The 110,818-nt window shown below is 49.6% G+C and overlaps 1 protein-coding gene across 1 annotated transcript; it reads right to left on the bottom strand.

The window, feature by feature from the left end:
- Window positions 1-270: 270 nt before the first annotated feature.
- On the bottom strand, window positions 271-110,246 carry GPC1 (glypican 1). The gene is made up of 9 exons (XM_088530221.1): window positions 110,010-110,246; window positions 58,889-59,047; window positions 16,639-17,030; window positions 5,690-5,855; window positions 3,842-3,972; window positions 1,917-2,036; window positions 1,354-1,487; window positions 890-1,065; window positions 271-723 (listed from the first exon to the last, which is right to left on the bottom strand). The coding sequence occupies exons 1-9, from the start codon at window positions 110,164-110,166 to the stop codon at window positions 506-508; spliced, it is 1,653 nt and encodes a 550-aa protein (XP_088386347.1). The 5' UTR covers window positions 110,167-110,246; the 3' UTR covers window positions 271-505.
- Between the last annotated feature and the right edge of the window lie 572 nt (window positions 110,247-110,818).

The following is a 110,818-nucleotide window of genomic DNA, read 5'->3' as shown; positions in this document are numbered from 1 at the left end:
ACACCTACTACGTACAAGGATGGAGGTGAAGGAGCATCTCTGCCTGCTCAAGAAACTCAGAGGACCCCCCGGACCCTCCCTGGATGCAGCGCTCGCGCAGCGCTGACCGTCGCAGTCTCTCCGTGCGACGGAGCGCGTTGTTGCCGGCCCCCACGCCGCGGGACAGGGTCGGGAATGGCGTATCCCGCTGCAGGCAGGAACGGCAGCCCCGGGAGGCCTCGCTGCAGCCCGTCCGGGGCAATGACAAAATTAAAACAGTGAGGTACGGAAAGGAGGGCCCAGCACGGGGGAAGAGACCAAGAAAGAAGAAAACAGCCCGAGCACTGCCAGAATTAGCAAACAACTGAAACTTTTTTTCTCCTCCCTCGTTCCTTTTTTTTTTTTCCTTTTTTTTTTTTTCTTGCCAAGGTGAATTAAATATGTCCTTTTTGTCGGTCGGTCGGGTGGTTGGTTTTGGCAAAGTGAAGCCCTCGGCCGCAGTCTCTTTCCCGGCTGAGCTAGTGAGTTACCGCCACAAGTGCTGCGCGGCCAGGAGAGCCACTGAGAGGAGGATGAGGAAGGCAGAAGGCAACGATCTGCTGCTGGCCCCGCTGACGCCGTGTCCCGACTGCTTGGGAATGGCGTGTGTCTCGGGCGGCCGGGTGCTGGGGCTCTTAGCGAGTCTTTTGCCGCAGACGTCGTCAGGACAGGCGTCACCGCTGCCGGAGCCGCTCGTGTCGTCACCTGCGCGTGGGGACAGGACGCGGGTGAGACGTGAGGAACCCCGTGCCATGCTGTGGGCAGCCCCTTTGCTGGGGTCAGCCACACTGTGGCCCCGCGGGGACGCTGCAGGCCACCCTCGCCCGCTCATGCTCCCCTCCCTGGCCCCCAGGACTTCTGCCGCACTCACTTGCGTCTTGGAAATCCACGTCGTTCCCGATGTTGGCGTTGCCCAGGCGGTTCGTCATGATCTTCAGCTGCATGATTTGCTGGCGAATGGTCATATCCGGCTTCGTGATGTCCACCTCCACCTCCGGGTTGTTAATCTGGTTGGCCAGGCCGTCCCCCATCACCTCGGGCAGGTAACTATGAAGGAAAGCAACAGGCTGTGGTGCCTCTCCCAAACTGGGCTCCCATCTCCCTATTACAGATGCCAGCAAGAACCCATCCATTTTGGAGCACGGAGAAGCTGCCAGCTGGTGGCACTGGCTTGCCCAGCAGCCTCTGTACGTTGGCTAGGCAGACTGTGCACGTCCCCCAGGGCCTGGGGGCAGGATTCCACCTCGCTGCTCTATCCCAGCAGGTGGGGATGGAGGGGCTGAGGCGGAGGCTGCGGGATGCTGAGGAGCTGTGTCCCTGCCCCCCTGCACATACCTGCCCTTGGTCATCCCGTTCCAGCACTTGTCATCTGCTCCCGAGCCGGCCGTCACCTTCTTGCTGCACAGCACGTTGGGCAGGGTGACCCAGTAAGACTTGAGATTTGTCAGGTTTCCTTTGGCGTCTAAAACCTGCGGAGAAAGAGGGTGCTCAGGGCCAGCAGAGCTCCGCGGGGGCAGTGCTGGGGAAAGGACAAGGATTTGGGCTTCATTTTTTCTTACACCATCACAGAATCTGCTTCCATGTAGACAGGGAAGTGTCACCAACTTTACCGTAAGTACCAGCCCTCAACCCGGGGCTCTGCCAGAGGAGACTGGCAGATGTCCATGACTGAGGAGAGACATGGGGATTGCGGGGATTACGGAGCCCCTGGCCCACAGAATCCAAACGATCCGTAAAGGACTGGTCCTATGTGAGCAGCACAGCCGCAGGAAGGTGATTCCCTCCTTGGCCAGCATGAGGGTGGCCCCTCCATGCTCCTGTCTCCCGCCTCCCGCAGAGGCAGCCCCCGCGCACACGGCTGCGGCGCCGGCAGGAAGGAGCTTGAGGGACAAACTCACCAGCATCTCCAGCGCCTGCGCAGACGATTTTGCTTCTAACGTGACCTTCCCCCGCCTTTTCTTATCCTCACTACTGGAGCCTTTTGTGTTGATTTTGGGATTTCCACAGCCTTGGAAAACCTGAAAAACAAACCCAACTCTGTCCTGTGGTTTGATAATCGTTTCTTAATTAATTATCATTTTGTGGTTATGTTTTTATTTTTATTTATTTATTAATATTTCCTACTTACAGGGTCTCTGAGACTTGGGCTTAGTTTTTGGTCATTACTCACGTGCCATGATTTATTTTCAAGCAGACGGGAACTACTCTTGGCTACTACTATTAAGCCAAAGGTTCAACACAAACACAAAATTAGCACATGATTTTGGATGAATCACTGATGTTGATATTAAATTATTTCTAGTCAGCTTATCTGTTCCTGTCCTCAAAACAAATTCTGGGAGGTCTTCAAAGAACAAGCTGGGAGTTGGTGACATTCATTACGCCAGAGGTGTGGGCTCCCAAGTTAGGGAGCACACAACGTTCACTGATTTGGACAGCAGGCCAGGGTGGGACTCCTCTGATGACTTTTGCAATAGGCATGCACCAGGCAGGGTAGCAGCATAAACATGCCCCGATCTGTCAGGCTGGACATTTCCAAGCCAAAAGTGATTTACTCCTTATGTTTGGATATTTCCTCTTATCCCAACTGCCTGCCCAGATTCCCTTTAGCCAGTGGAGAGCAGAAGTGCTTCAAGGCACAACTCTGCTGGTCTCTCCTTTAGGATGAACTGAGGGGCGCCTTGGAAGTGGCTGTTTCTCTCAGTCTCTCACGTCTCTGGACATGATCAGTTCACAGTGACACCCCTCTGCAGACACCTCGTGCTCAGGCAGTCGAGTCTCACTATGGCTGTGGGAACTAGTGTGCTCGGAGAGACAGATTTAAGCAAATGTCCAAGGTCACGAGGGCTTTTTACAACGTCCATTTGATTCAGGAAACAACAGTCCTCGCGAAGAAGGCCATCTGATTCAAAAAGGTGGCTCCAAGTTTGGTCCAATTACCTGTGTGCAGTCAGATGCTATTGATAAATCTGACTTTGCACAGAATCCCTTTAGTGCAGAGAAAGCAAGAACTCAAATGCTAGCTGGGATCGATAGCACAGCTTGTGGCAGCTGCTTGGTGCTATTGCTAGCGGAACCCACAAGCCATCAGCGAAGTCCTAATCTTGGCCAGAGCCCTCTAGGTGACAACAAACCTCAACAGTGTGTTTGTAGGGCAGAAAGCAGAAGCCCTAGCAGGCTGGGGTCTTTTTGTTTTCGTTTTGTTTGCCAAAGCTGTGCATTCCACACTTGCATCCATTGAGGGGACTGCAGTTAATGGATGAACATACTGAAAATACAGACCAAAAGAAAAGAGCTTCTGCAGCGAGCTCCTTGCAAGACAGGTGAGCACCAGGAGAGCCTGTTTTACAGTCTCCAGATTGACTGCCAGATTGCAGGCCTGTCCCATAAGAACAGCCTGAGAGCCCCGTGTTTCCACTGCAGAACATCCCCCTAGGCAGGCTGTAGCAGCTGCTGTCTGCCGCCGAGAAGGGCTGTGCACTTTCTGCAAAACCCTCAGCTCAGTGAAATACTTCAAAGCTCTTTACACGCAGACACCGAGGCACCTGAGAGCAAACGGCACGAGGTTTCCCACAGGCATTGCAAATTCAGAACCATCCTGCATGCCTGGACCTAAAGGAAGCTGGCTGGTGTGACTGACAGAAGACTTGAAAACACTGCAGAAGGTTTTTCTCTATATAGGACGGGTGGTTGCTCATCATTAGAAGAGTGGACTTTTAATCTCTCGTCTCCCTTAATTCAGGTGACTGGTGAACAGCAAATACATTAGCCCTAGCAACTACACACGGTGCATAGTCAGTCAGGGCTAGGCACATGCTCTTACCTTGGCTGTGATTGAGTCTTTGTTTTCTTGCAAGTTAGAAATAGCTTCAGAAATCCTCATGTGAATAGTTCCTATTACAGTGTCTACGTTGTATGGTCCATCAATCCGATCAGCCACTACGATCAGGGAATCTAGCAAAATCACAACAGAGACACCCTTTCAGCAGACTTTGTACAAGCCCTCATGCTGGGTGGGATAAGCTTTGGCCCCTTAGCAGGCTGCCTTTTGAAAGACCCCTCTCCATTCTCACTTCTTCCCAAACACATGCTCATTTTTCTTTGGAACTGGACAGCATTCAAAATTCACCATTCTAGGATGGTTGCAATGGCAGAGGAACAGAGGTCACCTCCTGAAAGTGACACGTGCAGCCTCTATTCACACAAAGGGACCAGAAGTTGCTGGGGTGCTACAGAAGGCTCTGCTGTCTAAGCACTGACTCTGGGCAGTGCTCCCGTCTCGCTGGAGCGGTGCTTCCAGCTTGCAAGGAAGAACCAACCCTGCCTACACCAGATGTTTTCCAGCACTCTGCTTGGGTTTGAAGTGAGGACAAGCTAGTTGTCCACCTGGCTCGGGGCACTGGGAAATGCCACTGCCTATGAAGGCTGGCAGCGTCCAACAAAACTTGGAACAGGATCTTAGAGCAGAGCCACAACTGGCTTAGGCATCTGAAATAGGATTTTTACAGAGTCTGAGTTTGTAAGCTGAAAATTATAGTTCTGGAAGCCACTGCTGAGTTGCTGTCTATCCCTGAGGAGCTTTGGACTCAGTTCCCAACCACTTCTGCATTTAGGGCTCAGTAACTTAGAGGCCAGGCCACACGTAAGCTACATCAGGATTTAGGGCCTTGGCATTCAGTTACGTGTGACCCCAGATGCTCCAGTGTGGTCAGTGTCCCCCAGGGCACACCAGAAACCTCCCAGCAGGGCTAGGGATCTGGCAGAGCGCAGTGGTGGCCAGTCTTCATCTGGAACAGAGTGTGCTCCACATTCCTGTGGCCTGCCCATACGGAGGAAAACAACTGTGATGGCTTCATGTTGATTCCTCCTCTCTCTAAAAAGAGGGTCAAATCCCTAGGTCTAGGTTGAAGAATGGTACCGTTAGCAAATGGAGTGATTCATTAGCAGTGATTAATTCTTTTATCCTAATTCCTGATACTTCACCCATCAGCCTGGCAGGAGACTGTCACAACAGATGGTCTGCTGTCGTAGGAAAGCTTATTCAGCATGAGTTTGCACGGCCGACATTATTCATGAATAATGAAACCGCCAAGTGAATTATTTCAGGCACTTAGCTGACTAACAATAAAACAATCATCTCCTGCATCCTCCAGCCCCCCACAGCGCACAGAGCCACCTGTGACACTGCTGTAAAGGTCTGGTGCGATCTGAGGGGCACACAGCTCATCTCCTGTGAGCAGGAGCCAGGCCTGACAGGGCACACAGACCACCACCACCTCAAACTTGTGAGGAACTCAACTTAGTTCCTTGCACTGGCAAAGACTAACAGCAGGACTTGGCAGAAGGACCTCAGAGGATTTCCATGAGGCCTAGGTGAGGTCTGTGCAGAAACACAAGGTTCACAGTGGTGCTGTGCTGATAACAAAGGCTTGATGCAGAGACCAGTTGGACAGAAAATTTTTCTGGTCAGCAGAAGGCTGCAGGGAGTAGAAATTTAACCATCGTCGATGGCATTAAGGAATATGATTACTATGGAATTAGGGGAATGGGAGATGACTTATAAAGTCCCCAAACATAACTGTCCTGGCAGTCTAGCTGGACTTCTTCACTCTCCAAACACTACCTCAGGGGGCCCAAAAGGTGCTGTCAGTGAACAGTACAACCACCTTACCCATCAGGTACTTCCACTCGGTGTTCAAGTCTGCTTGGTTGGCCAGGCAGCCCTTCACAACGTTGAGGCAGTAGTTGTTGCATGGCTTCACGCTGGACATGCCCCGGCAGTGGGGACAGTACATGAGCTTCATTACGGCACGAGTGCACTCATGGCTGAGGGAGACCTAGGACACAGAGACACAGAGTTAGCAACACGGGCTGGCGAAGGCTCCCGGGGCAGGACTCGGGCTGCGAGCCATCTTCTGGGCAAGCTGCTTCCCCTCCTTGTGCTGCTCCTTCCCTCCTGCCTTCCCCTGGATGGTTCTGTTCAAAGGTAGAGCACCTCCACTGCAATTTCAAACTTCTAAATAATTTCTTGGAGGGTCAGGGGCAGGCAACAAACTTCTTGCACTGAGCTTAACCCTGCAGCCTTGTGCTAAGCACCTTCACCAGCTGAGCCTTGGTGTCCCTCCTGTGCGACTGCTGAGGCTGTGCCAACAAGCTGCAATTTGGTGACGTGGCCACATGTTGGGTTTATGCCCTGGAGCTTCTGCAATCAGCAGCCCTCCACCCGAGCAGTTTGGGCAGAAAGAGTTTGCTGGCACCACCTGGCAGGTGCAGGTTCCTCTTACAAACTGCATCTGCAGCTTCCCAGCTGCTGGCACAACAGGGAGCTTGACCCTGAAAGTTCTCAGCTGGCATCTTTGGAAAGAAAGACAGTGTGGAGGAAAGACCTGAATATTTCTTTTTTTTTTTTTTTAAAGTAGGCCATTTAGAGCCCTCAAGGCTGGTAAGTGATTGCATGAAGGTGTTTGAGGAGCCTGTGCAACGCCTGTGGTGCTCACACATTGCACGTATACCCAATGCTTCACAGCCGTGATGCCGGAGGCAGCCTTGCCACCCTTGGACTGAACGAACCTTGTCCACTACCACAGTGTTAGTGACCATGCATGGTGCAGAAAGCTGAGTGTCTGTTGTGCTTATTTACAAAAATAAACCTCAGAGTCTGCAGGCAAGTTTCCTTGTGGGGAGTTCTCGGCCCTTACAAGAGGCCCGAAAACAGAAGAAGTGATGTAGGGGTAACACTGCATTTGTGAGCCTTGAGCTGCAGCTCCAACACTGGTTCACCCTGCCCCTGACTTTTTCATTAACAGTGAAAAATACTTTCAACAGGATCTCTAAGATTCTCCTTAGAGACTCCAGAAAGAAAGACTCACTCTCAGTAGCTTTACAGGCCCGAGGACACACTGACAAGCTAATTGCTAGAGGTGGAGAGAGAAAATCCCTAACATTTCTCCCACCTTAAACTGTCCTCACTGTATCACCTCCCCTCTAGTTAGCCTTGGAAAAGAGATCTTGGTTAGTGCTGGCACTTCATCTGGCAGAAATATGGGCAATAACCTTATCAAAACCTTCTTCAGGTCCAGGACAAAAGTTTCTAGTCTTGCAGAGTCCATGACCCTGAACAGAGACTGCTTCCCTGTCCCTGTGACCACGAGCACTCAAAGCAAGATGCCTTTGGATAAAATACCACTCTCCCCAGCAGCCTGGAGGGCTCAGCCTTGCAGATGACAACAAACATGTGAAGGCTTCGCTCTCCTTTCTCTCTGCCTGGGTGTCTAGGTGCTGTGCAGGCTGCAGTGTGGCCCTGCCACCAGGAGATGGAGGACGTGTCCCACTGAATGGCACTGAGACGTGGCCAGCTCCATCCCTGGAAGAGGCAGGTAAAGGAGCGACCATCCTCTCCCACCCCTGTGATCTCAGAGGGATTGCAGCTGGGAAACACAAACACCACGAGTTTATGGTTCATCCCTGGGTTTAATTAACCAGGATTAAATAGCAACTGAAAAGACAACAATTAAGACTGTGTTGGATACTAACAGGCTCTCTAGCTAAAGAGCTCCTGAAAATATATTTTCTAGTGTACAGAGCAGGAGTGTGGCTGAGAAAGTAGCTTCTACCACTCCTTCCACATAGAGCATGTTCATGAACACGAGCTATATAGCAAGAGTCCAGCCAGAGAACGCAACCCGCATAAGAAAGTCCCAAAGACAACTCCATCTCCATGTTTTAGAGGCACTCCCATCCACACTTGGCTTGGATTATCCGACTGTAACCTTGGAGTGACGTACACTCCTACAATGTAAAGCGGAGCTCCCAAGCATCCAGGGAGCTGCTGCACAGTGAGTCACGTAACTGGGCCTGGAAGCTTGGGACTTTCCACAGTAATGATGAGAACCAGGGAACAGACGGTTCCACACACATCCATGCCTCGGATAACTGTGGCTGGATTGTGGAGCCTTTTGGAGTGGAGGAAGCCACACCATTTTGGCTTAAAAACAAAAGGGTAGCGCTGCTCACTGCCTGTGCGGCAAACTCCTCCGGGGTGCTGCAGGACAACTATCAAACAACGAAGAAGAAAGCCAGCAGCATTGAAACAAAGCCATTTGGTACCCAGCCAAATCCTGCGGGGGACACTGAGAGAGGTAAGTGACAGGTCTTGGTTCAGAAAAGATGTGCTTAGCTTGAAATTTTGGTGTAAGTCCAACACCATGAACGCAGCAAGGCCATTTACTGCAAAGCTTGCACAGGGCCCAGCAGCCACTTTACAAGTGTTTCTGTTTGCAGAGTTCATCCAGGTCTCTTCCTGGCTCTGAGCTGCGCTCGGTATTCATTTTTCTGCATGCCTTTTTCCACAGACACAGCAAGGACCTCTGCACCTGAGCGCAGCGCACGCACAGGGCCTGCGATCCGAGGGGTGGCCGCGAAGCGCCGCGTGCCCCTCTGCCGCCGGAGACGGGCCCCTCTGTGCCCACTGACTCCACGTGGGCGCTGGCAGGACCGCGGAGGCACAGGCAGCTGCCAAGGCTTCCCGCCACACAGACAGCTGCCTGCTGTCCCGCCACCAGGCCCTGGACGTCTCGGCGGCTGACAGCCCGCCAGCGCTGTCTGTCAACAGCTACACAGCCCGCGTCCCACCCGGCGCCTGTCACACGGCGGGAGCTGCTGGAAACACCCGCTCTGGCGAGCGGCTGCTGCCCGCCCTGGGGCGGCCGCCTCAGGCAGTGCGTGAGGCGAGTGCGGGCTGGGCCCCGCGCCGCTCAGGTGGCCAAAGCGCTTCCTTCGCCACTGTGTAAAAACAACTTTAGGAAAGCGGTTGTTTGCGTATGGCAAAACAGGCGGCGTGGGGATGAAGGTCCTGGCTGCAATTCCCACCCTCTGCTCTCCCCTTCCCCAGGGCCTTTCCTCTCGAGAGGAGCAGGTGACACGTTCGCGCACCAACTGTTGCTCTGCTTGGCAGGCGCCAAGTGTTCAACTTAATCTCCTGGCAGAAAGGATAAGCATTAATTTTTTGCTCATGGAAAAGGCTGGGCTCAATTATTTCTCCAAGGAATTATTCAAATTTCTTATATCCACAGTCCTCCCTTCCTGCAGGCAGACCACAGAGATACACCAAACACAGGGAAGAAAAACTACAAGTGGTATTTTGAAACAGGGTATCTAGGGCTAACCTCCCAGTATGCACTTTAGAAGGTGAAAAATCCAGTTTTCTGGATTAGCCAGGATTTTTTAGAGATGGATGACAGGATCTTGTGGAGATGCTTTCTCTGGGAAGGCCGCAGGTGGACATGCTTGTTGGCTTGGAAGCTTTTGTTGTCTCAAGAGCTTGTTGGCTCTCTCTAAGAGCATGACCAAGAGGTCCCCCTGCCCTCACAGGGACCTCTCTGCAGAAACGTGAGTATTTTCCTTGGCCACTGCTACCAAAGCCTTGATAGCTCAGTCAACATGCCTTAGAAAAGCCAAAAAGTAAAGTCCTTCATTTTAGGAGGACCAAGGGCTTCTTTGATCTTTGCCCTTATGCTGTTATCAGGAGCTCAGTGGCCTTCCTCCTTAAATCTAGACATGCAAGTCACACGCAAAGAAACCCTCTTCTACAAGGAATGAGTCTTTGAGGGTTTCATCAGAGCTACCCCGTGGTCTGTATGGGGTGAAGGCACTGGAAACCGTGTCCGCTGCTGGGCTGAAGATATCTTGTTCTCCTTAGGCAGATGTCCACCCTCCTTTGCTATCTAGAAAATAAAGCCACGAAGAACTGAAAAAGTCCTGAGCACAAAAATTTTAAATAGGAAAATAAAAACGACAGCAAAACCAAAACACCTTCCTCTGCCAGCCCCACCAAACACCTCCTACTGTTAGTGCTGGTTAAACCATAGAGAAACCTCACTGGGAATTACTAGGAGGATCCCTCTTTTCCTTCCTGGACAAACGTTCCCAATTTGAGTGCAAAGCAGTCTCTCTAGGCTGGTAAAATGGAGATTGACACCCCAACCTGCAAATTAAGACATTTCATACTTCTTTGTTCTGTTTTTACCCTCCAGCCTGGAAAAGGCACTGAATGTTATGAGTCACCTCCTGCTCAACGGCTGGTGGACGCCAACCAAAACCTGATGGAAAGCCCCTCCGGCTTCCCCGCGTACGCGCACTAACTGATCAATACGCAATGTCCTCTGCTCATGGCAGGTGGCCTGAAAGCAGAGGCATGCACGCTCCTGCCGAGGAAGTGCACGCTAACATCATTTGCTCATCTTTAAATAATCTGCCACAGCATGAAGATGGTGCATGACAATAATTGATTCCTCTAAGTACCATCAATCTGGCCTGGTTTGTGCTAAAACACAGGCTGCTGAGAGCACCCGGCTGCTCTCCTCTTGGTGCCGCTGTCACTCTAGCTTGGCTTTCAGAGGCACTTTAGGCAAGCAAGAGTCCCTCGGACTCAGAAACCTTTGCTAACATCACTTGACAACATCAGGAAAGCCAACAGCGCAACCCTGATGCGAGCCCGGAGCCCACGCGTTTCCTGCAGCTTCCCTGGTGCCCATCTGGGCTCCTTGCTGGTGGGAGCCGGGGGCCCAGGGATGGGTGTCACATGCTGACCCTCTCCCCTTCCAGCATGCCCCTGCTTGGGGTGCTGGGAGCTGCACAATTTCTTCGAGTTTTCCTGGTGGAGCATCACTAATTAAAAAGCCTGCTTAATAATGTACTAAAATATATAGCGCATGCAAACAAAAGGTAAATGGAAATCAAGTTAGCCACTTTCTTCTATTGCAAGCCAGCAGTAAGGCCCTAGGCAAGCGTCTCGACTTTATGGTGCCGTTATTTTTACTATTCATCTTCACAGACCTGCCCTCATGAAAGTCAAAAAAAGTCTCATCAGCGGACTTCAAACTAGCCATGATTTGACCTGCTTGCATTGCAGGCCAACATCTTTGCAAAAAATTTTCCGCATCTTAGTGTATAAGTATTAGAGCTTGACTTAGACATAGCTTCCTACTATACAACTTCCATAAGGGCCTTAATTCTCCACACTGTTAGAGCTTTCCTTTAACTTCAGAGACATCCATAGCCCTTTCTCAGTTTTATGACCTAGAAACTACCTTAAGATGTCTACAGGAAATGCACAATACTTTGCAAAAGATATTTCCCAAGGATCTGAAGAAAAGTTATTGCTAAGAGATACGGCTTGGAGCCAGGGCACTCCTCATTTAGCTGTTGGAGACATAAATAGATATGCCAAAGAAAGCAAAGCCCAACTTAAAAATACATCGTTTCTATGATATTGTTCAGTTAAAATCTACATACCCTATTCTGGTCCCAGGGACATCAGTGGGAAGACTCCCATAAAGTGCACGTCCGGTGATGAAATGATAAGGAAAAAATAAATCTATCTTTGGAAAAAAAAATCCAAAATAGGAAACCAAGTGGTATGGAACAATAAATCACTTTAATTAAAACTACTTTACAGCTGAGAATAGAGAAGCTGATTTGAGTAGCAATGAGCTAATGCAGTGGGAACAGGTGGCTGCCTCATAAAAAGCATCATTCCACCAACAGCACTGACATTTCAAGGAGGTTGTCATCAGGTATCAGCCTGCAACCACGGCTCGACTCGAGAGCTGAGCTCTGTGTTATTCTATGGCTCCCTTCCAAAGCCTGATGTGTCTGTGCTTTGTTGATGGGGCCACCTGGCCAGATGTGAATTGCTGGATGAAGTGCTGAGCCAGAGCAGAAATCTTCGCAGCCTCTTGTATCACGTCTCAAGATGGGGGCAGAGCTTTCAGGTTTGCAAGGCTTGTAGCACAGCTACACAACAGGACCGCTGTGCTGGGGCTCGCTGTGCGACCACTCACCAGTACGTGCAAAACAGCTAGCGGAGGACGGGCACATGAGATAACAGAACAGAAAATTGAGAGCACATCGCAACCCTCAGCATTCAAAGTGGCATTCGTTTCCTCTCATTTTTCCTCCTCCTGAGCAACGTTTAAATCAATTACGGTAAAATTAACAATTTTCACAAACGATTTGCCGAGAGGAAGCTCTGCGGGATTAGACTTTAACTCGGTTTCTCTCCACCAGCCCCCAAAAAATTAGCAAACATTCAGTCTCGGAAGACTTCTCACCAAAAAGCTCCTGCCGGGGAGTTTATCAGTACACTTTCAAAGCACAGAATCTCAGAAACGCAGAAGTCCCAAGGAAAACAGTCACCTACTCTGTCTTTCTGCACTGAAACAAGTTCCAGGAGACCTAAGTTATCCTCAGTATTACCTGAACTACAATTTAATAGTGGTTATAAACATTATAAAGCAGAGACACGGGAGGTGAAATTCTTGTACAACGGGAGAAGCAATCAACTAATCAAACAGGCCAGGCGCTATTGAATTGACACCTGAGTGTACTGAACACTCGTGAGTGCAGACAGCTTTTGGTGTTCAAAGGGTTTCAGTCTCTGTAGGACATGCACACAGCAGTGCACTAGTGCTCTGGAGAAAAATGAGTTAGATACTTCTAAAATAGAGCAGGAAAAAATACACCCTTCTGTGCCTTCAAAGAACAACTCAAACTTTTGATTTATATGTTTAATCCAAGTTCAATTACAAGTTCAACCTTTGCACACATACCTGCACTCATAAATATCACCAGGACATTTTATGGAACTGCAGGATCCTTTACTCTCTACCCCACCGTTCTCTTCTTTCTCCTGCTGAATCACCCACCCAGGTAGTATTTTAATTTTCCAAACAACATCTGTAGACCTTTTGTCAGAAGAAGATTTGGAGAAAACAGGTGGAAAAGAGGTGCAATTCCTCCTGGAATAACCCCAAATCTCCCTTAATCTTGAATAGGATCTATATATTCCCTTGTGCAGCGGGACGCGGGGGGAGCAGAGATACACGACCCGGGGCTGTGGCAGACGTGGATAAACCCTGTCTCGGCTATTAGAGAACAGAGGACAAGGGAGGGAGAGATGGGGACGGAGGCCTCCCCAGGAACAACCTTCCTGGAGCCCCGAGACGGTGCTCAGCCCTGCTCAGGGACACCGCGGTTTTCCCAGCCCCATTCCTACCAGCACCATCTCCACCAGCACAGCCCTGGAAAGAAGACTGCACCACTCCAGGCAGCTCTTCTGCCGCTCTTCATGCAAAATATAAGCCAAAAAACACAAGCCGAAAATACGTCCGCACTATCTCATGGGTGTATTTTCCCAAGTGGACAGCCCAGGTGACTTACTTCTTCACTGGCTGTTTTAACCACCAGAAGCAGCAGTAACGCGGAGCAGCAACGCTCACCTTGTGTTTCCCAACCGACCGACGCTCTGAAGACGGCAGGTAACGGGGCAGCTTCCTCGCGTGCAGGTGGCACTTGGCCTCGCCGGCTCACGAGGGGAAGCGCGTGCGGCTGCCGGCCCCGAGCAGACCCTGGCCGCTGCGTGCACGCAGCTGGAGCGACGAGGGGCTGCGCCGCGCAGCCGGCAGCTGCCGCGTGCGTGTTCGGGCCGGCCCGGCTGCAATTAGCACCTTGACGTGCATTAAATGAATCAAGACTCCCCACATTTCTGAGGAAAACTTTAAAAGCAGCAGCTGCAGAGCTGGCAGAAACACGGCTCCTTCCAAACCTAATGAATTGTATAATCACGTCAGTCGTTATTTTGCATCTTTCTTTCACAGCATGTCCATAAGAGCGCAGTGAGTTTTGAGCATCACCAAGACCATCCGGATACATCATCCACGTTTCCAGCACTTCTTCCGGAGGCCTGGAAGCACGTGGAGCCCAGGAGCCCCCGCAGAGCCCTCCTGCCTTCCCCTCGCGGCGTCCAGCGCAGCCCCGTGGGCCAGCACAGGGTGAGGGGCACGGGCATGGCGCGGTGTGCCCAACCTGTGCCCTTCGTGCAAACCAGCCTTTGCTGTGAGCAGCAGGACAGCCGGACTGCGCAAGCCTGTCCCTGTTCGGGACAGATGTGAGGCCAGCCCAGCGGGGCCATCCCTTTTTTGCAGAGAAAAACCTAAAGGTGACAGTGATCCCACCACACCACAGACTAGAGAGTTGTCATCATCTACCTATTTGCTTACACCACTTCTATCATATTTAAAACGCTTAAAGGTTTTTATCTCTAAAGGCTTCTGATCTAAACATATTACTGGATATAGAAAGAAATCGGTGAAATAGTAAGTACAAGGTCATCACTGTGAGAACCCCATCCAGCTCAATTAGAGCGTGCCCAAATGCAAACCTTTTTGCAATGCCAGTTTATATAAACACTTCATTTATATTAAAATAAGTGAAATCCTTTAAACAAAATAAAATGTAATATATGCTTGTGTGTACTCGCTGCTCATGCTCTGAATAAAGCCCCTGAATAGGAGAAGATCTGTCACAAAGCTCATGGGACGCATTAATTGTGCTCAGCCTGTTTTAGCAGTCATTTAAGAAGCATGTGAAAAGAGACTGCATTCTTCAATTTATTCACTCAGCTCATTTTTATGGCTAGTTCACCCAAAAAACAAGCGGGAGCTGTAAGAGTGGGGCCAACTATCTTCTTCCAAGCTATGAATAAAGAGAGGGTAGGAGAGATGAGTTGCATTAATTCTACTAAAGGACATGGAGACCAGGAATGATCCTGACGTCTTTGTCTAATCAACTTGCTGGAAAAGTAGAGTGTGTTTAGAGAAACATTATTTCCTGTATGTATCCAGCACGCTCATTTAACTACTAAATACATTTTAAAATTCCATTTCGATGCCTTTTTAATTAGATTTCCATCCAAATGTAGCTTGATGCACCATGTGTTTGAAAATCAGTCATATGGTAAATAAGAAAGTTGCTGTTTACCATACAATAACATAAAAGTTTTAAAAATAAGTCCAATATGTACAATAAGCCACAGCAGGACTTAAATAAAAGTGATCTGATAGACAACCTTCATTAGTAAAACAAAATACAGAGTTTAGTGAAAAACTCATAATGAATAAAGAAAATCCAGTGTATTCAGTTTCAAAATCAAATGAGAATCGGCCTTCTTTAAGGACACTAACTTAGAAAAAAAATACAAACCACTGTTAAAATGGATGATTTAACTGTTTCTGGCATATGTAAAAGGCATTCATTTACATCCACACTACTTCAGAGGAGGTAAGCAATGGAGAATCACAAAAAGAAAGATTGTTCTAATAATTCATGTTCTGACAGACGAGAAAAATTCGTTTTGCGGTGCCTCCCCCTGCCACGCTTTGAACAGAGAGCACTATTTCTTTTTCTGGGAAAGTCCCTGACCGGGGACTTGCATAATTTGGGGAAGTGTCTTAATGCAAGCAATAGCTAGCAAGATCAGCTTGGATATCCCTCTTGATCACTCTGCCTCTCTCTGGGGGTTTTTGCTTTTGGTTTCTCAGGTGTTTATCTCCCAGGCCCTGCAATTTGTTGTCTCAGTTGGGCTTCGTCTCCCACTGCTGACCTGGGCCAGCAGGCAGCAGGACCAGCCTAAGGTCTTCCCCTGCTCCCACAACACCCTGAGCTGCTACAAACGCTATTTTGGGGCAGCTGCCAATGCCCCAATGAAAGGAAGGACTCTGAACAAAAGTGGGATGCTCCTTCCCTCGTGCCCCAATATTAAAACTACAGAGCACCAAAGCTGGTGATTTATTTCCCCATGTCCATTCTAGGGCTTTCCCCCAGGCTTCCTCACCAAACTATTCAGCACCGACCCACGAGACGTTCAGCTCAAAGAGTTATTTTTAAAGAACGCTGCCAGCCAACAGGAGCACTTAGTCTCAGCCTCTGATCTTAGCAAAAGCCTTACAAGCTTCTCCTGATGTCATAAATATAAAGCAACATGGAAAACGACAAAAATCAAAGCTCTGCTTGCGGCTCTTGCTCAGACTGAAGGAGGTGCTTGACGAGTGCTCGAGAAGACTGGGACTAGGGGCGGCTTCTCCCTTTACAGTTCACACAACATCCACTGGATCAGTAAGAGGTGCGAAGGAAGGGAACAAATAACCCAGCTTTGAGATGAACTTGTCATCAGGATGCACACGAGAAAAATTCATACCCGTGCACTGACAAAGACTTTTTGCTGAAAACCCCTCAAAACGCCACGCTTAGCTTTCACGGATCCTGGCCAGACACTAATGCCTCTACGTCCTGTGGGTGACACTGCACGGGACAGATCCCTTTGCCACCTCCTGAAGCTCATCTCGCTGCAGGTAAGGCCGGCCCCAGGCGGTTCCGCGGGCCCTGCAGCACAGCACCATCGCGGAGGCAACGCGGCTGGCTGGATTTAGAGGCACGTCACCTTCCCTGCTGGGAAAGGGCTGCGAATCTGGGCAAGTGACAAAGCGACTTTACAGGCTGGGTGACTGACATCTCCTTGGCACTCTGCCGCAGTGGTTAAAATGAGGAGAGGTCTGATTTGTGGTGGGTTGTAGCTCACGACTCCTACACTCTCTGTGTTTGCAATAGCCCTGGCTGGCTGTTCCTTTCTGCTGACGGGTGACCCTCAAGCAGTCCTTTATGAAACTGAAAAACACCTCATGATGAAAACCTAAGGCAAATAAAATCCCCCCTTCTCCCAACCAAAAGCAGTTGATTGACTCGGGCTAATTTGAGAGTGACAGGCCAGGAAGAACATAGACCTACCTGAGAGACCTTTCTGACCACGTCGCTGCCCACAAGAAAGCCCTGGGCGTAGGAGCGCGCGGCAATGAAGGCTCGGGTGGCCTTCACCTTCAGGTCCCTGGGGACCTCCCCGAAGGGTTTGTGCTGCTCCGCATGTTTCACCATGCAGTCCAGGTACTCATCCGTGATGTGGTACTGGGGATTCATCAGCTTGAAGAGCCGCTCCAGCAAGCGCGTCCAGAACTCATTGAGGGCCTCTTCCAAGTTGATGTTGGAGCCCCTGTAATAGCGGCGTAGCTCACTGTACAAATCCTTGAAGACCTTCATGTTTTGCATGTACAATTCCCCATACATGGTTGGGAAAGCCTCATAAAGGGCCTTTTCCGATTTGTTCAGCAAATCCTGGAAATAACCTGGAGAGAGAGAGAAAAGGAGGAAGTGATATATCAACTGGACAAGCAGGAACCTACTGGGTTGCATTTTCTGGCAGCACAACTAAGTGCCCTGTAAAAGACGGGCGCTAGCACAGCTTTTTCTCCAAACAACCTTACCTAACCTCTCTGTTCTGACCAAGAAAATTCAAGGAAAATCCACTGCATATCCATCAGGGATAAGCTGATGGAGGAGATCTTCCCCTTTCCAACCCCTGCAGGTATCTGCATCCTTCCTGCCTCCTTCGGGATGGCAAAGAGGGGACCCCGCTGTGGGACTGGCCCCACTTCCCTTACCGATGGGTGGAAATGACTTTAACCATGATTCAAATCAGGCTGAAGAAAAATGACTGAATTGATCATTTTCTCTTTGGTCACATTTGTACTTTTAGGGCCTTTATGAAGCAAATTTGATTATATTATTCCTTAAATTGCTAAATTGCTATTATTTTTTATTTGTGATGTAGGGTTGGTCGGAGAGTGTTACTCAATTAAAATGCATTAAAGATGACAGAACATGTAGTTAGTTATATAAATTACCATAAGCGTGCTAGAAATGTTTTGACAAATGCACATGTTGCATGGACAAAGCTGTATTAAACTAAGTATTTTCAGCGAGGCAACGGAAATGACTACAGTTAAATGCAGCCCCCAGAGCTTTAGAGCCAGTTAAGCTCATTTTCACAGGTCTTATTTTCTTTCACAGGTTAGAAGAGCCATACCAGCTTTCCTGGTTGCTAATTCCTCGTTCTATGATGCATGTCCTTTGTTCAAAAGATTGGAAACTTACACATACAGATTTGGTCATACATTTTCTGGACTTCTACTAAAAAAAAGGCATTTTCTCAGCTCCCACTGGCCTCAGACATTTCACATTAGAGACTCACTAGCAGAGAGCTCTTCCCGCTGAGCCAGGACTGGGCTCCTGCTCTTTCTGGCGGGTCTTGCGGAGCCGGCGAGCCAGGGTCGGGCTGCCCAGCGGTGCCCAAGGCTGGCAGGGCCTTTCCTGCAGCCCTAAACTCAGGCAAATCAGCCTCCCTTTCCCTGGGCAGTGAAGGGCTCTGCTTCCCACACCACCCATTTCTCCCTGAAACTTCACCTTTCACACTGGAGCTGCAAAACCACTCAAAAGAGTATCACAAAATGGGAGTTTATTTATTTATTTATTACTATTTTATGTTATTTTATGATTTCTGCTCACTTCCAGGCTCAGAAACAACTCAACCGGCTTTGCTCAAATGAAACTTGCCTTTTAACAGAGGCCAGCGCTGAGAAATGTCTGCCTCAAATATGAAAGGGCCGGGAAGTTATGAGCAAAAGGCAGGTTTTCACAAGGGAGCCGAGCCTGCAAGCTTGGCCACTGCTTCTCCTGCTCCTGCAGCAACGGGGAAGGTCGCTTACCGGGGAATTAAGGAACCCACAACCCTTGCAATTCAGAGAGCTTGCAGATCCCCACCATTCCCCCGTTCACAGCTTCCCAGGGTTCACAGCTCATATTTTCACAGTTTCGACATTTTCACAACTCTGGATTCAAACTGGGAAGCTGTGAACAGCGAGGCAGGCACTGGTAGTTTCTCCCTGCAAAGATGGCAGGTTTTTCAGCCCTTCCTCCCCATCTTCCAGCATAAAGTACTATTTTTCAAGCTCTTTGGTACCATTTGCTCACTCAACATCTGGCACACACTGGGGTTTCCTCAGCTATCAGCACGACGGAGGGGAAATGGGTGTAGGGAGAGATGAAGAGGTCACTGAAGAAAAAGCATCCAAATGGCTCCTCATCTGGGCATATAGAAGGTTTGGGTTTCTTCAAAACACCCTGAATTTCAAACACATACTAAAAACAAATGTCAGAATTGAAGAAACGTGACTGAATCATATTAGATCTGAATATTCCTAGTATCAATATTACTGTATACAAGGCCACCATTCACCCGGGCTCGCAGCTGCGATGGGAGGCCCAGCAAAACGTGCTTGCCATTAACACCACTATCGTGTCCAGAACACTGGGCTAAAGGAGGGAGAAAAATAAGGTGACACTACGATGTCCTGCATACCAGCAAGAGCAGGGAAAGGAACAGGCCGGGGACATTCGCTGGAGCCCACAGAGCCCCTGTGCAGGCTCTGCCGCGCGGCAGCGGCGAGCGCGGAGACACGGGGTTTTCCTGGGCTGCCTTCCCGTTCAACAGGCTGCTCATCCCAGTGCTGACGGGCTTCTCCCGTCGGTTTTCGTACTCTCCTGGCAGGCTAATATTAGAAGAGAATAGTTCAGCAGTATATTTAAGCCATTAAAATCCAAAGCTAATGCTGTTCCTATCTATTTCATTCACTTCAGCAAGTATGGCGATATTTTATTTATAAAATTGTTATTACTCATTATTAATTTAACTGCTAACCATGCCCATGCTGGAAAGCCGGTAGGAGCGCGATGGCGGCGACAGGCCGCGGCCTGCACCTTGGTGGCCACGGTGGAAGGCAGCGAGCCCACGCGGCTCCGCTCCCCCGGCCAGCAGCTCTGCCCGTAAGCAGGGAAAAGGGGGGCATTCCCCTCTGGGCCTATCTGTCCCCTCACGATTTCCAGCTCCTTTGAAACAGCTCTTGTGTTGTCGCTCTTCCCTAGCCGGGTCCGCTCCGGACAACGCGGTGCCTCCCTGTACGCTCTGCATCGCCCTCATTCACAGTTTCCCTCTCGGAATTACAAGTGCCCTGCCTGGACCCGCGTCCAAACAACAGCAAGAACTACAAAGCTTTTAGGTAAAACAACTGCAAACTTTTAGGATTCATTATGGGTGAGGAGCATCTTTTCTTCACTGGAAATACCAGTTGTACCAACTGCCAGGATTCCATTTCCCTTTTTTTAGGAATGCCTCACAGACATTTATCTCCAACTGATACATCCCAAACTCTCTCCGCTGCTCCTCCCAACCAACAAGTCCCCAGACGTATGGTCAAGGAACACTGAATTTCACCCTATTTCTATTACTGCAGATTTCACCCTATTTCTATTACTGCAGCCTTCATGGTTACCTGCCACCCTTTTCTGCAGCGGAACCTTCTCCAGCTTTGTGTCATCAGTGAGTTTCATGGCCACATTTATTAGCATTTTTGCCACCTGAGAACCACCACGGGGATCTCCCCCAAACCCAACAGCTCTTCCTTCAACACAACATGTTGCTACCTCCCCTGAGTTACCTCTCACCTTCCAGTTCTTCTATTCGTTTCCATCTTCTTCAGCTTAATTAGCTACTCAAGGCATAGATGCAAATGCCTTTGAAGTCTCTTAAAATGAGATTAGTTGATAGAAAAGACACCACAGGAAGAGTGGTGAAAGCAGGTAGCTATATTGGATTTGACCTATTTTCTAGAATAGCTAGCTTTGGCTAAGAGCTGAAAATGGCTTAGCTTAAACTGTTTTTAGACTGTGATATACAGTAGACAGCTTGTTTCCTTTGTCATTAAAAAAAAGCTTTTGAGAAAATAAAGACTTTTTTTTCTGCAAAAGAAGGTAGCTGTGGCATGAAAATCTGATCAGGAACAAGGAAGTCCTAACTGAGAGGCAAGGAGAGAGACAGCAACTCCAGGCACTTAATAGAAAAGGGGCTCTTTTCCAGCCTGAATTTGGATAACATTTTCCTATTTTATAACACAAGCTTTGAGCCCATTTGGCACTGCTCCCAGTGGCAGGCAGAGAGGCAATTATTTGCACCTATTATTTTGCCTTTTCCTCCTCTGCTGTTTCTGTAGTTTGCCAAGATGATTTGCTCTTATTTAAGGGAAGAAGCCGGGCTCTCGATTCTGGAAATGAGGCTGGAGGAGACACTGCCTGGTTGGAAAGTGCCCCGGGGAGAAGAGCTGACCCCTCTAAAGGAGGGGCAAACCTTGGACCTGCTGCTTGTCCTCCCGGAGGGCTGGAAAAGTGACAGGTCTGGGTGCCACAAGCACCGCCGTGGTGCCGCAGAAGGACATAGGGAGGAAACCACTTCAGACTTGGCTGTTTCCATGCATGTCCCGCAGAGCAGACAAAGACTCCCTAAATACAATTTAACGCAGTAATTCTGCGACGTTACAGGCCAAGGCCTGTGCCGGGGCTGCAGCGGGACAGGTGCCGGAGCATCCTTGCGTCCCCGGGTGCAAACGCTGCTGCATTCCCTGCGCCGGGCGGAAAAACCGCAGGGGGCAAGTGGTGAGCACCTGTTGGGAAAGCGATCCCAGGCGCCACCCAACACCCTCCGCGATCCCGGGATATGGAATGCCAGGAACCGTTCTGCAGCTGGCATCCCAACCATTTGCCTGGCCCGCTCCGCTGTTGTTCAGACCTTTAATTCCCTTTTCAGGGAGCTGGATCCGTGTGCTGCGCGGCCACTGCTGGCCTCTTGCAACGGGCCTCCTATTTAACGTGCTTCCAAGGAAAAGGATTTCCCTCCTTTGGTTTTACCCTAAATACTATGAGCAACAGCCCTTCTAGCGTGGGAAATGCCACATATTCACCCCGTTTGCTTTCTTTAAAGACCTCTATTAGAGCTCCATCTCTTTGCTAAGCTAGATTGTCACATCTATAAAAAGCAACTGCATTATTTCACTGTCTAGGCTGAATCGTCAAATTATTTTCCCCACATGTACCCTGGGGATCCGAACCTGCAAGGGATTTTAACCAGGACTCCTCGTAAATAGGTTTGTGCTCTGCCTGCAGACTTGCAGAAATGAGCTGTCCCAGTAGGCTCCAGTCAAGCTGATTTCACAGCAACGGCTTTAGGTGAGGAGGATTGGGAAGGGCGACTGGGATCCATCAATGCCTGACCCAGGACCTCGTCTCCATCCAGGGGACCTTTTGGATAACAGAAATTACACGAGAGAGTTTTTCCCCCAAAGCTTGTCTGTGTTTTAGGGCAAGGTGACAAGCACCATGGACACCCTGATGGGAACAGGAAGGGTGTAAGAGTAATTGTGAGCACTGCCTGTGCCCTTCCAGGGCTACTCAACAACATCTGCAGGGCTCTATATTTCTTTAACTTTAAAATAAACTCAAAAGCATTGTATGATACTGAGGGTTGCTGGCAGTTATAAAAAGTGTGATGTACGGGCTGGATAAATGCACACTATATATCAGAATGGCAAGGGTATTTTTCACTCCAGAAAGAAAAGCGTTCCTCTGCTCCTGGCAAAATACACAAGCGGTTGTAAATCTCATGGTCGCAGCGGAGGGACGTGGCCAAGGTAACCTTGCAGAGCACGTCCTGCGCACGCGGCTGCCGGGCTCGTGCAAGGGACACGCGTGACACACACGAGGGACGCGTCACCCACGCAGCTCCTCAGCTTAGCAGGTCCCTGTGCAGGGCTGTCACTTGTTCCCATTCGCAGAGAGACGTATGCAGCCGAGCGTCCTTGTAGCATGTTTTTTCAAGAACATAACTCCTTATATTTAAGTCTTCAAAAGCTGCAGGCTCCATACCATGCTAGAGGGCTGGAACTCACTTACTTAGGATATTTATCTTTTTCACTACTGTTGCTCTCCACTGAGCGGCCCCTAGACAAACTATTTATTGTTGGGTTAATGAGATCATTTAAATCTGTGCTTGCCACTGCATTTTCGCAGTATAGAGTATCTAAGACACCTGGTCTTTGGACATCTGAATATCTTGGATATTTAAGACACATGAGCTTTCCCAAAGGAACAAGGAGGATAGAATTTACCAGCTGTGGGATAATATGCCGGAGAGCCAAGTTCCCATGTTATTACTGCAGAAGTTTATCTACACAAACCACTTAATCTCTAGGCTTTCCTCTTTCAATGCTATCAGAAAGGCATCTCGTCCCCTCGGAAAATTTACTTGTTTATGACAGTCCCATCTATAGAACCAGTATAAAATGGCAAAACAGGCAAAACTGAGAGAAGACATATTGTTAACAGACAATTGAACACATGCAAATATATATATATGAACCATATGTAGCCAGAAAGAGTTAAGAATGCTAAGAATACATGCATATCCAATGATATGTATGTTTATTATTTTAATGTTATTTATAATGTGTAAATCAATATCAGTCGGTACTTTATTATAGCTGAAATACAGATGTAATATATCCAGCTATCTGAAACATTATTAAGACCTCACAACAAGCCTTCAAAACATTAGGAAATGTTGGAAGGAGAAACACGATGTTCGCTCAGCCCTGGCGTACATGGGGATTACAGCAGACATAAACACATGGCATCTTTTCCACCAGAGGAAGGGAAATGTGTCCTCTTCCCAAATTTTAGGTCCTTGCTTAAAAAGAGACGAACTCTACCAGTTCTTAAGGAAGAACTCGAATTCCCTGGCAGATATTACAGCCCCAAGTTTATCTTCCCCTGCATTAAAGTCATCCAACTGCCCCTAATGTTCCACCTGTTCTTATCGAAGGAAAAAAATAAATGTAGATTGTAGATCAGCTCAAATCTAGAGCAAAACAAAATCCTGAGCCACCACAACCAGTGGGCACCTAGAAAGGTAACTGTGCTACCACTGAATTACAATTGCCTGATTTTGCTGCATTTCACTGAGATCACAAAAGAAAGAAGACTCTGCCCAGTGTTCAGGCCTTTCTCACTTATGTCCAAGTAGATTTTCTAATGGGCATAAACGGGATCTAAAACATATTTGTGTTTGTTTGTGGAATATACCCATATGCCACAAATTAACGGGCCAATTTATTACTTGGGTAGAAGTCCTTGAAGGAAAATCACATGAGGACTGTGACCAGCGTGGAAAATCCTCTGCAGAAAACTATTTGCTTTGGAAAACTGCATGCTGGCAGAAACGACGGTTCAGTCTAAACTACTGCTTGGAAAATCACCACCCTCGGCCGCTCCTTGACACAGTTGTTTGCAGAGGAGAGACAACAACTCTCCTGACCGTGTGGCTTCCCGTACAGCCCGCCAGATCCCCCGGATCTACGAACATTAAACCTCAGCTGAGCCTCGCTGCGAGGAATTGCACTTTTTAGTGCAATTAGTTAGCAAAGAGTGTGGGAGAAGGCGGGATATGTCTTTGGTCTCCCATCCTAATCCCACCTTCAGGTGCATGTGTAATACAAGGATTTATGATTTATGCGCCTTGAGCACAAACCACTCCTTGCACCAAACGGTACCAAACTGCGGGCCGCGATGTGCCCAGGGCCTCGCGCCCGCCCCAGCTCCCCGCCGGACACGTCGGGGCCTGGAAACGTCCGTGCCCTCCATGGGCTGTCACCGGGTTTGCAGAACACACATCTAGATGGGTGTTTGAGAACATACTAGCTGAGAACTGGCCTGCTAACCGTGGCCTGACTGCTGCTATGTTTAAAAAAGAGAGAAAATGGAAACTACAGACACTCCTTTTAAAAAATGCGTGTAAAATCACTAAAAAAGGCCTCTGCCTACCCTGAGATGCTAGGCCTGGTACTCTCCTCCTGCCGAAGCTGGGGTTTCTGCTGCCATTGCAGCATCTCTGGCTCAGGCCCAGGATTTGAGGATGGGAGGAATGGATGCTTGTCGAAAGCAGGTTCTTGATCCACTTCCACTAGCTTACACCTCGATTTTTCTTTCCTTTTTTTGGCATGTCAGAATTTCATCCCTAGTACATTGCAGCAGTGAATGAGATGTGAGTAATAAATTCTGATCTCTTCCAAATGTTCTCCTATGAACTTAGGTTGATATCCTCATTAACCAGTGAGATGAATGCACTTAGCCACTCGCGCTCAATACAGAGTGAAGAGCAGAGAAGAGACTCTACAGGGACAACGAAGAGGCCACAGTCACTGGCCTTTTCTGTCAACATGAGCTGTTGGGGGCAATCAGGGAAAGCTTGGGTCTGGCACCATTTAAAACAAACAAGAAGAAATATTATTTCAAATAGCAAAGTTACAGAAAGCCCCCTCCCTTTCATAAAATGTCCTGGATGCAAAGGACTGAAATAGATGCAGGAGACAGATTAGAAAGAAGGGCAGTATATAAGACCTGAAAGTCTTCTCTGCATACATGTGAATCCAGGTGCGTACACCTACATCTCCCACAACATATATATCACTCTATGTCTGGCACCAGCACGGCCAGGACAGTAAGAAATGCAGCTCAACTTGCCTGCTTCAGGCAATATATAACGAAACAATTTGAGCAGGGCCCAGTTAGAGCTTTCTGTTACTGGGAACCATCATACACACTCACATTTCCACACTTGTCCGAGGGCGTGATTTGACAACTCGCCTTTGATTCCCATAGGACGCTCCACAGGGGTTGAGATCAATCACAGAATCATATAAATGACCCAAGTACTGCAGAAGCTTCAGTGGGAACCTCCACCTTCCTTAAGATGAAAGTCGCTTGTGTGTGAAATACAACCCCCTGGAAAACCAGACTTTATTAGTTCTCGTGCTCACAGAAAAACTTGCACTGTACAGTAAAAAAGAATAATATAAAAAAATTGTCCTAAAATATTGGCAGAATGGACCTGCATTTCCAGAAGCTAAAATAAGTCCAAACAAGAAAGAGAAGCCAAATAGCTGCAACTTTTTATTGCAGATTATTATTTATTAGAGATTTCTTGAATAGATGCCCCTAGGAACTGTTGTACCAATTCATCCGCAATGAGAACAGAAATGCTTTCCCTAAAGGACTGCCTTAGAGTGAAATAATCTGTAGCAATATCAAAGGACACCACGGCTGTGATGATTTTTTTTTCTTTTTTTCTTTTTCTTAACTAAAGCAGTACTGCTTCTTCATGTCCAGCCTTTGGGCAGGAATTATTACCCTCTTCCTGACAACTTCTCATTCCACAAGCTGCATGGAGAAGCTCCTTGAATTCAAGCAGCTGAGGAGAAAAGTGCCCTGCATGTGCCCGAAAACCCATCAGCAGAAGGACGAGGCGTCAGCGTCCGATGGGGGGCACAGCCCCCAGCCTGACAAGTTGGGCCGTGGCCTCCTGGCCACCGAGACCAGCCCTGCCAGCGTGAGCCAGGTAAACAGGACACGCGCTACCAAAAGCCGAGTCTGCTCTTTGCAGCTTGACTCCCAACTGCATCACTGAGAGCTTTAACTAAATCTAATTAACGTGTTTAGCCCGTAGCACTTCTATCATTTTGGCTTGCTCTAATAAGCACTCCTTTTCCTAATCCTTTTAAAAGAGGCTGCTGGAAAGGCTTGCCCAAGCCGGCACTCAGAGCACGACGCCCAAGGGTCGCTATTGCAGGCAAAGCTATTGGATGTTCATTAGCAGGGTGACAACGAGCAGGGCTGCAAGCACAGCACTGGGGTCTCCCAAGAGCACTGAGCTCTCGCTGGCTTTGGATGGGACTTGAGCGGATTTCTGAAATACCTCCACAGCAGAAGACTTGGGGGATAACGACACTGATCTTGGTCTTCAACCAGCCCTCCTCCCAAATGCAGTCAAGCTACTGTACTCCTTCCGTGCCCTACAGCGAGCTTACGTGGGTGAGATCTGCATTTTTCCAGCTTTTGCCATTGCCTCCTTGAAGCGCACGTTGGACCTCGTATACTTGAGCTTCCTCTGCTCAGCGCTTTGCTTCATGTCAACACGAGACGACAAAAATCCACTCATAAAGCTAAAAATAAAACACCCTGTTAGAATAAGATCAACTGCATACACTGAATTGCTTTCTAAAGTTGCATTGCATCTGCCCTGTATTTTCATGTTTGCCTTCAATTACTTTTCCTCAGCAATTCAGAGGCCATTAGAGTAACTACATGTCACCATATACAAAACCACTATTTACTGCACAAGAAAGAGCGCACAACACAACAGGTTGCCACATTCATAGCTCTTATAAGATGCACAAATCTGCTTTTTATGGCTCAGAAGCTGCCACCGAGGCCACAGGAAACTGCAGATCCTGCCACTCCTGCGCGTGGCAGCTCCCTGTGCACAGAGGTTGCGCTGGGACAGCCCCAGCACCCACAGGACCAAGAGCCCAGTTGCCACAAGACCAATGCCACCCGGTTGGGTAATATCTGTTTTACAGGCAGAACCACAGAAAACCAAACCCATCAGCATGGCAGAAGCAAAGGCCCTTTGGACGCTCAGTGTTAACCATGACTATAGGCAAGACTCTTAGATCTGATGAAGGCAGAGGCTTCAACCACTTTGAGCAACGCCAACCAGCATCACCCTAATGCCCGCTACTGCAGCAGGTACCACAACAACGAGGGATAACTGCAGCTTGCACCATTTTCTGCCTTTTTTTCTCCCTCGAAAACCAGCTTCTCCTGAACAAGTCTGTGGCAAATGGATGAAGAACATGCAGGGGAAATCTAGGTCCGGAGGGTTCACTGCAATTTTGAGCCACCTGCTGCTGTGGAGGATTTGATTCTCCAATAATTTCACACTACATAAAAACTGAATCTGGGATAATTTAGGTAGGCTATTGAGCACTGCATATCTTATCCATAAACAACTCAAATCAGTAATTGCTTTTACTTAAATATATGCATGTTTTAGAGATTTCATAATGGACTATCCCAGGGGAAGGAGAAAGATATTGGAAAGAGCTGGTTTCAGCAAACAAGAAATGTTACAAATTGTAGCAAAATTAGATGACACTGACTTTCCACACCAAAAAGCAAATAAAAATTCTGCAGGCACCAAATATACGGGCTTCTTCATTTTAATCCAGTCTCTAGGATTTCCACTTGCTTGTGTTTGAAAACTACCAATTCATTGCAACACTGAATTTTCTGATTACTTCATCGTGCTTTTTTAGGAAGAGAAAGCTATGGATTCCAACACTGCACATGCAACCATGACTTTTGAAACCGGTATTCACATTTTTAATAGGCTTTTCTTTTGGTATTAATTATCAGCTATCAATTATTAGAAGTCAGCAGCACAACGGTCAGGATGCATCAAGTTGGGCAGCCACTGCCCTGCTGCTCTGAGCACCGCAAGGACACGTTTGCCCACAAACACCAGTCTGGTGGCAACGTTTTCCCTGGCCTGCACCCCTTTCTGTACAACTTTTAGGACTGGGGCCTGTATATATATATTTTCCTGTTGCTTTTCCTTTGCCCACATGCTCAGGGACACGTTGGCAGCCCTGCTGCTTAGCGGGATTATTTGTTCAGCATTTCTGTGTGTCAGATCTCAGCAACGGGGGGAAGAGCTCTTCAGCTGCAAGCAGGAGAGAGAAGGGATCCCTCGTGGCTCAAAGATAATTGATTGCTTTCATAAAGCACGAGAAAACAGATACCAAAGTGCCCCATGAAAATTTGTTATAGAGGTAAGATCAGCAGAATCCACAAACCATGCTGTCCTCCCAATTTGCTCCACACCGGAATCCATAGCTCCACGCCTGCTATAGATGCAGGGTAGCAGAGCAATGCTGAACGCTGCAGGAGGAGCTGAGCAGATAACGGAGCTACGAGTCGCGTGGCCCAGACCTGGCCTGGCTATCAGCAGCGACACACGTGGCACCTTCTGCCCTGGCATTCCTGCCAAACGGCCACCCCTCGCATGCCCAGCCGTGCGACCGGGGGTGGCTGCCCCTCCGTGACAAATACGGGACACTCGGTGCAGGGTTTGCAGCATGCTGCCTGGGCAAGCAAGGATGCAAACCGGGCCTCTTCACCTCTGGTTTACGAATATGTGGAAAACTCATGGAGCTGGTGCGCCTGGACATGCATTTTGCTCCCGGTTGCTGCCAGCCCTGGTGACCCCACAAAATACAGCCTGTCTGCCAGCGGAGGCCGGGCAGGGACACGGCTGGTGGCGGCAGTTGGAGGCACCTTGCAAGGGCAGCACCTGCACGGCATGGAAAGGGCTGGTGCATTAATCGGCAGGAGCGGGCCGGGGGCCGCGCCGTGGGGAAAAGGCCGGCGCTGACGATGGCAAACAAAAACGCTCGCTCCCAAACTCCCGCGCACGGGAAGCAGCCCGTAATGAGCACTTGTCAGCAGAAGAGGGAAAAGTGTTTCCCCGGCGGCTCCCGGGGAGGAGCGGCCGAGCAGCGGGAGACGTGTCAGCTCGCTGCCTCTCCCAGGCTCTCTGCCCCAAGGTTAGCAATCCTTGCAAGCCTCCCTTCCACCGGGAACACATGAAAATCCCCGCCGAAGGCTGCTCCTCTGGATCTTTGTGTTTTCATTACTGAAAGCGAAAAAATGCATCTCCTACCAAATTTGCTGTTGACTTCTGGCGGGGCCCAGTTAACCTCTCTTGGCTTAAAAACACACTGAATTAATTTCAGCCAAGCAAACAGAGACAATAAAAGAGACATGAGAGAGCTTATTCTGTATTAGTTTATCTAAAAGAAAAGAAAACTCCCTGCCACTTGAAGACACCCTCCCTTTCCCAGCAGAGCTTTTTTAAACAGCCCCAGCAGGAAAGTGTCCAGGCCATCACTGCTAAATTTATTACTATTTTATTAATCAGCAGACAACTGGATACCCCAAAACCTGCAAGAAAGAGCACATTGGCAGAGGCAGGGCGGGGAGGCATTTTTAGGCAGGAAAGGAGAAAAACAGGATGAAGGCCATAGTTTTGCTCCAAGGCTGAAAATAAGAAGAGAAGCTGGAATAAGATGGGAGAGGCAGATGGGAGAGTGAATGGGGAGGGAGGGCGAGATGCACCAAAGACAACAGGAGATAAGGTGAAGTAAAATGAGGGAGAAAAAGCGGGATTTAGCTGCTTGAGCTGGGTGCTACTCTAAGAGCAGAAAAATGTAAGAAGCTGCCAAAATCACAGCATCTCTTTTTCTATTGTACCGTACTGCTCATGTGCATTTCCCTGTCTGGAATAATCATCCTGGGCATAAGGTTTAATTATCTAAGAAAGACACAGCAAATTGTTATTTAAAATATGCAAAGAAAGAGTTAGCCAGCACCACTCAACCTGCAGCACGTTCCTCAGGCAGAAATCTCTTCTAGTTTTAAGTGATTAAAAAACTGTAAAAGTCTGGCCCCTAATTTGCAGAAATAACAAATGAAATGCCTTAAAATTGGTAGTTTGGTAGATTAACTTATCAAAGCCCGGTCTGTTGGTGTCCACGTCTGACAATGCTTTGATCTTGTTTATCTTAGAAAATGTTTCATGGACGAACTTCATTGATTATCTTCAAACTGTGACAGATTTTATTCTATCAGCAACCCAGTAGTTTTCCAAGTGAGGCTCTTCTTTAAAGTGCAAATTAAGAAACAGAAAAGAGAAGAAAGTGTAGACTAGTTTGAAGGAGCAGCTGGATGTCAACAGAGGTCAGCGCTTTAGCTTTTATTTCTTAACTATATATGTGCAAATGACCTAATGCAACTCAAAACTGAAAGCTATGACCAAGAGAGGGATACCAGACAACTACGATGTTCTGGCTTTGTGAGCAATGTGTGATGAAACCGTCCACATCAACGCTGATCACGGGGACAGTTTTGTGGAGGAGGAGATATGTGCTAGAGGAAAGAAGTCCTTTCTGGAAAGCAGGTGCCACAGCATAGCAAAGCAAGGGGTGCTTTGCTATAATATATATAATAACGGCTTGCACAGCCAGGGAAACACTCCGCATCGGGCCACCAGCTGGTACTTGGCTGCTGTTGCCTTTATGTCCTTGTCATTGCACCCACCACCACGCTGCTCCTGCACGAAGCTGCTGACCCAGAAGGTCCCCAGGGGCCGGGCGCGAGCCCGCTCGCACCAGGGCAACTCCGTCCGAATCCGTGTGCTCCGACGGCGGCGAGCAGCCAGCCTGGCTCCTTGAACCAGCCCCAACACCGCAGAGAGATTAAATCTGTATTTTAACAAGATTATGATGGTTTCCTAGGCGATCCAACGCACACAAACACTGGAACTAACAAAACATCCCATGAAGACCTATCGCTGCAGTTCCCACACGCTGCGAAGTATGACTTGCCCTAGGGGAGCTCGGCGTGGAAGATGAGAGCATTTCAAGCGACTTAGCCCTGAAAAAATGGGCTGGAGACTGCAAGTCTGAGCAGTGGGAACATGTTAGAGACCGTACAGCTGACATACCATCTCCTGCCTTTTTGAGTACGCTACTTTGCCTGCGAGCCAAGGTTTTGCCCCAACGTCAGGGAAACTTGCTCACAGATGAGAAATCGAGACAATTTACCTACGTACATCACTCTTGTGAGCAACACAGGCACCTGCACCTGAGGTCTTTCCTTATGGCTTTTTGAGAGGTCTGACTAACTTTAGTTTTATTATTATTTATTATTTGTATTTTTGCACGTCAACTTTCATCTCCAAAAGCTAGAGTCAGCTTCAAACTATTAATCAAAAACATGTGTGGAGGTCTCCAAGGCCATGATGCCAGAAGCCAGCTGGCAGAGGCTGTTAAGGAAAGGAATCTGAATTTGTCCAGAGTGAAATTCAAAGCGGGTCTATTCTTTCAGAAAACTCAAACCGTTCCTTCAGCCCGGACTTTCCCTGAGCTGACTGAATGAGTTAAAAGGATCTGACTAGTGCCCTTGTGTCAGAAGTGACAAGTCTCCTATAAGCTGGACCCTGGTGGCCTTCGGCTCAAGCGGCAGCCCGTGTCCCCGGAGTGCAGGACTGGCCGAGCCCTTCCCCACACGGACACGCTCCCGCTCCACAGCAGCGAGGAGGCCACGGCCTGCAGCACCACCGGTATCTCAAGCCACCTCATCGCTGTGGATTAGCAGTCTTTAGGCACTGGGTGCACTGAACAAGCCTCGTCTGCAGGAATATCCAAGAAAATCTGCCCGTAGTTCGCTTGGATGGAAAACTCTCAGTTCCTGTATTATGAATCACCTACCAACAACTGGGGCCTGTGGTTCCTGACATGCAGGAAGGCCCCAGGGACTCGGGCGGTGCACGGCCTGCGACGCGGTCCTTCCCCGCGGATACAAGAGCAGACGGACACCTGCAAAGCCCAACGGGGAGCCCCTGTGTCGCAGCAGTGGAGCTGCCAGTCCCCACGGAGGACAGCCCAGCCCGGCTTACAAGGGATTCAAAACCCTCGTGGGGTTGTGGTGGGCTCCATTCCCGCGCTCATCCTACTTGGTGCCCAGTCTTGCACGGGCGGTAACCGTAAGCTGCTGATGAAGAATTTACATGGCTTTGTTAGAGGAGGCTGCTCATCAGTTTAATGGCCCCGCTCAGTTTTCTTGACAAACCTCAGGAGATGTCTCCTCCTTCCCCTAGCTGGCCTAATCTATGAGGTCCTACACTGGACAGTCCTTTTCTTCCCTCTAGAGCTGACAGCAGCGACACACTGCATATCCATGGATGAAATCAATATGTTGCAGAGAGATTGCAATGTCTTCCAGAGCAGAAAAACCTAAACCACCACCAGCTCACCCCAACCAAGCCCCATAGGGCTGCCACCACCCTGGCTGCTTCCAAACGCCTTTTGGAGCACACCATTGCCAGCACCTACAAACACTGGTGCTGCTCTTGGTTGCTCCCCGTCGTTCGGATCAGCATTTCCACCCCATCCCCTGCTATATTCCCACTAGGGCCTTTAAGGCCAAGGAGTGTCTCTCTGTCCCACATCTATCCAGCCCCTGCTATGTATGAAACGAAACCTCTAGGCACTATACAAACATATATTTATACATATAACAGGCACTTCTTTAATCCTGTTGTTACAGAGTCTCTTAGCAACAGAAGGAACATTTACTTAATTATATTTATTTTCTCTGGATGATTTTTGTTTTTTATCTGCGTGCTTGCGTTCTGTAGCCAACGGTGCCAAGAAATGCTAGAAATCCACTTCTTCTGTCACCCACCTCGTCAGCCCCTCTTTGCCCTCCCAAACACCCTCGTTGTCTCCCAGCTCCGTGCGTGGTGTAATGCCCGTGGTCTTTACAGACCTATCCACGACGTGCTCAGCCTGCCAAAGCCAAGGGCAGCTCCATGAGCTCCGTGCAAGGGGATACACTGCCCTGCAATACGTTAGCTGCTTGTGTTGGACGTTTTGGTGATGGTCTCGACAACCAAAATTAAGTCCCTCCAAAAAGTCTACTTCCATTCACTTAACACAGAGCATTTACCACCTTGTTACATGGAAATCTTGGACAGAATCCACCTGGGGAAAATTAGCACGTGACGTTTTGCTGAGACAGACAGACATATATTCCAGGCTCGCTGATACCGCAGGGGCTGCCCCTGTCAATCTGGGCCCTTTTCTGTAAAAACAAAAACCTCAGACACCATCCGTCTTTTTCAGCTTGCAGCTGCCGATCCCATGCCCAGCTCCCTCGGCCAGATGGTGCACCTTCCTGGGGCACTACTGTGTTTTCAAGGCTGTTTTCGGAAAATCACGTTTTTTATTTGTTACCTATGCGTGCATCTGTCACGAAAAGTATAAATTTGGAGCTGGATAAAACTTAATAAATATTAGATCAGAGCACCGGAAATACTTAATGACTTTACCCTACCTGTAAAGGTACCTTTATTCAGCTTTAACTCCGCTACAGTTTCTCCATTAACACAGTCATGCGAGGCCACCTTACTGATAGTGCCTCGCTAGTCCTCAGCCCATAAATCACAAAAATCACAAACTTACTCCATACCCCAAAAACCTGCAAGCACAACTTGGCCAAGACGAGTTTTAGGGCAAAGGGCAGCAGGGAAATTACAGCTCCAGCACTGGCCTTAATGTTAAAGCTCAACAATTTCTGTGCAAATACTGCAGGATTTGGACATGTCAATACTTAATTTTTAGTTGTACCTGCAGGCAAAGTGCCAGGGTGTATTTTAAATGGGCTGTGGTTTTGGTGGCTTTTTGTTTGTTTCTTTGTTCGACATGCACACAGCTTTGAAGAGATAAGGAACCAGATAGTATTTGGGTTTTAGCAGTCTGGGATTGGGGCAAGTTTCATTATTTACACATTATCTAAATACACTGAGCTGACTAGAGCATCGTGGTAACCTCACAAAGAGCCTTCAGGTCAGGCTGCATAATTAAGGTACTAAGCATAAAGCTACTGAGTGAAAAAATAAAACTCTATTCTACTTAGTCTAATATAAGACACCTGTTGTAGGGGATTTATAAAATGCCCCTAAAGCAAATGATTCATAAGGCGAAGGCAAGAGATAGATGAGAAATAAAGAGAAATAAAGCCAGCCCCGCTCCTGTCGACTTGCCGATGAGCTGGGAGCGTCGCAGGTCCCGCTGCCCCGACACACCCGCCAGCTCCTTAAAAACAGGATGACTCAAAAATCCAACTACAAAAACATGTTTCATAAGAAATAATGTGCGATGGCAAGTTGCCTACGGCAACATTTAGTATTTTTTCTTCTGTCAGCAGGAAATTGGGAATTTGCTCCCTTGCCAGCTGAACACTGTCCGCACTGAGAGCCAAGGGCGCAGAGAGCTCCGTAATGGGCAGTAACGCTTCTTGGCCATTTCCATTACTTACTTTTCACATTCTTTAATGTAATTCAGCTTATGCACCAGACTTTTCTTCAGAACCCCCTCCCTCGCACCCAGTCGGCAAAACTAATTAAATCTAAACATTTAAAAAGCTTCTAGGGAGTGTAGCAGATGAGAAGGAAGGTTTAAACCTCAGGACTACTTCTGTACATGCAAGTGTTCCCATGTCAACCTAGATATTTTAATTTTCCGAAGATATTCACTTGAACATTTACTTTAACCAACATTTTCCATTCTCGAACGTTCAAAGCATTTTTTCTGTAATTAAACCCAAGCGATGCCACAGTGGGAACCACTTGGACGATGAGCTGCTCTACAAGTCAGTCTGTCGAGACGAATCAGTGTGTTATATATCAACTCAGAAAAACAAACCCTGTCCTCGTGGCAGAAGCCATTTGAATTGACAGTTGATCGGGGCTACTTCCTTCAGCACGATGCTCACCCTCCTCCAGGTGTGCTCACCTCTTTTTCAGGATAAATGTGAAAATCAGAAACGAGCCAAACTGTGCCTGAAGCTAAGTGCTGCTGAGCATCTGCAGGCTGCTGCACACACTCGAATGGCCTCGGAGGTGCTGGTATTTCCTACTGCCACCTTTACATGAGGCAGTATTAACCCAGTTGTAACAAAGGTCCTTAATGCAAAGCAAGAAAAGGAAAGAAATGGAAACGATATGGAAGAGAACATAATATGCTGAAGGAAACAAGCCACATGTAGCTAATTAGCTTTTTGGTTTTTGGGTCAAAAGGCAGAATCTGTTTGCGACTAGAGATCTAACTGGAAACGCTCTGAGGTAACAGAAGGGTTCCCGTTAACTTCAGGGAGCTTTGGGATCACATTCGGGGGGTCCAGAGCACTGCCCATGAGCATATGATGAAGGCAAATATACCCCACCATCGGTTCTTTAAATGTCGCCTTTCAAAAGGCTAGCAAATACCAAAATACAGGAGGAGGGTAATAAAAATGAGGGGATCTACTGAAGGCAAAATCAAGGTTAAAAAAAAAAGTGGACGAACAGAACATGAATGCTCTTAAGAGTGACTGTAATTTGGGGACAGGGGAAAACTCTCCGAAGCAGATAAAAGCTTGAGCCACGGCTTCAGGTTCCTAAAATTCAGCTATGGGCTTTCTGGCTTGCACTCAACCCTGTTCAAAAGTCTGGGTTGAGCCAAACAGGCAGGGAATTTGCTACTAATTGCCCATTTATCCAAGCACATCCATCTTGCTTTCATTACATTGTTTACATCTGCTCTTCATGCTTGCTCTTCTGATATTTCTCTGTTTCCACATGCAGATGAAGTGCAGGATAACAGGATGACACAACAACCCTGAGAGCGTTACCAATTTCTAATGCTCAAAACCTGTTTGCGCTTTGTTCCACTCAGGAGAGGTGACTTTGGGGTGGATCCTTATTTTATTTAATCTGTTTTTTCTTACTTGAAGTTTTCTCTTGACGTTGTAAACGGGATTTAAGGCATTCAGGTAATTAAACACTCATTAAACCATCTAATTAGTGCAGAAACCAAAGGCATGAGATTTTTATCTACTGCCTTAAGGCATGGGGTCTCCAGAGGGGAAAAAAAAAGTTGCTTTGACCCAGAGAACTGACATAAAAGCAGAGTTTCTAATAGAGTCTCAAACAAAATCTAGCTCCAATTGATGTCTTAGATTCGTAACATCTTCTGGGGTCACTAGCAGATGTTATTGCACAACATCAAAGTTAAACACTGAGCACAGAAAAAAATAAATATTATTTTGTACTAAGAAAGGGATTATCACATCATTGCTAAGTCTGTAAACTAAATAACTGACTTCTAATTGTAGCCCTCAGCATTAGAATCACTTATTTGCCGCCGACACGCAGGCCCGCACGCACTCTTGGCTGCAGACGGCGGGCAGGGTGGCAGCCCATCGAGTTGCTCCCCGCTGGTTCCTACCATCTTATCACACACACGCTGGTCGCAGCTCCCAGCAAGGAGGCCGCCGCGGTGAGACCTGCTGTATGGAGCCCCTGTCACAGGCAGAAGGGCCAAGCGCCCCAGCTTTGGCCACTTTTAAAGTTTGAAAGAGTGCCGGGCTTCTCCCCTCGTGGCCAAGAGGGTCTTATTGCCAGGCGCTTCTTCTCAACCTCATGCGAAAAGAGATGCTTTGATAGAACTGCAGACGCTGCATTTATCATCTGATATAAAAATCAACACATGACTGCTAAGTTATTATAACGAAGGACTTGTTCACCGGGATTACATTCATTACTGTAAGTGATTTATATCCCATAAATCATTTCCCTGGCTATTTACTTTAATTTTCCTTTGGCTGGCGGTGCTGCTCACTCTGTTCCTGCTATTTTGGAGATGAAAGTTCGGAACATCTCACATATGTACAACGCATAAATATTACAAGACAGGCTGAGAAAAGCTGCCCCGCTTGTCAAGTGCCTTTGGCTAAAGGAAAATTGGAGCTTCTTGTACCATCTGTGTGCACATCCACACCCTGCTTCCAATTGGGCCCGTGGAGCAGCAGCCCTGGGGCCAGAGCCCCCTGGCACGGAGCAGCTGACGGATTTTGGCACCGCGTGGTTGGATCAGGTGAGACTCCCTTGTTGTATGGCAGTAACCATCTCCAGAGCTTTATTTGGAGGCTGCAAATCTCAACGGAAAAATGCGATGCCCTGAAAACAACCTCCTGCCACATCATGTCCCCAAGCCAGAAGGGAGCAAGGAGCCTCTCCTGGATGGGTCTCACGTGTCCTTTACACCTGGCAAGTGGTGCCAAAAGGAGGAAAATCTGGGTGCTCTGATTAGCCCAGCAGAGCCTGAAGTTGTGGTAGAGCATTAGAAGAAGGAATCAGTGTCACATCGAATTTATGACCAAGCTACATTAACTGGGAAAGATACCTGCTAAGGCTGGAGGGGCAGAGTTTGTTGTGATGCAGAAGACGGGCTCAAATCGAGTGGAAAATAACGCCGGGGAAAGACACGTGGAAATGGAGTGGAAGAAAAGGCAAAAACACCCTCACATTCATAAAGCTTCATGGATCCATCAGCAGCGAAAGCCTGCAGCAATGTGGGGTCTATTGAATGTGCCAGGGCGACACAAACCCTGTTACTTAATGTGTGAGCACGAGCTCTCCTGCATGGGCAGCCCCACTTGGGAATGGGGCCATGCGACTTCAGTGTGTGCAAGGCCACTGCCAGCTTTGTGTTGCCTCATCTCCTCCCGCTCGGGATTTCAGGATACGCTTCACACATGCAGATACGAGGGAGCAGCGCAGAGCTGCATCCGCTCTGGCTGCGAAACCCGTGCTGGGACGAAAGGGCCATTCCCACACAGGGCAGAGAGAGGAGCTAGCGAAACAGGAGCCGCGTCTAGGAACGATCTGCAGAGCTTTTGCAGCTTGTCTTTCCGTGTCTTCGCTTTTCCTGGGAGCAGTTGGGATACAGGGGTCAGCGATGCCTCTCCAACAACCTGTCACACGGGGAAAGGAAGAGGGGCACACGTTCCTGTGGTCCCAAGCCACACATCCAGCCTTCCCGATCCTGGTCTTGTCGCCCAACGAGGCCTCCAGGGCAGAGCCCCGCTGGATGCCCGCAGCCATCGATGGCTGGAGGGAACTTCCAGCGGGAAAAATCCCAGCAGAGGCAAAATTTAAAATCTCTCAGCCCGGCACTTTTTTGCCAGAGAGTCAAATCCCGCAGGGCCGTAAGCACTGGTTTACGTTTACCCAAGACCCTTTCCAGACGCGTGGTTTGCTCCCAAAGCGGGTGCCCGCAGGCACAGGATGCCGCGTGTTTTCCACATTCCTCTCCCTTCCCAAATAAAACAACCTCCCTCCGCGCCGTGGGCGCTCGCTCAGCCCCGCGGGACCTCCGCGGTCCCCGCTGTTCTCCGCTGCTTTCAACAGGCCCCGGCCCCGCTGCGTGTGGCCACGGGGGCCGGTCCCGCTGTGCCCGGGTGACGTAACCAGGAGCTATTTCTCCAACGTCCAGCAACAGCTGCCTTCATCGGGCTGTGTCTCGACTGTATCACAATATTTCACCTATCTAGATTTTGTGAGTGAACAAAATCAGCGCTACTCCGTGTGCACCAAGGCCCACACTTCCCATTTCGCACGCCCAGCCTTCCTTCTCCATTCGCTACACTTGGTTTTTAGACAGACCCTTCTCTTCTATGTCAAGTTTAGCACATTACGCCCCAACAGGGAAGCACAGAGACATCAAATACAGTCACCAGGTGATGTCAGGGCGCAGCATGAGTGGGGAGTCCACCCGATGACCATGCTGAGCCAACTACAGGAATCAGCTTCCCCTTTCCAATGGGAAAGTTGCCTCCGGGCTACAAATCTGCTTCCACAAGAATGACTCCTGCCAAAACATAGTACAAATTCTCTTGAATTGTCGTCTTCTGGAGGGGTAGCTCTTATTTGTACACACACACTCGCTCCATCTGCTTAGCTGCAGGCACATTACGAATGCAGAAACAACCCAAAGAGCTTCCACTGCCGGCACAAGCAGCAAGGCAACTCCAGTGACAAGGTTTCCGAAAGCAAATGGTGCCAGGAGCAGAAATGAGCAGCTGACACATGAGGAGAATAGCCTGGAAATGAGAGGATGCCAAGGTCTCACTGAAGACACTCCTCACCTACAGAAGCGGAGCCTTCCAGAGAGCCCACAGGGCTTGGCAGAAGCAGTCGCTAACCAGGTGGTCTCCAGACTTAAAAATATAACTGAAAGTGGGGTCATAAATAGAGAAGGTTAGAGGAACAAGTGCCTTGATTTACATCTGATTCTAGAACTACAGTAAAGAGTAAATTACGTTTCACAAACTTAATGCTTATATTCCTGTTCTTCATAATATGCCCATTGATGTTTGGAAGAGAGAGGACGTGAACTTTGACGAGTGTGTATAAGCACAGACAAGCCTATTTTGTTTTCAAACTACTTGGGAGAAGCTACAGTTGGCAAAAGGGAGCTGCTGAGACCACACGGACACTATGGGAACGGTCCCACTGATCTCCAAGAGTCCCACCTGTGTAGACAGGCCCATGGGACTGCAAGTAGAAGGTTGTTGACCCTCGCTCCTTCTTGAGGAGATGATATGTGTGTGAAAGAAGACCTCAGAAGGCTTCTTCTATGGTAGCTTGCAGCCCTCTGTGCTCGTCCCACCAGGATGAGTAGCCTGGCTGCCGGGAGCCACGTGCCAAAGGCTCTGCGTGGCAGAAGGCCACGACTGCTTCTCCAAGGCCACCGCACGTCGATTCTCCTCCCTGAAGGCCCCTGCAATGGCAAAGGCTCTTTGGGAGAAGCAGAAAGGAGAACATGCCTGAGGTTATATCTGGTTGACCAAGCCTTCCTGGCTTGCTTTATTTTTGCTTCATCATCCAAAGCCTTCTCTGCTTTTGGAAAGTTGGAGCAAAACCAGGGCAGCTGGTATTCAGCTGGACCAGCCTAAAAATACGCCTTCGCCCCATATGCTTGGAGCAGAGATTTTTGCAGCTGTAGAAAACTAGTTAGATCAAAAGGCTGAATCTTCAGCTGAGCTTTGCTGCTGTCTGGTACCTTTGCCAATGTACACCAGCTGAAGAGCTGCTAGAAAACTGTTGAAATGCATGGCAGATGTGTTCAGTGATAGCCTATGAAATCAAAAATAACGTACCAAAACCTAATAAATCTAACAAATACATTTCATCCTGGTTTGGTATTTCCATACATGTGCATTAAAAATGAAGAATTTACTACATCCAGTGCATTTTTAAGAGGTTGCAATGAAGGACAATTGATTGAAAAAGCCCGAAAGCTGAATGTGCCCAAACACTTATGCTATCTGGTAAGACTTGGTTTAAAGGGAGAACTAAGCTCCTTTATTACACTGGCTTTATGATAAGATCACAACCTGCCTTTTTGTTAAAACTCAAGTCTGTACTGGGTCATACTAACAAAAACTCCAATCTTAATTCCAGTTCGAAAACTGTCACTTCTGAACCAAATTAAAACCTCATCTAACTGAAAACACAAAAATAAAGCACTTGAGAAACAGGCGATCTCCAAATGACTGGACAGAATATAAAATCAGAAACACGAAGCTTAAGCCTGTCTGCTGTAACTCCAGTTTGAGGACTGGGATGCAGGGGATTATTGACAGCTGCCTCGTACTCCACAGCCAGCTACAGCAGAAGAGAAATCAGGTAGAGCAGAATTATATCGTGTTCTTGGGCTGAAGGGAGAGAAGAAATAATGAGTGACAGGCATTTAGAAAGCTTAGCAGAGAAGAAGAGATAAAGACGGCCTGGCCAGAAAGAAAACGAACTGGAAGGTAGGGAAGGCAGAAATACTGACAGCATTAATATAGAGGCAGATGACAGGGGAGACAAGACAGACAGCGGTGGTGAAAGGTGGATTTATGTGTCACGCTTCTGGCACTATTCCGAAAAGTCTCTAAAGGCCCAAGCTCCAAAAGGGGCTCCATTAAATGCAAGAAACGTTCAGAGCTGCTCGTGCCACGCGAGCTGCCCCGGCTGCTGACTCCAACCACCTCCTCGGCTCCGCTCGCGGCGGGACAGCGCTTGGTCCCTGCTGCTTCTCGTGCCCAGCCCCGGCAGCGGCGGCGAACGCGCTCAGCGCCTGCAGCGCCTGCAGCGCCTGCAGCTCGCGGCTGCTTGGAGAAACGGACCTGCTGCTTGCAGGAGGGGACAGCACTGAACGCCAACCTTCCTGCTCCCGCTGCTCCCCTAACGTCGCAACGCACAGCAAATGTGTTCATGATTTTCAGAATGTGTTGTGCAATACATCTGAAAAGCCCACGAAAACATTAACAGTTGCCGGGGTCCCAAAGGATTCGAGGGAAACTTGGGCTCTTCCTCCCCACATCAAGAAGACCAGGAAGAAAGAAAACCCTTGCAACAAGAGCAGCTTCAAACATGACAGCAGCATTTCTGGGCTATTACGCCGGAACAGCATTTCTTTGTTAAAGCTAATGCCACAGACAGACACTGAATCCTTCCCCCCGACCCGAGTCCCCAGCGAGCCTGTCCGCTCCGCACCGCTGAAACGTGAGCCCCAGAGCTCTGCAGATGCTGGAAGCAGCTGCCAGACGAGCTCCAGGCGCCAAGCAAATGTTAGTTAAAAAAGAAAAATATTGTTCGCTATCCGCCGGTAGCACTGAATCATCGCTCCTGCAATCCCTCCCGGAGGCTCTGCGGAGCAGCCCTCACCTGCTCCGTGTTTCGTGCTCCTACACGGCACCCTCGGCAGCGCCTCTCCCCGTGCAAACTCGCCGGGGCTCTCTGGCTTCACGAGCAGAGCCGCGGGCCCCGGGGCACCCCGACCTGCCGCGCGACGCGGCTCCGTGGGGTCAGGCTGCCTTGTCACAGGGGCCACCCGGTGCCCTACGCGTCACAGCACTGCGCTCAGCACAACGGCTTCGCAGGGAGTCCACAGCCACAGCTCAAGGTGCATAATTAGTGATAAATAACTTCCTACCGTGGCCAGCACGTTTGCTCTTAATTAGCCTCTGCTCACACGGAGTGAATTTATGTTATTAAAAACCTCCGCAGAGGACAATCAATGCAGAGTTATGGCATGGAGTGCTACCAGGCAGCGAGCTACACTCGGATGCGTGTCCCGGAAATCTCCCAACGCCTCCAAAGGCCTGGATATCCACGGCATGAAGCACAAAGCTGAGGGGCATGTGCAGCTCCGTGATTTCTGCAGAATGCAGAGTGTGACCTTATTAAGACTTTTTAGTTCTTCTCGGTACTGAGGCAAAGCAATGAGTTTTGCTAAGTGAGGATTTAGAAAAGCGATCATAAAATTCTTGCTACTGGGACATGACCAAATGGAAAAAAAAATAGCTATTTCACATGCTTGGGAAGAAAATCCTTTCAGACAGTGAAGGCAAATAAAGATTATCTAAATCAAATGCAGAAAAAAACATCAGAGTCCTTGTATTTATAGTGTTTACGTACTGCACATTACTGTCTTGGGTTGCTCCTGCAAAATATGTTCTGTACTTGTTGCTGCTTCTGCTGTGCTGAATTTCACCAACTCAGTAGTAAGATGCACACCCAGGTACAGCAGAGTAAACTCTCAACTCTTTTTTGCCCTCCAAAATGCTTGACCATGGTTTATTCTAATGATTATCAACCCAAACGAGAACCCTTTCTAGCGAGAAGGCCCCTAACCAGTTTACAGCAGCATTTCCAATGCCCTCATGGCAGGGAGCAAACCTGGCACACTGAGAGCCACATCCCCTCCTTGCAGCGTGGCAAGGGCAGCGCACCACAACGAAGGGGCGCGATGAGGAGCCACGCACACGAGCCAACCGGCTTCATTAAAAGAAAAAAAACCAATAAAAACTCAATCATGGAAGAACATAACCAATATCTAAGCCACTGAGATGTTCACAGGGGAATTTCAGTTTCAGCAATGAACCAAATTTGTTTCAAGTTAAACTAATATGGACATCTTGAATTTATTAGGGAAAATGAAAGCCATCGGAATGCTATGTTTTCAAAAGCAGAGAGACATTTAATAAAATTTCTCTCTTTCTGCTCTGGAACTAAGGGAAAAATCCAATATGTATTATCTATGCAGTTCTAAGAAGTTATGGATTTGTATTTATAACACGTTTTAGCAAGGGTTTGTCTTAATACTCTGCAAAGATTTGCTGTCATAACTGAAATTTTTCCTATTGTTAATCATTATCATAATGAAGGAAAATTATTTAGTCTGTGACTAAGAAAACAGGACTACATATTACTATTAAAGCCATCCAGTGAGCACGTTGCCTGTGGCTGGTACGTCCACTGCCTCCAATTAAATAACAGGCATGGATTACTGCAACTTGAAAATTGTTTTGAAAGAGGAAGAGATGCAGGAACATTTCCCACAGCCGCTCCTCTAGCTGGAGAAGCACTTCTGATACGAGCATTTTGCAAGAAGTGTCTTATCCCCAGGAAGGCTCCAAACCTGAGAGCTCGCGGTTCAGACCCACAGAGTTCGGCTCCCTGGTGTCCCCCGTCCTTTGGGGTGGCCCCAAGCAGCGGTGCTGGAAGAGCCACCACGTTAGAGACAAAACATAACTGGACGTTCCTCAGAAGAACACGAGCACGACCAGAGTATGCAGGGAGCTCCCTGCAGAGCATGGAAACTTAGCGTATAATAAAATTCAGCTCTTAGAAATCCACCAGCTACTAAAACTGGACCCAGAAGTATTTCTGTTCACGGGCCCCTCACGCTCTGAAATGCCCTCTGAAAACATTGAGCCCAAAAGGAGAAATATTTGCACATATCCCACTCCCTCCCTCCAACCATGGTGGCTGGGCAGGGCTGCTTGGGACCCTTCTATGAGAAGCTGATTTTTTTCTACGGGTTTTTCCATGTGAAAAGTAACTTCTAACACTGGTACAGTCCTAATGGGCTCACCCTCCAACAGAGGAGACAACTCAGGGAGAAATCTGCCACAAGCAAGAAAGGACAAGGAGGAGCTAAAGAAGCACCCAAGGAATCCTGAGAACCTCCAAAATTATGTGGAGCTCTTGCTGTGCAGAGTTAGTAGAGGTGCCAGGGATAATGCAGAGGGGACAGTAATTTGTATTTCAGCATTTAGAAAAAAAAATCCAGTGTACATCATGATACCTACAGCTTTTATAGTTTCTTTTAGTAACTCATAAAAAATGGCTAAATTTCACAAGAAAAAAAAATGTGACTGTCCTGTCAATGCTGAAGAAAGGTGGGTGGTAGCTGTAGCCCTTCCAGCCTGATCCAGCTTCCAGGCTCCCTGGGAGCTGCAGGAAGGTGCCAGCTTCCACCCAGAGGATCCTACGGAGCCTAACTCCACGCAGGGAATCAGCTCCGTAGGAGCTACGGGGGCTGCATTCCAATCTTCCTCCCTTTGCCTTCTTTCATCTAGAACTCCTTAGAAATCAGTTTGATATTCCCACTTACAATAATCCCAATTTATTCCCTACATATTCCCAGTTACAATATTCCCTCCCTAGCAGGGCTGATGGCTCTGCTAATGTGTATACATTACCCCCAGCAGGGATCAATGCTGTCTGCTGCACACCTGGATCAATAGCCTACGAATAAAAATGGATTTGGGACACATGACTATAAAAAGATATATGAGAAAAAGGAAACCAGAAGATCTAAAAAAAAAAAAAAAAAGAAGAAAAAGCAACCTCCCCCACAAAACAGCCTTGTAAAATGTAAAAAGGCAGAAAAAATTAATTCCACTACACAAACCCCAAACTTATTTGCAGTGCAACTATTTTTAGATATCACATTTTAGTCACTAAGCTGCATTTATTCTAACGTCGTGGGTTTTCCTGTTTTTTTTTTTCCTAAACCATCTGTGGAGGCTTTTTGGTCACACGTAGTAACAGGCGGTCACCACAGTAATTTTAATTAACAAGCTCTACTAAGTTTGCACATGTTGCAATACCCAGCCCTCCAAATCCACGTGTATCCCCAGGATTGTGGCCGGACCGCTCGGGAGCCAGGCTCTCCACGAGGGTCGGAAAAGGTGCGATGTGCCCGGGACACATCCTGGCCTCCAGGCGCGCGGGCTGGCGGCTGTTGGCCTTGGCCAACCCTCGGTAGTTGGGCGAGCGTCTAATAATCACGCACCTAATACGACGAGCTGGAATTGAACCTGATCTTAATTGTGAGCAGACGCATCCTGCCAACCAAGATTAGTATTGATTAAACCATAACAAGACTAGTGCTTGCCAACAAGGGCTCCAGAAACTCACGGGAAGGTGAGGCCAACCTCTAAGCTGGGAGCACTGGCACATGCTGCAGAGACGAGCCGCTCTCCGATGGCCTAATCTGTCCTTTTCAGAAAAAGAAATTTAGCCCTGTATAATTCAGGAAATGACAGTCATTTCGGCGGCCGGTTAGACTGGCCAGGTGCCCGGAGCAGAGATCAATCGCCCTTGGAAGGCGGCTCCGTTTTCCTTTTAACTGCCTGTGTCACTCCTTCTGTTCCCGGTACGGTGTTAATCACCCCAAACCCCTCCGTGCTCTCCCGTTCCTCCCTGCCCAAGACGTGCTTCCCGTTACTGATACACTGCGCCTCAGAAAGGAGGTCTGCGTTTTCTAATTCCCCTCCTTGCACCAAATGGAGTTGGAAATGTTGGAGCTGAACAAATATATAGGATTTATTGGCTCATCCCCTGAGTGAGGTATAATAGTTCCCACATTTCCTTTACATGGAAATGATTGGATTTATTACTAGCCATTTTTAGATCATATTAAGTCAAACCATAACAACTAAGCATCCTTCAGGGCTTACGATGGATTATAAAATGCTGCTTGAAAAACAGACATGCAAGGGGACAAGAGGCAACAATATAAAGCTTAGGAGAAATCTTATTTTTGAGATTCTCGATCCTATTTAAGTGGTGTTTAAAATGCTTGGGCCAACTTCACAGAGCTCTTTTACAGACCACGAAAGATAAACTGACTGCTAATATTCTCTAAAGTGTAACAACACACAGAGAACGTGGAGCAGCAAGCGCCCATTAAAGCAAACTTTTATTTCAATAAGCTTTTTTGATACTTTTTCAATAAAAAGCTACTAGCAAAGAACAAAGACCAAAAAGGACAATTATTAATTTCCTTAAAAGGAGGGCAGGATGCGAAGGAAGCCCAGGAGCCTTCGGCTCATGGCTACGGCAGTTGCAGTGTGTGGAAGAGCCATCTGCTACCAGTATTGATCTTACTTTGATGTAGTAAAGTGGAAAAAGGGGAAAAAGGGAAAAGCGGGAACAGCTTTTCCAGGCTAGCACTGACAGATTTCTCTCTCAATGCAAAGTATTATACTTTAATGCAAAGATACTGCTGGCCAGTGAGCTATGGATGCACCTAATGAATATTTTCCCATCAAAGACCTCTTCTGGCCGCTTCTCCTGTGCACAAAATTGCACTCCCTCACAACCAGGCAAGAAAAATCAGCCTAACAATGCCACGGTAATAAAAAATCATACAGCAACTTATTGGAAAACAAACCAGTGTGCCTCCAGCAGGCCACAACAAGAGAGCATCAGGAAGCCCAGAATTACCAAGATGCTTTTTCATTTACCGCAGCCACGGGGATTTAGGCAGGCTGCTGGGGACAACGACAAAATATCAGTGCAACAAAATTCAGGGGTGACAGGGCTGTAAGCGAGCACTGGCTGCTCGAGGATGCACTCACGCTTCCCAAGCCTCTAATCCCTGCCTTGCTTCCTTTTCCCCTCCGAAACCAGTGCAAGCACAGCGGGAATTAATCACTCCTTGCATATTTGGAGCTTGCTTCTCTTGCTCTGTCGAGCTGGGGACCTGCTGGAGGCTACCTGTGGGGCTAGCGTGGGAGCAGGAGATGATGGGCACAGGAGATGGGTGCAGGGCCCAGGCCCTCTCTGGTTCCCTCCATCTCCATCTTTTGCTCTTCAGCTCCACCTCAGGGCACCTTCTCACGGGAGCAAGCACCAGGCTTTGGGCAGTAGGTCCCATGGCATCCTCGACCCTTTCGCGTCTGTCTGAGATGATATTGCCTTGCACTCCGCTCACGATTACTCCCAAGCTCCCCATTTCTTGTTGTTTTATGAGGTCGAGAAACATAACTTGAACAGGTCTCCTGCAAAGGAGATTTATGCCCAGCTACACCTGCAAGCAGAATTACAGCACACACAAAATTACAGGCAATGAACAAACACGTCTATAGATAGAGGATGTCTTTTAATACCTATCTGCAAAATGCTTAATGAGAAAGCAATTTCTGGTCCTCTCAAAGAGTTTCCTTGAGAGTTACTGTGCTTGGTTCTTAGCCAGGGTGAGTGGACCAGCAAATATAACACTTCCCATTTCCATTTCAAAGGATTCCAGCAGAGGCAGATATTTCCAAACATCACATTTGCGAAATATCACTGCCATTAAACCTCTATGGCAGACTAATTGCATCAACCCCACAGAAGAGCTCAATGTCGTTTGGAGTGAAATGACTGGGAGCGCAGAGGGACGCAGGGCATCCTTCCAAATACGGGCTATACCCATAAACCCTTTTTTGCTTCCCCTTTAAGCTCCTATATCGGATTCCTCAAGATCACGTAACACCCTTTTTGCAACTAATTCAGAAGATTGGACATAGCCAGAAATCTACATTAACCTTCCTTACCTTACACATGGTTCTGTAAAGCAGGGCCATGGGGAAACTATTTGATCAAATTTCCTGCCAAAATACAAGCCAAGACTCAAGTTCATTCTCCACTGCTGCCTCTCCAGAGCAGGGGCAGCTCTTCCCCTTACAAATGGACATTGCATTACTCAGGGAGGACACCCCGGCGGCCAAGCACCCAGCAGGCCGGCCTCGACCGCCTGCCTTCAGTGCTCACATCCAGCCAAGCAACGAGGACAGCTCTGCTGCCTCTCAGGTGCTGCATGTGTCACACAGGGATGTCACAACAGGCTGCAAAACCCTCACTGCTCAGAACGCGCAGGTCGTACGTGGGTGCTACAGCCAGGAGAGAGGGTGAAGATCTGGAGGAAGGCCATGGCAGGCTGCAATTACACGGAAGGAATAGAGCAGGATGCAATGTCACTAATTTCACAGCAAAGAAGAGGTGGGTCTTCAGAGCTGAAACAGGCAACCAGGAAAGACTGCCATATATTTGAGAAACTTAAAAGGTCCCTGTGTAGCAAGAAAATCAACTTGAGAAAGCGATGACCAGTTGCACCAACAACTTCTCCCTCAGCTGCTAAGATTGTGAACAGTCGCACTTTGTAATCTTATAGGGAAAACAGCTCTAATGCCATCTGGTCACATATTTCTGGCCAAGATCGTTTAGTGGAGCCTGTAATGAAAAGTTGCACATCCTCCTAAAAATCCAAATTATGTCAGCTGCGCCACAGTGTCACTTGTGCTTCAAGGTGAAGGACAGCTGCCAGGGCTCTCAAGACAGGAGGTGGACTGTCTTGCTTAAGAGACCTAGTTTACTTTGTTTTTTTTTTATGGCCCTAAATAATCTTACCTTTTGCTAGAAAAGGAAGGGGCAAAAGTGCCTGTTAATATTTTGGTTTGTTTGCTAGGAACCAAGACAGGAATATACAGCATTGGGTTTCTATACTCACCAGGCTGAGCTAGTGGGGAAAAAGCAATATTTGGACCTGAACTATAAACTACATAGAAGTCAGTGTAAAGGGAGGATGGCTCTACAGGACTCCACAGACCTGCTTTGGCATAAAATCAGCAGGAGAAAGGATATTGTTATGCTTTTTACCTTCACCTCTTCCAATGACCCAGACATTTCACATATTGGACATTACCCCAGCAATTTGTTGCCAGTTTTAAATTGTTCTGTCCTCTTGGATTAGCACTCACCATTCATGCTAACGTAAACTAAATGGTATCTCCCATGAAATATGTGAAAAGAAATAGGATTGCAGTGGTAGCTTCAGCACATGAAACTCCTGGCCTGTGAGCAACTAGTTGGTAGGTACTTGCTGGTACTTTGGAGCCATCCATTTGGACCTGTGAATTTGCTCATATGTTATTACAAAGCCAAATTTTGTTTGTTTTAAGCCCACAGGCTCCACGGGGTGATTTGCAAGAGCAAAGACTAGGATATATAACCTCAAAAGAGCAGTACCCATAGATACTTTTGGGACATTAGAGGTCCCCATGTGCCACCAAATCCACTGCCCATCTAGACCCCTCCACTGCTCCGAAAGAAAAAACACAGTGGGGAGAAATACAGCCCTACCCTCAGAGCGACAGGGAGGAAGAAACATCGGGAAATGCTTTTTTTAATGACAGAAAAATATTTGTCAGTCTTGGGCTTGGCAGCAGTGGAGATGCCATTACTTTCCAACCTGGAAAGGGAACTATTTCAAGGAGTATATTTTGATATGTTTAGTTTGGCTTGATTTCTGCATATATAAAAAAAATAAAGAAGGCCTAAATAGCCCACGCTGCGGCTGCTGAGCAATCTTTGCATACAAGTCCACTTTATAAGGCCATCGTGTGTTACAATTGTACATGATGGAGTGCAGGCTGAACTGCCAGCAAAGGTGAACATAAATGAAGATACTAAAATCCCATTGGTTTTGTTTCCAGAATTAATACTAAATTCAACATCTTCATTTCACGGTTTTCTCAGAGTATATGGAGGATAAATAGAAAAGTGCCCCATGAAACACTGTTATGCACAACCTTCACTACACAGTTTGCTTTCTAATCCATAAGTTTGACAGCCTTTTTACTCAAAATACCCTTAAAAGGGGAAGAATATAGAATGCCTTATTTCCTAGAGATTTACAGTTTCATCCTCCCAGCATGCTTCTGTTGACCGAAATCCATTTCCAAATGTCATTACTGAGAGCAATTGAAAGTCCCTGGAATGTCTTAACTGTAATTGCGGTGCCTGTCTTGGGCCATCCCGAGCCTCCCTTCCAGGAGCTCCCAGTGATTTTGGTGGACGCAGGGTGCAGACCGATGACACCAGCGAGCACATTAGCTCCTATGCTGCTCTCACGTAAGAAAGAGAAGAACCAACCTTTCTAGGCTGCAAACTTCCAGTAACCCAAATCATCTCTGGACAGTGCAGCAAGTGGATGGCTTTGGAGGACGACCCTTTACAAACGTGGACCACCTAGCTCTGGAAATCAGCTCTCACTTATGATGACATCCTTTAGGTTCTCTCTCTGTCTCTCATTTTTGGTCCAATTTTTAGGTTCACGGCTTTCTGAAAAGAGACAGTCACTCATGTTGCTTTGGAATAAAAGGAGAAGAAAAATGAGGCAAAGATGTCTCTGCAAAAATGCTTTCTAACATCATTTCTCTTGCTCTATTGCTTATTTGTCAACCACTCCTTTTAAATAGAGCTAATCTCTATTTTTCACACATAATGTTTCTTATCTTTCCTTCATCCTGCTTCTTCCATGCTTAATAAAAGGTGTCTAAGCTACTTACACGGCCCTTGTTATTAAAGCATGCGCACACCTTACCACTCTATCTTCATAATTCCTGTGGGAGCCAGCAGAGCCCTATTACAGTCTCAGGCCCAGAACGTCAGGCATATTTAGGGCCCTGCCACAGAGATAAATGGGATTAGATGCCCCATGGCATTCCTGGCTCAGAGCTCCCACAGCGTCCCTAAAAATCACAAAGGACATCTTCAGTGAAGCGAGGAACCCGCCTGCAGAGGCTCGCAGCCTGCAGGTGTAATTCCTGGGCAAGCTTTTCTTTCACTCCTGTCTTCTGAAGGTACTAAGGGACGAAGACATGAGACAAAGTTCCTGTTCCTGACAGAAGCCCTGGGTGCTTCTCAGAGGCAGGGTGGGCCTGGACGAGGCCGGGCTGCTGTGACCTGCTCGCACGTCCGCCCCGAGCAGTGCTGCCGGGTTCGCTATGAAGGACGTTTCCACCGGGTCGAGCGCGAGCACAGGCGGCCACGCGGCGCAGGAGCAGCCATGTCGCCGCCGGCGTCGGCGCGCGTCGCCTCGGGAACGCGGCAGCCATTTTCAACATCAGGCCGCCCGAAAGCAAACAGCGAACGAGGAGGGCGCAAGGGAATGGGATGGGATTTTCACAAAGAAACAAAAATCTCCCTGTCTCAGCACTGTTCCTTCCAGGCACCTTTTGGTGGTCAAAACAGGCAGTTACCTGGAAAACCCTGCGTGGGAGCCCACCGCAAGGCCCCGCGCGGACACGGAGCCGCGCTCGGCTGCTCGCCGGGACAGCGCGGCTGGAATGTTTTCCCTGATTGCAGTCGGGGAGGTGTGATTTTCCCCCCACTGTGGTCACTAGGGAGCCCCAAGTAACCCTGAAATACTACTCCAGTTTCATCGCTCCGGGCACACGTCTCTGAGCGAGGCGAGGTGGTATTTTCCATTTCCTCAAAGCAATTACCTCTTAAGATATGTGTTAGTTCAGTCTTTCCAGGATATAAATTAACTCAAGTATTAAGTCATCCAAAGCAAACTACCTGAGCGCTCTCCACATCTCTTCACCTTCTTAAAAACAAGCGCTCTTTGATGCTTCTTACTTTAAAGCTGCAGAATTTTGTCTGGAAATGGACCATTAAAGTTCTCTAAAGTGGAACCTTAGCAAAAAAAAAATCTATTTCCAGACTCAAATTAATATTTTATTATTTAGTCTGTATACAGAAAAATGTCTTGATCCTGATACAGGGGATTTTTGAATTAACTCGAGGTACTTCAAGATTTTAAAAGTGGGATTTGTATTAGGCTTATGAACATAACCCAATGTGTGCATCTGCATGTGTGTTGCAGGCAGAAGTACTGAAGGTTAAATTCACCCCAAGAAGAATTCTATAGATTTTTTTTTGAGCTTCATTGCCTGTTTTGTCCCTGACATTAACATGCCAGCACCTTCCTGAGCATTATTCCCACTTGCCACGTCAGCAATTCTTGTAAATAAGAATTTACAAATTGTTCCTCGGATATTAGTTTTGCTAATTTGACACTTTTGTAAAGTAATTTTATGCCTAATAGGAATTCAAAGAGCTCCCGCTTCCTCGCCTGAATTGCCTGTTTGCAGCAATCTCAAACAGAAGCATTTTATCAGCTTAGCTTGACAGAGCGAATTTCTATTATCAGAAGAAAATGAACTTCCCCTGCCCGATTTTAGGTTCCAAATTGTTTCAGCGCCTTGTGCAAATCTGGAAGACGGAGAAAACGCAGCCCATTTCCCGGCTAACGTGGCTGAAAACCACCCAAAATCTGCACGTCTACAGATAAACGCCCAAGGTTTGCACACAAAGACAGCAAAACTCTAGCAAAGTAATTAGTGTGGTTTACAGGCCTGCTCGGAGCGTAGGGAGACCTGAGCAGATTTAAACGTGCTGCTGGAGGCCCCATGTGTCCGGGGTTGTTTGGGCGGCTTTTGGTGCAGAACGGCAGAATTTGGCCTATCAAAGAGGCCAATTAGGGTGACGACGGCGCTGGGCCGCTCTGGCCCGGCAGGGAAGGTCTTGTCCAGGCTGCGCTTCCGCACATCCCACCCGCCACCTCCAACGCGGCACTGCGGAGACCTGCGAGTTTTGTAACGGCACGGATTCCCTTCTTTTTGGTCCTTTAAAGAAAAGTAATCAGCATATTTCCCTTAAGCAGAGCAAGGCCAAACCCAAACCCTGCCTTGCCCTTCACCAAAGCTGTCCTGCATCACTGAAGGTAACAGTTTCTCACTGGCCTGGGCTTTCCCCTGCACTTTCTAGGCAAATAAAATGCGAGACTAAGCAACTACTGAATCCCATGGTTCATTCAGCATTCCCGGTAGCCCGTTCCCCTGTTATTTGAGCCAAAATGGTAAGTGATGTCGGAAGGAACATCAGAGGCACAGGAAGCCCAGAAAGCGATTGCTCAGTGGGAGCGGGGTAGGAAAGGTCAAGCGCTGATTTCCTCTGCGCTTCCTCCACGCGCAGGGCCCAGATCTTTTAATTATATTTCACGGTACCCTGAACTTGGGCAAGGACATAAAACATATTTATAGCTCTCTTAAACTCTTGGTAATGAAACCGCCACCCTCCACAGCATCTCTGCTAATCAACTGAAGACGTTCTGCACCTTCGCTTTAGAAATGCAAAAAACCCCTCGCTCCATCCTTCTCTCCAGCAGCACAGGCAGCCAGGGGAAGAGAACAGTTGTCTCCAGGAGGCAGTTGAGTCTGTATCAGTTCACCTGGGATGTCTGGATAAAAACATCGTTTCACTGCTGTGTTTTAAAGGGAATCGCGGCAACCGCTGGGGCTGCAGCGCGTGGCTCAGTTATCTCCAGCGCTTTAAAAGTCACATCCAGACGGATGCTCAGTTTACACCAGAACAAACATTATTGCCCAGAGCCTTGATTAAGCAACAGTATGAGCTCCAGCCCGCAGCTGGCTTGGGCTTTTGCGGGGAGTGCTGCTTGCTTTTGCTTATTATTATTATTATTATTACTGCTATGCAGCTAGGAATATTGTAAAGCAGAGAGAGAGACATCACTGAGATGCTTATCAGTACACTGCTGGCAAAACACAAGTAGAAATGGAAAACAAAAGATTAAAGCCTCAAATATTCACAGTGAAGCTGTTTTGTTTTTATTTTTTTTTCTCCTGTATGTGATTCTCCTTCATTTGGATCTCTTAAGTTTTAAGAGCTGGAGACCATAATTTAGCATTCATATTTAACTAGGTATCTGTGGTGTTTCCAAGCCAAATTAGCAGGTTTATTACCTCCTGACATGGCAATATTCTATAATATTCCTCTCCAGTAATATCTACAGAGAATACAGCAAATCCTGAAACTGGGGCATGCCCCATTTTCAACTGACACACACACACACACGTATACATCCCTGCAATAACCAACATCTCCGAGTCCCCAGGTTTCAATGAATCCATGCCCTTGACTCTCTGTACTCTAAGAGAAAAATCACAGCCTTCATTCCTTGCAAAGGACGGAACATCTGAGCAATTTCTCTCCTTATGGTCATTGTTCCTCTTTTGTTTAGCCTGGTGGCTCGCAGGCCGCGCCGGGAAGCCGCCCGCGGTGGCTGTTTCAAGCAGCAGGGGTAGCAATCGGCACCCCTCTTGCAGGGAGTCCTGACACGGGCAGACAAGGCTGCCAGGACTGCATGCAAAAGCAAGCTGAATAATCAATTCTAGGCACTTGGGAAGAAAAACCAAACACACATTTCTTTCCTCTCCATGTGGGCTCAGTGCTCGTGCCCAAGCTGCCCTCCTGGCACATTTTCATGCCCGCTCCAAAAACAGGCAGCCCAAATGAAGCTGAGTTTTCCAGCCTATCCTAACCATGGCTCCACCACCTAATCACAGCACTCCATGCTGGGCTCATGCTTTGCAGAATGGGGTCCTATGAAAGCTGGGTTGCTCCTTTCTATTCGCTTTTACAGAGCGGAAGAAACCCAGCGCAGCGGCCCCTTGGCTGCTTTTGCGGATTTAATAGGAATGACTTATACTCCCATGTTTCTTCTGAAGTTGCTGGGTAAAATGAGGGTTTTTTCCCTCTCACACGACTAAATTCAGCAAACATATAAAAATAATAAAAAAACAGAATCAAATACCTAACATAGCCTGGAAGGCAAAAAGCTTTGCAGAGATTATACCATGCTACCTGTGCAAGAAGCTGCATTGGCCTGAAAGGAGAAAATGAAGTGAGAAAGGAAAGGGGGGGCAGCACAAGCGAAGCAGCTGCAGGCAGTCACTGCACCCGAGGAGGAAGCGCTTGGCGAAGGCCGTCAGCCGCCTTGCTCTAAGCACTTCTTGCTAGAGGAGCAAAGCACCCCTCTCAGCTCAAATGAGAGAAGATATCCTGAAATACCTCAAATAACGCGGCCTGCCAGGTGCCACATAGTTTAGCATCCCATTTCCAAGTTTATTGCACATGCCAATGTGTAAGGCAGGACAGCACCCGGTCTTGGTGCCCTCAATGCTCCCACATTGTCCCATTGCTTCCCATTGTAACGGGTCCATGAAACAGGCTCTTCCAAAGAGCCATAATAGAAGTTTTCAGGTGCTCATCTCCCCTGTCACCATTTTGCTTTCCATCCATCCAGCCCCAAAACCAGTCGGCGACAGCCGCATCCAACGTGGTCAGTAAAAGCTCGGCCCAGCAACTGCCTCTTCTGGGAAAACAGAAGATTTCAAGGGGATCCGTGTGCTGATTCCCTAGTATTAACGATAAGCCCTGCTGACACTTCTTTCCAAGACGACTGCTGTCACTAACTTCTTGCAAAACATCCCTGTGTCACGCAGCATCTCGGGAGAGCCAGTGCTTTCTTTTATGTCCCCAAACACATGCACATACACTGCTCTCCGGGCACTTTGGAACAGTAGAAGTCTTTTTTCTTTCCCCCCTTACAAAATACAGTGACGGCTGTTGGAACTGAGATGCCTGATGTGCTACCAATGGAGGTCTAAAAATGCCCTTGCAGCCTGGCGTGACCCGCGCTTGCGGTGCTTGGAGAACCAGCGCTGTCTTCCCCGCTCCAACACCGTCCACACGGGCTCCTTTCTGCCACGCGTGAGATGAAGGGTGGTTATTTCAATCCCAGCAGCATTGCTGTATTTCAAGACACACCAGGGAAGCCTCCTCTGCTGTCTCTACAGGGATTTCTGGACAAAACCCAGCCTCAAGGAGCCGGAGCTGTAAACTGTGTCCACACGCAGGCCACAGCTCGTACCTAAAAGCTTCAGGCTTGCAAGGCTTGGTTTGCATTATCTCATCAAAAGGGAGAACTGTCTCAAAATTCACATTTGGGTTTGGATTTTATAGACCAGGTTTAAAGCCAGCAGCACAGGATAGTGTTCTACCTGCTGCACTTATTCCACATGGTCTTCTACCCAGGAGTTCCTTAAGATCCTTAAGTTCCTTAAGTATGCAGAAATAAATACATATGTATGCCACTCTGCCAGAATTGTCCCTGCAGGGGCTGAATATTTGTATGTATTGAGTGTTAAACAAGTCGGTTCCTCTTACAAAGGCACCCTGCGCTGAGTTTTAAATGGGAAGTGTCTAGAAATCTCAGAAATGTGAACAGCTTCTAGGATGTCCCCACCTCATCACATTTACAGCAATGACTCATTTTCATGAGAAAGATGCAATTGTCTAAAATCAGCTCTCATGTAACATCAATTATCTGCATGCACATTCACATGTGTGAATTCCAGCTATTAACATTTACAATTATGAGAGCTTTTAGATGACATCAGCTTTCCAACGGGCAGCCACCTATAAAATACGTAAATTAGAATTGACATTTGATTGCCCCAGCATAAAACCCGTGGGATTTACAGCAGCTGCACATGCACGGCGCGGAGTACGAGGGGACACTTTTGGTCCAAGTTTTTGACATTCCCGTAAAAACACGGGACGGTTCCGCAAAGAGACCCGCTGGCTGTCCTGTTGCCTCCCGCTCCTGCTGCCGGCGCAGCCCGGAGGAGCAAAGCCCTTTCCCGCCTAGATCCCGTTTTCCAGCGGCAGAGGGAGCAGCAGGCAGCGCTCGCCCGGTTCACCCGTAAATCGGCACTCGAATCTAACGCCTCCAAATCCCAAAGCAAACTCGAGCACGACGACAAATGCCCCAGTAAGGAGAGAGCAGCTCCGTACGCGAAGTTTAGCCCTGGCACATCCTGGAGGAAGGGCCTCACAGAAGACACGTGTCCTCCTCTGTGCAGGCAATCAGTCCAACCTTAGGATTCTGTTCCACACGTGCCACTTCTTTGTATATGACTCTCCCTAGCATACATATATGTACACAAATATATTTTCTCTGACTGAAAAAAGCACCTCAGAAACAGGTTCGCTGACAATTCAGGGCTTTAGATCACAACCTGGGGGCCGAATCCTTCTCCCAAGCCACGTGCTGAACATCAGCACGGAGGATACTCGTTCCGAGCAGCAGGATTGCAGCAGCCTCGCCGTTTCCCAGCCAGGGCTCCGGGGCGGCTTCCGAGCAGAGCCGATCACTGCGATCAGCGGTGAGACCAGAGGCAAGATCTGCTCGTGTGAAGCTGTGATAGCTCCAGGCCCCCCGTATTCATGGGGCGACACCTGCTAGTGGAACATAAATGCATAATCTGACCTCCAGGCTGCAAACACTACGGGAGCGGGCTGGGCATCTCCGTGCAGCGCCCGGTTCCCTTGCAGCAGCGTGATGACACCCACACCAGCTCAGTTTGAACCCAGGTATGCAGGAGCGAAAGAAACTAATACTGCCTATAGGTAAATCTGGGCTTGAAACTCAGACACAGGATGATGACTGCTGTTTTTATCATGCCTTGCATAGGTTATAAGCCCTACATTGATTGCGAGGGTGCTTTAGCAAACTAAAAAAGATATAACGGGAGCAGGAACCATCTTCCTGGCCTTGTGGGCTCAGCTGAGGTCATTCCCACTGCAAAAGGACAACGATCAGTGCATTATGGTCTGGTAAAGTAGTATGATGTCTGTGAAACACGTATCTTGTTTGAGGCTTAAAAAAGTAATCTCCAATGTGTACCACAGAGAAATAAAGGTCTTTTTTTTTTTCTAAAATGTGGGAAAAAAACAAAGACAGACATCACAGCTCTAACTGGCATCTCAAAATAAGCATCATTTGGGCATACTCATTTTTGCTTAATATTCTTCTTGTTGAATACTTTTATTAAATTGCTTCTCCACTAGGCTATTTCTGCCTATCAACGTTTTCCATCAAATTTTGCTCTTTTAGACGACAGACACTACAACTGCCCGTGGAGGTGGTGGGTGTTGAGGCTGTGGGTGTTCTGCATTAACCTCTGCAAGAAGTTGCATTTCAGAGGTCAACAAGGATGTTTGAAACCCATCGAGACACCAGCCTGAGCAACCAACACGGTAATGGCCTTTTGACGGTCTTTGTTATCACTTTTTAAAGGCAGGTGAAAATAAATTAATTTTGAGCTTTTAAAAGAATGCCTCTTCTGTGGTCAACCCTGGTCACAGAGCTACAAAGCACTTTGCAGAGATGTGTTGCCTTTTCTTTCTGTTCAGTGTAAAAGCACTTAATCTTGGTTATCGGCTTCCTGAAGGTCAGGTTTATTTCTTTGCCTCTATTATGTACTGCTTGAAATTTCCAGTTCCACCCTTCTGGCTCTTACTGCCTCCTTCCCCAGCTCCTATTCTTTTCACGATAGCCCCATGTGATGACTGTTGATAAAGCTAAGAGGCCCACGATTCTAAATGTCTGACCTTCGACAAAACCTGATAATGGATATGGTTTCTGAATCACAGATCATCTCAATTTTGCCAACAAACCATTTATTTCCAGTGGCCATCAGACCTTGAGGCTTACTGTGTGCACTGCAAAACAGATCCTTCGGGGAACAATAAAATGAAGAGTCATCCTTATCATTTTAGAGGGGATGCTGTGATTTGGAGAACGTGTTTGCCCACATCGTCTCAAGCATCACAGTCTTAGGCCTTCATTGCTCTACAACGTTTTCTGCCTGTTGCACGAAGCTGAGAGTTGTGTCTAACAGGAGTTAATAGGCGGTTTCCTTTCCATTTGCAGTCTTTTTGGAAGGGACCAGAAGCAGCCATGTCTCGAAACCTCCCTGTCTCCTGAGGAGTATCCAATCACCTTCACCACATTCCTCAGCTCATGCTCCGGGCATCGTGCCAAGCTTTACATCAGCCCCTCAGAGTCTGCGCTGCCGTGGTAAGACCCGATTACGCGATGCCTGTAAAAGCTGTGCCCGTGCCAAGGTACACGATTTGTTGATCCAATTGCCCGCCAAGCTCCTGGAACGGCTTTACCGAGAAGCAGTTCGCAAAGCGAAACGAGTGGCTCTTGCAAAAACACAGCCCGGGGGACACCTCCTCTCAAAAGGCAACGCTCCACGCGAACGCCTGAGCGATACGCAGGGCAGGGAGCAGCAGAAACCTGCCCTGCTCAAGCAGCACTCGGATGCTGCGGGAGCGAAGGCGCCCGAGACGAACGGATCCAATCTGACTTACCATCAAAGCTTCTGTACTGAGCTGTTAGGATCGTCTGCACCGAGCGCCCCGCTTCCTTCGTCATGGCTTCAAACTCGCTCCGGCTTTTGTTGGCGAAGTTCTCCTCCATCTCGCTGGTGCAGCACGTGTAGCCTTGCGGGCAGATTCGCAGGTGCTCCCCTGAAACAAGAGGAAATGGAGCTGAAGGGCCAGGTGAGGAAGAGGATGAATTTCGTCCCAGGTAACTCAGCACAAAGGCTAGCCAATGCGGTCTGACTTCACCCTCCTTTCCCTAGTAACAGTGTAATGCAGTGGATCTGCATTGAGTTTTACACCTAACACTGATCATGAAATCAAGATCCAAAACCGCCACCAAGACAAATCCAGGGGGCAAAGTCCCTGGCGTTGAGAGGGGGGTGGAAATAGAAGCATCTACCGCCCCAGGTCTGCCCTGTGCCTTGAGCAGGCCACAAAACCCCTCATTAAATGACATGTTAATTGTCATTTAAACAATAAGAGGGGATTTCTACAACCAGAAAAATGCGACCAGGGCAAAGTTTTCAGAGGACATGAGGACATGTTGAAAGTCAGTGGAATCTGGGTAAGTAGCCCCTCTGTAAGGCTTTTTGAAATCGTCCCTTTGACTCTTTTTCTCATTAAAAAAAATAAAAACCCTATCGCCCAGAAGGCACAAGACTAGCACAGAAAAAGCTGCTGTGAGAGGCACCCACCGAATATACCCCTTGCTGCATGGAAGGACAGGAAAGGTAGGAGGACTCGGATGGTGAATTCAAAGAACTCTTCAGCCTGTGAGCTCCTCCTCCTGTCCCTCCACAATCTATTATTTTTTAATTTTTTTGCAGAAAGAAGCATTTTCATAAGCAGCAACATTTTAAAAATAATTACTTAAGCGTTGATGAATCCTTACAAAGAGCCATCCACCTGCAAACATACCCTGATTTCTCCTTACCCATGAGTAAGAATTCATCTGAATGAAATAAAACATTAGTTCTCTTTTTTTCCTAAAGAAAAAAGCCAAACTTGTTCCAAGCATGCGCTGGGTTAAACCAATTACAAAGAAGTTAAGACGCTTAATGCAACTTGGTTGGGATTGCCAACAATTCTCCTGGCAATTTTGCAGGATCATTGTCGTAGTGTCACAGCTGAGCTGAGACATATATTGAGAACTGCATTTTGTCTTGTGGGTTTGCAGTGCTGGACCTGCACAGGCCTCCCCACAGAGCTGCACCAGCACCGGCCCTCGCGTCTCGCGCCCGCTGGAGGCAAAGGCCAAGGACAACGGCACGTCCTACAGCGCCTCCCAACAATCCCAACTAGGATGAAGGCCAAGGACAACGGCACGTCCTACAGCGCCTCCCAACAACCCCAACTAGGATGAAGGCCAAGGACAACGGCACATCCCATACTCTGTCCCAACAACCCCAACTAGGGTGAAGGCCAGAGACGACGGCACATCCTACAGCGTCTCCCAACAATCCCAACTCCGACAGAGGTTGGGGACAACAGCACATCCTACACCGTGTCCCAGCAAACCGAACTCAGACAGAGGCCGAGGACAACAGCACGTCCTACAGCATCTCCCAACAACCCCAATGACGATGAAGGCCAGGGACAACGGCCTGTCCTACACCACCTCCCTCGCCTCCTTGGCGACTCCCACTTCCCAAGGGCAGCACAACTGCTCCAGCCACTCCAACCACGGCCTGCCAGAGAGGCCACTGGGCAGGAAGGCCATGACATGGACACTGTGTAACTCGCCGCCACCGTAGCAAACGCAGTTTAGGTCACGTTGCTTGTCTAAGCCTCTCCTCCTCACGTTTCCTTTCATGCTCCAGATTCCCGCTATCCGCTCCCCAGCCTCGGGCCTATAAAGCCACGTTTGCGTGGGAACGCCGTCCCGAGGACGGCTGCCACGCTGCAGACGGGCTCTAGTTTTTTGACAAGACACAGCTCTGTTTCCTGTCATGACAAACTGAACATTTACTCCTTGTCCAACATCTTCAGTCTGATTTCTGTCTCCACAGCATTTCCAGCAGGGATTTAAATCCTATTTCCAGACATTGGACCGGAGTGCACATCCTTGCGCGCTGCCTTCACCGTCATCAGGACAACCACTCACAAGGGCTTGCAGGGACAGTCCTGTGCTATGGGCAGCCCTTTACAAGCCCCTAGTTTGGGAAACCAAAACAAAGTGGTGGAACCTGGAGACTTGGGAAAGGCCTCTCCAGCAAACAAGCAAAAATCACACCTATCGCTTTGATTTGCTTATTTTTCTTTAACATTTATGAATAGACTGTAGATATCTCTTTATAATCCTTAAGTTCGGAGCAGTATCGGTTCCTTTCAAAACCACATTTATTCCAGGTTCCTCCAGGCTTTCGAATGGCCCTCAGCACCACAGCACTTCATCTCGGTGGAAAGCCAAGTTCCCATCATTTATCCCTAACCCGAACTCGGCACGTGCGGTGCGATGGTGCAGCGCTCCAAAAGGTCTTGCGTGCTCTGCTTCCCACCCGGCCACCCCAGAAACGCTGCCTCTTATTAGATAACCCCTTGTTTGCAGAGGGCCTGGGGTTATTTGGCCATGTTGAGAGTATCTAAATGCAAATTCTTACAAATTACTCCTCCCAGAGGTTAATTTACTTCAGGCTGTGATAAATCCATCGCGGTCCTTCCCTTGTGTTTGCAGCACCTCTCCCACCCTGAGCTTCAAGATTCGTGAGATCGGTGGAAGCACCAGGAACATTTGCATGGAGAGCAACCACTCATTGGCTCGCGGCCATCCCTGTTGCGGGCAGCACCGGGGTGCCAGGATTCAGCCCCGGCTACATGGATGGCACCCAAGGAGCCCCTGCCTTTCCTGCTGTGCCCTAGGGTTTGCAGTCTTGTCTCTCTCTGCACCCAAATCCCAGCCAGGTCACAGACTCTCGGGCAGGAACGGAGGGCAAATTCACCCCCGGTACCATGGTGTTACCTACAGCTGCCAACATCGAACTGAGCTCGGTACTGCACGAATCGGAGTGCAAGGAGCGGAGCTGCACGTACTGCAGACAGCAGTGCCAGCTAACCATGGCGTGCCCTCTCCTCGGGTTCACAGCCGCCAGCAAACACACAACACCTTCCATTTTCTGATTACATACCAAGAATATTGGCTCAGGTTTGCACGTAGTGCCAGGGCAGTCAGGGAAGGGCCCAAATATTAGGTATCCTGCCTTAGCTCTGAGGGGAGCCAGTGTTTTCCTCCCAGATCACCAAAGCAGGTACCACGTCCCACACGGGGACGGGGACAGCAAGCGGCCAAGCCTTGGAGCAAAAACAGCAGAACAGCTCACGCAGCTCCCCGCTCGGCCCGGGATCGTCCTCGAGCAACAGCCAACACCAGCTAATCCGGGAGGTTTTCCTCTCCTCGCTCCCCGCTTCCCTGCTCTCTGTTGGAACTCAGTGAAATATCCAAGCACTGGTTAAACGCTCCACGCTGTCTCCGCTGACAGCTTGGCACTCCATGCTGCATGCAGCATATCCGCATGTTTAATCCCAGATCCTGATGTCAGGAGAAGGCAAACACAGGCAAAAAAAAAAGTTAATTAACAGAGGGGAAAAAAGCCACCTCTGTGCCCTGAAAAACACCAGGTTGAGAGCAGGTAAGCGAGCGTCTTCAGTGACAACAGCCCTGAAAACCCCGGTGTCGACGTGGGTTTCAGTGGCAAACTACCCCAAGGAAGGGGACACAGAAGTTGTCACCAACCCGAGAGCAGCCCCGGCTGGGACGGGGGTGACCCCCAGAGAGAGCCGCGCTGCTCCTCGGGGCGCCGGGTACCTCACGGAGCCACCTCGGGCCATCCCGGCTCTGCCTACGCAGCAAAAGCCCCGCGGCCGCCGCGACCTCAGCCTGTGTTCAAGGGCAAAGTCGGAAATGCTTTATAATTTGCAGCAGAAAATATCTTTTTCCAGTGGTTTGGTAGAGAGTTATGGAGCGATTCAGGGCCAAATCCACACATCCCGCATGCAGCAAAGGCTCCCTGCTCCTTGGAGGAGCTCGGCGCACCCAGAGCAGGGTTGCCATTCCCTGCCCAGCGCCTGTCCCCAGCCCTGGCAAGCACTTCCAGAGCTGTCCTAAGCACAACAGCTTCTCACCGCATGTTCCCATGAGGATTTGCATCAAAATCCAGGGGCTTTTTACCCACAGTTTGCTGCAACCCAAAATAAGATGGAGCTCCAAACCTGTGGCTCCTCTCTTGGATGCAGCTTCATTGGAGGATTCATAACAACCCAAATATTACTTTGCGGGAGGCAAAGCAATTCGTTAGGCTGAATATTTTTCAACTTCTTTCTCAGAAAAATATCTATTAGAGGAACTACGAGATTTTTCCCTTGCACTAGCAACTTGTGGCCTGAAGGATCACAGTGTGGAAAAAGGATCTCGGTAGCAAACCGAAGATTAAAGACGCTCTTCCACTAAGAGGTTTTATAGGTGATGGCTCTTGGTTTATTTCACCATAAAAAAAAAAAAAAAGATCTCTGGGCAGTAATTCACAATTCACATAATCCATGAGAGGAACCTGAGGAAGGGGTTGGTCAAACAGGAAAGGCCTCTCAGGGACGTCTGGTGAAGCCCCATAGGGAAAAGGTGACCCTGCACCTTGGGCACCTCTGCAGTCGCGGAGCCCCTTTCCCCTGCGCCGTGCTCATGGCCAGGAAAGAGCTTGTCTCCTAACAGCAAACTCCTTCCCAAGGGAAAACGGACACAAAATCCTCAAACAATCTGTCTGCTGGTAAGAAGAGGAGCGATTTCTCAGTTGGCAAAAACACCCTCATTTTTAGACACTTATCAAACAAAAGAAGTCACTCGAGCTAGACCCGATTCTGCAAGTTTGCCTAAAAAAGCACAATCCTTATGCCTAGAAATAAATTAGGTTTAATCACAGTCATTAATCTTGAATTCCGTAACTGTGCATGTACTTAAGATAAAAATAAAAAACTTAAGATAAAAATGCATGCAGCAAGTTGTCTGAGCCCCACAGATCTAGGATCTCTGTAAAAAGGTTTTAGGTATTTCCTATGGAGAGTTGCTGGTTTATGCCATAAATCAGGAGTGCTTGTACTTCTCCTAGAGCTCTGTTGTGCATGTTGAGGTGAAGAGGCAAATCCTGCCTGACCGTGGCCTTTCTCAATGTGCAACTCTGGAAGGTTTCGCCAGCCTTATAAATGCTCCATTTTACCCCAACTGTTGCTTTGTTCTGTGACGTTTTGGCCAGCAGAAAAAGTGAACAATCGTGGAGGCCATTCATACAATTCCAGCCATCCTGAAAGGCAACTGAGAGAACAAGGTGATGTTCTGAGAACAGGAAATCGCAGGCTTCCAGTTTCTGCTGCCGATAAGGGACAAACGAACGCGTTTCCCCGCAGGTCGAACCACCGCGTTTCCCCACCATGCAGCAGCTCGCAGCTCTGGGTCTAACCTGGGGGCAGCCCCGAGCACTCCAGCACCCTGCGAGACCTGAGCGGGGCTCGTAGCACATGTTCCCCAAATCGTACCCATGTATTTTAGGAAACTTCTGCTTGGAAAGTTAATGAAAACGTGGTTGTTCTCCCCTGAGCGTCAGGAACATATGACCGAGAAGCGCTGCCAGTATCAGTCTCGCAGCGAGATTAGCGCTGGGTTTGTGTGGGATCCTATTTATAACTCTGACAAACAGCTCGCCCAGTCATTTCATACTTAATCACAGCTGTCTGCCCCGCTCCCGGCAGAGATGTTTTCCAAAAAGTACGTGCCAACACCAGAGGAACAAAAGGAAGCAAACCACATTCAAGAAAATGAACCCCCTTGCTCCCCAACCATCAAACGGCCAGAGCACAAGGCAGGCAGAAATGAGGCCCTGGTAAATCATGTACAGTGTAATTGCAGTGTCATTACCCGTGGCACCGCTATATAAGCCTATAGTTAGTCAGTGTTTCCACTTCACTGCAAACCCCTGCTTTCATCGGGCTGTGAATTTAGCTGAGATTTTAAAATACAAGGGTCTTAAAAGTTACAATACCCACAATGGCTACAACTCAGCCTTCCTTTAGACATATTTGTAAGTAGGGACTTAATTGCTGTGCATTTAGGGGGCTTTACATATAGTATAAACCCTGCCTTAACATCTAGTGCCAAAGATGGGTTTCACGGGACACAGTTGGTAGTGTTTTCTGCATTTCTTTGCCTCTTTCCTTCTTTCAAGCAGCGCCTTCCCGGGGTCACGCGAGGCGGCTGTCGGCTGAGGCAGCCCCCCAGCCCTGCGTTCCCGGCCCCTTCCTCTTCATCACAGCTCGCATCGCAGCACCGCTGGGACCGCCGAAGAGGGAGGAAAAACAGCAGGAGAAATACCTCGGCTGGATATTTTATCCCAGCAAATATTAAATAGAGCCTCTTGCAACATTTCCAATTACTCGGGGGGAATGGAGCGCTGTTTACACACGTAAACACGTTGGAAAAATGTATTTGCTGTTTTCCAGCGAGCCCTGGCTGAGGCTCAGCATCTCTGGACACGAATGAGTTTTCGCACAGACCACACACCAACAAGGTGCAGCGTCTCCGGGCCCTCGGCCTGATGTCACCAGCAGACACCTTCTTCGAGTGCAGAAATCCACAGTCATCCAGCATGGAAAAAAACACCAGAAAACCGAGAGTTTAAAGACTTACAAGACTCAATCTGGAACTTTAATACCACAGATAGTCTCATCTAAGCGTTTTTACCAGCATTTTTTTTAAAGGACTAGTTTATCCAGATCGTTTGGATAACCTGGACCGCCCTGCAGAGGTCCTGCCATCCTTGGAGTTCGACACCCAGGATGGGCCCAGCTCCATCCAGCACCACTTCTCCAAGGCTGGAAGAACGGGATGTGAGGAGGCATCGGGCAGGATTTCCAAGGGAAACCACTCCACGACTGCAACGCGCTTCCAGAGGACAAGAACTGCCTCTCTCAGCACCAGTACTCAGCAAATACTCCACCACCTTGGCTACTTGTGTAAACCAGGAGAGCAAAAACTTCCCTTAAGAATTTACTTATCACTACTACAAATTGTAACCACCACAGTACTTCTGGTGCAGTTGATTGCTGTACTCCTGCTCTGTCTTAAAAACCATAGAATGCAGAATTCTTAAACGTATTCCTTGCACCTGCTCTTCAGAGCAGCAACTAGAAATCAGGAGGCAGATGAGCTCGGTGAGATTGCTCGTGTGTCTACAGGAGGTCACAGGAGCGTTAGCAAGATCTTGGCTGCAGAGTTTGCACCACAACAGCTATTAACCTGCCCTAGCACATTGGCAGAGCAGAGGCTGGTAACGGAGCTGCCAACTGGCCTCCATGGACCATGGTGGTGATTAGGGAGCATCTTAGAGAAACTGCCATGCATTAAGGGCTGGGCTAAATGCATTAAAATGGGTAAGAGAAAAGCTCTGCCATTTCAGGAATTTACAACTTGAACAAGGTCCATTCTTGCCATTTTGGTAATTGAGACTTTTCGCTCGAATGTCACAAAGCAATCGCGGCTTTAGTTGCAACACAAACTGCACATTTTTTTCCTTTACCTCTTTTCTCTCCAAACGCAGGCTTTGGGCATTCTCTAACCTGCAGCTCGAAGCCACCTTAGGAGACCTTCTGGGCTAGCCAGTAAATGATAACACTTTTTAAAGATACATTTAGATTTCCCAATACTGTGTGTGCAAACAGGTGTGCTATTCCCACTAGGGAAAATCTGAAGCATTTCAGAGAATATCTTATAGCCCACAACCTGGATACTTAACTAGGTCTAAATCTAGGACCCAGTAGCTGTCCTTTCTCCCCTTAAGTTCTCTATCTCAGCTCACTGAGCAGCTATGCTCTGAGTAATCATATTTCTTGCACACCAGGGCTTGCGCTTGTTTCCAATTTTCTCCTCATCTTACCAAGAAAGATGGGACCACTCTCTGGATGATGAAACACTTTTATCAAGTCATGTAGGACTTCCAGACTCAGTTAAGCCAGCAGGACATGTTCTTGGTATTCTAAAGATGTCATCTACCACCACCACATTCACCAGCCTTGGCCTTTCCAGCATTGCTCTAATTCATGAATATGTTTCAAAAATATTTTCTCTTTCTGCAAGATCTCAGAAAAAAAAAATAATACCATTTGGATGAGGCAGATGACTGCAGTCCTTTAAGGATTTGACTCTGTAAGTATAGAGGAGCTTCCTCACAAGCCCTGTAAACATTCCACGTACTTTTGCCTGTCTAAAGATACGGTCTTCTAGACGCACTTTAATTTTGTTTTCAGCCTGAAACACAGCAGCACAATAAAGGGGTCCCAGGGTCACACCAGCGAGTTAACACACACTTCCTTAGGCAGTTCAAAGCAACCAGCATCTTGCTGGAAAGCACAGACAGTCAAACACAGCGCAGGAGAATGATCTCAAAGCCTCACTACTCTGCCCCGGGCAGTTCTCATTGTGTCCCTTACTCTGCGGCCCAGAGGAGCCGTCCCCCTCGTCCTCCTGCATCCCGCTCTGTGCCTTCCACTCCCCCTTCCCGCTGCTCCCGGGACAACGCGCGGCCTGGGGGAAGACGCCAGTCTCCCCCTGCTCGCAGGGGGGATGCTCGTGACCACACGCGGAGGAGCCGCAGCAGCGTTTTCCTTGGAAGGATTAGACACTACCGACCTCGACGGAGAAAACAGATGTTGCCAGCAGGCCAATAGACAGGTAAGAAACTGCCTGGCTGCAGCCCAGGATGTAACTGTTGAGGATTTAGCCATCAAACACGGGCCTTTGCAGTGTGCTGACTTTGGCAAAGAGCACCCGAGGCTGCCCAGCAGCTCTCCCAGCGCGGCAGCTCCCGCTTCAGCGCGGCCGACCCGTCACTGCCAACCCGTATCTGCTGTGCATGGTCCCTCTCCAGGGCAGGGCTGTTCTTTGGGCCCAGCTGTTTCAATGCACAGCGATTTACAGTGTTTTTGTTCAAAATGAACCACCCTGGAGCTCTGGGCAAAGCTGCGGTGTACACGGGCAGCCACGATAGGGCCTATTGCTCATGCACCGTCTCAATGCAGCCACGGGCCCGGGTCTGGTGTCATTATGTGATCCCTGCGAACACGTGAGCCCAATGCCGAGTTTTCCAGGGGGAACCTCCTTGTCAGACAACATCACGGCGGAGCATTCGCAGCGGGCAGCCTGGTAGCACCGGTTTGAAGCTAGACAGGGAAAGGCTTCCGAATTCAGTGCGCTCACACGAATGCCCCCCGTCCCTGGGTTATTTGTGACCAGCAATCCCGACAGCTGGGCTCAATATCAGGGAATGTCCTAGAGCCCCCAGCCAGGGAAAGCAGTGGGAAGCCTTGGTACGCTGCTTTTCCTTGCGAGTTCGTCATTCCACTTTCAGCAGCCCGACTCCTGTCCTGCGACCTTCCTCCTATCCACAGGCAGGGAGCAGATCCGAGCCCCGGTTTCCATCATGCCTTCCCCGTCCCACGCCTGTCCGCTCCAGTGCTCGGAGCTGACAGAGCACTGAAGGGTACCAGCGCCCAGGGCTTGTACCCATCAACAAGCTGCCTGTTCCAGAGACTAAGCACCGTGTGTGCGTCCAGGATGAGAAAGCAGCTCGCCCTGGGCAGCCTGGTCCCGTTAGCAGCCCGCACCTGCTTCTTCTGGAATAATGAAAAGTCAGGGACACTCAGGTGAGCTGGGCTGGACCTTAGGGCCAAATCCAACCTCTAGTCACAGTAACAAAAGCAACAGCCAACAATTCATGCCTGTAGTTCTGATGCAGTGACCTGGCTGGGACCGACTAGAGCAATTCGGTCGTGTTGACAGTTAGAATCCACTGAGCACCTCATTGCAGCGGAGCAGGGGCAGGAGCCCCGCACGTGGCGGCAGCGCGTCCTTCCCCAGCAAGGGCTAATCCTCCACGCCAACGTCAAGGACGAGCGCTGATCTCATGGGGTTTGTGCGTGCACAGGAGGGATGAAGAACAGGCAGAGGAGGCTCGGAAGGAGCGGGGCTATGGCCGTTCCTGCAAAGCTTGTTCCAAGGGGATTCAAGAGGCAAACCCCAGGAAGGAAGGCAGACAGACAGGCAAGTACCACCCGAGCAGCCATTTCAGTAGCACCAGTGGCCACCAACATAATTCAGGTTCTGGCTATGCTACATGCTTTTCTTAGCTCTAATGGAAGTCATTTCTCATACCAAAGAGTTTTCAGTCTACCAGCACCAGATGAGAAAAGGGCAGGGAAAAAGTTCTGTGCTCAAAATCATGCACAAACTCTGCAACAAAGCAAGAAACTCCGCAACTCTCTGCATCTTGCACTGCCGTTTAACCACCAGGCTGTCCTTCCTGGTAGATCCTTTTGCCATGACTGACAGGTGGGTAACAAGAAGGACCATCTTCGTAGGCCAGGAAAATGTAGCACATTCAGCTCTGGAGGCTCAAAATTCAATCTTTATATAGAAATTCTGTGATACAAAAAGGTTCTGTGAATGTCAGCATTTCCATATTATCACCATCCGTACACTGATTGCCATGGCAGGAGGAATTTAAAAGATAAAAAAAATGCAATTTAAAGATAAAAAAAAAAGTTTAAAGTTGTCAGCCTTGAACAGTTTCAGTCCCTTGCATCGCATCACTTTTCACTCATGTAATGTTTTCTTTTAAACACATTGCAACAAATTTAGAGGCTTGGAAAGTCCCAGACGAAAGCAGAGAGATGCTTCCCACTGCACTCCCCCGAGGATCAGAGGCCAAAAAAGAGAAAAAAAAACGTAATTAGTGCCATGCTGTGGAGTTGCCTCCTGTATCCACGTCTACTGCACCGCACTGCGAACCGCAATGTCCACTGAACCTCTCACGGGCTCTGCACCCACCCGGCCGCAGCAGGGTCGCAGGGGCAAAGCCCACAGCACTAGGAAGCAAGAGGCACTGACTGGTCTTGTCGTCTGCCCACAGAAACCCCCTGATTACCGTGATCTGGGCACGTAAGAACGGACTTGCCTGAAGCTCCTGAGACAAAAACCATCCTTGTAAATTCAGCAGGGCTCCCAGGGTTGAGGTATTCCAGCTCTGGCATTCCAGCTCCATGGCTAAAGCACTCCTTAAAGAGGAGACGCAGAGGCCACTTCTTCACCCCCTCTCCCTCCCTGATTTCAGGGAATAACCCCAAGACCTTCACGCCCTCCACTCGCCCTGCTCTGGGCCCGTTTGGGAGCATTTCTGGTGCCTCTGCGGCAGCATCGGCGACGCGGCCGTGCAGACCCGGCCTGGTGCCGCGGGGAAACCTGAGGGCCGCGCGGGCAGCAGCAGCGCAGACCCCGCTGCCCACGCAACCGGCCATGCCATCTGCCTCCCCGTCTGCAGGAAGAGCAGCGAAAGGCAGATGCTACAGCGGGATGGGGAAGCCACCAAGTGCCTCTTAATCCTGCTGGAGCTGTTCTGTTTGCGGAGGCCGAGGGCAGCTACCTTCCTCTTCAAGGTACTTCGGAACAGGCGAGCATTAACATTTTATAAGGACGTTCCCTTTATAACGTGGGCATGCCTTACCCCTGAGCACACAGCACGCAGCAGGGAGCGACGCCGGGATGCTACGGACACCAAGACAGCAGCACCACGGACCGGACCTTTGGATGCGGCAACTCGGCGCATAGACCCTGCACTGCACCAACCTATTCCAACCAGCCAGAGAGCCTGCGATCAGAGGTGAAAAAATGAACAGCAACTTCCACATGCGAACATTAGGAAAATGGATACAAAGTGGAAAGGTAGAAAGAGATTGTAAACCAACAGCTTTAGCACTCCAACAAAAAAGGGGGAATATTGCTCATCATTTTCACCCCATCTGCCTTGAAAGGCAATGGTGTTTTATTTCCTTTGGTTTAGGAGGGCTTGCATAAAACATAAGCAAGGTTGTGCAAGCCCGTGGGGTTTAATTTGAGTTTATCTTTTGATCAGCACATCAAACATGCGCGCGGCCGCGGGCGCCCAGCTAAAGCCGCCGCGTGGGAAGCAGAACCTCCACCAGAACACCCCGAAACAGGGGCAGGCCCCATGTCCCAACCTGTCCCCAACGATCCAAGCCCTGGTGGACGCTGGTCCTGCTCACATCCTGGAGCATCCCATCCCGAGCAGCCAGGGTGGGATGCAAGGGGCGGATCCAAAGGTTTGCGGAGGGAAAGCAGGAAGCGCCTCAGGGATGCGGGAGCTGCATCGGAGCCGCCCGCGCCATAGCTGCGAGCTGCAGCTAATGCAATCCAGGCTCCCGGAGGTGGTGGGACTGGAAGACGTTATTTTCTGTGGTGTGAGGCCCAGCTGCTTTAAAAGTCGATTGCTCTGCGTGGAAATCCAGCACATGCAATTTCAAATGATTTTGTTGTTGTTGTTGCTATTGCACAAGTGGCATTTGGTTTAAATTACCACGGCAGCTTCTCTCTCCTTGCTATTGACGTTCACGTAGCCTCGCAGAGCCATAGTCTGCAGCACGTCCCCACTGGGATCCATGCACACCAACCTCACCAAATACCCTCAAAAATTCTACTCCTTTTCAAACCTAATGTCACTTTAGGTCTCAAAAAAGGCATTAGGTTACCAGCCCATAAACCAAAACCCTCTGCTTACAGACACCAAGTGCATCCAACGAGTAGGAGCAACCACAGCCAGGACGGTGCCACGTCCTGCCGTCTCACGAGAGCCTTCCCAACGTCCCAAATTTACCAAGTTCCTGCAGCACCCTGGGGGCCATGCAGCAAGCAGAAAGCCCTGCAACACTTTGAGCAACAAGCCCCATTTCACACGATTTCCAGGCCTGATAATACTCTAATGTACAGTCATGATTTAGGTCTCCTCTGCTGGATCCCGGCGCATTTTAGACATGCCTGTTTCCTGCTTCCCATAATCTGGTATAAAGCTCTGTTTTGCTTTCAGCACCTTCTGCAACTTGATTTAAAGCCTAAGAGTGAGCACAGGACATATTTCACGTTTGTAGATAATGGGAAAAAATCCTACATTTTTATGACCAGAAAGGGGCCACTGGATCATTTGACGCGACCACCTGCAAAGTGCCATTTCCATCCGCTGAGCCTTGTAACTGCCTTCGACTTAATTAAGAGTTTGAAGGACTGACAGTTCTGCTGGTCCAGGGAGAGAACGAGCACCATGTAAAACATTAGAGTTAAAAAAGAAAAAAAAAAAGAAAAAATGAAAAAAAAATGGGGAAAAAGGAGGGTTTTTTTGCACATGCTCGTCACCACCGCAGCTCTGCAGGCTGGCACAGAGCAGGTGGGAGACACGAGGACGAGCGCTCAGCTGGACCCACCTCTGTCCCGGGCGCTGTGGGGACACCGCACGGTGGCACCGAGCTGGGCTCCATCTCCCAACACAGGTTTTATTCACAAGACCTCGATGAACAAAGCAGCCCAAGGTCACTCTTCACCGCTCTGAAGGCCTCATCCATCTTCCAAACATCCAGGGCAGCCCTGGTCACACCCGCAAAGCCCTTTTCTCCCCTTGTTTAGAGCCACCAGAATTCACAGAATTATTTTCCTCCTAAAAATTACGTTCCCACAGGAAGCTCATGTCATAAACTTTCGTGCTGGCACTAAAACATGGCAGGATTGCGTGCTTGAAACCCTACCGTAAAGCAGCAGGCACCCCTGGCCCCACAATCATCTGGAAAAGAGTTAAATTGTGTTATAAATCCTAATTTATATGCCGAGCGAGTACAGCCATGGTGCACGGTATCAGATCTGGCACTCACAAGTAAAAGCCTTTAAAAAAAAAAAGGGGGAAATGTGTCATTAACATTTACTCCACAAACAGGCAGACGGGAGAGAAGAGAGAAATAAAGAAAGAAAAAAACCCAACACGTTTCTCATTTCTGCAACACAGCTTGCAAAATTGAAGAGCGGCATCACACACGGCTCGGGCATCCTTCTCAAATCAAAATCTCTGTTTAGATGCCCAGTGCTAATTTAGATGTGCCCTGCTGAGGCAAATTAAAGGTCAAATATAGATTTGAAATCGTCTTTAAGCTCCTTACAGCCTTAACAACAAACACTGAAATGCTGGAGGGTTTTCTTAACAGTAAACCTGTTTTGAACACGTTTCAGCCAAACACGTTATTTCCACTATCTTGTTACACCACTTATTAACCGAGAGGTAAATTTGCCTGTCACGACCACGAGTTCAAAATTAAAACATATTCCTCAGAGAAGGGTTCACAGTGCCCCCTTGGCACCCAGTCAACAGAGTTAATGAAGTGAGGGAAATTAATTTATTAGGAAAAAAACTTTTCAGACAGTAATCAACTACACATTTAATTTGCTTACTGCCCGCCGGCCGCTCGCCCCAGCCACCAGCAACGCCACCTCTGCCGCTGCAAGCAAGCAGCAAAAGGTATTTTACTTGATATCGCAATTAAACTGTTTAATTAAGCAAGGTGAGCGACATACGTGTGTATCCCAGAGGTGTTTGCCCAGCCCCAAGTGCAAGGTCTGGTCTTCCCACCACAGAGAAGCTGCCTGGAGACGCCAGCCTTGATCCTACAGGATGAGGCACTGATACAGCTCGGGCCCTTGTAACCTCACAGGGTCAAGAGGAAACAAATATTTTGATTTATTTATTTACCTTATTGGACTAAGATGACTTTTGGTAGGGAAAGGGATGGGCATTATATGATTCATATTGCCATCGAAGGAAGTTTTATCTGCTGACTCCCAGCATCTCGCCCATTCGTACTTCGGGCTGGCCTATGGCCTAGCAAGATATCCTAGGTCTAAGAACAACTCTGGGTATGAAAACAGCAATTCCAGGAGTTGTGATATAAATACTTAGAGATGAAAAAGGGGCTTTTAGGTAGATACAAAGCTAATAACCTAACCCAAGGCTTGGGATGCTGCAGCTCATCCGTAAGGCCAAAAGCTCAGCCTGAGCATCCTAAAGGCAAAACCTCTCCTGCCAGAGCGGTAGAGATGCAAACGGCAGCCATAGGAGGCTGCTGTGGGTTCATTAAGCTGAAATACAAAATTAAGCTGAAATAAGAAATAAAAAAAGCTTAATAGAGTTGGGAGGGATTGCCCATTGTGTTAATTCATTTTATTTCTCATTTAAAGTTGTGTGCTAATAGCGGATGAAATTAAGCAAAATGCCCCCAATTATACAAAGTGCATATGGGGAGCTGGATTTTATACCATAAAATTACACATAGTTTTGGGATTCAAAAAAATGGTTTTGTACCAAGAGACTTGCAGCAGCTGGAGGCCTGGAGATTCAAGTGGAATTACTTACGTAACTTGCTCTTTCATTAATGTGAAAAAAAAACGGACTGTGATTAAAAGCTGAGGAAAGGCACAATCTGGACCTGTTTACTAGATAAATATTGCTTATTAAAATCTGAAAACGTTCCATACAATAGAAGTAAAAAAAAATCCTGTAAAATGTGAATATAGACAGATTCGCCAGTTCTCTACGGCAGCTGGCTGGGCTGTATGCGCCAACCTGCGCTCGGTAGGCACTGTGTACGCAGCAGGACCACGCGAACTCAAGAAGCAATTGGGTTCATTTCTAAAAATTAAGGAACCAGGCAGCAAATACTGCCATTTTCTCTGTACCTGAGGAGGCTGGATGAGGACTAGTGATTGAGCTGTGTAGCCAACCCAAGCCATGGGGCTCACGGCTACGTAAGCTGGGGCACGATACATGGGGCCCGTCTCTCCTCTTTGCTTCCCGAGGGTCATTTCCGAGCGTCCCCCCCGACGGCGCACGCTCGTAATTAGGCACTGGGGCTCCAGCTGGAGAGGGCGCGAGGGAGGGCACCTATCTTCATAAATTAGGCATTTCTGATGCACACGCAAGTTAATTACGCGATTCTTTTATCTGCGAGATGCACATGCTTTAATAGACTAATTTGCTGTCCACTTATGTTTGTGACAGCTGAAACTGTCCAACTAACAGCCCACCATGGCAAAAAGAGAAAAAATAAAGGAACAGCGTTTCTGGGAACTGCAACTCTCCTCCTCCTCAGTCTGCAATTAATTTCCTCTAGGTTACACCGAAAGGTCTGCCCCTTTCTTCTCAGCCTTTCCCTGTGGAATGGAAAGAGAATTTAACAGGGATTTTGGAACAGATGTTTGGGGAATCTGACATTTAAGCTGTGACAACTGCTCTGTAAAATTGTCCCTTATTTTTGCACAATGCGGTGAGAACTAAATGCATAAAAGTCTGTCCCAAAGTCACCCTTGATGACTGTTGCTCGCACTCCCTGCTGCACTAACTGCTGCAGCTTGAGTTTGCAATTAAGCTGTAAATTGGGCTTTGCACAGCAGAGGGTAACTGAGATGCTGCTGCCGAGGGGCAGCGCAGGGTTCGATCCCAGCTCCCGCCGCTGCGGTACCTGTCACCTCGCTCAGCGGTGACCGAGACGCGCGGCGCGGGAGCAACAGTTCCTCTAGCAAGGCAAAATCTCCCACTGCGAGCGCGCTACTACAGACAACCAACGCATTCGCTCGCACTAGGTCTGTTCTATTGCAACCATCTGCAAAGCCAAGCAAAATTCAGCGGGAAATCCTGAAGCGCCTCCCGCCACTGGAAGCGCTCGGGTTCCCTCAGAACTGGAGCTGGCTCACGCGCAGCATCGGAGCAAGGAGTTCTCCCTGCACACGCGGCTGCGGCTGCGGTGGAGTCAGACAGCAGAGAGAAGTGGAAAGCACTGCTCGCTAACAGCAGGTTTCAAGGGCAAAATGTTACCTTTGGACTTCCAACACAACTTCACTGAAGCACGAATGCTTCAACCAACCCCGAAAATGAAGAGTCCGGGGTATGAAGCTAACATTTTTCACCTCACTGACAAGCAGGGCAGGTCTCTGCCCACCTACTTTCTTCCACCTCCTTATGCTGCACTTCAGTTAACCTCTCCAAACGCAACCTTTAAGGTGCAAAAAACATTTACCTTGCAAAGACAAGCTCAGACCACAGCCTTGCACTCCGTGAGCAGCCACTGCAAGCTCTTCTTACCAAGAAAATTGTCATATTTGAGAGGTTTGGGTTTTTTTTTCCCCGCAAGCAGAACAGCTGGACTTATTTCCACTTAAAAGCTACTCCACTCATACCTGGCAGAACAAGGGAATTCCTTAAAACGCCCCCTGATCTTGCGCAGTGTTTCAAGCAGCCTTCCTGCCACCCCTGCACCTCACTTCAGGTCCCGCTCAACGCCCGCTCCTCTTGGAAGGGCCTCCACTTGCCCTCGGGGACTCCCTGTGTCGAGCAGAAAGGCTCACGGCAGCACCCCCAGCAAGAGAAAGGGGGTGAGGATGTTAATTAACCCGCAGGTAATTACCACAGGCTCGTCCTTGTTTGGATACAGAGCCCTTTCTGGATAGCAGAACTACCGCCTCCGCCAGGGGTATTTCTAGAGCCTCGGGCCCGCTCCCGGGGAGGCCGCTGCTCTAATTGCTCGTCAGCCAATTAGCGGCGCTCTCGGACGTCTCCGACGGCCGGCTGGAATTACGCAAAGGGCAGCTTCGAAACACCAGCTCTGCAAGCGGAGGCGGCACAGCATGCGGGATTAGCCAGAGACCAGGCAAAACCAAAGGCCTCCTCTGGGAAGGGGACAAAAAGTGACCGGCCAGCGGGCACGAGGAGCGCCCCGGACTCCGAGCTGGGATGAGGGGCACCCCAAAATGAGCCCAGGAGGAAACGACAGCGCTGTCCTCGCGATCCCTCTCGTGGACTTGGTCGCGAGGCGCGATGCTTTGATCCTGGCTTTGGCCTCAAGCCCAGCTTGCTAGCACACACCAGGCTGGGAGATCAGCTCGCTTTCATCTGCACCAGCTCCTTCCTGCCCTGGCCGGTGCTCCCGCACTTCTTCCCTTCTCCGGTTGTTCCGACCTCACAAATAACCCCCAAACCTCAGCGACATCGGCTTTCCTAGCACGGACACCGATAAAATAATAAACACTTTTCTTCACTTTGCAGAGCTCTGACATTAGGATTCACATCCTTCTGAACAGATCTGGTCTCTTTAAAAACAAAACAAAACCCTAAAGAACTAAAACAAACAAAAAAAGCTCCCCACTCAGCAGCAGCAGCTTCTGCAACAACCGGACAGCCAGGATATGGGCATTTAAAGGGAAAAAGACAAAACCAAAAAAACAAGCACTGCAGGTTTAGACCACTGAAAACGTGATCTTAATACACCCATTTTCTCAAGTGTATTATTAGGGCAGAAGAGCCTTAAGTGTGACCACTCTTTCTGTTTTCCTTAGATATTTTCAGCACATCATGACAATTATTTGTCCTGTTGCTCCTGGAAATAAACACTGTTTTAAGTAAAGCACACAGAAAATACACCACGACGGCAGCTCCAGCACTGCCTTGGAAGTCAGTGTCAACCGAGTGGTATCAGCATGCAGAAACCTTCACAAAATTTCAATCTCATTTTTAAAAAATTCTCCATTGCAGTGTTGTACATGAAGAGGCTGGGTAGAGCAAAGCTGCGCCTAGATAAGAAGAAACCAAGTAAGCTCTTCCACAAAGGAAATTACTAGCAGAATTGATGCTTCCTGCCATGTTAAAATTCCAATAAGCATTTATCTCAGCAAATCCTCGGCAGCCTCTGACATTTCTATTATTGGGGCTGACTGGGTTCATCCTGCCCTTACGAAAATGAATAGCAGAACGTAAGGGAGAAAGGGAGCCGTGGAAATCACACATGCATCAGCCATCAACGCGAGCTCCCCTTGGTGAGCGAGAAGGAAGGTGGCTCTGCCCAGGCGCAGACGCCACGGGAGCAGAGGACACGTGTGTCCCCCAGCAGATGTTACGTGGGTGATGCCCGAGCATTTTTACAGGACCCAGATGCTCCTGCTCTGGTCACCTTCCTCCTGCTGCTGAACTGCTCCAATATCACGTGCTGCCCGTCGCCGCTAAGCGGGAAACGGCACTGCCAAACGCGAGTGCCTTTCCCTGGCTGGGAACCAAGCTCTTTACTTAAATGCTATTTCTATTTTGCAGATCTACAGCCAACCTTACATCTTTTGGGAAAGCAAAAGAAACTGCTTTGCAGCCCTTTCCATAACACCCTCCCTCCTTCAGGAACAGATGCACTCAACCTCCTTGATTTTCCCTTTTTTTAAACTGCATTTGTTTTTTAGCAGATGCTGCTTTGAGCCTACAGTGGTGTTGCCAGTTGATTTGTTGCTACCTCCAAGGCAGCCGAACGCGGCCAGCACCACGCGCTGCTCCGCGTGCGCCCAACGGCCGGGCAGCCCGGCAGCGCTCCGGACAAACCCAATCCCATTAGGACAAGGCCCAGGCGAGCCGCGTGCCGGCAGATGCAAGGCCGGGGGCTGCGATAAGCCGGGGCCCCATCGGTGTCGGCACGTGCCGACCTGGCACGCGCCTGCGCCAACCTGCCCTGGGCCGGGCTGCCCCGAGCAGCCCTCCATCTGCACAGAAAACAGAGGGAATTTTTCTTTCTTTCTGGCCCTTCTTCCACCCGGGGAGATTAAGCATCGTATAAGGTTTCAGTCCACTTGATCGTGGTACCTATACACAGATAAGGGATGCTCAAGTCAAGCTGGGTGCTAGGAAGGAGGATGCAGCCACCCTATATCATATGATTAATAAAATACACCAGAGGCTTAAGAGCTGCCTGGCAAAGGTGATGCTTTTCAGATGAGCACAAAGGCCCATTTGCACAGGGAGATTCAGCTCCGGGGCATGAAAACCTACATGTCCTGCTCTGTAGACCAAAGCCCGCTCGGTCTCAGGGAAGCCTACCGATACTGCATGCTTTCTGAAATAAAACCATGCACGTTCTTTTACCATCCTGAGTGACAGGCAGGAAGAGAGAAAAATGCCAGGGGTTGCTTTGAAGACACCTGTACGCTTGATAAGTGAAGGGTACAAGAGCTGGGGACGAGCTGCAGTAACCCTGGGGAGCTGCTGGCCCTGGAGAGCCGCCGAGGGACACGGGTCGTGCCAGGCGTGCGAGCGAGGAGCGTCACGCGGCCAGGAAAGAGCTGTCACCAGCAACAGCCGTCACCTCAGCCCCGCTGTCTTCACATGTTGCGGCTCCGTTTCCAGTTCTGCAGACCAGCTACAAACCTGTGACTCCACTCGAACAGCCTTTGACAAGTTGGTTTGTTTCCGTTTTATTTCAAAGCTTCTTCCAGCAGCAAGAGTGACCGTGGGCTGACCTGGTGGGCTCTGGAGACGCTGCGGTGGCAGATGCGACTCCCTCCCCGCCTGGGGAGCAGGGGTGATTCTTTTTCCCCACCAAGCAGCAGCAGCAGGTAATTTCTCATTGAAAGTTTACCTGGTGCACCTTGAACTCTTAGTGCTGAGGACATCTGCTCTGCAACCTTTTGTCCCAAATTGGCAATATTCCCTTATCACATGTAGTAGTAAAAGTGAAGAGCATGTTCTTATAACACTCTGGATTGACTTCCACATATCCCCTCCGATCCAACCCCCCAGGCTTCCCACATCTGTTTGAAGATGGTTGCAGAACTCAACAAGTCTCTACCCCTCTGTTTTCCCATTCATTTCTCTTCCCTGCTGATACCACAAAGCAATCTCTAATGCATAATCACATCCGTGTCCTGTTCCCAACCTGGAGAGAGGCACTTGGCACTTCAACCTTCAAGGAGATAGCAGGTTTCCTGTTAGGACTTGAAATCCAGCTCCACACGTGCATAGGTGCCTGCACGTTTCTCAAGAATTGCTTAAAGATAAAGAAATGTGAAGAACAGAGCTGAAACTTCTCTTTCGGAGGTCTGGAATCGGCTTGACCAACAAGATGAGGAAAAGGTGGAAGCAGCTGCGCTGAAGAGTGGGTCTGTCCTCTCCATTCTTTTGGCATGAGCAGTACCAGGCAGGACAGCACTGCTGGGGCCACCAAGACCTGCTCCCTGGGCAGCCTGTGCTCCTCACAGGCTCGTCCCTGCTCCGTGTGACACACTGTGCCCGTAATCCCCCTCATCACAGGGGCCTCTTGCTGCTCCCCACTCAGTTAGAAGTGGGCTGGAGAAAGACCCAGAGAGGTAGCACAGTTCTGCTCCAAATCAATACGCTCCGCAGCCCTGACCATGTGAAATGTGTCCTCACTCTGCCCACCGGCTCCCTGACCCCGGGCCTGAGCAGGCCCTGGGCCTGCGGAAGGAGGGACGTGTCGCCTCTGCCTCCCTCGTGAGGTGGGCGCCTGCTCCCCACATTTCCTTCAGCTCCCTCAGCTCTGCTGCAATGTGAACAGACTAAACCGGCCGTTCCTGGAGACCTACGGAGGACACAAACGAGGAGGATTTGCACAAACAAGAAGGGAAAAATAAAAAATAACCCAGACTAACTCTAAACGGAGGACGTGGGAGGCTTGGCAAGCTGAGCACAGGAGCCAACTGACCACAACCACTGCAGGAGACTCGCCAGAGCCCGGCTCGTGCCTCCTTGAGGGAAAGCACATACTAACAGCATTATTGCCCCATATTTTAAAATTATTTTTCAATAACCGCACAACACTCCCATGGCAAAATAGTAACATGAACTTACGCTGACCTTCGATATTTGAACTTGGGCAGAAAGGGAGCAGGGAACGCTGAGAGCCCAAGAGAGGCGCTGCTGAATGGGGCTATTCATGAGTGAGGCCTGTGGGGAGGCTCGGAGCAGCCCCAAACCTGGCACTTGCCCTGAGCGCCGGTTCCTCCTCCTGCTCCTCGCAGCACAGGAACCGCCTGAGAGGCCACCACACATCAGACCACCCGCTTCAACACCGAGACGACCGCGAGCTCAAAGGCCAAACGTCAGAGCGCCTTCTGATCCTGCCTTCCAGCCTGCTCAGAAGACTGCCGGACACCCCCGATGTGTCTGCTGGCTTCCAGCTTCCCGCCACCAACCTCCCTGCTCCTCCTCCTCTCGCAGGCGGCTCATCCAAGCGGCAGGAGAAACTCTTCAAAGGTTGCGTCAGGGGTAACTTGTCTCATTTAAACTGAAGGGAAGTGGATCTCAGGAGGAGAAGTCAGTCAAACTCAGCCTCACATTTGATCACACTCATCTGCCCCAACAAGAGCCTTTGCTACGAATGTATTTGAAGTTTTAAGGATGCTGCCAACTTCTCAGGGGCTCAGCACAAGAAAGGTAGCTCGGGGAGAGGCCCCCGGAGAAAGCCAACTGTAGAGGGAAATTAAAAAGATGATCTGAATGCAGACCACAGAACGCGAAGCATGCCAAAACATGCTCTGAATTCCCCTTCATAACCTTGTAAAGCAGGGGAGAAAGTCGGCAGCGAGACATTTCTCCTCTTGAGAGGGAAATTTATTCCGCTGTAATTCCATTATAATTCTAAATGCAAGAAGTTTACAGACTGGGCGCTTTATCCGGTTGTAAATACCTGTCCTATCTGCCAAATCTTATGGGAGACGTTACCCCACCAGCAGCGCTTGGCCCCCGTATGCCGCGGCCACTGCGCAAGGCGGCACTGGGAGCCCTGGTCCAGCTCCCTGACAGCCGAATTTTTGGCCAACTCCATAACAACTTAATTAAATAACAAAATAAAAATGAGTTCAGTTACTCAGATCAGTGATTTCTGACACAATTCTTTGCTCCTTATCCTCAGGGAGCTCGACGGTGCCGTGCGGCATCTGAGCTGTCTGCAGAGTTTCCCTTTTTCCAGCGCGCTGACATTAAAGGTCAGTCTCGCCGAGCTGCCGGGCGACATCAGGTGCCTTTAAGCGACAGTGACAGGGATGCTCAGATCCTAAACACCGATCCAAGCACATTACTATACACTTTACTAAAGGTATGATAGCATGTCATCTAATATAAAGTCCTAATGAAAAATGTGCATATTAAAAAGAAATTGTAAGCATTATTGAAATTGCTATTGTCACAAGCCTATAAAGTTGGTTTTCTATTGCCTAATTAAGCTCAAATAACGACACATTCAAAACTATTTATCCCAATAACATATGCTGCAACTGAAGGCGGATAAACACCATTCTTTGAATCCTGCTGCCATTCAAAAACTCTCCACTGAAGCAGGGTCTGTGAACCCGCAGGCCATGACACTCTCCAGATGAACCTCGCTGCGTCTTTATATCCAGCTTCCTAAGACACCACTTCCTTTTGTTTTATTAAACGCTGAAATTATTTTGCTGCTTGTTGAAGGTGACACATGCTTAGGGTGGACAAATAAAAGTTCATGCACCTCATCCGTGATCTGGGTAGCTCTCTGAGGATAATTCAGTTTTCCAGTCAATTTAATTACAGTCTGAAGTTGCTGCAGCAAAGACTTTCAAGTACAAAGCCAAGCAAAGCAAGGGGGAGTGAGCGCTGTGCATTAATCCACCCTGGCAGGGAAGGAGTGGCTTGTGCCCTCGGGCGATGCTCTCCACCTTAATATTCCATTTTTTATCTTACCTATTATGTGAATCACATGGTAAATATTTCGCTCCCTGTAAACTACCGTAACCCTTGAAGGGATCGCATAATGCAGTTTGTTTTGTTATAATGGATGTCTGTCTTCCCATCTAAAACATTCCTGAGCAAGATCCCCAGCACGAGCTGACACTGCAGCAGTGATATATTGAGAAGATGGGAATAAGGAAAGTCTGTTCATGAGAAGAATATCTTCCTCAGTAATACCTTTAATAAAAACAATAATCTATTCATCCCTCTTTACTTTTCATCACCTCTCCTGTATTTGAAGAAGCTACATCTGCCGCCACATCAATTGCAGCTGAGATTTAATTTTTAACCTCCAAGTCATTAAGATCACAAGGTAATTTTCAGCCTAGCAGAGACAGAACCTCTCCTACTTCAGGGCATAATTTCTTCAAGAGGAAGAAAAAAGAAAGACGGGGAAAAAAAAAAAAAGAAAAAAGAATAAAAGAATAAAGGAGAAGCCCTGCAGGTACAAACCCTGCCTCTCTGCTGGCCTGGGCAGCACAGCTCACTCGCCCTCTGCGCTGCGGGGTCCAGTATGGAGGGATTTGGCCACCACGGATCTGCTGCCCACAAGCCAAGTCCCCGTTTTGAAGCTGCTGCACCCGCACCCGCTAGGTGTGAGGAGGCAGAACCCCCCGCAGCCCTCGCTGCCAGCGAGCAGGGTCCCTGCTAGCGCTGCCCAAGCACCTCACCCGAGGTCTGTTGGTTTGGAGACCCTTCTGTACCTGCTGGGGAGCATCTCTCCTTGGGTGCTGCGCTCCAGCGCGTGCCAAGCTCCCGGGCAGCGCGACGGAGGAGGCCATGTCTGCAAGGCAGAAAGCAAGAGCTCCCCGAGCCAGCCCCAGGAGCAGAGGGATGCGGATGCTGCCGGCATGGTCACATCACAGCACACTGCAACAGGACAGGTCTGGATGGAGGGAGAACATCAGGCCTAGGCATGTACCCTAGAATGAGTCCAACTTGGGCTCTGCACAGCCTTTTATAGGGAAATCTTGATTACTTCATAATCCTGATGAAGAACTACAGTTCTGAAGACAATAATCATTAGTTTTAGCTAGTTCCTGAATCCAGGTTTATTTCTGTATTCTTTTTTTCCAGCCACTCTTTATTCCCAGCTAGGAGGCTCTCCTTATGTGTTTAGCAACACGTAACACTGCTCTTTTCTAAACTATCCTCACTTGATGGCAGTGATCCAGGCCAAAGGAACATAATGAGAATCTGCCGAGTGTCCGTATTTGCTGGATAGAGCAGACGGGCCATAAGGGTGGGTTTTCAGGTGGTTTACCAGAAGGACGCTTGGATAAATCTTTTGATAAAAGGATGTGCACAGGGACACCTGAACCGACGCCAAAAGCACCGGAGTAACCTCTGCCCATCGGCTCAGCTTGGTTTGCTCCCTGCTCGCTCCTCGAGAAGGGCACGTGTCCAGCAGAGACCACCACGACGCGTCGTTAGGGGCAGACTGCAGTAAGGCTGAGCAAGAACTGAAAAAAGACACTATATTTTTACATGCTTCTAACAGTATTTGCGTTTTATCTTCCCCTCTTCCTCTTTATCAAGAGGAGGTTGTACTTTCTATAGCTCGGGGTTGTGTTTTTGGTTAGAGACGAGCTTCTCTCAAAGCCACAGCCTTGGCAAGTCCAACGCACCCATCATCAGGCTTGCGAGGAAGCCACGTGAGATACCAGCTCGGGCACCTCTGAACAGCAGCAGAGCTCGCAAGCCCCCCCCTCGGATCCCAGCCGTAGCCAGGCTGCAGCAGGGCCACCGGCCCCACAGTTAAGCGCACATATAGGTCTGGGCTGCTCCCATGCCATGCCCTTCCACCAGCCTCCCGGGGCATGAAGAGCCCTGCTTTACGTAACCCCATGACATCTGGCCTTGCTCTGTTTCCAACAAGGAGCTCCTCCTTAACAAGGCACCCGCAACGTTCATTTTGCCTAATAACAAGATTGCCACATTAGAAAATAGCTTTGAGTGACCTCTTCCAAATACGTTCAAATTAAGTCTGAGATTTGACCTCTCCTGGTGTTGCAAAAAAACAACACACTCAAAAAGGGAGGGTTTCTGGAAGTGTTTCTAGGCTTTGCAGAGGGGAATTTTTGCCTTAAATGTTAAGACTCGGAGCAGCAACGCCAGCAGGACTATATCTACGGCCGGCATCTCCCTCGGTGCGTTCAAGGGGATGCCCTGATGTGAAGGTACAAGCCACAGCCCCAGGGTGGGGATGCCCGCAGCCACCAGCAAGGCAGTTCAGTTCTTCAAAGCCAACCCGGTGTCTGTGTGAGGGCAGCAGGAGCTGGGTGCTAACTCCAGGACCATAAAACCTTGTTCCACACCTGCAAGTCTGAGTCTCACCCACAGCACTTGACACTTCCTTTCCCGATGCCCCGCTCGCCCTCACTGCCCTGGTGGACCCAGATACCCCATTCCCTCCAACCCTGCAGAAGTTAAGGGCAAGTTGGGGACAACCCACACTGATTTCCTCTCTAAGTAACACATGCACAAACGCCTCCTGGGGTACCTTAAGCAAAGTAGCAGCAGCGGTATGACCCTTTACCAAGGATTACACTCAATTTGCGTGAAACTAACTACGGAGAGCCAGCAGAGCAGAGATCTTCTTTAAATTAACTCTAAAAGATGACAAGTTGCAGATTTGAAGGTGAACTTTGGAGCTCACATTAACCTTCATAACTCAATAGCAAACAACACGGATGTCTCACTTGCACCAACTCCAGATCTCTCTCTCCATACAGACATCTGATTATAAGCATGTTTAACACAAACTTGAGACCTGCACAGTTCCTTGCAATATTTATTTTAACTTGAGTATCAGTGAAGCAGCAAATTTCATCAGGAAGAGATTATCACCTCCTGATACCCTCTGTCTTGACACTACAATGTTGGCACTTAAAACATAACTTGAAACTCTGCAACCACCACTGCAAAGGCTGAGAAGAAGCAACACCCAAGGGGCTAGGCAAAGGATGTACATATTTCTGTTTGAACAACTGGACTTTGAAACTTATTGGCCTATGCTGTAAATAAGACAACAGAAGCACCCAACTAACTACAAGACACAGACAGGACCAAGAAACAGCTTCGTTCCCCAAGTATTTTCAAGCATTCAATTGCAGCCCACGTTATAGCACTGCTTGCGCAATGGGGAAAGTACAATTCTATTAAATGTGACGGATAGACAGGCGAACAAGTCCTTCGAAGATAAAAATGCATAGGCTGTTTCACCTCAATGAACTGTAACAAGTTCTCGGAATAATACGCTCTTTTGCATATCATGAATTTTGCATAGCGAAAGCATCTCAACAAATTGGCCAGGAGGTGGGATAACGGCTGGAAGTTGAATGTGAGAGGTGTCAAGCACCCCGCGCTTGTTGTTCAAGGCACGCAGAGCTGTGTGTGCTCAGCACGTCTCAGGATTAACCCTTACCAAGAGTCACACTCCAGAGCCAGAGCAGAGACTGACAGTGTTTAGGCAACCGGTCAAATTTCACTGTCTTAAAGGACCACATCTGTAGCTCATTAGGAATGAGAAATTAAAAACAATAACAAAACAACTCATCCATTTTAACTAGCAAAGTATCTTCAAACCAGTTTCATCCCTAAGGACCAGAGAAGAAATCAAATGAGACACACGCTAGTCACTGCTTGACACGTGCTTGGAGTGTACTCAGAAACCCCAGTGATGGTGATATCAAAACCTGAACAGAACAGAAGAGACAGCAGAAGGTCTGCAGGGAACACTCCAGCATGGACTATGCTCAAAGTCAGCACAAACAAAGAACATCCCAACTGACTACAGTTATCAGAAACTGCATAAAAGACCAATTCTGCTTTCAAACAAAAACAACATAGAGGGTTTTCCTAGTTTAAATCTGCAGCCAGTGCCTTAACTGTTGACATATCAATATACACACGAATTTACTTGCACAGGCTGATCTCCCAAATGCCAGGCTCTGGCCTCCTGATCACATTAGCTACTTGAGGATTTCTGCTAGCCACCACCAGTCACGCCAGGAGCTGTTGCTCCAGATCTCCATGCCTAAGTCTGCTCCTCGTTTTTGCCTTCTCTGTCCTCAGAAAGCCTGAGCTATGTCGTGCTTCGGTGCTTATGGGCACCTGCAAGAAGTGGAGGAGAGCGGGGAAGGGGAGGGACTGGCAAAGCACATTCGCTGCTCCATATGGATAGTCAAGAAGAGACTCCCGATGCCCTCTGCACAGAAAACACAGTGGGGTTTGGCTCTGTGAGACCATTGAGCCAAACCTCATTGACTCACCTGCTGGGACTAGCAACTCTTTGTTGTCCAAAAAGGCAAAGAGGTTGAGGCCAACAAACCCATCCCCATAACGACAAAATCTTCATGAGTTACAACACCAGGCAGGTCGGACGACCAACGTCTAAGAGGAGGGATCTCAGCAGCGGGGAGGGCGCAGCAGGGAGAATGGCGGTATTGAGAGGGGGTGCTGTTGGCATGAAAGCCAAACAGCAGCACATGAAGAAAAATCAGTGCAGTGTTCACGAGAGCTTAGTTACCAAATGCCTGGTTAGATATTCATGCCCAGGAGCACAAAAGGCCATCGTTCTTCAAGCATCTCTGTCCACATTACTGGGCCCAAAAAAGTCAAATGCCAGGGCCAGATGGCAGATCAAAGGCCCGGCCTGCTGAGCAGCGCCGAGATTAAGAAATGTCCAACAGAACTGACACGCAGGCACCAGGGAAGAGGACGACGCACACGCCGTTGAGTAGCGCGAGGGGGAAAGAAAAATGGAGAGACTGATAAGGGAACCAACAGCAGCTACAGCGGCTGCCTGAGGACACACTGGGAAATCTAATGCATTAACATAATGCTTTTAAAAAACGGCCTAGTTAATTGATGCTAAATTACAGCCGAATGCCTGCAGAAGTACTTCTGACATCTGCATTAATACCATTTGCGTTCATCAGGATTAATAGTATTCTAACACGTGCCAAAGGAATTAGTAAATATTGGTACTTTAAAGTGATGTTTTGAAATAGTTCAGCTTTCTTATCCCTCTCTCCTTCCTCTCTGCCCCCTTGAAAGCTTTTATGGAAGTTAACTGAAAACAGAGGTGTTTTCACCAACTGCACCCACTCCACTAGTGAATAACCAGTCATTCACGTTACGCTACTTCGTACACCTGAGCCGCAGAAGAAAACTGAACTCTCTGGTGCTCTTGCAAAGCTGAAAAACAAGGTAGGCCGAGAGCAAATTTAGTATTCTTTTAATTAGAAAAATAAAAGACAGAAATGGAAAAAGAAAATATGGTTTCACCTCTCTCTCCCTGTAAACAAGAAGGAAACTTTGCTTTGCTGTTGCGCGCCTGGAAGTCCAATGCCTCCTTCCCACTTTGTTGAAGGGCACCTGGCAAATGGAGGCTGGAAGCGGGGGATGAAGGGGCAAGGACAGTAATAATGACAAATAAAAGCAGTTTTGGTGGCTTGGTCAGAGCAACTCTCCCTATCCGCTGCTAACCCAGGCTCCTTCCAGAGTTGCCTCAGCTCCTCCTGCTCGCAGGTGCTAATCCACACACTCTGCTATCGTCGGCCTCGAGTGCTATTTTTCAAGTGGTGACACGCAAGAAGTTACATCTAAAAATATCATTAAAGTTTAATAGGATTTGGCGCCCTTAGCTCTCTGCTTCAGAAGTGAAGCCTCCAGCTCCGAGAGGCGACGTTTTCATTCCCGCGTATCACATTGCTTCACAGCGCCACGCGCTACCCAAACGCGGCTGAAATTAGCAGCTGAAAAACCAGCCTTTGATGCCTCCCACCACCTCTCACATTCTTCCTGTTCCTAGCTCCTAAAGATGGTTCCTTTTTCCACGTCACCTGTTTATTTCTGTAAACGGGGCCCATCTTCTCCTCTGCACTATCTTCCACTATCAAGGCAATCCTGCAGGAAGTTCAAGCAGAAAGGGACAAACCATGAATGAATGTAAAACCTGGCCTATATGGGAACATTCAAGGTCAATTCAGCGTTTCCCAAAATTATTCCATTAAGAATGGCTACACAGGCGAGGACATTCAGGTTAGACGGTGCCACACTCACTGAAGCCAATGCCAAGAGTCCTGTTGACATGGACAGCCCTGGGGCTAAACACGAATCCCCTTCTCAGGGATGGAGTGAGCAGCAGCTAAGGAGAGCATCAGTATTTGAAAAAAGTACCTGCTGGATGCAAAAAGAAACGAAACAGCACAAATCTCCTCCCAACTTACACCTACCCTATCCAGGAGTTTCTCTTATGCCAGCCACCATCGTATGCAAGTACAGAAACAACTGTCAGAGCGCTGAAAAGAAAGAAGAGGTTAGGATATCTCCACGGATGTATAGACCAACACTGAAGAACTGCATAGCCTGAGAAGAGATAGAGGTTCCAGCTGCGCCAGGAAGTGACCTGGAAAAGTCCCGGCTCTCCATCTATTCCTCTCCTTCCAACGACATGTTACCTTCTAACATAATTTAAACAGAAATACTAATGTTTGCTCCAGTTATTGTACTGCAGAGCAGTAGAGCAAGATGTTAGAAAGAGGTGACAAACTATAGCCCTGAATATATGTGGCACTGGCATGAACACGATGGCACGAGGACAGCCAAGTTTGGGGAGTGTTACTGCAAGGGGGACAACTTTACAGCTCCGCAGCGGCTGCCCCGCTTGTGAGTTATGTGCTTTGTCGAGACCAGCGCAATAAAAATAAATTTGAAAAACCTTTTTAATACTCATAACCATCACATTCCCTTCCCTGCCCCCACACCTAGTTCCCCGTACAGACAGATATATTTCACCATCCTGGAAAAGTGGTTAAAAGCAGTTTATGAAGCTAATAAATAAGAGAGCCTGAACAACGCTTCGAATGCGCCTGACAGCCCAAGTCACATGGCGTGCAGGAAGGCAGTGGGACACAAGTGACACAAGTGACAGCCCTGCACAAAACACATAGTTGTGCTGAAGTCTGGAGCAACCAGATGAAGAGTTAAAAAAATACACAACAGAATTGATCTGTGATTAAAGAAGGATTAAATGCTGAATCTGGGGCAATCAATAGCCCTGCTAATGCTCAGTGCAGGATTTCCCGCTCCAGCGAAGCCTCCCTTTGCTTTGAGTCTGTTGTTCCTGCGCGCGGGAAGAGGATCCTTTGGAGGTGATTCCAGAGGAGACTGGAGATAACCCTCCTTATCCCCTACACCCCATCCCTCAGCCCTGATGTGCTGCCATTTGTGCTGCAATGCCACAAACCTGGCAGGACACTCAGCTCCCACTGACACCCCTGATACTCATCCGCCCCTCTGAAAATAAATAATAATTAATAATAATAATACCACCACCACCTTTGGAAGTGCATAAATTTGCTTCGCGAAGCAGTGGGTCTCACTGGCTGGGTTCAGTTTTCCCCACTTCCCCCCAGACCAGGCTCCATCTATGCAGCGTGTTCACAATCAGTTATGAGGGATGTGGCTAGCCCATTATTTTTAATTTACAACAATCCATAGTAGCAGCAATTACCCCCTATTAAGAAAGGCATCTGTATGCTCACACTTCCCAGCACTGGATTTTATTTCTTCTTTTGCAGTGAAGTCTTTTTATTAGCCAGATGGATCACCAAACTATTACAAAAGCCAGGATGCAAACTCTTTAAAAGCACCCAGCTACGAATGCTTCCCTCTAAAGTAATTAATACTGATTTATAAACATTCAGGATTAGGGAACAAATACCTTATTCTCCCTTAATCCCTTAGCCAGCACCGCTTTGTGTTCAACATATAGGAATATAGATTAAGTGGGCTGAAGTTAATAGCATTTGAAGGGCAGAGCTGCTCAGTCACGCGCAGCACCATGATATGGCAACACGGCCATCCACAACCTCCCGTACGAAACGTGTGGGACTGGGACAGACTCCGCAGAGAGCAGCAATTCTGCTCCATGTCTAGCACCGTTTCTGGCCTTCCCCATAAACTCATGCACTTGGAGTACAAAGTTACTGAACTTCTTAAAGGGATCCAACCAGACCCCTGTACTACAAGGCACCGCGCGGGGATTCCGCGCCCAGGCTGAGAGTCCCGGAGTGTTTTGGGCTGAGCTGCTCGTGAGCCTGGGGCAGGGCTCGGAGCATCTCTGTGCCCGCGGCGCCGGGCTGCAGCGTCGCCCCACACATGATCGGCCCCTGCACAGCGCTTCTCCTCTCTAAACCCATCCTCGGGTTTTGCAATTCTAACACGATAAAATCCACATGCTGCTTCGGGGTCAATTCGTCGACCACTGAAATTTAGCAGGTCGCCAGTTGGTGTTTCCAGCTTGGCGTTTTCAAGCGCAAAGGAAACGCCAGCCGGAGCAGCGGGCCCTGCATCTGCACACGCAGGGGTGGCAGAGAGCCGTGCAGGGGACAGGGAGACCCGCAGGGAGCACCCAGGGGAGGAAGCACCAGAAACCTTCCCGTGTGCTGCCTCTTGGAGCCTCCAGATAAGCAGCTCAAGGAGCCTTCTCTGAGCCAAGGGGGTTAGTTTGCTCCATGAGGGCAGCGAAGCAGCAATTTCGGGACTTCAAAAGCCAGTGTGCCTGGGAGACCAAACTTATATGTGCCATTTAAATTGCGGTGCTAGCCACATTACACACACCATACACAGGGATCTGATGGAAAAGATCTCCACGTTACTCCTCATTCCCACGGTAGGAGAGTCAGTCAGAGCGAAAGCACTGCCGAGAAACACAGCATTAAGATAGGGCACCATCCCCTGCATAAATATTTACCCTGACAGGTTGAAGCTTCCATTTCAAGAAGCTTCTCTCCCTGCACAACTGAAGGAGGGAGATCCGTGCTGGGAAGCGGGGCGGCTCCGATACAGGCTAGTCCGTATTGGACACCGCGACGCGGCCTCAGCACCACCTCCAGTTATTCCACCTCGTTTCATGGGGCTCACCCCTCGTCTCCAGGCCGGCTGCCCCAAGTTTCTCCCTCTGTGCCAAGGCTCCGCGTGCCGACACTCATTTCGCCCCTCTCCAGCGCTCCCGCGCAAGGCAGGACTCACTCGGCATTTCCAGCATTCCCTACGCAACGCGCAGCATCGTTTAGTCACATAAAAACCACTGAGAATTTCCAAAGCATAACCTTCCAAAGCAAAGGGCACAAGCATCCCTTCCTCCTCCTCCTCCCCAGCTCCCGAGGCCTCTGGTGAAGGCCACAAGCGCCAGCCTGCCCCTAAGCGCCTCGCGCTCTGCGCGGCCGGGACGCTCAGTGCGACGGCCTTGCAGCCCGCGCGGTCCCCGCATGATCAGCGGCCCAGGAGGCTTTCTGAGCAGCAGGGGAAGTGTCTGTGCCTCTTCAGTACCTTCATCTCCACCTCGGTGACTTCCATCCAGGTGACAAGGAGAGCTGGGGCGCTGCCACTCGCTCTGGGACCGGCTGCCGTCGCGGTGAGCGGTGTTTGCTGCAAAGCGTCTCCTTATCCGCTAATGAAGGATGCCAGGAAAAATAAATGATATGCAGTAGTGGTGGTGCCTCCTCAGACTCCGACCTGGAAAGCGGCCAGAGATCTATGCAAATCATATGTCCTAACCACAGGGTTGCTGCAATAGGTTCCTATTCACCAGCAGTCGCTAGTTTTAAGTCTAGTCTGCCCTCATTATCAACCAGAAAAAAAAACTACTACGGCGGTCAGCCACAGTAGATTTATTATACCCTTAAACTGCAATTTACCTTACTCTTTAAATAATGGTATTTCTCCTCATACTTACTGTAAGGAATACTGCAAAGACAGCAATACTTGTATTTTCACAGGGAACAGAAAGGTTAGAGGCAAACACTATATAAACAGTTATTATTTATAGACTAAATGGGATACTTTCTACTGTAGAAGCAGAGAAGACACTGCCCATGCCCTGCGGTGATCTCATTTTATCTGAATGATACAGAAGAGCCATAAAGGGGCACGCGGCGGAGGAGCACGTTTGGAGCTGCCCCTGTTTCTGCACGGGTATGGACAGGGGTTATGTCTAGACTTACAACCTCACCCTTCCCACATCTATGTCTGCTGACAGTGGTTTAAAGTTGAGTGCTTCGTGGAAGGGATTTTATAAGCAAGTCCATATGCAACCATGTGCTGCAGACGTAGATTTAATTAGGGGGTGTTTTAGGGTGCAAGAGGCACCGGAAAGATCTAACACCTGATCTAAGAACTGTCGCAAACTCCCTACCTATAAAACATGAGACACATGCACAGAGGGCCAAGAGCACTAGGAGGCTGCAGGAGTCAATGACTAAATCTGTAAATTCAGAGCAGACCCCACAGGGCAGCTCAGCTGAGCCCCGGCACAGCCAGAAGCGCCCGTGCTCAGCAACACGAACCTCCACCTCCTGCAGCTCCCGAAGAATGGGGTAAAAAACCCAAAACTAACGATCTAAGGGATCTTCTTCAGCATCTTTGCAGGCTGGGTACCAAAAGTCCTCCCCAAGGCATGAGGTTTATGCTAGAGAGGTGCAATGGGGAACGGCTTGCATTTGCCAAACTATTCTTCTAAGCTTTTACAAATAACCAGGTGGGCTTCCTGCAGCAGGGAACTGCTGGAGCACACAGTGCAACAGAAGCGTTTCCACAGCATCTCTCCTGGTTTTGCTGTAAATTCAGAACTCTGGTTGATTTCCCGCTTTTCGAAAAAATAGAAGAAAAGTAACCTAAAGTCATTGTTTGTTGAGTAGTCTTGTTGAAACGCAGAGTTTTAACCAAGTTTTTACTCTGATTCAGGAGATGTTCAAGCCTCAGATAAAAACCACCCTGGTGAAGGCTAGTGCACTTGCACTGGCCATGAAAGGCACTAACAATGACAAACCTTGTGAGTAATAACCCCCAAATTGTTCAAAGCCAGAGCAGGACGCGTTCACAACGGGCACCGTTGGGATCTGAGCTCCTTGCTCGCAATGCTCAGCAACCCCCTCTCCAAAAAGCAAAGCAATTCTGCAAATTCAAGAAAGTAAAAATAACATCCTCCTCCAAGTGTCATTGCTGAGATACTGGATTGCTGCCACTTGCTTCCATCACTACAGAAGAAACGCAGGTTCACCGACCTTTCCCTCTCTTCTTGTTGGTACAGGACGTTCACATCCAAGCTAAGAACCTCTGGAAAACCTCCAAATTGGAGCAGCTGGACAAAAGGGGCAAACCTGGCACACTGTCTCCAAACAGGGAGCCTGGCCATGCCCCGGGTGGGCCAGCTCTGCTGTCCAATGGGACCAGCACAAGGAGCCCAGGAGCACGGGCCTGGCGAGGCTCCAAACGCACGGGTTTGTATGGTAGATTTGAAAGATGATCCTCTCTGCTCATTCACTGCCACTTTTTAGGCACGTGTTAAATATCACAAGAAATCCTGAAGCTTTTCGGGACACAGGAGCAGTCAGCAGCACTTGCTGGCCTGGGGGAGACCCTCTCTCCACAACCAGCCCTGCAGCTGGCCCTGGGGCTGGGAATGCAGGGAGTGCTACCAAGGTGGACTTAGCTGCGTTATGATTACGGGCCTAATCCCAGGAGCTCCGGTCGCAAACCTCAGTCCTGGCGTGCGCTTGCTGGAAGCTCATGGGATGGAGATGCAGCTCCCTGCCCCAAGGACATTGCTCGTGAGCCTCAACGTGCTCCTGGTGCAACCAAATCCAGCTCTGTTCTGCAATCCCAAGTCCAGTCTCAAAAGTCCAAGCGCTACTGAATCCCGATCCCAGCCCTCAATGCCTCGCCGGGCTGCTCCGGAAAGCCGGGAGCGATTGGGATGCAGCACACAAAGGCTGCCGCCTCCTCTGCACCGCGCTCCAGCTCCAAGTGCTCCCGGCCTCGAGAGGCCAAAACAAGCCCCGACTGGCAGGTCAGAGGCCTGGGAAGGCACTGGAGGAACAACCCAGCTCTGCTGCACCCCAGGGCCGTCCTCAGGTACTGGCATGGGGACTTAACACAAGGAAAAGGTAATCCAGCACTTGGAATCCGCTCACATCTTCAGCTCAGAGCCGACTGCTGCAGCCAAAGCCTTTCATTGGAGCTACCAGGGATCAGCTCCTGCACTGCTGAATGCACCTACTTAGAGGACTGAGAATAAACACTCAGGAGCCTTCATGGCCCGTGCACTGCCCTGCTTTAGATCAGGCGGCTCCGCCAAAGCCCAGGGTGTCTCCAAGGCCTGGCTCGGGCCGCCGGACCCGCTGAGCTGAGCTCTGCGCCACGCAGGGCTGCCTGGGCCTGGGTAGGCCGCTCGCCTAGCGGCCGCACTCAACTCCTTCATTCCATCCACTTCCACCGTGCCAGCCACTTGTCTTGATATAACGGAGCACCTTTGGAGTCTCATTTTTCATGTGCTCCTCCTTTCCTAGACAACGCGGTGCAAGTCAGCACCCAGTGGAAAGCAGGGAAAGCCCCGCGGTGCTCCCCGAAGCGGCCTGCCCGGGACGGCAGCAGGCCGCAGGCCGGGAGAGGCCGCACAGCCCTCGCTTCCACCCCACACATTCCTCCCTCCAAACCAGGCAGCTTCCCCCCACGTGTGGGACTCGGGCAGGGAGCAGATGAAAACGCCAGGGCAAATGCACTGGTAGCAGCTACGTGCCCCCTCCTGCAGGGCCCGTTCAGCTGCCCAAAGTCTAAATTAAGCTTCTGAGAGGACACAAAAGCCAGACCTCAGGTAATTACCTACCCGTCTCTCCCTCAGGCTTAATATTTATTTATTTTAGGGCATCTAACAGCTCTCCTGGGCTGGTTCTACTGCTCAGGAAAAATGGTTACTTAGGTTTGAGGACTACAACTTCTGTTCTGGGCAAGTTTTACACCCAGTGCCATACAGGATGATTTAAAAAAGCCAGAGTTTATCAAGCTTGGGAAAGCTTGATCCCTTCCGTGGCTCTTCACGAGACCCACCAAAGGCCAAGACAACAGATAAAGTTTCAAGAGCAGGAACTTAAGAGTGAGCAACATGTTTTGAACCATTTTACTCTACTGATTTAATTTTTATTGTGTTTTCTTTTTGTAACTGGTAGGATATTTTTTTTTCTTATAAAGCACCTTTAATAACAATTCACAACCCACCATCCTTTGAATCCTCCTGACGGGGGACCTGAAGCACAATCTGAAGCAGGGACAATCCTCCAGGCCTCAAATCTCTGGGCTTTTATACATGTGCTTAAATGAACACATGCACGTCACTCCGCTAAAAAGTACACCCATGTGTCAGCTCTGGGCTTTGGAGCTCTGCCTTTTTTCCCTTCATTAGAAGGAATTTTTGCCCCTTGTATTTAACACTGCTGTCACCATGAGACAGGTCCATGGGCAAAAGCAGATGTTTTCTCTCTAAGGTAGAGTCATTGAGGTCCATTTTTAATTTATGGTGGACAAATGCATGGATGGAAGCACATAGGATATTTCTGAGGTTGCTTCAGAAAACGTTGGTTTAGCAGCTGGCACCAGCACAGCGATCAGGCTACGCTGGCAGGGATATGCCATTAAGATACATGACAAATTGAGCATTTTTGGTGATACAAGAGCTGCTTTTCTCACGCTGTAGGAAAACACGGTACATTATCTCCCTGCCTGTATCTTGAGGGTAACAGAAGTGAGGATTAGGCGGCCCCGATTCCCACGTACCGTTCACCAGCCTCAGTGTAACTGCGAGGTCAGTTATTCAGCAGCGATTTTCACTCGTCTGGGCTCTTCGCCCACACCTGACCATGCGACTTGTTTCTAATCCCCATGCTGGGAAGGGCTGGATTCATCCCACCGGGATAAAATGCCACCGTCAGGCACAAGCGACGCAGCCGTCCCGAAGACGCAGCTCCAGGAAGCCCAAATCCGCACTGGCCCAAGAGCGGAGCGGAGTAACAAGTGCCTTGAGTCTAGTCAGCAGATAGGTTCCAACTTTATTAGCCAAACCAACCACTCGGCTCTTACCAGTGGTAGTTTTCATCTGTAGCACCCATAAAACCCAAGAACACGCTAGGGACTGAAACCATACCAATTAAAAAAATAAAAATCAAGGAAAATAATGGAAGAAATGTAATTCTAAATCCTCAGCTTTCAAAGCAACCTTGAGCAAATCACTTCACTTTGCAGCAACTCAATTTCCCCAACCACAAAACCAGGCAGCAAATACTTTGCTGTTACTTTATTTGAAGGCCTGTTCTGAAGTCTCTATGGGGATATGCTCTGCAGATGGAAAACCTAATGAAGATTTTACGTACGTGTGTAACTATATATATGTGTGTGTGTGCGCGCGCTTAGCTTCCATATGTCTCAATGTGCTGCATTTCCAAGGTGACAAAAAAGCAGTGGTTATAATAGACTGAAAAAAAAAAAAAGAAACCCAACTTTTAAGTCACGACAGGGGCTCTGATAACGTAACAGATGGGACTCCCTTCCTTCCAAGGTGCAGTTACAGGCCACAGCATGAAGAGCAGCCAGCCGGGCCTGCTCGCTACGGCAGCGCATCCGTGTTGTCCATCACCGGCAGCCCCCCTTCCCGGGGCGGCACCCAGGAGGGAGCAGGGAAGCCCATCCATCCCTTGCCAACGGGGAAGGCAGCAGGTTACTTTATGACCTCTGGGAAACAGAGGTCTCAAGTCTGCAAAATGCTGCATGAACGTCTCCAGATAAAGTGGTTAGCTCGGGCTGGCGCACGTTTCCTAAATGCTTAATTTTGAAAATATCTCCCTGTGGGGTTTCTCGGCCTTTCATTAAGCAGCCCAGACCTAGGCAAGCAGCTCCCACGAGCCGGCAGGCAGTTCAACAGCGCAACCACGATGGACTCCGAGGGGCGGCTCCGTCTCCGGGACAGGGACCAACGCGGCCTTCCAGGGCACAGCAAGGCCCAGGAGAGCAGCCCCTCGCTGCGGTGCCCGCGGGGACAAGGGGTGCGAGCGCCTGGCCCCAAACCTGGAACTGCAAATGGCAACCAACAAAACCCGCAAACAAACAGACCTGGAGCACTGCTTCATAAAGCAGTCGTAAAACAGATGATTCCACTTAAAATGCTGGGTGGAAGTACTGAAACGAAGCATCTCCTAGAGGACAAATTGCCCAGCCACCTACAGGCACTTGGAGTTGTGGCTGCCCAGGGATCACTTAAAGCTAAATTAGCAATGGAAGGCATTAGAAAGGGTGTAATTCCAAGAAACTGGTGCTTTGGTAGCAAAACGTGAAAGAAGAAATTGACAGTGACAGTGAACAATGGGGCAAAATAACAGCATAGCCAACAGCCTATTGCCTCTATAAAAGAAAAGCAAATTGTAGAAGAGTCTCACAGCCAGCAAGAGGCAAACGTTTCCCAAAGAGACTATCACTATTTCCCTTGGGGCTAGAGGGCCACACAGCCCTTCTCCAGAAGCGAGAGATGCCAACTGCACTGCTACTTCCCCAGCACGGGCTCACAAACTGGGATGCGATACCAGGATGGGACAGCCTCTTCACCGATTTACCCTGGGACAGGGTGACAGAAGATGCACTTCCAGCCAAAGGAAAATCCCACTGCAAACCCGCGGCGTTCCCCGCGGAGCTCCCCACGGCACCGGCGCAGCTCCTCTTACCCCCTTGTTGCAGCTGCTGAAACTCCTGCCCCGTCTGTGCCTTGGTGCAGGCAGAGCTGCCTTGGTAAGACGATGCAGCAGCAACAGCCAGGTCACCCACCAGGGGAATTGTAAACACTGGCCACATCCCTTCTTTGGAGGAAGAGAAGATTCCAGGTTCCACAAGTAGCAGTCCAAATCCTTTCCTCAGGACTAGATCTAATCCCAGAATGGTTGAGGTTGGAAGGGACCTCTGGAGATCATCTAGTGCAACCCCTGCTCCAGCAGGGACACCCAGAGCACGGGGCACAGGGTGGCATCCAGGCGGGTTGGGAGGAGCTCCAGAGAAGGAGCCTCCTGGGCAGCCTGTTCCAGGGCTCTGCCACCCTCACAGGAAAGAAGTTCTTCCTCATTTGGAGATAAAACATCCTGTGTTTCAATTTGCACCCGTTACCCCTTGGCATTCCCTTTCCAGCCCCACTCCCCATGGGGCTCTAGGCTTTTTCTCTCCCCATAACAGAACTCAGAAAACCTTGACCTGTACATGCCGCAAGCCAGATTTTCACCTCGTCCATCACAATGAAAATTCTTTAAAGAAAAGTCTTTAGGTCCTAGGGACCCTGGGCAGCCTTTTGGGGGCACCAGCAAACACTGCAGAAAGAGCCACGACAGCAGAGGACACAGACGGGCGGCACGTAGGGAGCTGGGCACATGGGAAACGGCTCCAGTTTGCCCAGACTTCTGCTTTCCTTGTAAGAAGCTGCTGTTCACTTAATCACACAGCCCTAAGAGCTCCAACAGAGGTCAGTGCCTGTGGCCAGGCTGCGCCTGAGCAGCACATTTTAAAAGGTACCATTAACTCCAGGGCTGGGTAAGGCCGAGAGCTTTCCCGTAGGGATTTCGGATGAAACGTCGACCATCCCGGCGCTCGGCTGAACGCGAGGAAGACAGGGATGAAGGCAGGCACAGACACCCCGCTCTCCCTTCTGGAGCGGGTCTGCCATCAAACGGTGGCGGTGGCAAAGGGCCAGGCTGGCAGCAGAGCTCCCACCAGGCTGTGAACAAATCTGCTCATCCGCCAGACCGGCCAGATCCTCAAAGTGCTCAGCTCCAACTCGGGCACATCAGTGAAGCAGACAGACTAAAATAAAACACAAAACAGCAGCAAAACCCACACCGAGACCCCCCACGGCAGCTGTGGGTGTCCACGCGTGGCCTACAAGGAGAGCTCGGAGGGGAGCACAGGCCGTGGGGACACCTGAGACGCGGCGCTCCTGGTCAGGTGCCCCATGCCTTGTGCGGAGCCGGGGTGCCAAGTGCTCTGTGGACTCTGGCCAGGGAACCAAAGCAAGAAGGCACCACGGGCAGAGCACCAGGAAACACTGCGTATCATCGGGAGGAGACATGAGCCTGGGGTGCAGAAGTGGCCGCTCAGAGTATCCTCCCTTCAGCGGGAGGATCCCCAGGGATGTGGTAACTCCAACATTTCCATTACAGCAAACAAAAGCTCCGGCTCCCGCAGATGTCCACAAAGGCCTGTCACACAGCTGTGCAGAACGAGGAAACTGCCCATAAGAAACTGGTTAAATCAGACCAAAAGGGCAGCAGTGAAAGAGCTTGGCAGATCTTCTGAGGGTGAAGCTACAAACGCCACTTACTGCAAGGCTGGATCCTGGAAGCTGCAGGGGACGGAGCGGACAAGCCCGGCGCAGGCGTGCGGAGCGCCCAACGCGGCGAGCTCAGCCCGGCGCCGCCGGTCCCGCTCCGGCAGCGCCTCCGACAGGGACAGGGAGACCTCTGCGGGAAGCGCAGGTCCCCCCACGCACCGGGGAGACCCCAGCAGTGCCAGAAAACTGCACGACGCCCACTCAAAAAGGTACATTTACTTATAGGTAATTGCACTCCAAAAAAAAAAAAAAAAGTTTTTTTTCCTTTATAAAGCTTAAGATATGACGATGTTGCAAAAATTGAAATAATTTTTAAAATGCCTCACCATCCGGTTAAGTGTTTTTTCTTCTCCGTGACCTGGGAGAACATCTGCCCACACCACAGCAGACAACGGGACAACCATCTCCGGGCTGCAGCAAGACATGGAGCCCAAGGACAAGCACAGGGTGGCACTGCCAACCCTCCAGGTCCCCCATCCACAGGCTGAAGTGCTCCCCAAGGAGCTGCAGAAAGGTCTTGGTGGCACCCCAGAGTATCACAGATTATTTCCTAAACTGGGCAACCTAGCACAGGAATAAATTGTCATTTGGCATCTAGCAGCACACACTTCTGTCCCCTCTGAGGGACTGGGGAATGGTGCTGTCACTGTGAAGGACATGGAAAGACGTAAGGAACCTCCCAAGAAGGCAGATTAAGAGCTCAGGAGATTTTCTATGCAATTCCCCCTCAAACACGTCCCAGGACACTGGCACATGCCTTTGATCTCTCCTGCTCTCTTTGACACTGCCCCTTGGTGTAGGGTCTGTGTGGTATTTCCTGGCCAAGGAACATGTGGAGATGCTCAGCAGAGCTCCCCGTGCCGTATGGGACAGGGGAGGACTGGTCGTGATGCCCTGGTTCTCTTCCAGTCCCCCATCCTCCAAGCCAGCCTGCCACGCCGTTACTCATGTCTGCACTAGACAAGAAGGAATTTGCATAATTCAAATTATTGACATCAAATTATCACTAAGGGATCACGTAGAAAACAGAAGCTCAGAGCAGACTCAAGCAGCTGGCTAGCTAGCTCCAGCACACTAAACTCGCCAGCACATCCTGCTGCTCTGCTGTTTTCCAGAAGAGTTTGCGGAGAAGAACTTTTTGAGCTGTTCCAACCACGTTTCCTTATCAAGCAGCATCCTTTATTTCCTCAAAAGCAAAGCCTCCTCTATAGAGTCCTGAGAATAAGAGATAGGCCCTGAATATCTGTCACTTGAGAGGCTAGCTTAGATTGTTTTTAATAGGTTGTGGTACTCATAACCGGTTTTAAACTGACAAGGGAAAACGATAAAGAGAATGAGATCTATGTTTCTGAGCTCACATCAAAGAGGGGCTTTAAAGCATCAGTAAAAGGCTGTCAAAAAAGGAAAGCTTTACCCAGCAGCCTGACAAAGCAGGCTTCAAACAAACAAGAAATAAACAGTATCCCCAAACAAATTAATCCGATGGGGAAAACATAGTCAAAAAGTAAATATTGCATACTGCTCGTATCCGCAGAGAGAGACAAAAGAGCCCAAACCAACCCCCACATAAAGCCACGGGAGGAGGAAAAGAAATCATTGCGGAGGGAAGCGGAGGAGTCTCCGTCCCTGGCAGCGTTCAAGAAACGTGTAGATGAGGCGCCTGGGGACGTGGTTTAACGGGCACGGTGTTGAGGGGCTTACGGCTGGACTCCATCTTGAAGGTCTTCTCCAACCATAATGATTCCTCAATCATTGCTCGGGATTACGGCCGCCTGTATCCATCACTACTGTTTGGCTGTATACTCGTGGTAACTACACATTCATTAATTGCACAAGCCTCTAAACACCTAAAAACATAAGACGACAAAAATCTTCTCCGACCTTCACCACCTACTCCCAAGACAACATCTTCTCCATCCATTAGATGGTCACCAAGAAAGATGGAACCAGCCTGTGGTCACGGCCCGGCCCTGCTGCGGTCACGAACAGCCTGAGCAGCCCCACGGCAGCGCACGGAGCGGCTCGGAGCACGGCCGCCTCCGAGGACACGGCCACGGCACGTCCGCAGGACGGCCCCGGGCGCCCAGGCTGCCGCAGATAACCTCGGCCATGGAGAGCGCCACTCGGAGCACTCACGTTTCCAAGCTGAAGAGAATCCATCGCCAAGTACCTGGGAAGCAGCGCGGCCCCTCCTCGCCACGCTCGCGCGGCGCAGCCCGGAAGCCACCGCAGCCCCGCGCGCTTCTTCCACCACCTCATGCTGCAGGCTCTTCCCAAGCAAACGCAGCCCCTTTACCAGGCAGCTCCAGGCAACTACAGCCTTGGCTTTGGTCTAGAAAGACAATTTTCCCCCTTAATATTGTTAGAAACAACCAACCACCACCCGCCTCGACTCAGGTGCCGGACAAGCAGCGCTGCCCCCCCTGCTCCTCGGCGTCCCCGCAGGAGGCAGAGGCCCAAACGAGTCTTTGGGGAGCCTTCCCGGGGGCACCTTCCCTCCTGCGGCCCTTGCTGGGTCCGTCGGGCACCTGAACGGCCGCCTGCCTCCTCGGCCCCTCCATCACGCGGGAAGCGGAGATGTGCCAAGGTAAGCGCAAGCTAAGCAGTATTTTTGTTTGGTTAATTAGGATTACTCATCAAACAAAGCCAAAAAAAGGATGATTTAATGCAGGACTGGTAGAGGTAGTTGTTGCATAAGTACATTCCTGAATATCTGGCTACTTTAGGAACATTTTTAATTAACAGTTTCTCCTCGGCTAGGGCGAGCCATGGAAAACAAGGAAAGAAGTTCCACGTAAGGACACTGCCGAATCTCCCGGCTGCCAGCTCTCCCTTTCTTCAGGGAAGAGCTGAAATTAAAAGCAGACTGTCTTCATTAGCGTTACCAGAACCCATGCACCTGCCAAAGCTGACAGCAACACGCCTGTGATGGCAGATTTGGCCAGTGTCATTTTCTCTTACGACAAACACGGGTCGTGTCACCCACATGGAGGGCTCTCGTGGGGGTGGCTGCACAGGGACCAGCTCCTTGCGAGGGGTTGGAAAACACCTCGGGAGGAGCAGCCTGGCACACCAGGGCACGGGACCTCTGCCTGCAGCACCGTTTCCTGCTGAAATCGCCTCTATGCTCTTGGCTTTGCTCTAGTTCAAAAAATTAGGTTTCTACCAAGAGCAACGTTGCTCGCAGGCCTCATGGTCTGCTTCAGCATCTCAGCCTTCCTTGGAATGTACTGGAATACACACCCTGGTATCCCAGCTCCTGGGACACGCATGGCCCTGCAGCCAAATTATTTGCTCCCCAGCTCTATCTGGACCCGGGAGGTCTAAACACACTATCACACTTTGCAAGTGGTTTAACACCATAAATATTACCACAGTTGCAAACATAAAGGTTGTCTACAACAACTAGGATTCTACTACACAGGATTTTATTAGACACTATCTTACAATCACAGTAAAAATAGCTGGCTACATAGTAGTCCCTGGTTTCCTAACCATCTAAAAATAAAAACAACAGATGCAGTGCAACTCCAGGCATGGAACCAAGTGAAATAATACTAACCTATATTCTAGGCTGCAAAGGTAAGAGCTGTGCTGGCTAACCTTGCCTCTAACCTGAAGTTAAACATCAGTTTGTCTCTACAATTTTGGTTTCCATCTTCAACAGAACTGGAGATTCCAGTTTTCTTTTTCCCTGGACACACAGCACTCATCCAGCAGCCCAGCTCCTTCTTATCAACTCCTTTCTAATGAACACAGCTCAATATCCATTGAAGGAAACACTAAGTAACGAGTGAAAAATAATTAAAGAAGTGAAAGGGATACAAACTAAAGGAATTTATTATTCCCTGACCTGCAAAGTAAATTGTTTAGATACCTGCAGTCAACAAGTAACGATGAAACAAAACAAACAAAAACACAAAATCAAGCCAATGGGCTCACACAACCTGTTCAGCAAGGCCCATGCATCTTGGATGGGTTGACCAGCACGGCATTTTAACCAGCAAAAGCCCTTACCCATCACGAGCAACGGAGGCACAACATGGCCCTCAATCTTGCTCTTACTGTTTATTATTCACGTATCACGGGACTGATGAAGATTTATGGTCCCATCGTGCCCAGCACCGTATAGTGAAATATTGTGAAACAGTGAGATATAGCACTCCAAGCTATTATAATTTAAAAACAAATCACAAAACAAAAACGTTACCATTTAAAGACAGGAAATACAGACAGCTGAAGCATCTTGTCCAAGGTCATGCCAGAGCACAAAACTGAGCCCAGATCTCGAGAGCCCCAGCACGGGCTGTGTGTCACACACGGGAACGGTGCTTCTCCTCTTGGCTCTTCACTACGTGCCGTATTTCATAAACTAACAGCAATCTCAGAAATACAAACGCTGCAGGGTTTCCATTCCTGCCTGCTCCTCTCGAGCTCCGCCAAGGAGGCAGCTTTTCCCACCTATCCGCAGTTTGTCCCGCGTGGCACGAATGCAACATTCACACAGCAGCACAGAACACTTTAAGCTGGAAGGGCCCGCTGGAGTCACCTGCTCCAACCCCTTGCTCAAAGCAAGGCCAGTCAGGATCTTATCCATGCAAAATGTGAGTAACTTCAAGGTTGGGGATCCCACCACCTCCCTGGTCCTCTGCTTCAGGATTTGATCACCCTCAAGCTGAACGTTTTGCCATGTATCAAAGTAAAATTCGCCTGTTCCAACTTCTGCCTGTCACCCTCACCCTGTCCCACACAGCCTAAACCCAGCCCCGTTTCCTCTGCTCCCGTTATAGACAACAATAGGACTTCTTCTAGCTCCCTTTTTAATGCCCAACAAACCTAATTTTCACAGCATCTCCTTGTTTATCGTGTCCCCAGGCACCCCAACCACCCCAGCAGCAGGCCCAAAGCCCACGTGTTGTACTGATGGCTACGTCCCGGGGCGGGTGGCACCAAGGAGCCACTCGCTAGGCCAGTTGAGCTGACTCTTCCCAAACTCTGCGACTCATCGAGTCCCGCTCACGAAGACAGCGACAGGCAGCGGTGCCAGCCCCTGCGCCGCTGTCCTCATCACCGAGGCCCGTGGCCCCGCGGGCACCCTGGCCCACACGGCAGCAGCGCCGGCTCCAGGGCGCTGGGGAACTCGAGCCACGCGGCCCACGCTGCAGCTTCTCCGCTCCTGGAGTCAGCGCGTGCCAGGGATAACTCAGCCACTGAGAATCCTCAGCCAACCAAAAAAAGAATTAAAAAGAATAAAAAATAACAAAGTCAAACGCAACTTCAAGACTCAATGAGTCCAACAGCTGGAGTTCTCTGCTCCGAACTCCCAAGGGAGGACACGGCGCAGCCTCCGCGGGGACAACGCTGTCCCCATGGGCGGACCTGCAGGGAGCCCCTCTGCGCGGGGACCTCCGGTCGTTCTGGCACTGCAGCGGGGCCACCACTGCGTGACGGTTACACCTCTGTGAGGGCTGGCGGCTCTTTGAAGCACCATCGCGTCGCGTTTGGTAGATCCGGGCTTAAACGCACCCGTGCCCCGGTCTGGCGGCGGGCGCAAGGAGGGCTCCGCACCCACGGGTGCTCCAAGCAGAGCACGAGGGGTCCACATGCTGCCACCGTGGGGACCCCGGGCTCCCACCGCTGCCCCAGGCCCCCGCAGAGCAGTTTCCACCTCTGCTTTGGCCTTAGAGCCTCACAGCAACCCCAGGAGCCTCCGCGCGCCGCAACGGGACCTGCCACGGACCAGGGCAGGGACGGGGGCTGCAGGGCTCGCCTGGTGCCCTGTCACAGGCCAAGCAGGTGTCTGCAGAGCGCAAAGTGGGGACACGAGCGCTGTGAGCTCCCGCAGCGAGGCCTCCACGCGGGGACTGCGCTGCGGCCCAGCCGAGCAAGCGCCCACGGGCGGCCCCGGCCCAACCCCGCATCCACAACCAGAGCAAAACGCAACTGCCTCCCGACTCGGGGAAAGCAGAGACCCAAGAACCACTCCAGCCAAATTACACAGTGTAGTTTTTACAATCCTATAAAACAGCAGCTTTTTTTTGCGAGCCAAAACTGTTCGTCATACACTATTTGCATTTTAGTCATATAAAAGATTGAGTGTGCACATAAGTGCTATCTTGTTGCTCCTTGAAACCACACTAAATACTTTTGTTTTTGTTTTCTTCCTTTTTAGTACTTCAGAAAAATGCATGGCAAATTAAAAAAAATGTTTTTAACTCATGTTGCTAGCAGAGAAGTTCACAACAGCTGGGTAATTCTGCACTTTTGATCCATGCTGCATTGTATATGAAAAAGCACAAAAACTAAATTAGTTTTATAAGCTCTGCACAGTCAACACAATTGTGATTAATATATTTTCTAAAACACAGGGCTGGAGCATTGTGAACAACTGCTGCACAGCCTGCGTGCCCAAATCTTAAGGAAAAAAAGCAGTTTTCCAAGTCTCGAGAATTCCAGCGCAAACAGGAGCCCATTCCTGGGCAGACGCCGCTGACCCAGCTCGCAGCCCTGTCGTGCAGAGACAAGCGCTGTACGTGCTGCGGTCTGAAGCTTCGGTGCTTTTTACCAGTGAATCTGGCAGCGGAGGTAACCCGATTCCCTGGGAATCCAGCGTTGCTTAAAGACGGGTTTCACCTGCCTGGGACACAACGGGCGCAGCGGGGAGCGGTCGGAGCGTACGGACACGAGGGGAGAGGGCACTCTGTCCTTTCCATGGAATAGGAAAGGAAACGCTGACCTTCCAGAATTTTGAAAGATGCAGAGTTTTGAACTTCATCTCTTGCTAACGTCGACCAAACGCAACGCTTTCCTGACCCTGTTCCCTGCTAGGCACCTCCCGCAGCAGCACGGACATGGAGAAGGGAATTCCCAGGAATACGCAGGAGAACACGGGCTCAACCAGAACTGGGGAAATCCAAGCTCATAAAGGTTCGTAAGGAAGCCTACAGATTCGCACACTGCACAATCTGTTCCCAGTATTTTTGGCTTCCTCTGAGAGCCAAAGAGGCAGGAAGGGGAGCTGGGGCAAGTGCCACAGGGCAGGAGGGTCTCCAGCGAGGTGAGAACGCAAGATTTGGGCTAAGGAAAGCGCAGGCTCCGTCATGTTTTGCTTCGCCAACAAAAGAAGCTGTTGAAATAGCTTTGTCAGACACAGCTGATAAGGGTAATTACGTGGTGAGCGCTTAGTCATCCACATGGCAGTGACAGCGAGGCACATTCTCTGAACAGAGAATCACCACAAAACAGAAAAAAAAAAAAAAAAAAAAAAAAAGGAAGCAAAGGAAACTCTAAGCACAGAGCTCCCCAGATTTCTGAATTTCTGACGTGAATTAGGGAAGCCGGGACAGATGCTCATCGGAGCCTGCAAGCAGGGCCTGTCATTAACCACTAGAGGGAGCCCATTTTTCTCCATAAATGTAATTTTCATAATTACTGTGTGCGCACACTTTGCACTGAGGAATCAACAAAACAATCACAATGTGTAAAATATGCAAATTAAGATGAATATGGATTTTAAACAAAGCCGGTATGGAAAGATGCAGTTCAAGCAGAGTCTATTCTAGCATTTGCACCAATATACTTGCTGAATGGAGAAGAGGCACCGGTGAGGGTTTTGCTTCATTAAAATCGGCACTCTAACCAAGCAGGCTACAAAACCCATTCCAACTTGCCCTTAAGTTTGTCAGCGTCACCACGCTGATCTGGCACTCGGGAGTTCACCATATACTGGCTGCCCTCCAGAAGCCGCATCTGCATTTTGTAATTCCAAACCAAACACAACCACAACTCGCAAGAGCGCTGGAGCAACGAGACGCTCCCCTTGAGGAAGGATCTTTCCCAGGGAGATGAAGAGCCCCCTTGACACAGTTTCCTTTAAAAGCAAAGTTGTACCGCCCGATGAAAACAGCTGGTTCCGACTCCTTCCAGCTAAGGATCCGGGAAAGCACAGCCTTGAGATGCACAGTTAGGTGAGCAGGGACATTGCCCGGGGGAGCCCGGCCAGCTCTGCCCTGTGCTCTGCTCTTCTGCAGCCTCACGTCCCTCTCCTGCGTTCAGGGCAGGTCGAGGAAGGATTCACCTTGGGGATGAACAAGCAAAGCACTGGCCTGGACAGGCAGCAAAGGCCAGCACAACTCAGAGCGAGGAAACGGCATCTGCTCAAGGCGCTGGGGACGGTCACCCATATCCAGTGAGAGCCACCCCGAGCCCTGTGGCCTGACGGGTGCAGAAAGCACGGAATTTTCTGCACGAGATCCTTCTTATTCCACATTTGGCAGCGCTCACAGGAGAAGGTGCTGCAGCACTCCCCGACGCCCAGGAACCTTTGCTCGTGTTATTATGTGTTAAGGAAGCCAAGTCCCTAATTTTCCCACACCCAAGGGGTAGGGAGCATTTCCCTCGGCGTTCAAAGCCCCGCGAAGCCCCGTGCGCACGCGCTGCCCGGGATTACTAACACGAGCAGACGCCACTTCCAAGTCTGGGAGTTTGGCCACTGACTTCAAAGCCTTGGGATGCAACACCGCGCGTCTTCCCCAAACCCACAGAATCGCAGCTACTTGCACACTTGGAGCACTTGAACACGTTAAAGGCATCGTACAAACACCAGCGAGAAAAGCAGCAACTCCCGTCTTGGCATTTCACGAGCAGTCTGGTGGGCTGAGGGTTTATCCCGGGAACAGATCCCTATCTCCTGGCCAGCTAATAACAGCGGCCGCTGCTCTCACCCTGCTGAGCCGGCAGCCGCGGCGCTACCTTCTGCTGAGCGTTTTTCGAGGTATAATCCTCTTAAATCACAACAAAGAGCCCAGATTGGAAGGTGCAAAGCGGGCTGCAAACGGGCTAAACCCAACACGCGGCCAGGCGTTTCGGGGTGAGATGCAGCCCGCGCTCCTGGATGCCTCTTTCGAGGTTGGGGTGCGCTTGGGGGTGCCGCGGCGCACGGATTTGGGGCATTCGGGTGCTCCTGCCCGGCAGCACCCTTGGGACACGGCTCCGGAGCCACTGCAGGGCTTGGAAATAAGCCCAGAAAAGGTGGTGGTGCTTGTGATCCCACCGGCCGTGTGGGGAGACCCCGGCGCGTGTCCATCCCCGAACCAGCGTCCACAGCACTTTTTAACTTGCCCACAAGTTGTCACAGACACACAGATGCTTAGAGACACCAATCCCACCCGATCTGACAAGGGAAACCCACATTAACTTACGCACTAACCTGCCCAGCACGTGACAGCTCCCCCCCACCCTCTACTACGAGCCTCAGAAATGCTCACAATAAAGTATATTGATCCAGAGGCGGTTTTATCCGCACAGGATAAGCCCTACAGCAGCAGCAAAGGGCATTCCCAGATAGCTGCGACTTAGAAGATACACATGCCAATAACCAACAAAAATCCACGTCTGTTCAATGCTTTAACTACCAGGCTTATAATTCCGGCAGCGGCAGGCGGCTTTTTAAGCAGAGGCTTCTTCCCCAGGCAGATCCCCGTGCAATTCCTCTCGTCCGTGTAACGCGCATCTGGGCGGCTCTCCCCGACAGCCCCAAAGCACCGGTCAGACACTACAGCTTCCACTGCTACCCCTTGCTTAAGGCACCCAACACACACACCGGGAGCACCTCAGAAACAAAACCCGAGGAAACCTTTGTGTCCCTGGCCGCGTCCCTCTGCGCCCGCGAGCACCAGGCGCTGCCCCACGCTCGTGACCGCAGCTGACACCACCCCGTGGCAGGGGGTGCCAGGCCATGCCTGGCCTCCCGCGCACCCCTAAGCACCCGCAGCCCAAGGACCTTCCAGCCAGGGAGCACCCGGAGGCGGCTCCGGCCACGGCGCGGATTCGGAAGGCACCTTCTTGCTCAACCGAGTCCTTTCCCCGCTCCTAGCGCCCTTCAGGCGGCTCCGCAGCTCCGCGCAGGGTACCCGTCATTGTGGGAACTCGCTCCTGGTGGCAGCGCGACAAAGAAAGGGCCAATTTGCTCGCGTTGAGGCGACGTTCGCGCGGCTGAGCCTTCCCCGCGGTGCCTTCCCGGGGAGCGGCGAGCGCGGCGGCCCCGTGGCCGGGATGTCCCCGTGGGGTGGCTGTGGCACGTCCGCACGCCGGGGCTTTGTCTGGAGCGCGGGGCTCCCGCGAGCGCCCCGGCACCGCGCGCAAGTTGGAGCACCAAAACTTGCGCCGGAAAAAAAGAGGGAAATAAATAAAAAGGAAAGAAAGAAAGGAAGAAAGGAAGGAAGAGCATCTCTTCCCCAGCTTAGCAGGAAAGAGGGCTGGAGGCAGAGCCTGCTGTTCTTTCCATACCCCGGGGGATCCGTACAAAAGAAGCCGAGCGGGGCTGGTGGGATAATAGCGCCGGGCTAGGGAGGAGGCGCCCGGGTCCCCCCGGGCTCCGCACACCTGACGCGGGACACCCCGCGCAAGGCACCACCACGGGACCCCGCGCAGCCCACGCGGCCACCCGCGCCGGGGCACTCACCGGAGATCTCGGCCTGGGGCACGCCGCCGAGCGCGAAGCCCTTGGCCCCATACAGCTGCCGCAGCTCGGCGCAGCTCCGCGCCTTGCCGCCGCTCTCGGCGCGGCCCGCGGGCGAGGCGACACACAGCAGCCACAGCCCCCACGGCAGGAGCCGCATCCTTCTGCGCTGCCGCCGCCGCCGCGAGCCGCGCGGGGGGAGCCGGCCGCGCGGGCGGGCGGGCAGGCGCGGGCGGGCACGGCGCGCCCCGCGGGAAGCGCTTTTGTTCCTTAGCGCGCCCGCCCGCCCCGCGCAGCCCCGCCGCGCCGCTGCCGGCCGCGCGCCCGCCGCGCCACGGGGCGGGGCCTGCGCGGGGCGGCGCCTGCGCGCGGCGCCACCTGAGCGCGGGGGCGGCGGGAGCGGGACGGGATCCCTGGGCGGGAAGCGGGAGGAATTCCACGCGCGGACCGCGGGGAAGCGTCGGAACGCGCTGCCCGGGGAGCGGCGGAGTCACCGTCCCTGGCAGTGCCCGAGAAACGTGTAGACGAGGTGCTGCGGGACGTGGTCTAGCGGTGCTGGACCTAGTGATCTTGAAGGTCTTTTCCAACCATAATGATTCTATAATCTCTGTAGAAAATCTCCTAATTCAGTCACCTGTTACATACGGGCTAAAAGATCAAGTGGAGCTGCTGCAAAGGTGGAAAAAATAAGTCCCGTAAGAGGAGTCACAACAGTTCCAAGGACGCTGCAGAGTGGCCAGAAGTTCACCAAGCACGAGCCAGCGGAGCCCACGGCACAGAAGCATCGAATCATGGTTGGAAAGGATCTTACA

Source organism: Tinamus guttatus, unplaced genomic scaffold, assembly GCF_059628265.1.
Source record: "Tinamus guttatus ecotype Peru unplaced genomic scaffold, ASM5962826v1 Tinamus_guttatus_pri_ptg000364l, whole genome shotgun sequence".
Lineage (NCBI taxonomy): Eukaryota > Metazoa > Chordata > Aves > Tinamiformes > Tinamidae > Tinamus > Tinamus guttatus.
This window is presented reverse-complemented; position numbering and strand designations above follow the sequence as displayed.

Bases quoted from the DNA above. Each gene is read 5' to 3' on its own strand.
- GPC1 (XM_088530221.1), bottom strand. From the start codon at position 110,166: ATGCGGCTCCTGCCGTGGGGGCTGTGGCTGCTGTGTGTCGCCTCGCCC. The intron at 17,031-58,888 runs GTAAGTCAGATT...CTCTCTCTCCAG, and splicing joins TCAGTACAGAAGCTTTGATG to GTTATTTCCAGGATTTGCTG. The intron at 1,066-1,353 runs GTATGTGCAGGG...TTTCCTTCATAG, and splicing joins AACGGGATGACCAAGGGCAG to TTACCTGCCCGAGGTGATGG.